This window comes from Zootermopsis nevadensis, unplaced genomic scaffold (assembly GCF_977971745.1).
Source record: "Zootermopsis nevadensis isolate Lab colony 2312 unplaced genomic scaffold, Znev_1.0 Znev_ptg000020l, whole genome shotgun sequence".
NCBI classification, from domain to species: domain Eukaryota; kingdom Metazoa; phylum Arthropoda; class Insecta; order Blattodea; family Termopsidae; genus Zootermopsis; species Zootermopsis nevadensis.
The window spans coordinates 4,284,408-4,428,586 of NW_028259152.1; the positions used below are offsets into that span (position 1 = coordinate 4,284,408).

At 38.7% G+C, this 144,179-nt stretch overlaps 1 protein-coding gene across 1 annotated transcript; it reads right to left on the reverse strand.

The window, feature by feature from the left end:
* Positions 1-17,864: 17,864 nt before the first annotated feature.
* On the reverse strand, positions 17,865-114,744 carry LOC110839954 (uncharacterized). Its single transcript, XM_087351807.1, has 2 exons — positions 112,531-114,744; positions 17,865-22,441 (listed from the first exon to the last, which is right to left on the reverse strand). The coding sequence occupies exons 1-2, from the start codon at positions 113,480-113,482 to the stop codon at positions 22,041-22,043; spliced, it is 1,353 nt and encodes a 450-aa protein (XP_087207933.1). The 5' UTR covers positions 113,483-114,744; the 3' UTR covers positions 17,865-22,040.
* Between the last annotated feature and the right edge of the window lie 29,435 nt (positions 114,745-144,179).

Consider the following 144,179-nt stretch of genomic DNA (forward strand, 5'->3'; position numbering starts at 1 on the left):
TGGCGACAGTTGACAAAGAGCCGAAGTTAATAACGTTGTAGAATCTTATTTTAGATTAAATCATTATATTATCTTCTTGAGTGCAAAAAGGTTGCATGTGTGTGGTTAATATTATATAAATAGGTGTCGATGACTGCTTGACGAAACAACCTGATGTGTGTGATCTCAAATTGACATGAGTATGGCCATTCATATATCATCAGTTCGGCAGAAAGGAGCATGAGAGAAAATGACCTTAGAAAGTCCTTAAAATATCTAAAGACCTCTATTACGCGGACCATTAGACTGATATTGTCGTGACCTTGACATGACTTTGACCTAACCGCGATCTGAACTTGACATAAATATGGTCAGTCAGGTACCCAAAATTCGGCAGAAAAAAGCGTGAGAATAATGAACTTGAAATACCATGAAAATGTTAAAGGTCTCTGTTCGGCAAACCATAGGGCTGACATTACCTTGGCCTATCCGTGAACTCAACTATACATGAGTTTGCCAGTCAGAGACATAGGGTTCTAATGAAGAACAACATGGAACTTGGATTAGTAAATCTGTTGGAATTAAATTACTAAAAATTATTTGACACTTCTTCAAGTTTTTGCAACTGAAAGGGAGAACAGATGGGATGTATAAATCCATGGGACCGAAACCTGAGCCAGCAGGATACTGTTTTTACCCACACACCCAATTTGAGAGAAAATTATGTACTGTTGAAGATCGCTGTCTTCTGGGTTGTTAGACATTCATCGCCCTGATGACGGAGGCAGTATGACCTCTGAAACGTTGGTGGACATCTACCATACTACGCGGCGTAACAACCCAGAAGACAGCAATCTTCATACTCACCGCTGTGAAGGCAGCCGATATGACGACGCCATGGCCCTGTGGGTCTCGGGTGATGAAGAATACTGCATGTACAGCTGCTCCATACAGACAGGAGACGGAGGTACTTGCCTTCAGTCTTGTGTTTTAGTGTTCAGCCACACATACGACTGTCTTGTCCTGAATCCGTTATTTTGATGAGCCGTGTTTTTAATATTGATAACTTAATAATACGGGTGAGGCAGAGATCTTGATCATGTGTTACGTGACCGGGCCAGTGTTCTGACGTGCAATTGATAGTCGTCATTTGTTTCGTCGTGAGCTGAGCCCAGTAGCTGCTGTAATGCTGCACGAATTAAAAAAAGTACCTACCGACCTCCACAACTGGAAGTAAAGGATGCTAATGTTCCTCTTACTTAATTGACTGACTGTCTAACTAATTGTATGATAGAGTCTTCTTTGATAAGCAGATATTTATTTACCTGTTGAAGGCTCATCACAGTCCTCGGAAAAGCCTGCCGGAAAACCTTACCCTCAGCAACTTCACACCAGTTCAAATATTCACAATCAATTTTTCCAATATTCGTTTTACCGCATGCGAGATTTCAGGTTCATACAGCGGCTAAAATGAAGGTGACTGTCTTGTAGAAGTTGACCGGCGTTTTGAGAGGTTTTCTGTCTCAATAATTGATTTTGAACTTAATTGTACCAAGCACTCCCCAAATTTAATCTTTGCTGAGCTTTATTTTTTTGTGAATGAAATTTGGATTTGTTATTGTCGTTCAAAACTACTCCGTCTGAAATTTTTCAACCATCCACACCACAATTTTAGACTCTAATTCTCCGCCAGAGAAAACTTTCATTCATTTCTAGGCCTCTCAAGTGGCATATTCCTTTGAGATTTTCCGATTAAATTTTTCTGAATTCTCAGTTCACACACGTGCATTATATTTTGTAATTCCTATAGAAAGCGTTCGTATATTCGATTAATTTATACACGAATGCAGCGAACTCGTCAGTCGCCAGGCTTGTCTCGAAGGGAATGTAAGTTTCAGGCTGTTTTAATTGTAATAAGAAAGCACCCAGTTCTCATGTCGATCACTTTACTGAATATCCTGACAGGTATTTATGAGTTTCCTCAGTTTCTGCACGAGAGAAAAATTTCTTACCTCCTTATTAATCACAATATTTTCATCTCATACTATGGCATAAAACTTGTCTATTTCCGAAAAATTATAAAGTAACCTGAGAATCGATCAATTAATCAATCATGCTTCCAGACACTTCAATTACTGAGACTCTAGAGTCTAATTTTAACACAGTCGTGATTTGTGTCCTTTTAACTCTTCGCGGTGCTTGTCTTGGGTTGAAGGCAATTCTGTAAGCCTTATAACAAACATAATGTCGAGTCATGATATGGTGGATCCGCGATTAGCTGAGGAATGTTCAGGTTAGCCTGCAAGCCACACTGTAGTCTCGTGATGGAGAGCGGCATTGGGTTGATAACAAGGCACGTCTCTATATTTCATTACACCAGAGTGGACGCCCTGATGGCGGGAGCCCCTTTAATCGGGTCTCGGCCGCCGCGTGCCCTAAGGGGGCCCACCTTCCCGGGCCCCCCAGTCATTTGTATAAGTTGCGTTACTCCCTGCACTCACCTCAAGGCCCGCCAGGCGGACCACGTGAATGACGAAAACGATACAAGAAAAGAGCACGATATTTCTTAGCATTAATTTGTGCAAAAACAAAGTGACATGACGGTATTTGAAAAAGGAAGGCTCGTCATTAGCAGTGTTGTGTGACTGCGTGAGAAAATTATGACTCGTATCCTCAAACTGCATTATAAATACTTCTCGGCTCAAGTGTTCAGTACTTTCAGTTCGTTGATGAAGTGATTATGATTGTTCTTTGAGAAACAGTTCGTCAGGCGAGCAATCAAAAAATGTTGAATCCAAAACAAATTGGAGAATTGGTTATGTTTCTTTAGTATCTTGATTTGTGGGTAGGTACGAAGATTTTGGGTGGAACATACTGCCTCTATCTACAGTTCTGATTTCTTTAAATTTGAGTATAATAATAAAGCAAGGTCTCTATGTTCCATCAGAAATGTAACAAAGTCGTTGGAGCAGGGGTCTTCATAGGAAGCTAATAGTACGCTCAGATAGTCAATACATTCTCCAGTTTTCATGCAACCAGCATTTTGAATACGTGTTTACAAGAGCTCGTTAACGTTCCTTATCATCAGTCAGACAAATCCAGTGCACGGCCTCCTGTCGTATCTCCTTACGAATCACGTTAATATTATTTTCTCACCTGCGCCTACGTCTTCCAAATAGTCTGTTCCCTTCCAAGCAGAATTTTATACTCACTTCTAATTTCCCCATGCGCTAGACGCCCTCGATTTGCTCATCACAACAATATTTGGCGACGAAAAATTATGTACTTCCTCATTATGTAATTTTATCCACTCTCCTGTCACTTCATACTCTTTGGCCCTTCTCCTAACACCCTGTTCTCGAACACCTTCAGTCTCTGTTCTTTCCGCAACGTGAGAGACCAGGTTTAAATTGCTATAAATATTCCGCGCATTTGAGAGCATTAAAATCGATACGGAAACAGATGGCTCTGATTTCAATGTAGTTCCGAAGTAGTGTCCAGAAGGCAATACGGTCACTAACACGCCGGAAAAGTATGACGTAGTGATTTGTCTGGAGAGTATATAAGAATTAGCAATGTAATGGATAAAGAATGATCATTTAAATGAGAAGAGAAGATTAAAAATAACGAAGAAATTTAGCAGTTATAAAATCTCGAACTTTTCCGGGTATGTGATTGGCAGGCAGTGGTTGTCGTTGTTGCCAGCGGTTTTCGGATTAAGTGCATTGTTGACATTATTTTCGCTGACGTAACAAATGAAATTCTTTTTAAGGATAACACACAAATATCTGGCATTTTAAAACAAGTTCGGAATTTCTTAATTTCTTTCTTCCATTCTCCTTTTAGATTTACTGCTCTGAAATTAACGAGTTCGCTGACGTGTTTTAACGGGCTGCTTTATATATGAACGTGACGCCACGCCCTGCGGTTGCGTTCCTAAGTCATATGGTGCAGTTCCTTGGAGGTTATGAGCAGATTATGGAATACAAAATAAAAATATTTGTGCGTGTGGGGGGGGGGGGGGGGGAAGACACAGAACAAGAACATTTCAGCCTGCCACGTGGTATGGGGAAGTGGTTGTCATTTGTAACTAGTTTCGTTGTTGTGTTTGCATTTTGTACCTACATCGTGATTTTGTTCCGTGTTCATACGTGACAGTATACATGAGATTATTGGAATAAACTCTGACCACTGGGAACGTTGGAAAAAGGCGAAGAAACTTAATACAAAGCCACTGCTACTTCTGACGCAGCTTCATGAGAAGACACATTCAGTGAATTCCCAAAATAGCGCGAGGCATTTCAGCATTGACTGCTGTACTGTAATCTTTCCATTGCATCGGCCTCTTTCATCTTCTATGCCCCATTTCGCCCGTGTTAAACTGTTCTGTTTCTTCACAAAGGCAAGAGACTTGTTTTCATAGGCCCGTACCTTGTAATTACAGAAAATGTGCCGTTCTGAAATGAGGTATGTACGTTTTGTAACGATAGTCAAGCTCACATGGAACTTTGTTCAAATTCACGTTTTATATCGTAGACGGGATTCTTCTCAAGTCTGTGTTTGTAGTGAGATTTCAAAACAAAAGTATCTGATTAAAATAAATGTAAAATTCTCTTTGCGGTGTAAAATAAGGATATGATATAACATGCGAGGTCCCGTCTAGACTCTGGGCGATTTAAGGAAGTAATCGAACTGCAAAACAAAGGTGTAGATACTGCCTTTTTAAGAATAATATGTAGGCCTATAGAAACTGCATTACTTATTTGTCTGACACCACCCGTTACTATTACGTCATGTGAAAAGATTTTTTATTGAAATGGCGATAGTAATAAAAGAGGTGTTTAAGTTTATCTGCTGCACAGAATTGGTCTAAGAAAATCCAGCACCTGAAGTCAGGAGGTAACTCATGAAACATTATGTATATATAATCTACATCAATAATTTTTTCAGATAATGGGTAGTGTCTAATGTAATATTTGTAGTTGCAGGCTTGTCATTTGTATTAACAAGTTTTAGAAAGTTGTAAATGACGAATAGTAAACAAAATTAAAAACTGTATAGTCAACTGTAACTTATGTCCTGTTATTCACTCATCGAGGTAAAATTTTACTGTTGGCAGCGAGATGTTTTCAGTTCCAGAAGCGATTTCGTCTCCGTGTGTGTTTTTTTAGTACATCTGATCACTCATGAGGGCACAGCTGTATACAAGCATCACTGCAAAAGGTAAAGCTTTAACATGTTCAGTGACGGGAATTAACAGATGAGCAACTGTGTAATTACAAACGTACTTAACGTCCCTCTCATATTACGATCTGTTTTGCCGGAAAGACATTTTCATTAAACCAGGTTAATGGTTTAAATCAAGTTTAATTCATAAGATAAACTCTGAATTAAATCTATTAAATCAGACAGCTAGGCTGTATTTGTCTCTAGTTGTGTATACAGTTTCATGTTGATAACATGTATGGGAGGAAAAGACATTAATCGAGAAAGCTAAAGGAAAGAGACCACTTGCGAGACCTAGCTGTAGATGGGAGTGGGAGGATATTAAAATAAAACCTACAGAATACAAGGATGTGAACTGGATTCATGTGGCTCAGTAAGTAGGAAGGTGGTGGCTGTTGTAAACATGGTAATAAACCTTCAGATTCCATAAAAGACAGAAAATTTCTTGATTAGCTGAGCGACCGTTAGCTACTCAAGAGGAACTTGATTCGTACATGTTGGTAATAATTGTGACTGATAGTCTGTATGCGCATCAACTTACAAATAACATTTTAATCTATAAGTCTGTGTGGTTTTAAATAATTTTTACGAATGAAGTAGTACCCAGATTTCTACTTAGTGGAAAATAATTTTGAACGGAAAGCTGATAGGCTGTTATCAGGTTAATATATACTCCAGTTTCTGTAAAATTTAATGTTCATTGCCGTGTTCAAAAGAACCCGCTACTGAAACATATCCTAAGCCAGTTAACTCATATCTACAGCCTCACATAGTGTATTACTGTTTTGGTATACATTTTAATATTATCCTGCTGCTGTGCATAGGCAACCGGAATGGTTTCTTTTTTACCTTTACATTTCGGAACCGAAAACATGTATATGTGAGCATTTTTTATTTCCCGCTGTGCTCCACATCTTCCTTGAAGTATTCAGATTTTTGACATTATTGTGCAGTTTCATTGGGATCAGTTCCTGTGGAAGGTGTTTAGAACGTGCCAATGCACCGTCAAATGTCGCACTGAAATGTGCTTTTCATTTGCTCATGACGTCTGTCGCCTGTGTGGGTAATTCGTGAGGATATAAATTATATGACAGGGCAATTACAGCATGCTAAAAACGCTTCGTATAGAGGGAACTTAACAGATGGCACATATATTTCATGAATGTCTCAAACTTTATTCAATACTGTGTCTTCTCTCAGACTTGTTATTTAGCCACAGACAACGAAGAATTAGAAGTCAGAGATCAATTTGTGGCTAACTTGTTAAGATAATCTGATCAAGGAGGAAGCTATTGACGGTTATTGTAGCACGCACTGAAGAAATACGGAATCAGTATAAATGTTTAATCCTTAAACAGCAGAAAAGTGGTCACTTGCACGATATGAGTCTAGGAAGTGAATTTCTTTGCTCGGGACAGAGTCTTTGGGCGAGCTTTTGTGAACACGATAATGAACGTTTGGAATGCACAGAAAGCAGGGAATTTCTTGACTAGCTAAGTGATAATTAGTATCTCAAGAAGGACTATTCTCCGCGGGGATTGGTTAGATACAAGTTGTTGTGTTTGCATGTTAACAGGATTCCTTAAGATTTCAATTTTCCAGTGATGTGACGTATGTCCACATCGCCTCACTTTCAGCCTAGTTTCCCGAAGCTGAAACATTCTGCAGGGGGGTGGGGGGTAATTACGTAATGTTTAAGTAAACGTACCGCGTTTCTTATATACGCACAATCCAATATACGGGTTGATAAGAGTGCCATCAGTAGATCGTATTTACGAGAAATTTCTCGAGAATGCAGTTGCATAAATAGAGGAGCCCGTTGAGTTACAAGGAGATATTCGAACTATCAGAGTTTATGTAGAAATATCGCATTCTATGAACCTGACACCGTGTATCTCTTTTCTGTGCGTAATTCCTGCTGATAGCATCGTCAGACTATGTGGGTGCCGTGTCATCCGGTCACGGCGGGTCCTCGGGTTGCTTGCGAAAGGGACACGACTCCCAGACAGTCCACTGATCTTAGCTGCAGGATGTTGAACGGGCAGCCGACAAGGAAATATTGTCCAATTTGGGATTGAACGTGTGCGTTACAAACCACCATCCCATTTTAGGGTACTCCTCGCCATGGTGTTGGCGGCAGTATGTACATCTGACACGTCGGTGAACTGCCACCAGACTTCACGACACATCTTCGCCGCCGTAAGGACCTGAAATCTCATCTCTCATTATTCTATTTATTAATCTGTAGATCTTTTTAAATTGTCGGTTTACCTTGTCAATGATCACTTCAAACTTGTCTGCGCGTTTGCGAACAATTATTTTTGGTGCCCATTTTCAAAATGAAGGTATCTTAACCAACATTTTGTATACATTTTCAACTTCTCCCATGCTTCGCCGAGGAGAATGAGGAACGGCACTTCCTGCGTTCGGCGTCAGTGAACCCGAGAGGCGGCGCAGTGACGTGCTGACCGCAAAAACGCGGGGATGAGTTCTGTTTTGAATATTGTGTGAGGGAATGTTCTGCGGTGTGCGGTGTGTACAGCAACTTTGGGTCACGTTTTCATCTCGAATTACGCGGGCGGCCATGCGGGAAACGAGACAATTTGCCGTAATGAGAAACTGTACCACTGCATGTTATTTCCATCACATACACAAGCTGAGGGTGTGAAACGGCCGAATATATAACGTGCTGAGTTCCGAGACACCGCAGTCAAAAACTGCGTGTTACGTCAGACAGCAGAGTCTCCACTTTACGCATCTCCATGGCGAATGAACAGTAAATGTGACGGTCTCGACTCTCAGCGACACAATCGATATTTGCGTATCCGATATTTGAAGACATTTAGGAGGAGCGTTGTTAATTGATGTGTGTAAAATGTTCATACCAGAAAAAGTAGATAAGTGAGACAATTTTAGTTTACCGCAAAGATGATTTTGCCATTAGTGAGAAACTTGTTTGGGTGTAACATTTTCCAATATTTCATTTCCACGCTGCTGTTTTTGATTTTCCTTCGTCCATTTTCCTTGTCCTACTAACAACGCTATGTTATGTTTAACATAGTTGCACCATTGATAGTATAATACGTGAAGAACAAACATTTCTCTCTGGTTTTTTGTACTCAGATAATGCGAAAACTAGTGAAATTTGCGGAACGACAGTTAATTATTTTCACAAGTTCATTAGCAATAGTAAGATTTAAGAATGGGTAAAAGTATTCGGAGTGAGTGGACTATTTTTCTTGTTAATGCGCGTTCTAGTCGTCCGTCGATTCTGGTATTTGTTGAGATTAAGAATCACATTGATCAGTGTATCCGGGACAGTAAAAGAATCATTAAACACAAAATTATCGAATCTGAATTTGTCATGAGGAGTACAAATCAGGCATTAGCTAAAGACAGAGCCGGAAACATTCTCAGAACCCCGTATATGGCAGTTACGTCTACTGACTTCCCTACTGACACAAACGGAATAAACGTGTGGTTCATAAGCAATATCTAAAGGATCGGATATCTTCAGTGAATGTGACCCATGTGGAATTAGATTAACTATCACTTCTAAGAAGTCTTTAGGTTATTTTACATCGGTTTATCATTCATTTAGACTGTATAGCCCAAACATTTTTAAAAGTGTTTCTTGGTGTATAGCCTGCAGCGTACGCGTCTATTTCACATGACCTATGTATGTATTTCAACATTAAGTTTTTAAATACGAAAAGACAACAAGATTTCCAGCTGTATTTTATAATCTCGTTGTCTTTATTCTTACCCGCATTCTGAAGTCTTACAGGTCGCCAAGGGTCATATTGTGTCCTAGAAATTAAATTTCCCGTCTTTTCTAGAACTGAAACACTGACTACCTTATTCATTTCAATAGAGCTCGCCTCTTGGCTCTGTCCTAGCAGTTTTGTACGTTGAAACCTGAGGCCAATTTCAGTGGTTGTACAAATGTTTTAGTACTCTGCGAGACACTTCCTTATGTGGATATGGCCATGCGATGGTCTCCGAGAGAAATGTACGGAGTCTTGTTGACAGTGTATGCTCAGAGTCTGAGAGGCGAAAGATAAATGGACTCGAGAGAGATTAAGTTGGAGTGTAATAGTGCACGGGAGAGGACGGGTGATAATGATAGTAATGGATTCGAAATGGACGGAGACGCAATAAAATAGTTTATAGCGGAAAGGAAAACGGGGGATGAAGGAAAATGCTACAAATATAACGGGACGGACGAACAGACAGACGGATGTAAATTGGCGTCCCTCACACATCGCTACAATACAAATGGTACCAAAGTTAGTAGTAGAATTATCCTTGAGAATCTAATAGTCGCTTAGCTAGGCAAGACATTTACCACGTTTTATGAGACCAAAAGTTTTATTAAACTGTGAGATTTGGAGATCTCACGGCGACGAGTATGAAGATGGCTGTCTTCTGCGGTGTTGCATTATGTTGTTTGGTAGTGATTGGCCGACGTTTCAGAGCAGTTTACAGGCTGAATCATGAGGGTAACATTTCGTAACGTGATAGATTTTTAGGCCGAGTTATTATCCTCCTATTCAATGCATGCATAGCTACCCTCACTATCTGGAGATGGTGTTCTCCATCCTCCTGCCAGAGAATGTGTGGTGCACGGTACCCACTTAACACGGACACATGCCATCATATATACGTCCTTTCTTACTTTCCGTCTTTATTCCTTTCTTTCTGTTATGGCAATTGTAACAACGTGGCAGGATCTGTTGTTTCCCGTAGTCCAATCACACACCTGGTCAGAGCGATGCCAGTTTGATCCCCGTTGAAGATTTCTGTCTTCTGGGTTGTTGCGCTGTGTAGTCTGGTCGATGGTAACCAACGTTTCAGAGGTCATACTGCCTCCGTCATCAGGGCGATGAGTATGAAGATTTCTGTCTTCTGGGTTGTTGCGCTGTGTAGTCTTGTCGATGTTAACCAACGTTTCAGAGGTCATACTGCCTCCGTCATCAGGGCGATGAGTATGAAGATTTCTGTCTTCTGGGTTGTTGCGCTGTGTAGTCTGGTCGATGTTAACCAACGTTTCAGAGGTCATACTGCCTCCGTCATCAGGGCGATGAGTATGAAGATTTCTGTCTTCTGGGTTGTTGCGCTGTGTAGTCTGGTCGATGCTAACCAACGTTTCAGAGGTCATACTGCCTCCGTCATCACGGCAGTATGACCTCTGAAACGTTGGTAAACGTCGACCAGACTACACAGCGCAACAACCCAGAAGACAGAAAGCTTCATACTCACCGCTGTGAAAACCTCAAATCTTACATTAATCCCCGTTCTTCGTTGCCAGTAGAGCGATGTTAGTAACAGCATGTTCAGTATTTGTACGTGACATCATCCACTACTCACGGGGCAGTCAAAACCCGCATTCTCCAGCTCGTATGAGATGTAACAGAAGAACACGTCTGTGGTTGTTCATTGAATAACCATAGCAACAGTTGACGACAGAATGATTGATGATAGTGCGTCACATCACCAAGTAGTTCCAAGTGAATAGATCATGAAGGGACCAACTGCGCAGTGTTACAGATATCGACGTCTCAATTATTCTTACTGAAGAAGTATTCCGTTGTTCTCTCTGTTTCGTGACTCCTGAGCTCATTCAGAGTAATTTTGGAGTTACATTTAAAGGCATACCGCGACTTCTTCCCCTCGCTGTTCTGTCTATGCGTTTGATTGTTGTTTGTAAGATTTCAGGTTCACACAGCTGGGAGTATGAAGATGGCTGCCTTATGAGCTGTTAAGCCGTGTAGTCTGGTAGAATTTACCGAATTTTCAGAAATTCTTGCTGCCTCCATTATAAGGGCGTCCTGATGATGGATGCAGCAACCGCCTCTGAAACGACTACACCACGAAACAACACAAAATACAGCGTTGTTCTTAAGTTTTCGATTATCAGAATAAATAAGCTACAGCGAATGGTCATGCTGAAAGGATATTTATTTATACTCCGTCATAACAGGCTCAATATCTGATATAAATCGATTTTATTAACTTTAGCTGAAACCAAAACACACACTATAATATGTGATTAATATGTGATTACTTATAAAACGAAAGAAATCATATATATATATATATATATATATATAAAGAAAGTGTTCTGATCTGACATCTTTCGAATCTCCTTAACACATGTTGTTGCAAGGTTGGCTATATTTAAAGGAAACGCAGAATAATGTGGCTTACATATTACTTTGACGAAAGTTCTCATTGTGCACGTGAACGCTCAAGGGGTTGCGTGTGTTAAGACGTCTGTTTAGAATAATTCCTAGAATGTCTTCATATTTTTGTGGCCAGAAGACTCCTCAAGTCAACGGAAATTTAATTCTTCTTTCGTGCAAAATTAAACTTTAAGAAATACAATTTAATTTTAAATTTTAAATACGAACAAAGATACATTAATAATATTAGTATATGATGGGTCTTTTGAAGCTGGCAGAGAAAGGGTTAAAAGGTAATGACTTGTGGTTTCATGATGCTCTTACCAGTTTCATTAACCAACAAGCTCAGATGTCAAGATGATGTTGAAGGATAACATTTGAACCTCAGGTTTAATAACGCCATTCGCAATTAGTACCATGATTCTGCAAAGGTAGAAGGCTGTGTTGATCCAACGCAGAATATTTTCTTGATTTTCTTATCTGGACTCACGTATTTTCTGTAGAGTAAACGAGTGACCAACTGTGCTTCAGTCTGGAGTACACGGTTCCAATTGTACTCTTTCAGAATTTTCTTTTAAATAAATTGGGAGCAGAATTTTTTTTTCAGTTAAAATGTAATTTGCAGAACGGTTATGGATATATAGTCATACATTCTTTATTCTTTCATGACTTTTATAAACTCATATAATACACTAATTGTAATCCAGATTGTGAAGGAGAGATACGATCAGACATAATGCTTTTCCAGGACGTTTTTGAGTAAAATATGCCTAAAACTGAAATCCCTCAAGGGATGAAACAAATCGGCATTCCTTCCTGCTTATGTGTACACTTTATACTCGAGAGAAAGCAATGAATGAAACATGCTTAGAGTTACATATCATTCCAGGTTTTCTCGCCAATGAAAATCCTGCTCTCAGACACCATATCATAGAAATACGAATTGGATTAGACAGCTTCAAGAGCAAGTCAAGACGAGGTAGCACGAAGATGAGATGAAGGCAAAGAGAGAAAGACAGCCCCAGAGTTACAAAGTTATGAAGCGACCCCCCTGCCCCTCTTGTACTGCTAAAAGATCAAAGGAAACAAGCCGCTGCCAACGTGACTTGGAGGCGGAGCAGGTAGTTCCATAGTGCCGACAGAAGATGGCAGCACAGACATGGGAACGCAGGAAGATCTTGCAGTTTCACTGATTCTATTTGCTGTTTGATCAATATACAGACAGGCAACAGAATTAGTCAGACTCTGCTTTCTATCGTTTTCATAATAATATATCACATTGTAGGAGACCGCTTGTCACTAGCTGCTCCAGAACACACAAGAAAACAGGATAATATAGTCAGATACATTAAAAAGAAGATACTACTAAAATACAGGCTTAAAGAAATAATGCATACAGTCCTTAGAGTTGTTGTGCCGTGTAGTTGGCCATATAACGACGTTTCGGAGGAACATACTACCTTTATATTCAGCTGTGAAGAGAGAATACGTTCAAATTGGCGAATATTTACCACAAACCGCCTCGGAGAACGATAAGGTAATAAACCATAGGCCTATCTAAGTCAGATATAGCCTTAACAAGAAAGAAAGCAGAAACCAATTCTTTGACAGAAAATTAAGGAAATACATATATATATATACCTAATAAAAATGTAACACCGAAATCAATTTAGGCCTATTCAAATTTCCAACAATTCTGTGTTCCACTGAAACCGTACCGAAGGAACATCCTAACAGCATCAAATGTCTCGAGTTGCAAAAGACCGTAAAACACCAGTGATAACAGACACTTGCTTGACAGCCCGATAATTTGTAAATTATCTCACAAAAACGTTCTGTTGCTTGTAATGCCTGTTTCTCTGCATGCTGAATACCTCGAGTCAAATAAACATAAATAACGCAAGTAGGTCCAAGTATGTACCATACATAGTCATTATGATGTTCACCCTGTCGTGACTTACCCTGGTTTTGATCTGTGTTAAGTTAAAGGTCCGCGTTGTAGGTTACCATCTTCACAATGTAAATCCTTTCCTCTGGGCGGGTTCTTAATTATAACAAAACTGAATAATTTACAGATTTGAACGAAAATTGAACCCGGGTCATCTAGCTAATAGCCAGTACCTGCATGTAGTCCTAATGCCCTAAATTACTCACTCACTCTATTCGTCTTTGGTCTATATATATTTTTGCCCATTTAAAATTCGTCTTCTTCCCACAACATAAACACAACTTTTCACTTTCTTACTGATACGCTATTCATCGTTACTGAAAATTGTGATAACGTTATAAACTTCTCGTAAGTGGAAACAGATGCTACTTGCATTTTATGTTTGTTACCAAGCAAAGAGCAGTAATCTCATTTTCTAGATTTATAACTTCTATTAAGCTAAATCTGCTACATCGACTACGAAGCCTCTTATTTAGGACAAATGGCGGATGTTTATACGAGTTTTCGGGGAATTTTGTAACAGACAACTCATAATAAAACATCCTATACTTAGCATATTTTTGGAGCCAGATAAACATAAACACAAACGTCATTTTCGATTTGTAAATTATATTTGAACTTCTTCTATATGCGGAAATTTATTTCTTATTTCAATGGAAACAATTTATTGGAATGAAGTAATTTATTTCCAAAATACAGAAATTATTTCTCAGATCATTAGTTTATTTCGGTTTGTGTTAAAATAGTAAAATGATTATATAGGCCTTTTTTTTTTTGTAAATCTAGGCCATTGTAGGGCTTACGACTCATGAAAATAATACTAAAATTCAAACTGATACATTGATAAACATTTCACATTCGTGCTATGTCAGCTTTGTTAGTTTCGGTTCGTTTACTTGCCATGAGGAGTGGATAAGAGAAGAGAAATCAGTTACGAACTGTGCATAATTGTACACAAAACGCCATTTTAGAGCTCTTTGTACACAACAGTTTGGTGTATGGCAACAACTGAGTTGTAGGTTGGATGTGCGCCAAACTATGCAAAGCTCATTTCGAAAAATAAAAAAATAAAAATGTCATCTGTAAGTCTGTTTTGTGGATTCTTCTTTTCACATTCAATAGGCACAAAAACTTAAACTAAATACCAGCTTTCTCTCAGGGAACACTTCTGGCGTATATCGGCCTGCGCATTGCCGAATACGTAAGTGACCGATCGTACAGGACTTCGTCTTCCAAGGGCCTACGCTCATGTACAACAAATAAAAGCCTGTTTTCTAGGTATGTTCAGATAATTTACAACCTTACAGTGAGCATACTGTTCAGAACGGGCACAGCTGAGTCTTAAGTTTGATGTCTTCTGGGTTATAGTCTGGTAGAAGTTTACCGGCGTTTCAGAAGTACTTGCTGCCTCCATCATCAGGGCACCCAAAACCTCTACAGGACCATAATATTAAACAATCCCAAAGGACAGGTGTCTTTGGGCTTGCCTCGTGATAACTCTAAAGGTCACATAGCTCAGTCTGCTTAGTGACTGAGCTCCAAGTTTGATGACCGGAGTTCGATTTCCGGCAAGGGTGGATATTTCATTTTGCTACCGCTCGCAGATCGGCTCTGAACTTCAGCCAGCCTCTATCAATTGGATACTATGGTCACTTTCTCCAGGAATAAGGCGGCCGAAGCGTGAAGCTGATCACTCACTTTCATGTAGTGCCGAGATTAGGGAATTCGTGAGAATATTGAGTTCTCCATGCTTACTAATGACTTGTGTTCGGTCTTGAACACAGGAAAAATCTTACCTTTAACATTTGCATACATACATATAGAGGCAAAGAGAAGGCAAAACATTTGGAGTGGAAATTCGAGTATGAAATGGAATGAGTTATCCTACGTCATTGACTTGTATGGATAATTCGGTGCAGAATCCTCGAAATATGGCAGTGCCTCTGAAGATGTGCTACTGTTTATAAAGTGCATACCAAATAAACAGACTGAAGGGCGAGCACCCTGTCGGTGTACCATTCCGCGTGTGAACGTGCTCGTGGTTCGGGTCAAGGAACATTCATTCACTGAACTGGGTCTGTCTGCTTTAATGCTTTTTGTAGATAGCAAATTTCTCTGGAACTGGAAACTTTTTCCTCATTCTTTATTTGCACTTGTTACATCACACTTCACATATGTACCAAGCGGAAACGGAAGTGTACGGTTAACATGCGTCTTGTCACGTCTGTCGTCGGCCTCACAACGTTGTCATCTGGAGTTATATAGGACTAGGTTAACTCAAAGACTGCCTTCAGTAAGTACCCAAGAATATAAAACGACCGAATTTTTCGTTTGTATAACCATGTTAGGAAGCGATAGGAAAGCGATGTTTTCGTTCAACCGGGGTTCACACAGAGAGCTCTGTACCCAGAAACAGCAAGATTCCGAGAAAGCGGGGCAGTTAAAAACTCGAGCCGGAGACCGAATAACAAACTTGGTGCGTGTGATGTGGCCTCAGTAGCATCCATACTTGTCACTCTAGCTACATTCAAAAGAGGTGCCATCCGTAGAAATAAACTGAGCTCGTACTGCCGCGAATCCTGGGGCGCAGTCTGTCAGCACCCAGTCATGCTCTTGCGCCGCGTCGTGTAATCACTCACAAACGAGATAAAAGACACCTCTGTGCAGATCTACATAGTCTCATTCAATTTATTGAAGAAATCGACTGATCGAGAGTGTATTTGGAACGTACACATTTTATTGCTTAGAGAACAAACTTCAATTTATTTTCCCTGTTCTTTGCCTCGGGAATTCATCGTAGACCAGCAACACTTCCAGTTCTATTCTGAAGAGTTATGACGATGGTGTAGTGGAGTCCGGATTATTGGGTCTTTGGAACGCGTCCATCGTCTGATGTTATAAAATTACAAGACATTTCGAGGATTGGATCTGACCTCGTTTTCGGGTGTGGCGAAGAAGGGCACCTACTCTGTGGGGCCCGTTAGAATCTCAATCACTGGGCAACACCTGAAGACGAGGGCAGATCCAGTCCTCGAAAAGTTGTGTAATTTTATAACATCAGACGATGGGCAAGGTCCAGAACGCAACCATCCAGATTACACCTTCAGAGCTTCACTAGTTTGTTAACCTAGAAAGAAGGTTACATAAATATGGTTCACGGGCAGAATCAGCAGCAGATAGAACAACTTCCCACTCTAAACTGTAGGCCTATCTGTCGAGTTAGAATATAGGAAAATAACAGGCCTATGTATATCACACTTTTGAACATAAGCCGTAAGAGTAATTTCTAAATTGTTGCACACTACATAGCCCAGCATTAAAATGTCGCCACTAACTAGCGTAAACTATGTCCTGACCCTACTAAAGAACGAATGACGTGTACCTGTTCTTGTTAAGGCTTTTATGATGTCGACTACACTTTCTTTGATGACCAGGGGAACTGACAGTAAACTTCAGATAAGGTAGCTATACCAGGAACTCAATCCATGGACCTCCCAAATGGAAGCCTTTTCGCTTGTTCTGGAGTCGAGGTTATGTGTTTTTGGCCAAGGTGCTGCGATGTGTTACTCAAGAATGTGTAATAATAACAAGCAAAAATTACACTCGCAAGGATATTAAGAGCAAATTAATTTCAGGTAATTGTTTCCAACTTTTACTTCGGAATGTTTTATCTTGTTCTTTTCCTATCTCTAACCTAACAAGTAAAATAATTTTGTCCGAAGTTTTGTATTGTTGTGAAAACTGGTCTGTCACTGTAACAGGAGAACGTCAATTGATAACTTTTGAATTTGTGAGTGCTTCCAATGTTTGGTATTAAATTGTTAAATTCTTGACCTTTGAAAATTGTCTTGGTTCCCACAAATTTGTAAAATATTTATGATATTTTCTTTAAATTAACATTGCAAGTTCCGCAGTAATGGCAAAACGTGTGGTATTGTTTTTAAGATTGTTCTTTTTAGTTAAATAATTGGGTGACTTAAGTATGAGACAGGCTGATATTTAGGCTAACCCTTAGTGAGAGAGTAAGAATAAAAATAATGTCTATTTCTGTCAAAAGCTGAAGAGAAAAGATGGCTAAAGTACATAGTTATGTTCGTTTCATTTGAAGGATAATATTAAACATAGATCTTAAATAAAGAGAGTGTTAAATTTTGGTCTGGATTCAACTAGCATAGGACAAGGTTCAGCTCCTCTTCGATGTAACAAAAGCGATGCAGTTGCGTGAGCTGGGATGCTAAGATGCAGCGTTGTTATGCAATTATGCTATCGAAATAGGCTGCAAGAATAATGAATTCTTCTCGGGCTATCAACCTCGTCAGGTGGTTGAAAGGCGAAGACACCAACGTTCCGAGAACCATCCTCGTCCTCGTCCTCAGAGAACTGAAGTGGTCCGGGATCTGCAACCACATCAGCCCGATAAGAATTCATTATGCTTCTTCGCAGTGAAAGCTTCGTGTCGAACAGGCTACAGTCTCAGAGCCTTGCAGAAATCGTTGGGTTGCGGGTTAAATAAAGTAATTACACACTTGGTATTTTACAGCAACATTTAATGCATTATTTTCACTTGTTTCACTTTCTCATGTAATATATTTTATGATAATATACAATAAATACAGACCATTATATATTTTTCAACAGCACGCCATTGTGCATGGTGACAATTCAGTGAACATACAAGCTACTCCTTTTTTCATATTTTAGTATAAATTATAGGATGGAACAAACGTAAAAGCCTAGATAGATGTTTCCATTTCGTGAATAGCTTTCTATTTCCTCACTAGGGTCTGACCTTCATGTTTTTTTAAATGTAACTCAAGTCTGCACTCAGCGTGAAATGTTTACTTTATGTGGATATCCTGAATTTCTTATTTAATAAACTAAAGTATACAGTAAATTTACCTGTTTCATATAGACGCGAAACTTGGTTTCTCACTGAGGAAAGAACATAGATTGAAGATGTTTGAAAATACTTATTATTTTCATGTTGTGTGCAGGGTTGGGGATTTTGTTTCTATTCAACAAAGCCAAAATTTTGCCCTGCTGTATCAGTTTCAAGAAGTTATTGTATAATATTTTAAGTCGACGGATTGAATATTAATAATGCATATCCTGCAATAATATATTCTCTGTGTTTCAGTACAGTCCACAGTTTCGTGTATTCACATCACATAATTAGGAAAGCATGAATTTTTAATTATTATAATGGAAAGTCGTGGTCTAGTAGTTAGTTCTCCTGCTTCGTATTTGGAATATCCCGGGTTAAAATCTCGGTCCGAAAATTGGCTATCCTTACTGAGATTTTCGGATTCGCCTTAGATTCTCCAGGCATATGATGTGAAAGTGCCCTCAAATGGTCTTTGACAGCTTTCTTTCATATTCTTTCCAATTATTTATCGTCTTATCATTAGACGCTACGCAGTCTATAAATTGTTGACAGCGTTGTTAAATGAATCACAAATTACTTATTATAATCCGAATAATTTGAAGTTTACACCAGACAAGAGACTAACCAATGGTGCTGACGAGTATCCTGATTGCACTTTTCTCGTGTTTTTTGTAAGAGGCTACTGATAACAGCAACAAACACTGGTTAAATTTTATTTTATTTCGTACGTGTTTGTTCTTGCCTCTACATTAAATGAAACGCAGATAAAATGTTATTATTTTAAAAATTCTTTATACAAAATATTTATTGGCATAAAATACCAAATTTTTTTCGTACGTGTCCAGTCTGGCTCCCTTCAAATGAAACCTAAAAAACATATAAGCCATTATTTAGTGCAGTTTATGTAGTGTGATTTGTTTTGAAGCAATATATTTGAGTATAAGACAATAGATTTGTATCTGTAGACGTAGTCCATATGGAGTACACTGCTGTTGTGTCTATGAGTGCAGACTTGGTTTATATAACAAGCTGATAGTAGGAAGTGTTAAGAATGTGCACACATACGTGAAACAAGACGAAAATAATTCTGAAACAACGATACCAAGGACAGAAAATAATTTTGATGTCGGAAATGATATGTTTTATGCCCTCATATTGTATGTAGGTACATTTCAAATTATCATCTTACTAATCTAATGTTGTCAGACCACCTGTGAAATGTACGTATGGGCCTATCGACTACTCGAAGAATAAATGTTAGGCCTCTACTTAATATAACTTCTCACACATTAACTGCGTTTAAATCCAAATGCCGGGTACATCATTGTACACATATATTTACAAAATCAGACGTTTTATATGATTACAACATTCACAACGACATGCAAATTAAAAGGTAAAAGCTACTCTGGATTAACAGTTCCACTTATAAATGAACTCCATCTATACTCTTCGCAGTGATTTATACATAGTCACAAACTATTAAATTAGAATATCTTTCTTATTTAAGGAATAAATTACCCGATTTCTTAAATATTTTACAACTAATTTGAATACGTTTTACTAATTATTAAAATTTATTTTAATAATTAGATTAAAATAGTCTGTTCGATGTATTTTTGCCTTTGATTAGTTGAAGAGAAACTTCATCATCCAGCAATAATAAAGGTCTCTGCTATGTTTTGAAGTAATTATCTGTGATCTCCCTGGGACTTTATCGTGCCAGATATGGCAGTAAAGCTATGTACAATTACAACATTGCGTTCTGTAAACGTTGACAAATTAGCCATGGTCGATATCTCTCATAACATTGCAATGTCTAAAAATTTGACAAACGAGAAGTAACCCACATGAGTGGTACAACAATGATACAAAAATGCAGTAGATTTTTCTCATTTTCTGCAACATTTTGTACTTGAGGCTGCGATGATGCCCTATCAAGATATCAAGACTTCAGCTATCTCAGTTACACCATTTGAGTGTGAAATAACAACAAAAATATATTTAGAGCTTCGTAGTCACACGGGCCAAACGCTTCTTAGTAGTGAACTGGATGCAGTGGGTATAAGAAAGCGCTTCACGGGTTAGCCCACTTCACTCGTAAGTCAATAACCAGTACAACTGAGTCGTCTTAAGCCATTAATGACATTGACAGTTTATTCAACTAATGCTCATATATAATTTGTCACGTGCTTTAGAACTGAGGATGTAAACGTCGGCCAAATTGGTGACGAAACGATTAAGTGTAATAAGGAATAAATTAGATCAAGCGACGATATTATGATGCTGATACCGATATTATTGGTCCTATGTTATAGAGGATTTTAGGAATTTGAGGTGTAAATAAATCCTGCAGGCTTGTATCGTCTGTTACAGAAATTAAATATATGCAGTCATTCCTCATTATACGCACTCTTTATTTACATGTCTTAGGTTTGAAGCGATTGGGGAATACGAACCACTTTTTAATTTAAGCCTACATTATCTTAATACTTATTTGAACGTAGTTATGTAGTCAGTTGCATGTATCATGGCGAGTGATGTAGGTAAGATCTTTGAAAATGTTGACATCAGATATAAATATATGACGAGCGCAATACATGTCTGCAAATGTTTTTCATTACGCGGTGGTTGTCAGAAATGCATGTAGGCCTACTACTGATAAATGACGGCATTGCTGTTCCAATGTACTTTCGCCGTATGTTGCAGCAATTAAGTAAAATTTGTTTAATTCATGCTAACAGTATATTTCTAGTAATCTTCAACAAACGATTTAATTGAAGTTGAGGTTGGATTTCAGGAACACAGGTTTCCTATCACATTTTATCCAAAGGGTATTGTGTTTATACATAAGAAACATAAATTCATTGATCACTTATATGCATTAAGTTGTGATCTTTAAACAAGAAAATTCAAATGAATTTCATCTCAAACTAAAATAGTAAATCCACTTTAATGTGACATGTTTTTCGGAATATTTCATATTCCATAGAACTGAGAACCCGTTGTTTTAATTCATGCATGGACCCATATTACTTCGCGTTTTGTTCGCTGTTAGAAAGATATAAATTAATTCCAAAATACCGATTTATCAGGATGATTTAATTTGGTCTATTAGTGCATAATGTTCTTGATATTTCAATCCGCTCACAGAATTGGGAATATCAGATCTCCGCATAAATTCTTTTGTTGTGAATTATAAAGAGCAATCCTGTTTCTGATCAGACGTAGTTACTCTCGAGAGAGACAGCTTGTTGTCGCTTATATTCTGAATAGAAGTTTATTCCACTCCAGGGGCATATCACCATGAGAACAACAGTCACGCAATTTATTTTTAAATGTTTAAATCCTACCAAAACATCAACTAGGTGTTTAATTTCTGTTTACATCTCGTTATTATTTCCAAATTTGTAAGGGAGCTAATCAGAATACATTCCTACGAAAGTTATTTGTTGCGAAAAATGCAGTGATTAGTTTACACACGTTAGTTGGTTTCACTTATCCATTTTAATTTAAATACTGCTTAAAAGATCACTTTTTGTCCTTGCGCTCAGACATGGCGCTGTTGCCAAACCAAAATAAGCGTCGTTAGGTATATTCGGCTTCCACTTCATTCCTCTAGAGTTCTTGGTAAAATTTGCCACAAGCGGTGTGAAGCATTACATTAGACATTGACTTCCGATTTTTCTAAGTTTAAAACAACTGTTCATCCATCACAAACGTCAGTTAATTCAGGTTCATAAATCGAAGCCAAGTCTAGGAAAGATAATTTTATTTCATATGCTTCGGCCTTCGAAATAAAATTTTAATAGTTATATCATTTTTCTGACACTACCGCCAATGTTGGTACACATTTATCGTCAGATACCATTACAGAAGGTCCAGAGGATTTTTTCTTTAGGATACCGAGGTCCTGTACGTTTTCTAGGAAGGACTTGTGAGCTGTGAGTATCTTGGTTGACTCTACATCCTTTTTCAGCTCCTCCATGTCGCGTTTCAGCTTAGCGCGTCTGTTCTGGAACCACGTGATGACCTGTGCGTTGCTGAGGCCTAGTTGAGCAGCGATTTCATCCCGGTCTGCAGGCGACAAATACTTCTGGTAGAGGAATCGCTTCTCTAGCTCGAAGATCTGGTGGTTGGTGAACGCTGTGCGAGACTTTCGCTTCTTCTTGGCTTGCTGACGGTTGTTGAAGAGGTTCAGGTGATTCGCTTGTCCATCTGCAACACACGTGAACGCCAGTCCTCAGCGAAATGATAAAATACAATAAAGTTGGCTTAACAACTGTATCTAACATTTTGTAAAGACACGATTTATTATCAAACTTTCGGTTCAGACGTCAAATTAAAAGGAAGTAGCGGAATATATTATGTTCCCTGAACTTAAAAATCGTTAATCTACTTCTGTCTCTTAAAAAGTGGTTATTCGCTTCCTAAATATCTTATAAATATTTAATTAATTTTAGCCATTTACTGGGCTAGTTGCTATCAATATCGCTCAGTATTTCTGTTAGGGATTATTCTATGCATGATGTTTCATTTAGTTACCTCGAACTTTTGCGAGTATTAACGTATTAAATTTCTTAGTCTGTGGTTGGAAATGTATTTAGGCAACTCCTACCCAACCATAGAATTAATTTAAATGTTAAATTTGACCAGGTTAAAAATTAAGAAAAAGTGAAAGTTTCTTAAGGATTGTGTCTGAATCATTTCAGTGATCTGAGAAAACACAATGTGTCTGTTCGAAATAAGAAGTCGAGCAAGTGAGACTTGCAACCCAAGCTTTCCCTTGAAACTTCCAGTCTAGAATTAAATCCCAATAGTTCTGGAGGGAAGAAAGTAGCCGGGCTGCTGGTCGGCCAGCTTCACAGATCTCATGAAAGGGAAGCCGACAGCCACTATTAGTCACACCTGACAGATGAACGAGGAGAGAGAGACTACAGTCAGTGGCAAAACAGCTCCGACAGCCTGAGTGTGTGAAACAGACATCAGGACTAGACTCCAAGATTTCCACTGTCCTGTTTTGTTAGTTAGCAGCACACAAATCATAGAGCAAAAATTATTATTACGGCAATAAAAATAAGAAAGATAAATTAAAATAAAGTTTATCTTGTGCTTCATCAACTGATATGAATGGGCGACTTCGTGTTCATGCAGCTTGACCCTCAAGGGAGTGAGCCCCATACCGACTAAACAGGGACCTGGATTGGCCCCATAGCCATTGTGGACGCACCGACGAAGAAAACGCAATCCTTGTTTTGTCTGATCCACATTTAGCCCCAATATTGACTGAAATATGACGAAACTAATGTTGGCTTTTGGGAGACGTGGGACTATAAGCCTACATTGCATTGTTTACTCTAGACTATGATGACTTGAAGCAGAAAATGTCACCGTTACTTAGCAGTCAAGATAATATGCCACTTGCTTCGCATTCTAGCCTAAATATATCAATAGTCTGTTCAAAAGTCGTCTTCGCTTTCTTCATCCCGTCTTTTGCCATGTTTTGTAGTCTGGCAAATCTGTATCTTTGCATCTTGTTAACATGATCAGTCGAAATGCTTTTATATTTTGAAATGTTGTCCAATATAGGATCTGTTTTTAGTTCTTTCTGTACGTCTTTGCCTTTTTCATAGCTCATTCCAATGCACTTTGCTGATTCTAAGCCCCTTAACAGTGAGCGACATGTGAGTTTGTGGATATTGTTAATAAAGGTAGCCAAGAACAGACTGGTAGTATCACTCTTACCTTGTTTTAATTAAACATTTTAAAACTGGGCTAGATAATTTTTATTCAGAAATGTTATAAGTGCTAACTTTCAAATTGATTTAGTTCTCTTTCTCTGTCATGCACTATTTTGGCAGAAATTAATACTTGCTAAATTAATTGACTCAAAGCGGCAAGTGTTTTGTTAATTAATACATTACTTTCCGTTATGTTCAGGGCTTGTTTGAAACAATGAATGTAACATAAGTTGTGCATTATTCAGATGATAGAAGCCGCGCGATGACTGGGTCATAGTGGCAATATATTCCTCAATTTATTCAAATAAGGACAGACGTGAAAACAGTTTAGGTTGTCAGTTTGGATGAGTTGTTAGGCATTCATGAGACTTTGTACGAACATCATGCCACTGTAGGTCACCCTACATCTAATTTTCTGCTTTCAGTTAATACGTCTTGAATTTCTGAGCAATAATAGATCTTCGATAAATAAGTCAAAGCAGATTTATTTTTTAACTGCCTAACGCCGGTTAATGTTTGCGTAAGCTGACAGGTGGGAATTAATTAGGACACAGAAATTAATTGCGGAGTTGTGTTCTAATTTCTGACGCTGCGTCCGTGTAGGCTGAAGCATTCAACGAACGTCATAAATTCTTATCAGAAATTTTGTTTAGCTACACTTGTTTTGTTCAAGACCATACTTTCAAGGCTGTGCGTGTTTAAAAACCTCTTTAAAATGTCTGGATAGATAAGAGAATAAAACAACGAAGTTTTCTCTAAGACATTGAGTAAGTTTTTATCAGTAGTACAACTGAACTGTGATTTCCCGTAAATTTATTAGGTTTTACTTAACTACTTTAAAATACGTTGGCATTAAACGCTGCAGAATCTACAGAAGAAGAAGAAACAAATCTAAATTTAGTCAAGCGGGATCAAATATTCAATTGTTATTAACCATCCTCTTCATTATCTTGGAATTTGTTGTTGTTGGTACGTAAATTTGTGTACCGTCATTTGTACGGCTAGGGCTGTCAACATTTTTTGTTCAGCGTTACCAAATTGTAGCATATTACAAAAGTGACGCGTTCTTACAATGTTTTGAGGACTTCCATCAGAAGAAAGAAACAAGTTTGTAGGGCTCATCATTCATGTCAAAGAGGAGCGGAGCAGAGAGCATTTACAAGCACTCTGTGTTTCTTTTGTTTAAAATTTGTTATAATAAAAGAGAAGTAAATAGTATAAAATACCGCGAGTGCACAAGGCTTTTTAAGGAGAAATGAAACAAGGAACAACAGAAATAAACAACACAAACAAAGTACCGGATGCTTTAAAAGAAAAGAACGCGAGAGTTTGTTGGAGGAAAGTGGGGGCAGGTAGGCAATTAAAGTTTTTATACTGCAGAATTCCACTGATCGTATATCTACTGCAGTATGTTGCATTTATGATGTAAATATAATCGATTATCCAGTTGTTCCAGGGTAAAAAGAAAACATTATGCAGACGCGTATTTTTAGTTTCGAAAGATATTTTAACAAGTAAAAGGCATCGACTAAAAATACTATAAATATCGTGAAGCACATATCTGTTTTAAAAGCTGATTGTCGTTCAGCTAGTTAATACATTCTCCACCTTTAATGGATCTCTGTGGTCTATTATCATCTCCACAAGACCCTTCTTACTTAAGTCAAATAGAATTTCTGTTATTTTTACTTTATTTGTTTACGTCGTCACTCAGGAAATGAACATGATTGTTATGGAGCAGAAGAAGATCATTTTAAAATTCTTAATGGAGACTGGAACACGAAAGTTTCTTCTCGCCTGTGTACTTTGTCAATTGTATCAGGGTACTGCAGTAAGATGAAATATTTGGTTTGTTTCAAATTATGAAGACATTTATTAGTGGAAAGTGTTGTTTCATACAAATAATTGTTCTTTCGGAATCTGTCCATCGTCCGACGTTTCCGAAACTGGATTCTGCTTCCGTCTTCAGGCACACTGGTTGAGCTAACTTTCTATTGTTCTTATTTGCCGTAAATATTCAACATTTCAACATATAAATTTCGAAGGACACATTATTACTGTTCTCTGGTTAAAATAATTCTCACATGCAAAGTGTTGTTACCGGACACTTCGTTAAATGATGCTAGGACCGCATTCTTTCATAAGTTCGCTTGTAATCACAGGAAGTTAAAACGTATCAAGACGGATAGTTACTTACTGACGTGATATTCATACAGAGCATTGCGAAGAACAGACCATTAATTTCTGTAATATTGATCTATATAGACTTATATTGAGTCAAATGACGGACAGATGGACAGAAACTCAGCTATAACAGGACTCCGAAGAGGAAAGTAGAGATTACAATAATAATGAGCTGTTCACCTTACATTTCTCATGTGTACGGACTGAAACCGAAAATATCCGGCAACAGTCAACCTGTAGGTACAGTTTAAATGTAGGCTATTAAAACTGAAAAGTACTAATTTCCTTGAAACAAATAAAGCCACTACACGCCTAAATCATGTGTCAGGACGAGTTGCGGTCCAAAAGACAGGGGAAACAGAAAACGCCTGCTAGAGCAGCCTATTATCCGATCAGGATCCGCTGGGCGAGAGGTCTCTATTTAATAACCCACACAACTGAAACAATTGACGTATCATGGAACCAATGAGCACGTTGCGCGCCATTACGACCTCGCAATACAGTTGCCTTAGCAACGCTGGAACGACGCTTATTGGTTGAGCTTCGACACGCCTCGAAAGTCATTGCGTTTTGTGTCCATAATAATTAGTTTTGATACAAGTGTCAAGTCTGCAGTTTACATTATGAAGTTCACATGCAGCGCGCGCCAACCGGTAGGTTTTCTAAGCTGTGACGTCGAGACGTTAGACTGAGTGATTGTGTAAGTAGGTTGCAGGTCCAACGAATTGCTAATATATCCAAATGGATTTCAATAACCTCCTCTTTCAAGTTTATCTGTTCGTATTCTTACGAGGGGAAAAATGTGACTTCGTCGTTTCGATCTGTCTGTTCGTTCCTGTATTTCTGCTGACTTTAAGCATTAATATGGCTGTCTTCTGGGTGTAGTCTGGTATACCGACGTTTCAGAGGTACTTGCTGCTTCCATTATCAGCGCGATAGGAGCAAGACAGACTTCTTCATACTCGCCACCACGAGGTCCTCAGATCTGAACGCTATACAGCTTACTTAGCTCCATACGGTTGTCAGCTTGAACTTAGTTGTAGTAATGTAAGTGCCTTAAAATTTTGTGTGGTGAGAAATTCATGCTTACATCTTGGTATAGAACAAAGCATTTAAAGAAAACTCTTGATTGTTCATGATATTGCGATAATCCCTGTTCTAATCCTGATATTTTTACAATTTTCCTCATTCATCACTGTTATGTAGTAAAAATTATAGTTGGAGAGAATAGAACGTTTTCCTAAGCCTCTGTTATTGCACCCTGACAACAAGTACGATGGTTAATACTAAGACAAACAAATAAACCACTAAACATGAAGCTCGTGTAAGGTTGGTGACTGACCAAAATTATGGCTTTAGTGCAGGAACTTATACAAAAATTTTACGAAAATCTGGTAAATAGTTTCTCAGAAGGAACACGCGAATATGCAAATATGATCGGAATGTTTTTAATTTACTTTGAACTTTCAATTCAGACAACACGTAAAATACGTGTTAAATGGCTTTGTAACATACATATAAAGAAATATTTGAACTAATAATGCTCTGCTTTGAGCAGTGTTTGAATCTGACATGAAAAAGAGTTGTTCCTTATGTACAGCTGTTGAGTCGCGGATACTTCAGCGAGGGATTCTGCACTGTATGTGCCTTCTCTCCCTCCAGTGCTTCGTCATATATCGGTGAGAAAATGAAAAAGGAAGTGGGAGAGAGAATTGTTGTAACTACGGTTAATAGAGATGTGGCTTTTATCTACACAAAATAGTCGACGAAGAACTGGAGAGGGAAAGCTTTACCCCCTCAAAGGCTTGTACACGAAGTTCAATGTTTCCTTGATTGGATGATGAAGAAGGAACAGCAGGAGCTGCAGTACGAAGGCTGCGTTCCAATTTGCCTTCTTGGACTCTCTACGAGTTGCCGTATTTGACAGTATTTTAGAAACGTTCTCATTGTCAGAAGCCGGTTCACCTTTATCTTACGACAGTTTTTATGCTTTGTATATACAGAGTGCTTGAAATAAAGGCAAAATAAGGCATGCATATATAGGCCTGTATTTTATCACCGAAAGCAATGAACGTAATTATATGTAATTTTGTACTGAGACTCCGTATCAGAAGATTGGGAGTTTTAATTTTGGTTCTTGTCGTTCAAAATACCACGTATGAGAAAATAAAAAATAGCATTTTGGTTTACACGCATGAAGGAAATTGACCACTTGTAGTACGCATATTTGTCGGCGGAAGGATGACGTTAAATTGTGCATTAAATAAATGAGATGCGATTGTTTATGCTGGATTCATCTGCTTAGGGTCCAGTTTCAGGCTGTCATGAACGCTGCAATGAACCTATGAGGTAAGGTTTTCTCGGCCAGTTAGCGACTATCTAAGGAGTTTGTTGTTTAATCACAATTTTTGTATGAAATCTAAAGTAATATCATAACTATAATCAAGCGAAGTCTGTTCTATTCTTGCTAATGATTCTGCGGTCCAGTGGAGGGATTTTATGAGCACAGTAATGAACTTCTGCTACATAAAAATAGAATTCCTAGACTAACTAAAGGTCTATCAGCTTCTCAAGAACGACTCTGCTTCGTTTAGAAAGACTTTCTGTTAATATGTAAAGGAATGACGCTAGCACGTCTCAAACGTCTTGATATCTCTCAGATACATTGCTTATGTTTCTTAAAATTTGACTCTGATAAACTGTAACAGTTTTGATGGATAGTTCTTGTGCATAGCATCAGGGGCTAAGGTGATCATGTTTGAGAAAGGACTCAAATCGTTACGATTCGGGATAGTTTCATTTAAGTGTGGGACTATAAATGTCAGTTCAGAGCTAAAAACAACTGTCTCCTATTATCGTAGAAGGGGGGAACGCCAATATCCTCCACACATTTTAACTTCAATTAAGACAAGGATAATTGCTGAATGAATAAAATAATAAGAAAATATGCATGTTTTAAACTTCGTAGACCTTTTTTTTAAATTTATAAAATATGAGCACCTGGACGACATAAGGAAACCGTGCCCCAATGTCGTCCACCACCAATAACATCAGATGAGTTGCAGTTACAGTTTCGGAGGTTTCAGAACGTGAGAGATCTTTGTGACGCAGAAGATTCAAAATAAGTTTCTTCATTCAACAATTTATACTCTCCGGATATTTGGGCGGAAAATATGTATACAAGTTCTATTGATCTCTGCATTTACCTGACGGACTGAGGAAAACTACGATAGTCTGTTTCCCAACCCAGATAATGAACCTTTCGTCTCCCGAATACGAAACAAGTGATAAGCACACGGTCGCAACGTTTGGTTTGGTCATATTATAGCTGGTAGTATACACAGTATAACGTATAATAGACCTAGTTGAAGGTATGTTTATAAAAGCCTATTATAGTTGATGGCATAAAATGGGGTCGTATTATCTATCATTAATGGTGCGCATTTCAGATCGTATTATCTTTAATGGCATACATATGAGGCCGTATTATCGTTTATGGCATATAGATGAAGTATTATCGATCGTTCTGCGAATAATGCTTTTAGTGATTCACTCTGTCAACAATGGATTTGTTACATCGGCTTCAAAAGTACATCAATATTAATGGCGGATGAGAAATTCCGAAAGAAATTGGGAATTCTGTAATCAGTATTGGAATTCGCTTTTCGACTCTTGTTTAGTCCTTGGCTATGTAACGGAAAATGTTACTTTCATATTGAATGGTGTAAAAATTAAACTGCGGGCAAGTTTTGCTTATTGCTTAGTTTATATTTATACGTCATATTTATTAAATTATGTTTGGGCATTTCAGTACGATAAAAGTAGGTAAATATTACTTCATAACAACGCCTCTTTGGAAACCACAGTTTCTAACTGCTGACTCCGCAAATAAGAAAACATCTCAAACGTAGCATATACAGAGCATAGCATGTATTTCTGAGTCTTTCGGGAAAATTCCTAACTAAAACTTTAACTTTCTTTTATTAAAGTGTAAACGTTTGACTACATGGGTCTCTAACTTAAATTTACATATATATATATATATATATATATATATATATATGTGTGTGTGTGTGTGTGTGTGTGTGTGGTATAGGTTTGAGTGGTTAGTGTGTCGCCCTGACCGCTCTTTACCCCCGGGAAAGGACCCCGGTACCCATTGGATAGGAGTCTAGGTGGGCCCCAGAGCTGGTCTGAACGCAGAGGCTAGAGGAAAAGTCCTCAACCCCTGTCGAGGATCAAACCCCGGTTACGTATAGGCATGTAAGTAATCTTTCCTGCTTCGAACTGACAAGGCAAGAGAGCTAAATGAGCCAGCCTTTTCGAACAAAAGTTATTACAGTATGAAGGTATCAAAATTTGCATTCAGCTCGTAGATATTGCATTGTTTTGCCATGTAGTCTGGTAGATATTGACCGCTATCGTCCTGATGATGGAGGCACTACGCTGCTCCGAAACGCCTGTCAATATCTACCATAATACACTGCGAAACATCCCAGAGGACAGCCATCGTCATGCTCATCTCCGTGAGAACCTGGAGTTACACCATAATTGTTTATAGTTAATGGCGTCTAGGTTTTCCATTGGGACACAACCAATAAGTAGATAGTACGTCACGGGTAGGTCACTATTTCTCCGAGAAGACCCCCCAAGTGGGAACACATCCCGCCCAGCGGCTACGCAAAATAACACCTTCCCTCCACACCTGTGCCAGGCCGCGTTGCTTATAAAGCGAGGCCGCCATAACCGACACCCTGAGTGAGAAAACTAGCTTAATGGCCACCCATGGTGACGAGAGTCGATCTGCAGTCATTGGCCAAGAAAAAAGCCGAGAACCTTGGGAAAGAAATTGATTAGACCATATCCTCAATTTGTGAACGCCCAGTGGGTTCTTTGTGGTTCTCATTGTGAATCTGTTAATGGGAGAAAATACGTAACGACATTAAGACGCTCTATCAGCTAATTAGACCTTATATTAAAATTACAATCAAAATAATGTCTCATGGAAACAGCATTTATTCTGAAAATTCATACGAACTCAATTGTATATAATCATACGTCGAACCGTCATGTAGAATTATCGTCCACTCTTTAGACCCGAAATATGGAGATTTTTTCTGTACCCAGGTTGCAATAATTAATATCTAAGAGTATTAACAATGCAGGGTTTAAACAGACTATATGAAATTCTATTTTATAAAATTGTATACTGAAGTCAGGGTTACATAAATATTATAGAATTTTGTGGCGCTTATTAGAATGCGTTAAAAGCAACCTGCTTTTACGTATAATTTCAGTACGCTGCCCATTATATCACGGAGGCCAGACTCCATCCTGTCCGTTTGCACTAATCTTAAATAAAAAACTTTTACACATATGTCAGTATAACAGCAGATAATCACCTGATGACGGAAATAGACAAAATCGCGAAACTTCGAAAACATCCCATGTAATTTAAAAAGTGGGCAGACATTTTTGTCACAATCCTTCAAAGAATCATAATGGTGAAATACGTTGTTAGACTTGCCAGCTACTGGATCACTCACTCTTCTTAAAATGTCTTGTCGGAAGGTCACTGCACATCATTCTGAAGATTCCAGAGGTAAATATGAATCACGTACGTCTAGGCTATCACCTTAGCGCCTGAAATGTGTTATGTCCGCCTATAGACTGGTCACGAAAACGACGTACACGTTGCCCGAGCCATTTCAGTCGTGTACTTTTCTCCGTTTCTCGCTTATTCAACTGCGATCTTGGGGTCACGTATGGAGGACCAGGTGCTACTGTGACCTTCGCACAGCGAGTTACACAAGGAACGAATTGGTCGTTGTTATTAACTACGAATGTCATGGCTTCCTCGACATCATCCCTAATTATGGAGATTCATTGCGAATGCAAGTTCCATTTCTTTTTTATCCTCCAATGTTTTGTTCCTGTCAAACGTTTTTTCTTTCATATCTAATTATTCTTTCCATTTTAATCATACTCGTTTCAGAGTACACGTCTATCCTTTCAGTTTTTTGTTATTGTTGATATTATTATTATCTTTTTACTCCAAGATCATATAACCGTAACTAAAAACATAGCAACACATTAAAAGTTGCAGTGCTTTTTAAACGGCCCCTTATATCGTCTTTTTAGGCAGCTTTTACATCTGCTTGATTGCAATTCCATGGCCGTCTATATGTCAGTCTTTATTCACGCGGTCTGTCTGCTGTCAGGCGTTTGTGTGCATTTACCAGTGTCGGACTAACACCCAAAATACTCTCCGTTTGTTTGGAAACTTCCATTTTCTTCCACTAATCTGATGATAGCATCAGTGATTTGCTTTGGAGACAGGAACTCTTTTTCCATATTCACCAAAACTTTTATCACGTACGGGAAATTGAAGGTTTAAATCTCGGTACCGGATCCAGGTGTTCTGACTATTTTGTGGTTTTCTTTAATACATCCACATCGTCTTAAATTAATCATTCTGATTTACTTTAGAAAAGTGATTTGAAATTCACGTGGCGGCGAGTATGAAGATGGCAGTTTTTTGGGTCGTTACGCTGTGTGGTCTGGTAGATCATGTAACATTTCGTGGTTTTCACTTTGTGTCTTAAAAAATAATATTCTGAAGAAATGATACCAGACGTGAAGTAAGTCCACTGACCTGAAGACCCTCGCACGAAGCACACAGCTAGGTTGCTACAGTCTTACCTGACTGTTCCTGACCACTTTATAGTTCGTTAGAGACGTCGTATCTGTGTCTTTACTAAAGACTAACATTTTTGCATTAAGTTCTGATAGCGTTCATTTTCCTAAGTATTATCTGACTTCATGATTCTACATACATAAAATGGATCTACTAGGCCACATTTTATGAGCAGAAGCCAATGGACATGTCGATTTGTAATTGTCTTGTTTTTATTCTCGCCAGTGCGACACTGGACGGCTTGTGTAGTTAATGCGAAACATGCAGAGGGTCCTGAAATGTTATTATATGTGTATTGTAATCTTTTATATTGTGTAGGTATATATACATTTTCTAGAAAGAAGTATCTGTTTTTATTTTATATTTTAAAATGTAATGAACGGGTAATTAGAGTTAATGACAAGGCGGCTTGCTTGTAACCAGCACCATCTACCGGGCGCGCACCTCAATCAACACAAACTATCTCCACACCTCCTTCTCTGGCCTAACTCTCTATCTACTTGAATATCTGGATCCTGTTTTCTCTACTCTTCACAATGCCCATCAAAAATGACAGAAAAAATTAGTACACCGGAGATCCGTATCGACTTGACTGCACTTTGTACGTATGCTTCTGTGTGTCTTTGAATTGTACGGGTAGTCCAAACAGTGTTTTTTTCTCCTCGAAATGTAAATTTATCTCTGTGGTAGTTTTTCTTTACGTTTATCACGCTATTTTCTAATTAGCCGTCAATTACAGCGGATACTGCGCTGGTAAAGAATGCACGAAAATCACTGGGACGAATCATCTGTTTAAATATGACATTACACATGCAACAGACAATTCAGAATCGGCAGACTATTAGAGTCGTTTGAGGATGTCTGTCGCTGGGCCGAAGTGTCCTATGACGGGCATTTTATAAGTTCTGTTAGTTTGTTTATGGGTTGTAGAGAGAGTAGATTGTTAGATACAACTAGTCACAAAATAAGTATTAAAATAAATCCACGCTTCGCCGTGAATTCACAGCACATTCAATGGACACGTTTATATTGTTTATAATATAAAATTAATCCCAATTTACTTGGGCACTACTTTTGGAGATCTCAAGATTTTATGACATATCTAATGTGTGTACAAACTATTTTCATTAAATAAATGTGTCAAAAGTAGGGCACTTGGCTGCTAGCGTCGTATAACAAGTAAGCTCATAGCTCTGTACATTACCTGAAATAATGTAAAATGTGGGGTAGTTGTGCCTGTTATTGGCTAAAAATAAAATTTACATTTATTTTCCTTGTCTTGAATATGATGTTTTATACACATTCAGCGCAACCATTCTTACATTTCATGTAAATTTATTATGCTTTAGCCACGCTTTTCTACGACATGGTGTCATTTCTCTCTCTACTACTGAATTTCACACAAATTAATAACAACATTGCTTTTTAAAACGTTTTAATTGCAATTCCAGCTGGATCTTTCCATATCACTGGAACCTTTACACTTTAAGCAGCTGAACAGTGCAGCTAATAACTTAAGTACAGGCCCACATAACCGAATTGATCTGTAGTATGGAACCAAAATTTCAGCACAACAAATAATAAATTATGTTTTGGAGAAACAATGAACTACTTTGGACCACTTCACATCCTCATGAAATGTTTTCCTTAATATATATTTTAATATTATTCTCCCACTTCCTTTTGGTTCATAGAAGTGTACACTTTAAATAATTTATTTTTTTCTAATCCGAGCTACATGTTTAATATATCCTAACTCCCATTCTTCATCTTCAGTTATTAATAATTAGAGAATTCGTTGTTTTAAGATAAATCGATTCTGATATTTATATTCTTGTGTATAAAAGTAAGACACGACATTCCTTATGCTTCTGAAACAGTTGATAAAATTACAGTTTTATGTGTTTTCAACTTGTAGTTATTGAATGAAGAGAGACAACGGCTTTTGATCGGTATTTCCGTTCCACGCGAGAGCATTTCTTTTCCGTAAACTTGCCATTGTCAGGTCAAGATGTTGGAGGTGTACGGAAAGCAACAGGATCATGCATTGCAATGTCTCAGACGACGTCCCGTAATGATAGCCTTGGGTGATGTCTAAATCTAACAACCCTATATTTATATGGTATTCGTTGCCATGGAAGAGTTTTTCGACAGACATGTGATGTTTACTTATGAAATGCCTTGACATTAATGATGAAATCCTCTCACGCCATACGGACAATGTACCAAATAAAACCCGGCAATAAAGCCATACCTCAATTGCACTAAGGGGACGCTTTCAAATGGGACGGCAATTTGAATGACCCCACAACAATAATATTGGGTTCAGAACTTGTAATTTGTAACACTTATCTCAGACACCGGTACAAGTCATTACAAAGACCTAGGAAATTGGCTTGGCAGTATCTTTACTTCCATCGTATTCCTGGATCCAACGTATTTGTTGCTTAACGCTTTGTTTTCAAATGAATGCAATGTGTTCTTCCCGCAAAGGCAGGTTTTCAAAACCATACTAAACAGTTGGCAGTCATGGGCAGATTTAAGATTCTCGCGACGTCGAGTATAATAGTGTCTGTCTTCTGGGATAATGCGCAGGGCGATGCCACGCTGATGGAGGCAGTAGGCATATTGAAATTAACATAACCCTTTAATCGAATAATTTAAATAAGCAAAATTAAGAGTTTGAATATTTTAAGAGTACCGAAAGTTTGGTATCTCAGGCCATGAAATGAATTGGAGTTTCTAATTGCGTATTTTACAATGATTTAGATTTTCTTGTTATTGTTTGAGTGTATAATAAAGTCAATATCTGTGCTACAGTCAACTATATCCTAGTACTTCTTTTCTAGGGTTCATTTTAGGAAATGTTTAGTATGCAAATCAGAGATAAGGTTTTAATCAGGCACTCCCATTGAAATTCTATGGCAATGTAATTTTTTAAGCAAAATAGAGTTTGTCCAGGAGCCAAAGTCTTTGTCATAAAGACGTTCAGGAGAGAGACCCGATCTTCGAGGTGGTTAGTGGTCGTCAGTCTTTGAACAGACAAGATGTGTGAAAAATAGATTTATGTTGCTGTAAGAAAGGCATTTCTCTTTTCGTCCGGCAAGAACATGTTTTTCGGTTGTCAGAGCTAATCACTTTACAGGTGGGCAAGCCGTACTTCGTTACTATGGTCCCGTTAGTTCCGGAAAGGACCAAGGATACAAAACGGGGTTATTTCTGGGTTCTCACCTTTGTCTCGGAGACCGAGACATTGTCCCCAAAATTTCTAATAGTGGTTGGATGGACTAAGGGACAGCCGAAACCATCAGAGGTCGTAGGGGGTTGAGTGTGTGGGTTTAACTTGCGCAAGAATACAGTTGGCTCTCTGTAATTTGCAGCCTCGCAATGATGTTACTAGCAGTGCCACGTAATGGGAGGATTTCCTTTTAAACCTTACAGCGCTAGTGTATTTGCTGACGAGCTAGGGTGCACTTCTTAGTCACATAGACATAAATCAGCAGGCCAATGTCACACTTTGGACTGCTGTCTGGTTTCCTCGGGGGACTCATAAATACAACCCTCCTGCCCAATAACTTCATCCCATGGCGACTTTCGAGCTCCCTATGTTGTGTTACGGCGCCTGACCGATTGCACTCGACACAGGTCAACAGCTGAATGCTGTTTCTGTGGCCGAATTTGTTCTTCTAACACAGCCGTCTCCATACGTACACGATACGGTAGCTGGGACGAAAAATTTTGACGTGCCGATTTTAGCAGTGTGAAAGCAAGCGAGATTTTAGGTTCGTACAGCGGCGAGTATGCTGATGACTGTCTTCAGGAATGTTGCGCCGAGTCGTCTCGTAGAAGCTGACCGACATTTCAGAGGTGCTTACTGCATCTACCATCAGGCGATGTATTATCGCTCTGAATCATTTGGCTGTTTTAATGATATTTTATGCAAGAAACTGTTGTAAGCAGTGACAACAAAGTTAACTGATGGCATCCTCAGTCGTAGTGTTTACAGGTGCCCGTAGTCCGAAGCACAGTTTTTGATATTTTGAGAACCGATTTTTGCCACATATCTCGACTCTCTTTGTTTGTGTTCAGAAGGCTTTCGTATTAATTATTAATCGGTTATTACTTTATTTAACGACGCTGTTTGCCTACAAACTTTATACATACTGAAAGATATGGAAGAAAGGTCTTCTGAAAGCATTGTCCTAGTATTTGACAGAATGCTGGTAAACTAGCAGAGATCAGAATCCAGTATATTTCGAACAGAGATTTATTGTTTGATATTAACTTGTAGTTAAAAGTAAGAGTGTTGTTTACGGAATTATATGAGTAGTTCGTACAGTAGAATTCCTCTAGATGAGTTATTAATTGTATTAACCACAACAACAATGCTATTCTGGATCCTACATATGCAATTTAATGAAATCATTGGATTGTGCGGAGCCACAATATGGGTTCACATTCAGTATTGTAAATTAGACGCGTAGAAAGCAGGCAAGTAGGAAAAGTGTTTAAAAAGGGAATGATCTGTCGGAAGTACCAAGTAAAATTTACTGCTTCCCGATAGAAACCCACTAGGCGAGACGTTCTAGTGTCTTTATCCAGCGTTCAGGTTGCTTTACCCAAGCAACTCCACGTAAAATTTGAAATTCAAATTATGCCAGGTGGTGCATTCTGGCGGCCACATGAGGAGAGATTTGTTCCACTCAAGAACGACAAATGGCACGACGCAACGTTCAGAATACGCCTTTCCCGTTTTCGTTAGGTAGAGCATGCTCCTTTCATGTTTAATTGTGTTTAGCTGGACGGGGATGAATATTACATTAGAAGGACAGGTGCTGGGTGATTATGTGTAGCCAGAAACAATTGACTTGCGTTAAGATAAGAATAAACGTATATTATTATATAGTAACTTCTAATTGTGGGTCATAATTTAATTTTATGTAAGTACTTAAATGTAGTTGTAGGTGGGTGTATAAAAATTATGCAGTTTGTTAGAGGACTTGGATGTAGAATATGTGTATAAATTTAATAAACTTTGTGTTGTCCTTTGAAGTGCTACTTGATTCTACGTACTTAAAATACTTAGATCACGAACAATTCTGTAATAAATTGTGTGCATTTCTAGGAATCCGAAACAAATTTGATTTAATTGTAACTCTGTCCAGCTTTCTCTGTTAAAGAGTTTCAAATAAATCATTCTCATCCTAACATTTATGGTATTTCATTATGTACAATTTACTAGTGTAAAGAGCCCGTTGAAATTAAAAAGAATGACAAATTTTTTCTCTTATATACCTTTCTTAGCTTTATATCCTTCCCTCGGTTATTTCATATTTTCCATTTCATTCAAATTGTAACAACGATTAAAATAGCAGCCTTCCTACGCACTACATTTTAATCAATATTAGAATTGCTAAATTCTTCCTAATTGTAGCAGCACATGTAAAGTAAAACGATATTTATTCCATCTGGCGTCGTTACTGAGAACTTCGATACTTATGCGAGCTTGACCAAACATGCAAAGCAAGCGAACAACAGTTTTATATTTGCCAAATAGAGATATGCCACCACTCATGTTTTTTCATAAGCATTGCTTTTAATCGGCATCCATAATCAAACATTAGCACGTGTGAGGGAGATGAAGAGAGATATATATTCACAATATTAGCCGAAGTCGAAAGGGAATAGGCTACTTGGTAGACCTAGACGTAGATAGGTGACTAACATACAAATGCATGTTAAAAATTTGTTACTAGGGCGTACATTATACTGGACTGGCTCAAGATGGTCTTGTGGCGAGCGCTTGTGAACGTAACAGTGAGCCTTCGGGTTAGATAAAAGGCGGGGAATTTTTGCCCAGATGAACGACATTCAGTGTCTCAGAAAGACTCAAACCACGCAGTGAGCCGACTGATTGTTTTGAATTTTGGGATATTTTCAAGATTGCGGACAACTTCAAATCTTACTCTGTGTCTTTCATAATCATCCCAAACGTCATTTCTCCATCATCCGTGTCCACAAATTTTCTTTTCCCACGAGGGATCTAAAAAGAAAATGTGACAGTCTCTTCTGTCACAGTGTGACGAAATTTTTGAAAGTCTTGAGGGTCGTTAATTTCCCTGCAGTGGCGCTGCTGCAGTTGGTGGGGTGACGTTTTCAACACGTCATCCCGGTGCGCTTAAGAGGCAGCTTCCAGACAACCGCAGACGACCTGGTCCCCGTGCAACAACGTACTAAGAACACAGGGCCACGAAACACATTGAAAGTTGCTTAAAAGATCTTTTACTAAACAATAATTGTTTTCCCATAAATTTAAGTGACTATTAGGGTGGTAAAATCAACGAGTGTGAGACGGACGCTGAGAGATTGTTTCACAATTTTAGTTGGAAAGCCTGAAGGGGAGAGAGCAGTTGGGTTAATTAAGCATAAATGGTAAGATAATATTAAAATAGATCTTAAAGACTTAGTGTGTGAGGGATGTGCATTCATTTCAGATGAGGAGTATAGTCGCGGAATTAAAATTTTGTGTTCAGTAAAATGAAAGGATTTATTATATGCAGACCTGCTGTTTATTTTGTTGCAAATGTGTGATCCGTGATATTTCTTACATAAGTAATGCGTTTAATTAGGTATTGGACGACAGGGGTCACGATAAAGCTTGCCAGAATATGACAGCGCCTGAGATGCGACAAGTTTCCTTGTGCTCCTTTTGCACCCACAGGATTGTGTCCCAGAGGCGCCCATGCCGTAGAGCTCCATCTGGGCTGTTTTAACCCAGTTCATCTTCTGAGTGATTTTATTGATGTGAGAACAAGTGCCATATATGTTTGTTATAACTCTTCTTCTTTTCACCACAGTCTAAACTAAACCGCTGTATTAAATAAATCTGCTGCTTTCCGACGTTTCGTTACTTCAAGCATCACATTAATTCACTGCGGCATGTTTGTTCTACTGTTCGTTCGTTTTATCGTTCAGTTATTGACTGTCGTATTCTGCGGACTAGAATCCTTGAGAAACCGGATTTCTGAGTAGTTGCTTAGGTGGTCAAGATTTTAGCTTTTAATGGAAGCTGAATGTTGATTACAGTGTTAACAGAAGTCTGCCATTGGACAAGATTTAAAACAGATGAATGCAGTCCGTATACTCATATCCTGTTCTTTGAAAATCCATTTTAATATTATCCTCATGTCTATGATAAAAATTGTATCTTGAAAGATACTTCCGTTCTGAATTTTTGACTAAAATATACGAATTTCTAATCGTCCTCAAGCGTCCTACACGTCCATCTTATATCACCATTGATTTAATTACTCAAATATAATAATGGGCAGAGATTTAAAGTTTTTCGTTATGTAAACTAATTCCCTGCTCCGATGTCTTGCAAATGGAAACAAAAGAGCTGCGACCCGCACGCCAACTTCTGTTCTTTCCATTAGATTTCGGATTTTCACGGCGACGTTTTGAAAGATAAGTATATTCTGGGGTGTTGCCCGTGTAGCATGACAGAAATTGACTGAAATTTTAGAGGAGCTTACTGCCTTCATCATACGGTTGATGAATCATCTGGAGTACTCATCGCTCTGACGATGGAGGCAGTAATTTCTTATGAAATGCCAGACTACAATGGCAACATCCCAGAAAACAGCAGTTTTCTGTTGACTCGGGACACTGTGCAGAAGACAGACGGAATGGCTAGGTATCTGGGAAACGACGACAAACCAAGTGTCAAAATACTTTGTCTCCCATACCTTTTATGTCTGTCTGACTACTTCTCGTCTGCGAAATGTCAAACTGCCTTGCCTGCTGACCTCTTCTGCTCCCACGAGAATTGGCGCTGATGGTTTCCGACTTAATATATAGTCTTCTTTACAAGAATCAGTGTTTTGCTCCACCCATGTGGTTAGCTGGTTCTTTGGTATTTCTGAAAACTTCACAACCTCAATGCAGTTATGTCGGTCACTTGATGAAGCTTTTCCAACTTGAGGATTTTAGGAGAAGACTATAAAACGTGGTCTATGTAAGGAGGTGAAGATGCCGATGTTGGACTTCTGGGTTGCAACTCCGTGTGGACTAGCAGGTAGATACAAATGTTTCGTAGGAAATTCCTACCTCAGTCTTCAGGAATGATGCTTGTAAATATGAATACGTGAAACGTGTTTATCTGTGAAAGAAATGTAATTGTCATATCGAAGATGGGAATCCACAGCGTTGCCAGCGCGTAAAGAATTTAGATAAGAATTCATGTTCGAAACATTGAGAGGAAAATGTGTTTTGAAGCATGTGTTATTAAAACAGCCACTCAATGTTGCCACGAAGCCTCAGCATCTAATTACGTCGTAAACTGGCGTGTGTAATATAGCGCTTGTTTTATTTTGTATCATTTGAGGTTTTCACCGCGATGAATCGTCCTGATGACGGAGGCAGTATGACCCCTGAAACGTTGGTAAACATCTACCATACTACACAGCGCAACCCAGAAGACAGAAATCTTTGTTTTATTTTCTTTGTTTAAAAACGTATTACACACATCCTTATTTAACGTGAGCAAATTAAACTATTCTAATTATATTACCACATAGACATCGTTGCCAAGGAGAGAAAACAGCTGTCTTCATTGCCTGCGGTTCTAAGACGCTATCATCTGGTGACAGAAGAGCGACTACGATGCTCGTTCTCGTCACGGCCCATATACCACTCGACGAACCTATTTCTTTTTACATTTAAAATAACATAACCTCCCCGCAGATTCCTTGAATAGCATAAACTTGCCTTTCTTTTTATGTTAAAAGTCTTCTTGTTGAATTTTGTCATGTATAAATGTCTTTCAATGCTTCACTTTGTAGGTACTTAAAGAAAACTTCTCGCTGTGATAACCGACCACTTCTGTCGAAGTAATTTTTTATCCTTTCTCTTTACTTTTTATTCTTTTAGTTTTGCTACGGACAAACAACTGCCTACACCTTGAGCTTCAACTGTTTGCCATGTTGATGTATTCTGTGTTCACTTCTTAATTATCCATTAAGTAGGAATAGAGAAGTTTAATTCTGTTTTACACGACCAAAGATCCCCAGAGAAAATAATATTTTGTAGAACAGGTGTACCGAGTTTTTTCTTTTAGAGATAAGTTATTGTCTTGTCAGGCGATGGACTACCAATTAGTAAAGTTCTTTGCTAACGACTTCATTTTCTCATATACAAAATGTTCTCACATATTGTGAAGTATACTAACTAAAAATGAAATGTTTCTCTTAACTAACCGAAGGTAAATACTCGTATGTTATGATTATGATTGTCATAGAATAATATTCATGTTATTAATTAAAGCTGCGTTATCTGCATTAGCCAAATATGTCAGAGGGAGTGATTACGAAGTTGGTGAAACTGTCACTACACACATTCTGCACTCTTCTGCTAAAGTGATTATGACATTTCTTTCGCATTTCACACTTCACGCCGTGTTTCCGTATAAGGTGAGCATCAGACTTGATTCGTTTCTAGACGCTATGTTATAGGTACCCTCTGAAGTCGATTTTCGTCTAAATAATATATACAATTTTATTCTGTACCGCAAAGAGAACACAACACTTCTTCATTACAAAGATTATCTGTTAGGGAAATAATTCCTGTTTACAGCGAGAATAATACAAAACCCACAAATACAAAATGCACAGTTGTTTATATTCTAAGCAGGGGGACGCACAGTTACCATCAGGCTTTAAAGCGTTAAAATTTAATTTCATTCTTCAGACGGAGAGGAATGAAGTGACGAAACACTGCAGACAATTGCGCAGTGAACAGCGTCGTAATTTGTACTCTTCGCTAAATACTATTTTAATTAAAATATAAGGGAGAGTGAGGTGGGTGGGGCTTCTAACACGCGCGGAAGAGACGAGAAATACGAACAGAATTTTGGTTTTTAAGATTTGAGGTTTTGTAGACTGGATTCATCTGGCCCAGTATAGGACAGGTAGCGGATTATTTCTTATGAACACGGAATTGAAACTTTACTTACACAGTGGCGAGTAATTTTTAACTAGAAAACTATCAGCTTTTCAAGGACTCTGCCTTGTACACTTAGTTAAACAGAAAGGAAGTTCTTGACATTTCAACTTATTTATCAAAAAATTTATATACTCCTTAAGATTTTCTTGAGTTTCAAAAGTTTATAGGGTGATTGCTCCATTGAACTTAACTTTGTTATCATGGTCGAACATCGTACGTCTTAGTTGTGTCAGCTTACTCCGTTACAGAAGTTTTAGCTTAATTCTTCTTCGCGTTAAAGCGATTCGGGCAGTCGTTTATTCTAAAGGTGCGCCCAGACTAATTGGACTCATGCACCGTCTCTTGGGGCTCTGTGCCTCTGGACGGTTTGACGGGCTTGTGCCGAAGCAGCGCAGTAACCGGGGCTGTGGAGTCGATTGGTTCACTACGGTCCTTAATGGAACATACGACGACAGTCATTCCTAGTCTCTGCAGCACGAGTAATCTCGACACACCTTATAAAGTCTCAACTACTGACACAAATCGAATCAAATATCAGTTTATTTCTAGATCAGTAACATCGAGAGGGGTTCCAAATAATGATACATTTTAGCTGCAGGAAGTAGGTTGGCTTTAATTTCGTCGTAAAATAATAACTAATAGAAGCTGTAACCACGTGATCATGTAAAGTAGTCCAATCAAAAGAAATGTTCTTAAGACAAAAAGCCTGAAGAGGAAAATTGAATGAGTAGTTAGCAAGAGGTTAATAGCAACAAACCAACCTCCCGCTATGAGCTATAAATTGTAGTGAAATAGTTTAAACTCATTGGAATTACTATTTCATTCTTAAAATTTACTGCAGTGTTGTGTCCTTGTTTGAATTTGTCTCGCAGTTCCAAAGAAACAGTCTTGGTGACTGATGAAGCAATCGTACTAGGAATGTGTGCAGTCATTTTTCTCTCCAGTTTTCTGTATTCTGTCCTCTTGTTTCCTTTATACACTTCTGTCTCTCTTTCTGTACCCTCCATGTTGGGGAACGAGTGAAGTCTAAACCACCAAAGTAGATGAACGTTACACGGTAAATTTGTTGAAGAGTCAGTAATATTTTACCCCAGCAGTCTCTAGAGGTGTCTTCCTGAGAGGAAGTCTGAGCCATCGAGATGGTCAGCTAGTCAACAGTGTGTCACTGCAATCCAGTTTCATGTTGCGTTGATGAGAACATATTTCACATTACATAATTCAAATCGATTCATTGGTTCAATGTATAATAAGATATTTATATATTTTCAGTCACCCTGAAGATGCCGCATCGACGAAACGTCGTTATTAGGAAAGAAGCTAATTGTTTAAATTATTCCTAACTTTTCTTTCAACTCATATTTTATAAAACAGAAGTATATCTATACTGTGTAGCAGTCTCGTTCTCACTAACAGCGAGTAAGTGTTGCAAATCTCTTGTTGCCATGACATCGCATTAAGACATTCTTGCCACGCGCCAACAATTAACCTAATTCGAATAAGATGGGGTAACATGACACTACCCGCCTTTGTACCCTTGATTCATATTCAAGACTTATTATTTACAAATTTGTCTGTCTGTACTGAAATGAGACATATTTTGACTTCATTAGTGCAACGAGGCATGTTCGTTTTAGGTAGACCAAGGCTATGTCAATTAAATAGATGTAGAAATGAGTTTTTTATTATTAGTGATAAATTTCCGATTAAACTCGATGGGAATGTTTTTTTTATCTTCATTCATTCCTCTTTTCTTATTTTTCTTTCCTACCTCTCTGTTCTTTATAAGTACTTCTAAAAGCTGGCTTATGATAGCAGCACTTTTAAAGAGAACAGAATAAAATATTATTCGGTATAAACTACGTACAGAACGGAAGGGAACGAGACAGAGAAATAAGAAGAAAAGAGTAAAATGAATTTTTGTTTGGAACTTCTTTTGATGTGATTGTTTTTTAAAGAAATATAGCGAATAACAATTTAAACCTTCACGCAGTTTCTGTGGTGTTCATTAAATTTTTCATCTGAATGGACCAGTTAGTAAACGAGTGAAATCTTTAATTATACTTGACTTATTTAACGGCGTATTTAGCTTCTAAGATTATATGACATAGAATGATTAATAATCAGCCTATTGGCTAGGATGTAGAAGGAAGCCGTCATTGAAAAATTGAAGATATTTGCATGAAATGACTAGAAAAATCAGGAAACATCTCGGTCAGGATAGCCGATCTGTGGGCCGTGACTTGAACCCAGAATATACCGAATACATAGCAGGATGCTAACGACTTGACGATGTTCAATGTTTTTATTCAGGCAAATACAACGCGGGATTTTCAGTCATTTATATTACTAATAGATGTTTGTGCAGAAGAAAAACTGGAATCACGAGATTTGTTTGAAGTTTTATTTCTGTCTCTACGTCTGGTTTTTCTGACAACTATAACAGCGTTCCTCGCCTTAAAGAGACAAATTTGTGTTATCTAAAAGTAATTATCTCGATCTGAATGACATTCATCATATAAGATTTCAGGATAACAGACACGCTTACAGCACAGAGCTTCATCAGATAAGATTAGGAACTTCTTTGATGACATTACACTTTATATTTTTGAAACAACGTTTAGTTATTTCCGCATCTCTCTCTTTGTCTTTCATGCTAAGTAACTTTCATTTAGTTGTGTTTATATTCTTGAATAAAAGTCGAGGGTCAAGAATGTTAATTTAAAATAGAGTGAAATATATGTATTAATTTAAGAATATAGGACTTACAGATTTTACATGTCTTATGTAGGTGTTTGACTTGATCTGTCACATTGAAGAAAGAACAGATTTCTGAATAGTACGTCTGGCTGCAAGACAAAGGAAATTTATTCAGGACTTGGACATCTTACGCTTCACCAAATAATATTAGTGTAATGACTGACGCATGGGGGCGGTGAAACGAACCTTCTACTTAAATTCGTCAACTGTACTTTAGAATTGAAGGTTAAGAGTTCAAAGAATAGACCTACAAATTATTTTCTGCTAATGAACTTGTTTCATAGTGACCACATAACACTATTAACAAACATTTCAGACTGATTCATTGTTAAACACCTTTGTCTCTGTTCTCCTCTTAGGGTAGTGAAACAATTTCATTGTCCATAGGCTATGAAGGCTAAGAATTACAAAGTACATTTAAAGTTCTCTGTATGGTATTTTAATGATTATGGTGCAAAGACATAAGAAAATAAGACGAAACATTCTGAACTGAATAACAGCAAGCTTTTGAACTCTATTTAATTTTTTCGTTAATGGAATTTTGAATTGTTGAGTGTACCGTACGTTAAAGCTCGGGTTTATTGCAATTCCCGAATAATCATCTGAAATACTTATTCTTAAATCATATATATACATATAATTACGTTCGACGAGCGAATGTCATATGGGGTCCGATTAACTATACTGACAAGGTAGCCACCGGAATTGGTTGTGAAATAATTAATAATCCCCAAGTTTCGCTGTCACCTGTTAGTACAAATTTAACAAAGCGGTTCTTCTAATTAAGTGCTGTGTTTGTTTTAGTAGCTCATCATTTTATGCAGCAGAAACGTAATTTTGGTGAGATGGCATTCACAAAGCACTTAACGAGGCTAATGAGACCCTGTCCCAGGTACCGAGCGACAGGTGGAAACATAAATTGGGTTACGGCCAAATAGGGGCGCCACTAGCTAATAAAAATGCTATAAATTGAAATATTGCTCATGATTCTCTATTCCTGCACCAATAGCTTAAGAATCGGCAAATCCTACATACAGTTCGCCACAGGACCCTACCTTAGCCTGTAGAATTCAGTTCACATTCTAAAACTCTCCTTATTAAAAATCAGCTTTAATATTATCCTTTAATCACGTATAATTCTCGCTTTAACAATATTTAAAAATCCAGTCAATTTCTTAAAGAAAACAATTCATAATCATTATAAATATTAAATGATTAATTATGTTTAAGGAAATACGTTATAGTTGTTTCGTCTGAGAATGAGATCAAATCTCTCAGTACACTGTGGCCAAAAGGTAGAATTACTAATTGGTACGTGTAGTTACCACTAGGCTGTAAAAGGGTAAATATTTGGAATCTCGACTAGTGGAAGTTGCATTATCAGTGTTACTGTTGTTGTTTTCTTATGATTATGATTATAAATATCACTATAACTGACATTCAAAGAGTAGTTACATGTACTGACAAAGTTTTCAGTGGAGAGCTTCCAAGAAAAGAGCCCGTCGGACGCTGGTACTTGGGTAGGATAGCCTACGAGTGAGTTGTAATGTTATTTGGACTGGAAAGAGTGCACAAAACATAATATTCTCTGTATTGCTGAATACTTGGTGACAGGCTCTGTACACTGCATCTCTTTCTTTGCGAATTTGATACGTTGATAACAAAAGCGTCAGTCAGTATTAAACGTTGTTTTGATGGAGCTGAACGAAGAAGTTCCTGCCGCGCGAAGCTCAGTGGCTTTGCCAGTGATGCGAGCAGTGCCCGCCTGCCGCCTGCGTGCGTGTGTGGTGTGGTAAGCTTCACGCAACGTTGGGTCGTGTTGCTGATGCATCTTCAAAGTCAAGTCACAGTTTATTTTACTTGGTGACACGTGTGTGTCGGTGCTTCCAGTTTATATGAGCGGTAAGAGGCCTATCTTCTGAAGAAAGCTCGCCGCTAGCAATGGCAGCTTCGCAGAGCATTCCTTTTGTTTTTTCCAAGAACTTAATATGTTAAACACCAACGCTTGCTTACACAGTTAACATTTTAACTTTCGTTAAGTGATTAGTACTGAACGGCTTGGTGAAATCTTAGTACGTTTGGCTCTCGTTATGGAGGTACCTGGTTCGTACACTGGCCTGTATCAGGCTGTACTATTAGAAGGTTTTAATGGCTTCCCATATCTATTTAAAAAATATGCAGATATTTGGACCTCAACGACGGAGCATAATAGGTCAATGAAGAACGTTGAAAAATGACGATGTCCATAATTTGGAGGCTTCTGTTCATCGAATAAATTTTACTTAGGGGAATAAGCAAGACGTTAAATTTGTAAGCCTATAGTAAACTCTGAAAGAAATAGGAACAGAAATAGAGACATTATGTCCCTACACACAATATAAGCCACCTGCTATTAACTTCTTTAATAAAAGAACTGACAATTATCTGCAAAGCATGTTCAGTGTTTTGTCTGATAGTTACTGCTTTGTTATATAATATGAAATAAATTAATATTAAAACCACAGACGTTTGTAAAGCATGTAAAGACCATTTATGCAACATACTTATTCTTGTACGCTGTATCCACAATTAATCAGATAGTCTGAGATTGTTATTTCTCTCTGATATTTGTATCAGTGTAAGGAGTAATACCGCTTCATATTGTCAGATACTAATGGCTTTATGTTCTGAATTACGGAAGATTTGGAACAAATACACGTTTATTTTCTCTTGGTGGTTGACGAATGAGTTGTGTTAACTCAACGTATTCTGAAAATCATTTGTTACAAAACGTGATAGGGAATAAGAGTTATGTGCATATCCTCTCCTCGTTCAGGAGGATGCCACGCTTTCGAATCACCACATATCACAGCAACTTTTGTCTGTGTTAGTGTTACATGATAATCTTATGAACCTGGGCAATATGATTCAAGCCAAAGTCAACTACAGATGACAGTCAGTACCTGCTAATTCAAGGCAGCGCCGATAGTTTCTTGGCCTCAAGCTTGTTCTATAAATATTGTGTTTAACGTGAGTTAAAGACCTACGTACTCTGCAGTATAGTAGCTCCTCCTGGCAAAGCAGTGGAAAGAGGCAAAATTCTAAGATGTACCCTTATTCTGCTTCTTTTTTCATTCTGCGACCATTTTATCGAAACTTTACAAATCTACAAGACGTTGTGATTGAACAGTCGTATTATGGAGGCCATCGCTCTGTGTCCACTTGCACATTTATCGGCCCTTCAAGACAGTGTGATATCTTAAAGCGTATGAATTTAAGTTAAAATATTTGGCTTACAATAATACTGTTAAAATAATTACGCAATATTAAGCCAGTATTTTGTTTTACGAAGAGTAATTAACTTGCTTCCCAATGCGTATTCTATCTTTCCACACTTTTCCGGATTCCATCAGAATAACATTCTTACCACGGGCCTCCAGTAATTCTTTCACCTGTTCATGGTGCAAACATTTCTGTTCACATAATTCTACAAGCCTGTTTTTGGGCCATCATTTATAAAGCAGAAAGGTTCTTTTGATGTGTTTGAAATTGTTAGTAAAATATTATACGATAAATAATTATATTTCGGAGTTGTTTATTTCAAAACACGAATATGATGCATTATATTTTAAAAATATACAAAAACAAGCTTTTTGTACTAGATATTAAGTATATCATTTCCTAAGTACTTTAAAGAACACTTTCCACATACATGTTTTTCAGTATATAATGGCTTCATTCCTCTTTGGTGATCTGTCACAATGAATGAGTTAGAAACGTCGTTATTGTGTGAATGTTGCAGTATCTTTATTTCCTAAACACACACCGACCGGTGATTAGTCTCCTTAAATCCCAGATCACCAGAAGGAGCCAGGGCAGTGTCAGTAATGGCTTTGTGACGTATGAAGTTAACCGGAAATGTATGACTACAGCACCTCTAATAACGTTCCCCTTCTATAGCGTTTCGCACTGAAGCATTGCTACCCCAATTCAAACACATTAGCATGGCTGACGGGTTCAAATAATTGAAAACCGTTCATGTGTTCGATATATATCGATTAGGATCACGCCTGAAGGAACTTATCAATAGGATTAGTGTCGCCATTTAGTCGTAACATATGTCATGGTGTTACAGCAGCGCCCCTGGCGGTCGTAATGGTGCACTGAGTTGATGAGATTGTTTCTAAGGGGAAGGGAGGGTGATAATAGGCTTATATAATATAGGGGCCGTGATATTGGAGTGGTTTATTTGTCACAAAGGAATGGCGTGTAATATAAGCTCGACGGCAAAATTGGTGTTGGGTTGAGGAATGTTTGAATTTCGCCCAAAACCGTAGGTACCGGAAGCAGAAATAATTATTAGTATTTTAAACAGACCAGAAATGCATGATAAATAATGAGTTTGTGTGTTGGTTGTAGCAAACTGTAACATATGGTATCACGAGGTAGGATGATGTGATAATTTCCAACTATTCAGCTCCATGTGTTTCAAGTGGCAAAACAAGTTTACATCCAGAAGAAACGTTATGCATTTCATGCCCTATAAATCCAACTTAACGTTCGCTTATTTTAATTAACATGAGCATAGTTATAATCCCTGTCATTACTGATATTATAATGAAGGCATTAGTAATAAATTCTAAATACATTTGCTCAAAGTAATCTAAGTTATTAGATGCGGATGTGGGACGTGAAGAATCTCTTTAATGACAAAATAAATGTTAATGAAACTTGTACAAGTATACTTAAGTCTACAATAAAGAGAATAAAGAAGGCTGAAACCATACTATAGTGCCTTCCTTCAAAATTTGGCACTCAGCTGGACAGGAATTTCTCTGTTCATTCAAATTTTCAAAGAATACATCCATTGAGCCCATTCTGTCCTATTCCGAGGATTTTTGTAACAATATTAATATAGTAAAAATAATATCTCATCTGGTTTAGTACTGAAGTGTAGACTTAGAGCTTAATCTCTGTTTAACTCTACGAGTGGTGCTTGGAAACAGGGACAACTTTACATTTATCAGTAATTATTATACATATTAATTGTGATATAATAAAGATATAATCTCCATTGTCGATATCATGACACTGTCATCCCATTGCTGAGCTTCCGTCTCGCCTCTATTTCGTGTCTCATCAGCAGGCCTCTGCCGTTATCCGGCAGAGGCGGCTGCTTCCCCGTCGCCTTGTCCCTGAAGAACTTGCGTCCTGTTCCACTTTCAGACCTCATTGCTCTCCAGGAATTCCCCCCCCCCCCTTCCTGCATCAGTTCCTCCATCTCTGCCATCGCAAGAACCTTTTTATATCATCACCTAGAAAATCAAATCCCTGGTTATTTCTTCTTCGGTCCGTTTATTCCAAACTTAATTTTATTTGTCAGTCGATGGTGTCGGAAGGGCTTTCCCCTCCACACTCCATGGAGGTAGCCTGTTTACTACGTCACGTGACCCATGTGACATATCGGGGGATGGCGTTGCTCTTTTGTGCTCGGGCGTCAAGTACTTTGCGGGGAAAACTGCCGCAAAAATTTCCTCATTCCAGGAACGTGGAGTCGGGAAGATTAATAGCGCATGTTAGGAATCTATATAGCAGACTGCATAGCGCAAGTGATGAGAGTACAGTCGGTTCAGCTGCGCCGTGAACACAGGTTCACAGTTTATTTTCTGTGCTGAAATGCTTTAGTAACAGACGGTGTCTGCACGTCATTCGTTCTGTGTCTTGTTGAAAGGAATATGGGTTGCCAGTCTGACTGCTTCGGTTCCGTTCGTGTGTGCATTCGCGTTGTTATCTGTAGGGTCTAACATTCCATTTCAGAAACGTAAAAAGGTGGCTGCATTCGGGAAATATTATGAATGCGGTGGCACTCGCCTGGAAGACGCAGGTGTTTAGCCAAACTGCTTGTGATATTCAGGTTCTCACGGCGGCGAGTATGAAGATGGCTGTCTTCTGGGTTGTAGCGCCGTGTAATCTGATAGAAGTTTATCGTTGTTTCAGAGGTGCTTTTTGCCTCAGTCATCAGGGCGATCGCCTAATTGGTTATTATTTTGGGGGGGGCTATGCCACATTGGATTGGTCCACTTTTTTGATTCTATCTATAATTCGTTATTTCACCCACTTCTTACAATACTCTCATCTCGTTCGTCTTCATGACTTAGGTATGTCTGGCGACTTAAAAATGCATTAAAAATTGACTTAATGGCATTTCAAGTATAACCTACTTGTATGATGTGAGGTTTTCACGGCGGTGAGTATGAAGATTTCTGTCTCCTGGGTTGTTGCGCTGTGTAGTATGGTCGATGTTAACCAACTGGGCCCTGATGACGGAGGCAGTATGACCTCTGAAACGTTGGTAAACATCGACCAGACTACACAGCGCAACAACGCAGAAGACAGAAATCTTCATACTCTGATGACGGAGGCAGTATGACCTCTGAAATGTTAGTAAACATCGACCAGACTACACAGCGCAACAACGCAGAAGACAGAAATCTTCAATAACCTACTTGTTACGCAGTAGAAACTGTCGACTTTCCAGCAGAACAAGTGAAATTGTGGAGTTGGCGTGGTGCAGAGTGTACCGACGTACTTAGGACTCGGATCGGGACACAGAGCGCCAGCGATTCCAATGTTTATTCTGGCTCAATCGCGTGGAAAATAAGGGAAGAGCGAGGAACACTGTCGCACTCGCGTTGACGTATGAAATTGGGTAGCGTGGTTCAGAGAGAGGGTTGTGAGAACAAGGGGGTGCTTTCAAAGGGTGGGAGTGAGCCCCGATTTATTATGATTGTCATTCGTCCTCTAGCTACTGGAGATGGTCTTGTCGACAGCCACTGCTACGCAGAATGGTCATCACTCGTCTGAACTCTTATTGAAATGCATAAATGTGATTTGTTCACACCAGAGGTCACCAACCTATGGTGCACCTAACTCTGCGTAAGCTCAGTAGCTCTCACGGAAAGAGTCTACTTCTGTCCATTTACCTTTATATCTGCATGAATATAAGATATTTATACTGTTATTTTAATGTTAAATTCCTTATACCTGAATAGCAAACACTCTTCCAAATATTGACTTTTTATATTTATTAAATAATTGTGTGCAATTCTTTTACTTTGTCTTCTATTTGTAAAGGATTTGGTGAAGGGCATAAAAGCCGTTTGATTATGTTTAATTCACATCAACAGGCAGCTTATAAAGTTAATTTCGGCTGTCTGTATTTTCCTGACGACTATTTTTTCTTCTGAATCTCAAGTTTTAACTTCGTGTAAAATGATGTAAATGTTCCGAACCTTACAACCAAGTGGCCGCATTAAGCACAGACCTTCCTGGGCAACCAGGCAAATCATCTGTTCAAGGAAGTACCTGTATTTTATAAAGTACACCCTCACACCCAATTTATTTAAAAAACTACTTTAATATTAATACATTTTCGAATATTTCTTCTCAGTATCTTCGTGTGTTCTTACCAAGGTTTGTGTGATTCTTATATTCGGTGCGTGCTACTTGTCTCACTGATGTTATTGTCATTGATTTGATAGCCTAATATTTGGCCTGTCTGGTAAACATCTAAATTATAAAATTCCTCATTGTGTAATGTTACTCGTCATCCTAAAACTTCTCCCCTATTATTGTCAAACAGTCTCCTACCCTGGGTACCTTATTTTCAATCATCCTCATCTATAAAATACCAGACATCAGTTTACATCCTCCAGAAAACAAAGTTCTATTACCAATCCAAGTTTTGGCTCCTGATAGATAATTGTAAACCATGTTATGTTATTTATATGTAGTTTATTTAACGACAAATAAAATAGATAAACAAAGAAAAATTTATCTGTCAGCACACGAAACTGGAAATAGTAACAGAACCTTATGTTGTGGCAAATGTGGAATGTAACTTGAAGCTTAAATAGATTAAAAGTTGCCTTAACGAGAACAGAATCTTCTTTTGCAGTACGCAGCTTACAGAATTATAGTGAGAAAGTGCTCCAGCAATTTGAGAACAGGCTTAGGATTATAGACGACAATGGAAGATTGTCGCAGCAGCCTGTTGTACACATATGTTGTCTCTCAACCCTTTAAGAGCAGTTGTAACTTAATTATATGTACCACCTGCCTTAATATGTCAGTAACTCTGAATTTTCTCCAAAGAACGAAGCCTGTATGAGTTTCATGTTATTTTCACAATAAATCAAGATGATTTCAGTAAACACCATTAATAACCTTTTTTCCATAAAGAAAACGCGTTGTGATTTCATTTAGAAAGGAACAAAATTAAGTGTTTTAATGCTTCACAGTGTTGGCGTATGTGAATTGAATTTCATATGTAATTTGGCGCCTTGCTCCATTCTTAGTTGTCACCCTAATAATACACGGTAGATCTAGTGTTCGATTCTAGGTCCGGTGACTCAGGTCTTTATTGGGTTGACCACAGGTGCTGGGATAATAATTAAAAAAATACACCACGAATTCCTCCTTCAGTTTGTAGAGATACAGCAGATTCCGGTTAATCAGGGCAGCAGTTTATTTGGGACAAATCCTAAAGAAGAAACATTTTTAACTCTTTACGTTGAACTTCGCATATTTGGGGCAGCCGCTTAATTGGACCAAAGTGTTCTAGTCCCGATGTGTCCCAATTAACCGGAATCCACTGTGTATAGTTACGTATATGAATATCATGGTTTTCCTTGATGAACTGAGTTCTAGTAGGTGGGTATAGGCTATTTTACAAAGCAAAGCAAAGTTGTAATCCGGAAGCAGGCTTCACATACAACACTAAATACATTTACACATCCGCCCAATTACAATCAAATTTCTATAGCAACTCGATGAGGCATAATTTAGCATCACAGTCTGATTGTCTGACATTGAGTCGGATGGGCAACTGTCAAATTACTGATTTGTTTTCAGGGTAATTAACTTTCATCAAATTTGTTGAGTGTAAAACATGTCAAGTTCCGGAGAAACATATTGTAAACTATTATGTTTTGTTATTTATAATAAAATAATGGTTATATTCTAATAACTACGATGGTACTGTTGATAATTTTAATAATAATAATGATAAGCCCGAAGTTTTTGGCTGTTTGTGGACCAACCAAACACTTTATTAATAATAATAATAATAATACAGTGACAGAAGAAATTTTCAGAAATTTACTAACGATGCAAAATTAACAGAGGACGTGCATTACAGAATATCAGACACAACTCGTATTAGAAAATATAATAAAACAGTAATTCTACTGGAACGCCAGTATTATCCTCACAAAACAATTGCTGATAATGCATGTGATATGCAGGGCTACAAATCAGCAGTTTTCCAGGAAGCATTGTGTCGGATTCTTTGTTTCGTGGTTTCAGAAAATGGCAGTCGCTATGCTATTTTCCCCACACGAAGAGGGGAATACAGAATTTGTCTAGACGTTTTACGTTTTGGGGAAAAATAAAGATCGGTGATTAGGTGAGAGGCTTGTAGAATCACCCACAAGAATCGCGAAAGTCTTGAATTTCGAAGTTCCTGAACTTCCAGAATAAAACAGCGCGAATATAGAAATAAGAGAGAGAAAACCATGATGATTTGCTTTGCCGATATGAAAAGAATTATGCATAATAAATTGTTCCTTCCTCACCAGTCAACCGAGAATTTTGCTAAATTGAATAAATATTTTTTTTGAACATCCACTGAACTCAACTCACTTTGCCCCGTATCACTGCGTTGTGATCTAAGTACTTCAGCTTTGTGTTGTACTCGATAGAATACGTCTGATTATTTAGCCCCTTTATGAGACCTTGTTGTCTTAGGCCGCATGGCCATACAGATGTGTGTTCTGTACTTATCTCACTCTTCCTGCGTTGGTTCCAAATTTACTTTGGTTTATAAAACGATGGAGGGGATTACCTTGCATTGTTAGAAATAAAATCCGCTTCCCCTTATAACGGAGATGGTCGTATGTAAGTAGGGTTAGATGGAGAAAAGCTGTGATAATAGATTTAGATTAAGAATAACATCTGTTGTACTTGCAGTTAATACATAACCTATGGCTCTGTTTTGTTCCTCATCTCTTAGTAGCTACCGCGCAGAGCAGTGATAAAGAATTTCATTTTGTTAGCTTTTACTTAATAAAACTGCTGCAAGTAGTGTGATCTAAAGCAACGGGCCTTATTGCTAGGTTCCAACTTACAGCATGACTTCGTTAAGTGGCTGTGTCAAACATACACAAGGCCTGAAATAGCAGAATTCGAAAATTCTCCATCTTTAAAAACAAAGCGTGCCCGCCAGCAGTTACCATTCGGCTTGAAAGGGTTAATGCTAGTAAGTCAGTTTGAAAGTTGCTGGAAGGGCAGCATGTTTGTAAATGTGCAGTGCAATGGGTAATGCTCTTCCATAGATACTTAGCACTGAAATGTGATACTTTAAGTCACCACCTGAAGATATTGAAAGGGCTGTTACTGATAATGCAGATGTAGACTATATAAGTGCTGAAGTTGCGGTGTGCATAAATTTATGTAATTTCTTTTTCTTTTTTTACAAATCGTAATGCATTGACATAAATTTTCCAAGAATTCTGCCGAAGACGCTTGGTAAGTGGAGTTTCTTAATCAGGCCTATTTGTAGTCTTTCAATCTTCAAGTCTTCTCGTTTCCTTCTTGTTTCCCAGGAAACCGTACAAAGTGAAATACGTGAATCGATTTTTGTGTCCACCCTTGTTTGGTTTAATGCATAAAGCGATCTGCGTTGATTAGTAGGTCTACAGTGAAGCTGTGATGCAACGCTTTAGTTTGGAATCAGAACTTCGTAATTAGAATAATTTATTATTTGGTTATTATGGTGCATTACCTTTAATTTTTCCTAACGAAAATGGTTAGACTGCAATGTTATTGTTTGCATTTTTGTGAAGATTATAAAATATGTGTGTCGGGGATGAATCTAAACTACACATAGTAGAAGGTATTAAATGTACCTAATAATGTGATAAGAAAGTTTTATTATTTCAGTACAGTTTACCTGTTTGAAGAAAAACGCAGTCGAGACAATATCTTTAGATAGTTTTAATATAAATTAACCATGAGCTGGAATAGTTTCGGCCTCCAAGTCTCATTTACAGAAGGCACATTAAGTACGATGCTTTAAAATCATCCACACACACACACACACAAAATGAAACAGCGACTGCGCCCTTAAACAGCATTTACCAACGGATCTTCGTAAAATTCTGTTTTCTTTGAACGAAGGAAGGGTTTCAATTTTATATTAATATTTTAAGGAGTTAAGACGCCCAACATATATCAATTACAATGGAAGTGAGATGACCTTTATAATACTTTTCGTCTTAAGCTTTTTCCCCTCATTAAATTCGTGTCTGGTGAGATACAACACTTTTGCAGTGTAAAGTGACTATACGCTTTTGGCTGGAAGTCAGACAACCCTACTACTTCTATATAAAATATAATGAGCTGCAGCACGCTCTGGTTATTGTTAGCCCAAATGTATAGAATTCGGGTAATTGATTCTATTAAGATCGTAAAATTGGAGCAATCTTACCTTCACTGCCGTCTTTGTAAGCAGCTGGATAAACTAATTACACGTCAGACAACTAAATGAGTAAGTGCTAACTGTAGTGAAGGTAGCCAATTTGGAAAAATGTTATCACAGAAGACAGTTTATAATTGTGATAAATACTGTACTTGATAGAAGCAGTCTATTCTTACCATAAATGAAGTATTTTAACTTTTTATCTCTTTGAGAAGCTGATGTTTTACAAAAATAAATGTATGGTTTTTCATACATTTACATGGTATCTTATGGATTCGAATTTCTGAAATCAAAATCTCTTAGCATAAACAAAATTTATGCCAGGACAGGTTTCATGACAAAGTATTTACGGTGTAAGAGGCCAGATTCAGTAGGGCCACTGTATTTTGTTCGTAGCACGGGAAGTGTTAAAATAACGAAACCAAACGTTTATCAAACAAAGTAATCAAATTAATTTAATTATTGTTTTCGCCACCAGGAAATGCAGCTCAAAGTTTTCATGAAGAAATATTGAAATTAGTAACAGAATTGCCTGTTTGTGTTATAAAATTACGAACAGACACGCCTGGCGTTAGCTCACACTAGCAGGCTAACAACGCCTGTCAGACTTAAGGTGGCTAACGATGCATTTTATCTGATCGGTTCTGCTGTGTTACACTGTAAGGAATACCACTGAACTACTGAAGACCGAAGGTATTTTAGTTTTAATTTTTCAAGTGTTAGCCTTGCTGACATGGTTAACACAAGAAAATTGTTCCTGGTACAGATAGATATTAGCTCTCCGTTATGTTTTTATTCTACAAAAACTACCTGGTGCAGAGGCTGTTACCCTTACGACAATTCCTGAGAGGCATCCTGATACAAGTATCAATCTTGCGTGTAGCAGTCCGCCATAGAATTAACAGGCGTAGCCAATGTGAACATAACCACATCACGAGAGATGTTTCCACTCGCTTTGACACATCTATTTGATGCAGTAAAGAAAGCCAATGACATACAACTCAACTTCCATACAAAATTATAAATTACGGTGGTTTCAGTGACCTATTCGTTCGGCTCGTACTAGCATTTGAGTTCAAGGTCAGGTATTCTTACTCTGGGTAATCTTAATGTTCTCAATGATTCAAGAGGAATGTCGCGTTAGTGATTATTCCGAACAGTCAGTGACCTCTTGGAACATGTGATGTTTGAACTGAGCAAGCTATGGTCGCGCCCTATACGGACAAATGTTAATCGGATCTAGGTGTTGAATTAATATCTCAGTAACGTCTGTGGCATTTCTGTGGCCGTGTGATCTAAGTTCTATGACAAGACGACAGGGGTTTGATTTCGGGCACGGAAGTTAAGGATTGACGGTCAATTTCTACCATACTACACGACGCAGTATCCCAATAGACACCAGTCTTTAATTTAATTTAGTTTATATGAAAAGTTCGGTTTATTACTATATACAATCTGTTTGTCCTTTGTCTGTCCGCACGTAACATTACAAGCAGACGGAGTTTGTGAAACATTGTATGAAGGTAAAGGCAATAGGGACTACCCCATAATCAGTTAATCAGATAGGTTATTAATAAATTAGTTGGTCAGTCTATCAGACAGTCGGTCAGCACATTTGTTAATCAGTCAGCATTGCAGTTAATTGGTTTGTTAGTTAGCTAACCAGTCGTTTATCGAGTCTGGTTATGTTGTTCGCAGGAAAAGATATACTAATTAACCTAAACTGCAATAGAAGATCCCAAAAGTTCCTGTCTAAGATCCATCTTAATGTTACCTTACTACCTTCTTCTTGGTCTTCCAAGTGAATATGCGGGTATTTTAATTCTGTAATGTAACTTCGTCTTGCGTTCAATAGTAGCTTCTGTGTTTGCTCAACCAAAGTTTTGTATAAGTTCTGGAAACATCTTGTAACTGTGATTAAGCTGGATAGCCAATGAATTGCAAACATAAAAATCACAATAATTTATTCTTGTGCGGAACCAACGTGAGTATATTATGACAGGCGGGTGCAATGGCTGACAGACGGTAATGCACAGATCCGGGTTTTTCTGTCCGTTACGAACCTCGCCTAACGACAGCAGTTCGAGTCCTGCCACCTGAATTAATTCTTTATTGCACGCTGTCAGCACAGTATAATGCTTGAAGAAGTTGTGTCTGAGACCCATAGACTTTAGTTTCAATAAACACGCCTGTCTCTTGATATCTCCTCGTGCGTGCGAATTGAAAGGAAGTAAAGAAAAACACAAACTGTGAAAGAAATCACTTTGCCCCATCTACCTGTCAGCCCATGTATAGGTCTTCTATGTGTGTTCTTCTTGTTACGTCATGTTCTATTTTTCTTCGCTGTTTGGTAGAATTGAAATGCTTCTTCTCCTGCTTGCGTGGACAAGGCTATGAGCTGTGAAATTAAACTTTCGGCTTGTCGGCCACAGTGCATTATGGATATAAAACACTCTATTTCCCTCATGGCTGGAGCGCTTTATTCAATTTGTACTGAGTAAGATTCCTATGGTAACTCAGGGCTAACTAACAATAAGGGATTGGCAACAATAGACTGCAGAGTTGGGAGCGAAACGGATCTATAGATCATAACACTGCATGATTAGAGCATACATTAGAAGTAACACATCGGCCTGTCTTCACACTCTGTCTGTCTACCAAAAAAATTTCTGATGAAGCCTCAGATGTACAAATTTTTAAAGCAGATTAGGTCTTTCATTCACTGGAAGTAAACGCTGAAAACATTATTTGGTTATAGAGTTTAATATATAACACTTTTTTGTACGCCTTTTAATCTTTCACATTATGTGGGTATGTTATTTTTCAAAAGACAAATGCATAACCTACAAAACTTTAGCCGAAAATCTTCCGGATAGATGAATTAAACTGACTCAGGATATGCTCCTGTTGTGAAAAGATGCTTAAACTCCGGGTTAGATAAAATTCAGGTCAATGAAATTTGTTTAAGTGCTTGACAACTGTGCAAAAGCCACTTTTGGGTAGCACCTAAACGAACGTAAGGTATGGAAAAATGTAAGGAGCTCAGTAAAACACTTAGAATTAAAATAACGCAGAAACAGAGACGAAATATAAAACCAAGATAAATGTTAGACGTGAATTCACATTGTTGAAGATATTTTAGGTACTCACGACGGCGAATAGGAAGATGACTGTTTTCTGGGTTATTATACCGTGTAGTCTAGTATAGGTTTACCGACGTTTCAGAGGTACTTACTGCCTCCATCATCGGAGTGAATCACGCGGTTTTCCAAGTACTGTTTTTTCGCCGAATCAATATCAGACCTTAGAAGTTTACATTCAGCAATTCTAATTTGTATTCTTTTGGATAGTAACGCCGTGTGGAAGTGTGGAGAATTTTTACGTTTCGGAGAAACATACTGCCTCTGTCTTCAGGGCTAAATTTGGAACTTGTTTCTCTAAAATAAATATTTATTCTTGTGATACTGATACGTCTTGCAGCATAGCGCTATTGTTCTTAGGTCTACGTGGTCCATTTGATAGCATCATAATAACTAGGACTAGAAGAACGTTAAGGCTGGGACGCGCTGGTCCAATGGCCAGCATTGGACTAAAAGTGAAATATAAAAACAAAAACTCCGCAATGCAACTTCATCCCCGTTATATGTCTGGACGTTCCTTGTATCGCAGAGTGCATCTGATAGACAGTTTTCTCGTCTATTGGATATGTGGAATGGATCTATATAATAGACATTATCCAGTTAGTTATGCTGTTCTTAGAGAGCGACAAAATGGCGATGACGAAGCCATTTAATCCGGAAGCATTGAGGTGCATGAAGGGAGGGGGAGCGTGTTTAATCAATCCCGTGACGTCAGAACAAAGCGTTGTCTTGGTAAAGTAATTAACTGAAGTTAACAGCTATCCATTTCTAAACAAGAGCACCACATCCCATTATCCAACATGGTGGCAAAGCAAAACAACAATCAAGCGAGATAATTAATCCTGCATATGAATGGGGCGGGTCTGAAGTGCATAAAATCATTTACATTGTTTAAACAAGAGCGTGAAAAACATTTCACGAAGAAAAGGAAGTGGAATAACAGAAGAATGTCTCTTGTGATATTCCGCCCGGATTACGTTTAATATTTATCTTCCAGTGAATTAAGGTGTTTCCTTCTGTTTTATAGCGAACTCTCGTAAGAATACTTGTGCATCTTCGGAACAGGGATGAGAATTATTTTAAAAACAATAATAATAGGCCTGAACAAAACAGAGGAAAGAACATTAGTCAGTATCAGCGGCGAAACAGCTTGACAGTGGATATCGAACAGCAGTAATACTGACGTCGAGCGTGCTGACTGAACAGTTCAATGAACAAGAGTCCGTCTTAAAAAGCTAACAGCTGATCGTCTGGTAAAGAAATTCTCGGCCTTGCTTGGAACCCGATGTTCATTACCATGTTCACAAGAGCCAGATCAATCCAGCCCATACCCAATTTTTACTTAAGATGATCAGTCAGTCACCTTGAAGGCAAGCCACAGACGACCTGTTCCGTCTGAGAAGTAGTACTCCCAATTTTTTTTTTCTTTGAACATTTCGAATTCGTCTGGGTTTCTAGTCCCTTTTGGGGGGATAATTCTTCCTGGTTGGTTTCATGTGCTGAATGTCTTCATACAACTTTCCTTTCTGTTCTTGAATCCTTCTATTCACATACCTAAGGGTTGTCGAATAGGTAAAATGTAAAGATGTTCCGCTACACGCCATGTAGGCGCTTGGGGGGTGAGCGGAGAGAAAGGAGGTGTAGCTCCTACTCATTCTTAACCTTGACACTAGATAGGGCAATCGATCAGTCAGCGTCACATCCCAGCCTCTATTTACACCTGGGAAAGGACGCCGGTACCCACTGGAGAGGAGGCTGGCTGGACCCCAGAGCCGGTCTGGAAGCAGGAGAGAGAGGAAAAAATCCACTGCCCCCTGTCCGGGATCGAGCCCCAGTCTGTAGTCAATCACTATACTTACCGAGATAAAAAACAAATATTTATCCTAACTTGTCAAAACACATGAGTATAAGTGATTATATGACCTTTGGCAGTGATTCTCGGTGCAACAATTGTAAGTCATTACTGCAACAGAAATTTGCCTCAGATTAATGTACTTGTGATGCCGCAAACAGTGCTCATTATGCGAATGACTTCCCACAATAAAGCTAAGAAAGTAGACTAGGCACTCATTAAGATTATGTCAGGAAAACCTTGGTCTGCATCATGAGGAATGGACTTCATATTTACATTGTAGGTTTTCTTGAAGTCCGTACATAGCCCATTTGCTGCTCTGACATTTTTTCTCTATTGTCTGACGAGTACATAATATCTGATCCAGTAGTTGATATGTGACGTTGAAATCCGTACTTACTATCACCAATAATGTAGTCTACGTTTGAAATTAACTTGAGAGAAGAATGTTGAATAAACTTTTGTACGACGCTGATAAAATTACTATTACATTTGTTTTATCGCCTTTTTAGTGTTAGATTTGATAACACTTATACGCCTTCTGCAGATGTGACAGTTCCCCTAATGGCCCTAAATAATTTCAAGAAAACGAAGCAGAAAAACTGTCAGTATTTTGCGTCTGCGATAGCATATACCCAGTTCTGTAGGCATCTGCAGTTGGAAGTCGACAACTGATGCTAGTGAAGTAGCCAAAGAGCTCTCAGCTTGTTTGTCACGGGGCTGTATGTGGCACTTCACCTCTGGAAAACAGACAGTGTTTTCTGGACTTGGTTTCTGTCAAAACAATACTTAAGTAGCTACAATCAACTTTCTTTTGAGGCGGGGGCGGCTTTCCTTTAGCCAATGAGCATTTTAGAAACACTCCCCCTTTTATCTAAGATAAGGCCCTGCCGTAGGGACTCTTCCCTTCCGGGAATCTATGTAGAATTCGACAGGGTAGCTCCGCCATGTTGCTGTTTCTGTTTCTGTTTCGTGTCAAACTAGATATGACAAAATATGACCCATGTATGGCCGTGTAGTTACATTAGCAGCACTGTGAAACCAAACAGTAAAATTCTCTTAACTAGGGAATAAATCTTTCCCGCAGAAGAAGCAGGATTTTAGAATCTTTTGCTGAACTGATATTCTGATGATGTAGTACCGTGCTTTGGAACGGCAAACAGGAGAGTTCAGCTGCCGTGGCCTGTCTAAAGGCACTGTCCCACCATTTACCTACAACAAGTGAGAAACATCACAAAATAATTCAGGAAAGGCGAGATATGAACCAGGGTTCTCTCCGATAAGAATGTGGAGGGTTACTGCTGAATTGTTCTTGTCGGTGTTACAGAGGCGGTACAGCTGGTGATGGTAAAGAGTGGCATATAGCTTATTGACAGTCACTTTTAGCTGTTTGGTTTATGTACACAAATAAAAGTGGGTTGTGTGTAGTTGTCTGCGCCTCCTCTCAGCAAATATTTGTGTCTATTTATCCTTTACATTAGACACGGACCGTGAACATTTGACTTTAGGGACGACGTAACGAGGCCAAGTTTTTCGACTATTTCGAACGTCACTCCTCGCATAGGAACAATATACTTCGACCATTGATACTTAAGAAACAATTCGCACCTAACGCATGTCTGACATAACTGGCAGTGTTTATCACTGCAGTAACAAAATTATCTCGACAGATGCTGTGACTCGTGACGGGATGTCGTATGCCTGCCTTATGTGTTGTAGCGCTGTGTAGTAGTCGGGTAGAAGTTTACCACCGTTTCAGAGGTCCTCGTTTATGAGAACTAGTAGCCCTAATGATGGAAGCAGAAAGGACCACTGAAACGTTGATAAACTTATACCAGACTACAGGGTGTTACAACCACACGGCAGCCATTTTCATATCTTATGTTGTTACTTTTGAAAGGAGTTTTCTAAGATTGTGTGAAATGTGATCAATACTGGTATGTGTGTATGCTATTTATAGAAGTAATGTGAAAATATTACATTAACAGTTAGGTTTCTGATTAAAGTGAGTTTAATTTGTGAATTCATTGGCGAGAAAGACTCATGCTTTTCAGTGTTTATTTTCATGCAGCACAAATTACAGTTGATTATAGTATTTCACACAATTTTGCAAGGCATTCTTTTCACGTGGGGGCTGAGGTCAATTTACTTTGGTGGTAATATGTTAATAGTTACCTTTCTCCTTTCCGGAATATTTTATAATTTTGTATTTGTTGCTTATAGTAGTAGCGAACTTTCTTTTTCCAAAAATAAATTGTTATCCGTGAAGCAGTGAAGCAAGTGATACTTACTTTTGTGTATCCAATATGGGAACATCTACAGTTGGGTTTCCATTTCCGTATTGTTCTCAGCAGTGCTTGAAATGTCTAGGAAAATAATTTGCTTTTGTTACGTAAGTAAAGGCACTGGTTTCACATTCTATGCCATCATTAACCCAATCCTGAGATGGAGCTTTCATTTCGCTGAGTCAGATGATGTTGCTAACGACATTAATAATCTCTGTCTAAACCGTCTAACCGCCATCTTGATTGAAAATAATTTCCTCAGTTTTAAACCACAGATTTGAAATTCGATGACGTAAGATCATGATTCCAAGAAGTGAGCTTTAAACAATATAGTTCAAAAACCAACAATTCAGCACCTGTAAAAATTTTAGCCAATTTCGTTATGTATTATACTGTTTTATTTTGGTATGACAGTTAACCCCGTTTATTCCGGAATAAGGTTTGTATGGAGTCTACTGCTCAACTCTGATTAAGGGGGAAGAAAAGAGGATATTGTTTCCAATTTAATATAAAGGGAGGCAACAACCCTTAGGTAGCTGAAGCAGATGCCCATTATTCAGGTAAGTGGGCAGTACCTCCCTCCTATTAAGGCCAGGAAATACAATAACTTAGCTGCCTGATAATGATACTGCAGATTGGCTAATTCCAAGTACAAACAATATATCTATTCTTTAATCCAGTCATGGCTAGATAAACTTACTAGCAAATAACAAAACACTTCTTTGTCTTGTAATATCATAGGATTGTAGAATGTCTGTTCCTTATCAAAATGTTATATATTCTGTAGGCCTAGTGTTTAAACAAATACAAACAATTTTATTATTACTAGGTTTCAATTGAGGCATACAAATTCTCACGAAGAGTCTTCAAAATGGTTCATTCTCTACCATTCACAAAGATTTGTCAACATATATGGCTTTTGTTTAGCCTTAGTCATGGTTTTACCTCGTACGTCTCACCGAAACCGTTTTTATGTTGTGATAAGAGATTTCTATGTTCTGAGATCGGATGACCTCTATGTCATGCCACACTGTGTTTCACGAAACATGGTAACCCTTTAGATCCCAGTGGTTAAATCTGCATTTTGTGGTCATGGGTTTCGTATGGTTTTCAGTGTAAACAGAGTGTATTTCCTTAACTGGCATTAACCGGCCAATCTTTCATGCCTGTCCTTACAGATTTATTTACGATATCATACATGAATACTTTTTGTTTATTCAAAATGGCCGTCTTCTATGTTCATAAAATCTTCAGCCTATGGTGACCAGCGTGTCCCAAATTTTCAAACTATTATGCATTATAGGACTTTTATTACACTGTAAGATGTTTATTAGGACCTACACATACCTAATACACAAACAAATTTGGCTGTTATACATACATAAACAGAGGAAAAAAGTGTACCTACATGGAATATTAGGACAATCAAATGATTTAGAAAATTAATTTTAGAATAAATATTTAAGTACAGAATGCGACGGTTTGTACTGCACTCATCTGGCTCTTTATGTACACGGCGCTGAATAATCGGGTTGCTAAAGTATGAAAGAATTCTTGATCAGCTGAGCAACTATTGAGTTCTTAAAGAAGATGATCCATGGGGTTAATAGTTTAGTTAAATTATTTTCGCAGTATGTTATGTGGCCATTACAACATTTTGTAATGCCTCTGCAGATTCTCAGACTGTAATTCAATAGGCCTAAGCATTTATTATCTCATTTTTCGTGCTACATATTTTGCCTCTCTTATCCTCCATGATTTTATTAATATTAGGTGCAAATTATAGGTTATGCAGTTTTCTCTCATATTATTTAAGCTTCATATATCTAAAGAGAAGAGGCTACGATGTATGAACAAAGGACAACGTAGAGACGCCACATTCTGTACAGTCTACAGGAGCCACTGCTGGCCACTTGGCGGCCGCAAAGCTATGCCTTTGTCGTCATCTGCCGAGTGTTGAAAGACGAAGCTATTTCCCTCCCGCAGAACACTGGCGCAGTGTCCCTTCGGACGTAAACCGATCGATGTGGGGAAATTGTGCAAATGTCTCTAAAGGAGCTAAAGAGAAATCTGTATGCGTTAACTACGTCTTCATTACCTCCATTTTTCATAGTAACCATCAAGAAATCTGTCTGATTTTTAACGACAAAGAAATAAATAAGCCATTAGTTTCAGTAAGGCATTCCTTCATCAGGGCGATCTCCCTGATGATGGAGGCAGCAAGCATCTCTGAAAAGTCGGTAAATTTACAACAGACTACACTATTCAACAACCCAGAAGACAATTGTCTTCCTATCGCCACCGTGAGAACTTAAAATCTCACCAACAAATGTTCTGTTCGGAATCTACGTACGATTTCCCCTACAAAACTTTGAGTTGTAAGAAATGTTCCCCTTTGATTTCCTTTTAGAGTCACGCCTTTCTGGATTCAAAAGAGAGGAGTTTGTATCACGTGATCTAATAACGTAATTCCCATTTCGCACGCAGTAAGAACTTCAAAGCAGGGGTGGAACGAAAATGGAATCCTGTTTTACACTATCGAACTCTTCAAAGATCATAAGGTGACATTTTATCAGACACATGGGGTGGCACTAAAAACTGACGTTTTGTTAAAAAAAACGTTGCTAAAAATGAATAGCTAGACGGATTTGAATAAATCTTGCTTTAATTTTGTAGAACATAACTAAGTTTGTGTACGAAATAATTTGTTCTGTTCGGAATATCATCTCATTTATGTATTTCTTTTAAAAATTTGGCTTTTTGCATGACGCGACATGTAGACCTATAACTTATTTTATGGGTTTTGTTAAATTAGAATTGTGATTAATTACAACGTTAACCTTCTGAGATGACTGCAGCAGCCTGACTAAGCATTTTGTTTTTGTGTGCGGCGCAGAATGTTTCGAGACGCGTCACTTGCACTGCAGGTCTGCCAATTTTCCCCAGATATTCATTCATTTGGTTTCCAAAAATAAACAAATAAAACTGAGACTTATATAATTAATTTAGTAGTCTTAGGTCTCTTTTTTTAGACGTAACGTTACTTAACTGAGTAAGAAATTTCGTGTCGTGAAACACAATTATCCAAAGCTACTCTGACACTGACACACGACTGGATCCTCTCTCGAGCAGTACCAATTTTCTCGCATCTACACAACATATTTCTTTCCGAATCCTCGTATATTATCTTCCCATTTTTTCTGCAAGAAAATTTGTTCACATATGTTTTTCCAAAAATTTTTACGAATTTATTTTTTCTCCTGTGTTTAACACACGCCTGTCCGTGTATTTAATCACGACAGCATAATCTACGTAGCTTTTGGACATTCATCCATCGCCCTCCAGTGCCCATACCATTTTTTTGGTATCATCGGGTCGGAGCCGACCCCTGGTGACATTATGAACAAGTTCCCTCTGATAGGGACCTGTTCATATACTTCCTCGGTAAATGATCCAGAAGTGGTTTGCCATTGCCTTCTTCTGTGTGTAACTGATGATGAGAAGTGAGTAATTGTTGGGATGCCACGGAGAAACCGGGGAAGCCTCGGAGGAAAACTCCGTGATACCTGGACCACGGCCTTGCCCAATACAAGTTATAAATCTGGACACCACCGGGAATCGAACCCGGGACCCTACGATTACAAGCCCAGCGTATTACCACTTTACAAAATTTGCACTTACAAGATGGCAATGGGAGCTGGACAAGAAAACTTCTGGGATCATATTTACTATTATCTTCGGAGGTTCCTTGTCTAGGAATAAATATGACATAGATCTGTAGCCGTCACCAAATTGCATGCTTCAAGGTCACGAAAGGATTTTACCACCATTCATCCCCCTTACCGCGCAGACATACACTGATATTAGTTATGAAACGTTCGTTTGCCTGTGCTCTGCTGTTTGTGTTGCAACCTTATATGATTTTGCTTGGAAGACCAAAAAGGACACGCAAATATTATAAAGGATGGATTTCGAAGAGAAATTGTGAGAAATGGGAGGTGGGTGGAGCTGGCATCGAATTCTGCTTCCACAGTGCTGGACAGACTCGCTGCCTACAACTCAAAGGAAAACGAAGATTCCTTTCGAAGTTTCTCCAAGTGGCTTGGTGCACTGCATTCTTGATACGGAACTGAGATCAAATGGGCGTGGCGTGTGGAACAGAATTTCAGTAGGAAAACCTTACGAGAAGAAGCCGTTTGTAAGATTACGATTGTATATGGAGGGTAATTTGGAAACGGATGTTAAAGAAACATGGTTTGTGGTAGTGCTGTGGAGTGAGGAGATTAAGATAGAGCCCAGTTGTAGACTGGTGTAAACACGGTAATAAATGTTCTGTTCCATAAAAGGCAGAGAATTTTTGACTTGCTACGCAATTATCAGCTTCTCAATTTGGACTGTGCCTGGAGTTTAGTTTTTAAGTTCTGAATTTGATTTGTTGTTGGATGCCAACGAGTATTTTTGTCTATTGTAAACACATCATCCAAACAATAGCCTACATCGCAACATATTTAAAAAATCTTTTTCCACTTTTTCCAAGTTTTAATAAATCTAGGCACACAATAATTATATTATCCGACGACAAAGGTAAGTACGAATAAAATTTAATTATATCATTTGTTTTGCAAATGGAACAACATGCCAGGATGTTCTTTATAATATTCGTCTCAATACGTCGTTTTCTTACACTCGAGAGAGGCAGTTGTTGTTGTTGTTTTTTTAGATTGCCTTTTTATGTGCTAACTGAATTTTGAAGCAGGTTAAAAGTCTGTTTTTCCTCAGTAGCTACATTTATCTCCTGACCATTTTCTGGACGTTAGTATTACGTCTTCTCTGACTTACCGACATCGCCAGTAATAATTTAAATCCAGATTGTCGTTTCATTTTATAACACATTCGACAAACATGTGATTTGTATACATAATGAGCAGAATTATATTCCTTTTCAAGACGCCAGGTACAAGCTCGTCTCTTGCAAAAATGTACGCAAATCAATTGAAGTTGCCCATTAATTTGTGAGCCTGTAAATGAAGTTCTGCCTCTGATGGGATACAGCTGCCTGCTGCTTGCGTGTTTGGACTCACTTTGTCATTGCAGAATGCAGCGCACTGCGGCCGGACAGTACAATTATACACGGCTTTCTGTTATTACAAGACGGCTCCACTATCCGCCCTTTTGGCCATATTTTCGTACTGCAATGTATGCCGACCTCATAGATAGGGAATTTAAACCGCCGACCTCATATTGTTATGATGACGAACCGTAGGAGAAAGTAATGGTTTGTGAATCGCGATTTGTTCGCGTGTTACGTTGTAACGGGGCCGGGGGGGGGGGGGGGAAGAAGAGGAGGGTTTGAAAGAAATGAAAGGTCAAACTGTGTGTAGATTCAAACGGCAGTCAATTTGAAGACACGTCTAGGAAATTTACTTTAAGTGACGTACATAAGCCTAGTCATAAATATATTTGCTACTTTCAGTGTTAAATCAGTCCAGATAGGTTGTTATTTAATTATACATACACAGGCCTACATTAATTTATTTACTAAAAGTATAAATAATCTCGTTGTATTCATTAATTTGTTCATTCAAGGTACACTGCAAATCTTCTTCGACCTCAGCATCTCAATCATTCATTTCTTCGAGTTGAACCAGACGTTTGCTCCCATTTACACCATTCTAAAATTTGCATAAGAAAATAAATTCATTCCTGAGTGTTAAATACGGATTTAAATATGGTTACATAAATTAGTAAGTAAAAGTGTTGCAGAATTGTTCTTCATAAAATTTAAATAGACATTTTAAAGAAGATTTTCAGAATTTGAAGCTTGTGAGAACCTTAAAACAACGGTATAACTTCTCAAATATAGGCCTAGGCCTGTATTAATTCCTCTGCATGAGAGTGGTCTTAACTGATATCGCCCTGCCTGTCTGCAATTTATGTTCTGCAAAAAATATTGCACAAAGGTCGCTACCTGAAAAACAAACATTTTTCGAACATCTTGGTTCAACTGTTCCTACCTAAGCATCTCCATAAACTTCTACCTCTGGCTTCACTATAAATTCAAGTTACGTTTTATAACTTACTTACAAGTTCTCTTAAAAGTTGTCTTGGTTTCTGCATTTATTTATTAATATCTCTATTATGCATACTCTTAAAATTCCTCACTGGAATGCCTATTCCTAAGGTAAGGCATAAGAAACGACAAATAATACCTATGTTATATTTCTCCTCATCACATTACAATTTATATGTGCATGAATTTCATTTTTCTCGGCTTAATATTTCAATGCAAACGCGGCATAAAGGCCACAGATGCGTTTTTGATTCACGAAAAGATTTGTACTGCTTTTCATTGATGATACCACAATAATTCAGCAACATGCAATTTGTTGAGAAACGTTAATTCATATCACACATTTAATTATGATATTACGCTATTGTTACTTGTAACACTTTAACAATTTTTATGAGACACCATAAGTCCACTGATGATTAAATAAACTACTGGTCACTGATCGTTTACATAAAACATTTCGCTATCTCTTCATTAAACAGTCGGCGAATTAAATAACCAACTTTATGTAAAATGCTGGAGCAGTAGGCATGTGTTAAAATAGATCACGATCGCTTCCTTTCAGATCTCTTAAAATTCGTCACAAACATCTCATTTCATTCGACACTACATCTAACATACAACTGAAAAGATTATCGCTGATGAACCAAATTAGTCAGTCATTAAAGATCAGTGTTAGTACAACTCTCCGTCTATAGAAATAAAATCTTCACGTGAGAAATGTCTGTGTGCTTTAACGGCTGCCTGATTTCGGTGTTAAAATAAGAGCTTATTATTGCATGTCAACAACAGCATGACCCTGCCTACAGATTAGCTCCCACACACCCTTCAAACATGACACTACATGCTTCACTACCCTACAGGAAGTTTAGTTAGATGCCTCTATTTCGGGTTATGAGTCCCCTAATTTAACTCAAACACTCGACAGCTTCGGTAGAAATGCGTTCCTGTAGACTAGAATGATTTGATTCTGCTTCAGTGGACCTTACAAACGTTTTCTGAGGAAGGACTTTCAATTGACTGATCACTGGATTCAAAGATCTGTCAGAGGAGATATAATTTATTAGTTATGTACTCAACTGAACAGAATCCTTGTTGAGAAGCTAATAGTTGCTCAGGTAGTCACAAATGTCCGCTATCTGATTTCATATCCACCAGGTCTTACTTACCTACTTACTGCATGTGTACTGCAGCCTAAATAATTTAATTTTAATTTTATGATATTGAAGACTAAGTAGAGTCCACCCAGCCTAGTCCAGTCCGCAGACCGGCAAGGTCACGTAGATGTGATTTAAAGCAAGTGTTATATACAAGGATAAGGACCAAATAGACCATGGCAATTACCGGACTAACACGAATGCCCATTTTAGGTTATTTTAGGCATATGTAAAATTTATTGTCTACATATATGCATACGTTTTTGTTTGCTTCCAATAATCAGTGAAGGGAAAGCCAACAAAATGCCTTGTTGTACTCAGCTGAGTGTGTAAAGCCGCCGTGTGACGGAAGACGAATTGCTTCCTCTTTCAGTAAATCCTGGTCGAACAATAAAATGTAATTTGACCGGGAGATTTATTCACCTGTTTATAAAGCTTCACAGCTCGTCTAATCCCCCTCCTCGCCCCTCCCGAGATCAGCGATTAGAAACGCACACGATAGATCTTCCGCCCCTTCTCAGTTTGACCTATTAGCTATCGTAATTTGAAAATGGAATATTCTGTCAAAAGTATAGTCCGTTCCAATTCATAAAGAAATTAGGTGTAAATAAAATATTAAACTGACAATGTGACGATTGAACGTTTTTGTATGTTTGTCACCAAATGTGAGAAGTCTATGTATGATATAATTTCAAATGTATGAACAAAAATTACATTTACGGAAATCTCTGATGAAATTGACGAAATAATTATTGTTTTCAGAATTGATAGAAGTTGGAGAATCTAAGCCACTCGCAATCAGGGTAATTTGATAAAACACCCTTTTCGCCTTTTTTTAAAGAGTAATTAAATCCATGATGCACGGACATACTTTAGTTTTCTCTGAGTAGATTTTTACTCCAGTCTCCTCACTAGCATTTAATACAACTTCAGTGTTTTCTTTGTGGTATTTGTGTTATGGTCCAATGAATTGTCATCATCAGCATAGATTAGAAGCTAATGCATCCCACTAACTTCCAGCCTCTCCTTGTTTTCTTGAATCCTTCTTACGGTTCCAAGGTAAAGTTGGAAACCAATGTTACTAAAACATGCAGTTGTAAGGTTTGAGGTTTTCACAGCGGTGAGTATGAAGATTTCTGTCTTCTGGGTTTTTGCGCTGTATAGTCTGGTCGATGTCTGTTCATCGTCCTGATGACGGAGGCAGTATGACCTCTGAAACGTTTTTTAGCGTCGACCAGACTACATGGCGCAATAACCCAGAAGACAGAAATCTTCAAACATATAGTTGTTTTAGACCTTAATGAATTTGGAATGAGTCTGGCAGGTGTTAACTTACACGGACTTTACCAATAGGTTTTATTTAAACATGATTTAATATTCCTAATTATTTTAAAAGGTGTGCTGAATTTAGCGGGAATGCTGTACAATACTTCTCCACTTGATGCCTATAAGCAGTTGGTCTGCTGTCCCATTGTAATTATTAATTATTAATTCCTATTAATAGCATCGTTAATTTTGGAGTTTCGAGAGGCGCGTGGCCGTGCTGTACCGAGGAATGAGAAAGATCACTGAAACATCGTTCACAAACGACGGGCCTCGAGAGCAGTCTGCGTACCAACAAAGTGGCTGCGGAGTGCATTTGCTGGGATCACTTGAAAAGAAGGAAGGGAAACAAAAGAAATGGACAGTAGCAGGAAGAACAGAAACAGAGAAGGCAGATAAATAAAGTGAGCTTTGCAAAATTGGACTTTTGTGGAATCCATTTACAAAACCTCTAACTCAGAGAGGCCGTGCAAAGCCAAGTCGTCGATTAGTGTAATCATGAAGAATTGAGCATGTTGTTGCTCTCGCCGTAGCTCTGAGGGAGACATTCGTATCAATTAGTTTGTCGGAGTAAATGCGTGAGTTGAGGTGCGGGGGGGGGGGGGAGGATCTCAACCTTCTTCATGACCCCCTGTACCAAGTAAAATTTCTTCCATTGCTGGAACTTGTAGCCGATATTAAATTTTACTGGTGCCGAAGTTAAGACTGCTTGGAATTTTAACCCGACTCTTTCACAGATCTTCATGCTGTGTTGCCGAAGCTCAGAGACTTTATTTTCCAAATAGAGCTAAAAAAGGCGCAAATGTTGATGAAGGATCAGGAACGTTAATTACCAGCGGCAACGTGAAATAACAGACATATTACAGAATCGCGTGCTAAAATATGCTATTCATCATGGCACTAATGAGTTACTAAATTGGTTGCGTTTGAAGTTTCCTGAAGAAACGTCAAATCATGCCTCAGTTACAATCTGACCCTCAGGTCACACGCGGTAGACGGACCGCGTGACCTACTATGGATTCCAAAGGCTCTATAATTCAGTTGTGAATGAACTAACAAAATCCAGGTTTGTTTGGTTTTTGAAGCTTGACTGTCTAGTGATTAAAATTAGCTACTTCTAACTGACCCCACAGAGTAGGTACCCCTTCCGTTTACTATATTTGAAGACGAGGACAGATCCAGTCCTGGAAGCGTTGTGTGTTTTATAACATTAGACGATCAACAAGGTCCAATATCCCAACAATTTAGACTGCATTACACCATCGTCAGAACCCTTCAGAATCGAAACAAAATCCAATTTTCGAAGTCCCTAATGTGAGTTTTGCAATCCAGAAGTGAATTTGTGTCAAATTAATCCTTCACCAAATGTTCAAAGGCAGTCGCAAAGTTATATAGGACTATCCAAATGTAAAGTTTCGTACATGTAAAAATACATTTTTGCAGGAGTGGGCAAATACGCATTTCCTGTCAAATTGACATTTAGGCCATTTCTGTGGCATCACCTGCTCAATCATTGATAGTACGTATTTACCGTGAGAACCTTAAATTTTACCTGTTAACTTATTTGACAACAAAATGTCATTGCCTCTCCTGAACAATTGACTCCTTGGAGCAAAGTCCTTCGCTAGAAGCTAGTAGTCGCCCAGATGGTAAAATTTCCTTTTTTTAAAAGGAATTCGTAAGTTCATAGCCGTGTTCACAAGGACCCGCCACTCTGCCGTATCCTAAAAATATATATTTAAGATCCATTTTAATATTACCGCAACATCCACGCTTATAGTTAGACCACCCAAGTAATCTTTTGCCTTCAAGTGTTCTTTCATCCGCGTTATATACCCCGCCCATTTCACTCCTTGATTTAATCATCTTAATAATGTTTCGTGGGGAGTACAAAGTAAAACATTCCTGATTGTGTAATTTCCTTTACCCTTCTGTTAGTTAAAAATATTTCCCTCAGAGTTTTGTTTTGGAACACCCCACATAAATCAACAGTGTAGTTTCATGAGATCTGATGTTCACACGGAGGTGAAGATGTAGGTGTTGGTCTTCTGGGTTGTAATGTGTACTCATTGGTAGATACCAACATTTGAGATAAACATACTGTCTCCATCTTCAGGTCTGAAGATATGGTGCCGGGAAGTGGAGAGTTTATATGGCCAGAGGAAGGGCAGTCTACTGTAGAACATTCCACTTTAACTAATTTCCTCTTTCATGTACATACACCAGTTAGTATTATATTTTACGCTATTTCTGCGAAAGTTCTACCTTTTAAGATTAGAGAAATTGATACTTTCCAGTCCTTATTGTATTCACTTAAAAATTAGAAATAATTACACTTTGAGCAGCTCTTTAAATAATATTGACGTTTCGGTAATTTTTATTTCTTTGGAGTTTTGATATAGTGTTTAAAGAACTATGAACATTCGGTAGACATGTTTCCCAAACATTTTCGACCATTATAGAACACTTTTGTTCCTGTGAACGCCACGCCGCGCTCCTGAGGGCTATAATTAAAAGTACTGAGACCCTCCTTGTGAATTAATTAGCATAACACTTCCATTTGTGAGCAAGCGAAGACGTAGCATGTGGGCGGTGTATCGTGACTGACATATTATGACGTATTCAATTCACGTGTTTGTGTTGGGGGACAGGGAAAGTCAGTGTGATTAGCGGTGAATTCGCAGTCACGTGATAGCTACCCTCTCGTATTGATTGTTTTATTGATACGGGTAAAACATCCCCTTCATATGGCGGGCGTGTTCACAGGTTCTGCTAGAAACTGACGGGCATGTGTACTGAGGAACGGATAAAGGGCCAGCCTGTCCTGGGAAGACGCTCGGTGGATGCTGTCTCCTGTCTGAAATACCGTCTGATTATTTCATTTCGGTTAACACCAACTTAGACGCACGAGGTGAAGTAGAATGTACATGTACCTCGGAACGATTATTAGGACATCCACAAAGAAGTCAAGAGCCGACTGCTTGCAACAGTCTAGTCCGAAAAATGTTACTTTTCGTGTTTAAATTAAAAAGAAACCTAAGGGTAAGAAATTCCTGTTTTATATGGGTGCGATACTTTATCACTCAAAGAGAAGAAACTTGTAATCACAAATAACATAATACGAACACAACATAGCACATAAAACATGCACAAATAGAAGTTCGTTTATGTTGATTCGTCAGAATGAAGAATGTTTTGATTTTAAATGTTTTTAGGTATTTTATTTAAAAAATTCAATGTCGTTTTTATCCAAACCTTTACTAGTAACAACGTGTCTTACAGTGTCACCTTCCGTCTCTTCAGTTGAGCATCTGACATTCAAAGAGCAGGAAATATTAATAAAAAATAACCTATTTTAACTTGTAAGACTTGAGGTTAACTTAATTTTTTGAAAACAATATTTTTGAGTCGCCCGATGTTTGGAGCTCTGTAGTTGAATCAGGAAATAAATAGACAAACAGAAGAATTATATAATAGCATTCCAAAGGAGCTTAGGTGCCTGAGAAAAACAAAGAAAATCGGAGAAAATCCCATCTCAGTGACACTTCGTCCAACACAAATCCCATGTGGACCGACGTGGGCGAGAACCTCGAACGTAGTTTGATGAACGGAGTTGGTGCTTGTTGGAATAACACAACTTCACATTGGCATGTCTGTAGTATAGGCATAATAAATAGGTTTCATTTCCAGTGGATATCCATTAACTCTGAAACAAGAAAATGGCATTTCCTTCCTAAATAATTTTACGAGTGGAGTTGAAAAGACAGCTCTGTTATAAATCCTCTACCGTGACGTAACAACTTGACTGTGCACGCAGAAACACAGAAGGGCTTAAAGGTGGGCGTGTGTTTTAAAATAGTGAATTAAGAGCTGAAGCACACCTCTGTGTCAGGGAATTTTCCGAAAGTATGCTTGAAAAGCAACAAACAAAATTTAAATAGAAACGATATAATTGGTATCTAGGAGAAAGTTATTACCAGGAGGATGGAGAAAATTGTATAATGAGAAGCTTCGTAATTGCACCCTTCATCAGATGTTTATTATTACAATGAGGACATCAAGGAGAACTAACTGGGCGGGGCATGCTGTGCGGATCTGAGGGATGTGAAATGCATACAAAATTTTCCTCGAAAACTCTGAATGGAAGAAACCAATTGGGGTGAGGCATAGACGTAGATAAGAAAAGTTTGTGAGGGCGTGGACTTGATTCACTTGGATCAGTAGCTGAGGACACGGTCCAGCATTGGGATTTTTAGAACACTCGGTTCCATCAAAGGCAAGGAATTCCTTGACCAATTGAGCGACTATTAATAATAAATTTCTCTCGGTCTATCATCCATTTCAAATAGAAAAACTCGTCAAGGTTTCAGGGACAATCTGTGTCCCCATCATGAGACGCCCTAATGATGGGAACACAGATGGTCCCTGAAACGTCGGCAAGATTTTACCAGTTGACACAACTGATAGCCCGAGAGAATTTTATTAATTCTGTTCGCCGTGAAAGTTTTAGATAACGCATGAGCGACTATTAGCTTATCAAGGAGTCACTTACAACTGAGTACTCTTTAGTCTACTGTGGTTATTTAGACTTAAATCAACTTATATGTACAATGTGAAGGAGAAAGTACACATACTTTGGAACGATTGTTAGGACCAAGAATACATCCACAAAGAAGTTAAGAGCCGATCCTTGCTACGATCTAGTCCGAGAAACTTTGTCTTTTCGTCTCTTATTAAAAAAACCTAAATATTAAATTTTCAGAACGTGCCTCGCGTTGCCACCTTCCGTCTCTTCAGCCAAAGCCATACTACAAAGAGCCGGAAATACCAAGGAATTAGTTATAAGAGATTTATGCAATTCAGTAACATTATTTTTTAAGAATGAAATCTGCATGCTGATTGACGCCCTCGGCAAGGCGAAAATCCTTTTATAGCAACTTGTAAGTTTTACTTAGGAAGACAGACTTTTCTAGCAATGTTTTGTTTACATGAGAAAGTTCAATTTGTCATGTAGTTAGCATATTTATGTCGATAGTATCTCCCTTCCTTAATGTAATAAAAGAGGCAGTGGATTGTCGTAAATAGCACTTTGTTTATGTGTTACTTGTTATTTATTTTGATGTACTTGAACTAATGAATTCTAATGTTGGTTAAGATACATGGTTCTGCGTGCGTGTATGGATTTATGTATGCATTTAATATGTTATGTCTATAAATGCGTTTGGGATGAAATATTTTGATTGTAGGCGTATTTAATCTACACGATCTTCTATAAATTTCAAGGAAAAATATGTAAATAATAATTCCGGGCAAAGAGAAATTGTGGTTTAGCTGTTTGTATCAAAGTACCAATTGATGACGTAACACTTCACAAACTTGTGATCGGTAAACCACACGGAAGGAAATAACCGGAAAGATAAACTTAAAATAAAACTTTCAGGAACAGATCGTAAAGATGAGTCACTTGCGCTGGCTTAAGGAACTCAGTGGTTGATTTTGCGATAACGATTGTGTGGGCAGTGACCGCTCGAAGAAGATTTGTATCTGTTAATTGTTTAGTTAGATCATTACTCCTAAGTTTTTTGTTTAGGCTAATGGTACTACAAAGCCCTAACATATTTGTACATTCTTTGAATAATGAGAGTAAAGTGAACCCGGAATGGAAATGTAATTTCTACACGATGCGGATTTCATCTTAGAAATTGCTGAGAGGATTCTGGGGAAATTTGAACAAAATTTATGTAATTAATTTTTCATTTCTGCCCAATGTTTAACGTAATATGTGTGGTAATTAAATACAGTTACATCGCAGGGGATGGCTGTCTTGTGGGTTGTTGCGCCGTGTGGTCAGATAGAAGTTTACTGACGTTTCAGAGATCCTTGCTGCCTCCTTCATCAGGGCGGTGAGTAGTCATCGCCCTGATGATCGAGCTTCTTCTCATTTTGAATTTCCTTGTACCTTCGCCCGGTTTTAAATAGATAGGCATACTTTTCATATTTTAAAATAAAATTCTCTTTGCACATTTGCTTTTTTGTATGTGCTAAATATTAATATGGCACGTTATAGGTAGTCCTGGTCCAGCTACAGAACGGAAATATTTTGTTTTGCTTTGCCTGAATTTTTATTAAAATACGCAAATAACTAATTTTCCTTAATGATGTTAAAAAGTTTGAAGTGTTGAAATACAATAATATTTTAGCCCACAGCAGCGTTTATATAGAAAGTGCTAGACCTATATATCAGTGATTTTCCTCAAATCTGGTTTTATGAACACACGCATTTAGTTACAACTGACGTACGTGTTTAGCAAATGAATTGCTTAGAATGATAAGCATCAGGCTTCTGTATCGGATGTAATGTGTAAATATTTGGCATAATCGCTCCTAATTATTTCAGGGGGACATGAAATTTGTAATTAGCGCGTTCGATAACAAAGTACTTCAAAAAAATTTTCCCCAAATGAGGAGAGAATGATTCTTAATGTATGCAGCTTGTGTCTTACCAATAATAAGGCCAGCTGATGGACAAACGGGGCTTACGTAAAAAAAGTAACTTTATATTCCTCCCCCGTGTTTCTGTAGTGTTGTTTCACCCGTTACACGTCCAAGACAGTATACCACGCATGGTAATAAGGCGTCACGCGAAGTAGTAGCAACATGACACTATATCTATACACTTCTACTATCAATGTTGTCGACATAAATCAGAAAGAGTCTTTAAGGACACTTTTCTCGTTATTATCAATTATTAAACTATACTCCATGCTATATCTTATTAGCAATACTTCCTGTAATACTTCAGTCGTTGTCTGAGCTATAAAATAACAAAGGATAGCTTATTTTGGCTTGGGCTCCGGATGGGTTAATTTTCAAATAAGCGCTGGCAAGAGAAAATCTCTCAAGTTCAAAACATTATTAGAAATTAATAATTTATTCGCAGTGGCTGAACATATTTAATAGATATAAAGATATACGAGGGTCGCTCATTAAATAATGCCCCACATTTTTTTTCTCAGCCAATAATGAAGATAGAAAAGTGTACTTTTACATGCTTGAGATTTGATGTTTCTCGCGTTCGTGTACGGAGTTTCAAATGAATCCAACCGATGGCGGAGCTGTAGTGAACTGTTAAAATGGCGTCTGTAAACGACTCTCGTTACAAGCAACGAGCTGTAATTGAATTCTTTTTTGCTGAAAAAGAAACTGTGGTGAACATTCATAAACGTTTGTGTGCTGTGTATGGAAGCTGTGCAGTCGATAGGAGCACCGTTGGTCGCTGGGCTAAGAGAGTTAAAGCTTCAGGAAGTGAAGAAACCGAGCTCCGTGATCTGCCGCGCTCTGGGCGTCCTGCCACAGCCACCACTCCAGACATGTTGAACCGCGCGGATGCCATTATTCGTGAGGATCGGCGCATCACAACTCGACAATTGGCCCAACAGCTTTCAGTCAGCAATGGAAGTGTAATTGCAATTATCCGGGCTCTTGCATATTCGAAGGTGTGCGCAAGATGGGTTCCACGAAGTCTCACAGCAGACCACAGGATTCAAAGGAAAACAATTTCTTCTGAATTGTTGGAGTGTTTTGATGCTGAGGGATCATTACAGGTGACGAAACCTGGATACACCACTTTGAGCGGGAGACAAAAAGGCAGTCAATGGATTGGCATCATCCTCAATCACCGAGAAAGAAGAAATTCAAGACAACTCCCTCCGCCGGAAAAGTCATGATGACTGTCTTTTGGGACAGTGATGGGGTCATTCTTGTGGATGTGATGCCAAGAGGTGCGACCATCAATTCAAACGCGTACATCAGGACCCTGAAACCCTCAAGAAGCGTTTCCGACGAGTTCGGCCTCACAAGCATCCAGCAGAAATTTTGCTCCTGCACGACAATGCACGCCCTCACACAAGTCCGAGAACCCGGGAAGAAATCACCAAATTGGGTTGGACGGTGCTGCCCCATCCACCCTCCGACTTCCATCTCTTTGGGCCACTCAAAGATGTTATCCGCGGAACAAGGTTTGAAGATGACGAGAGCGTAATTCAAGCAGTGAGGACATGGCTACGTGCACAGGACAAGAGCTGGTACCGGCAAGGCATGCATGCACTTGTTCCACGCTGGCGTAAAACCGTACAAGTTGATGGGGACTATGTGGAAAAATAGTATGTGTAAAGGAAACATTGATTTATATTGTCACTAAATTTCAGCCATCTTGAATAAATATATTCTGAGGAAAAAAATGTGGGGCATTACTTAATGAGCGACCCTCGTATATTATGTGTTATAAGCACGAATTATTAAAAACTACAGAATGTCTTAAGCACTGATCGGTATTTTTAAGTTGTTAAAGATGTACATTACACCAAGTCTGGACTGAACTCCATTCTGTTTCACCACATTTAGTTTTGGGTACAGCAAATTCAAACAAGCTTATTAAATGTGTGCAACTAAGCCTACGAGGGAGCCCCGGTATATTAATTTTTGTTGAAGTGTATTTATTATTATTGTACCTACCATATTTATAAACCTTTTGAGATTAAAATCATTTCTTTGTAATCAATATGTTAAATTTAACATATATACATATGTAGATATTAGTCATAGCGTCATGTTGTCTGTCGTAAGCAAACTCAATTTTCTCAGGCAATTTGCTGCTCACTCCTATTCTGAAAACATGTTTTTTGGTTATGTTCTTTTTCCGCTTCATAGTCTGTACACAGTGTGAAAAACGTAGCTCTTATGAAACATATAAGAATAGCTTAACATCTGATACATTTTCTAACAGTATTTCGTTACAAATTGACAGCAGACACAAAACACCAAGATCTCCTCATGTGGTTGTGGTACTGACTGCTTTTGAAGCAAAATTTCTATGTATTTTTAAAATGTTGTAGCGCTTAGGTTAACAATACCTCTTCTGTTGTCGTATGTTTTTGTGCACAGTAGTTAAAATATCAGATTAGCGCGTTGAATATTGATTCATAGCGTCAGATTAGTCAGGAGAGTAACAAGCCAGCAGTAGCTCCATGCCTTGCCAACCGGCCGGAGTGTCTTGACACGTCAGGCCCAGTAGGTAGTGTGCATAAGTTTAAGTAGTTAAAAAGATTAATAATACCACGTCAAAATATCAGTAGCGTGGTCGCCAAAGAAAAGACACTTTTCTTTCGAAATTAATAAAAACATTCCTTATTTAAAAATTGAAACTGATTACTCGATGTTTGTGTTTCTTAAAAATAAGTATTAAAGTAATTAAGAAATTAATATTACAGGTGTACAACTGTATAGAAATTTGGAAGTCCTAGATGATATTATTAATCAATGTTCTAATATTCTTAAAAGTCAGTCGAATACGAGAGACAAGTTACTTTTTATCTTTTCGGAAAGGAGTTTTAAAATGGGTAGGCTTCAGTAGGTCATGCCAAGATTATCTACCACTCAGTCAAACACGCAAAGACAAGAGTTCCATCCTTTTATCCAGAATATTGGCTGCTGTTTGTGCTGATTTTCTACATACAGCATACAATTTCACTGCCACCTATCATTCCCGTTCGCTCTGCTTGCCTGATCAATACCCAGGTGCTCACAATCAGTACAAGACCACTCGTCTGTTTTCAAAGTGTTCGTGACCTGCTGAAGTGCTTTGAAGCGTTCGAAATAAGGTTTTCCCATGGTATCGGTCTATGCAAGAGAGCCATGCTTAGCTAAATCTTGTACTAATAGAAGTGCTAACACAAAAATAAATTCATTAAAATATTTTGAAAAGTACGATTCTAAAACTCCATCTGTACGAACAAGAAAGGAAACACATCGCAGCTATTGAATCGGTTTTGTTCATCTCGGTGGATCGATCTATGCAGACGTTTGTCGATCCGTTTGTATTTTGTTTTGGGTTAATTCATTTGAAGGAACAATGAGCTCACAGAACTTAATTAATTAAGAGCGTCAACTGATGTTTTTAAATTTGCAATGTTCAGATAATCTTCACACACAACGTTTGCGTTATGCATATACAGTAAAACCCCTCTAGTTGGACACCCCTATGTCCTGGACACCCTTCCATATTGGACACTTTTAATTGGAACCAGCGAATATCCTATAATTTTACATATCCACAATACCCTATATCTTGGACACCCCTTTATCCTGGAACTTAGTCACCCCTTTTGTTGTAAGTTGGACAGGTGCAGGCATGCACTTAGCTTCAATGCTTTTATGGGAAACATTTACAGTTAGTATTTAGTTATTTTGAATTTCTGATGGATGAATGTCTTCTACCTGAGGATTAGCTTATGGTTGAGGGTGTGAGACATTGAACACATCATTGGAATGCAGTGAAAGTGAATAGTTATTCCTTTGTTAAACCCCTCACTGGAGTTTTAACTTTGTCAGTTCTGTGCTTGCAACCGAGTTAACAGAAATTGGAATGGTATGGTTTCGCTCATAATCAACCAGGAATGGTTGAAACGTTATTCGGATTGCGGCGAAAATTATTAAGAGAATGGAAAACTCCAAGATAAAAGCAAAAACAAAGTGTCTTGTGACGGACTTTTTTACAAGAAATAAGTGACATCATATGTTGAGCTAATGCCGTAAGTACAATTAAAAAAATACATTCTGAACATTTAAAATTTCATTGAGGCTGGGAGTGTAATGTGCAACCATGAGAGTGGGTTTCAAAAAATTATTATTATTGTCATTAATTCTTAATTCGATCAAGCCTACAGTAGTTAGACTATGTAAGTAAATAGATTGCACTGTCGGTAAACGTAAAGTATTGGTGCCAGTCCCTTCGAGCTCATCCATGCAAGTTTAATTTAGTGAAAACAAAATTTGTAAAAATTTAATTTACCATTTTCATTTTTCTTATCAAAAATTTCCTTTTTGGGAAGGGCTCCATAATACTTTACAATTACCACATTGTCATTACCCCACAATTTGAAAGGATGATTTTCCCCTTTCCCTCTATCCTGGACACCTCCGTAAGTTGGACACATTATAGTGGAACCGCAAGTGTCCAAGTTAGAGAGGTTTTACTGTATAAGTATTACCACGTGTAAGTTGAATTAAGTTGACATATTACTAATGGTCTAATTTTTCCCTTACGTATGTTTTGGATGATAAACTATAGGCCTATATAGCAAATATATGCCAGGCGTATATTCGGATGTACCTTATCACATTCTTACCATAGGCTTTGTGCACATTTTCAAAATATTGTTTACAAACAATGTTTCCTACTGTCATGTGTGACAACAGTTGTAGTTGTAGATAGCACATTAGTTCCACACATCAGTTTATTGTTCCTTCAGACATTTTGATGGACTGACAGATAGCAGCCCACAGGTTTCAACAATCAATCAACTACTTTGGAACGTCGTTGTCATGGAGGCGCATGAAGGCTGTCATGTTCATACATGACCTATATGCAGAGCCAGCACAGACTCACCACACAGGGATGCCGAGATGTGCAAACAATAATTTTAAAGGCTTCCATGTGTGCGCATTGTCCATACCTATGCACACACGCACGGTTAGAATAATGTATCTTACATCATCTTTATCAAATCTAAAAGTTCGTGACGATGGTGAGTCATTCGAATAAAAATTTTCTTGAATATTTTCCATCGTCTAAGAAATAATAAAATAGAAAACGACGTTTCGGAGATGGGGCTCTATCTCCGTCTTCATGTACCTACTCTGTTGGGAGATAGGGATTGGCTGTATCTATTGGGCCCAACAGAGTAGTACCTGAAGACAGAGATAGAGCCCCATCTCCGAAATGTCGTTTTCTATTTTATTATTTCTTAGACGATGGAAAATATTCAAGAAAATTTTTATTCAAATTACATCATCTTAGTCAGTGTGATCAGTTTCAGAGTTCTCGGCTTCTGAGTTCACATGCACATTTTTGTATCTGATCTTTCTGAAAACGTCGCTGGAAAATAATTTTCCGAACGTCATGTCTTCACTGTCGTAATATTACTGTGAATAACTTCAAATAATTGAAATTGCGTCCCATTTAGGGAGTTTCAGTTTCAGGAATATGAAAACTCATATTTTATTTTACATTTCCTGGAAGGTCACAGTTGGCTGGAAAAGTAAAAATTGCAAAATATTCGGGACTGTCATTTATAAAACCACGTGGTTTCCTCAGCCCAACTTCTCTATTGCCTGTAGATATTTTGTTAGAAAATAGGTTACTTGTCTTGTTTGTGATTCTGTCCCTATTACTATATTTCGAATATTACCACCACAGCACTGAATGTTTTAATTTCCTCCGACAAATTATGTCAACATGGCGGCTATGCGAAACCCATATTCAGGTTTCTTCTGATAGCGATAATTACTAAGTCATTGGAGCTAGACACGTGAAGTTTTGTAAAGAGTTAAATCGTAAATATAACTATGCTGTATGGAACATGCTTTTTCATAAACCTAAGTTTCGACGGGGCCAAATTTCTGGCTTAAGGTAAATATGAACATTGAACGTAATTGTAGTCAGAAGATCTGCCTATAGTCACAAAGAAACTAAATTATTTGAAATAAAATTCGCGGTATAATGTCTTGTCGTTGGCCTACTTCTTGTTTTCTAAGCTTGTGCTATTCTGCACTTCCTTAATGACCCAACTGTTGCTATAAGAGATTAAGTATTGTGATATTCTGTGAAGAAGGTTTACTTCAGAGCATGCATTCGCATTTGCATGACATATGATTACTCGGTTATTATTACAGTCTGTAAATAGGTATATTTATGTGGAAACGTATTTTAAGCTATATACACACACGCACGCAATTGCAACAATTTGTTTAATGCTGTTTTCTTGAGGTGATTTGTAAAGTGTCTGGCGCATCAAACTGTATTCCACTCTGCGTTTCGTTAGGCCACTGTAGCAGTCGGATGGCTTCTTTGATAGCGGGGCGGTCTGATGGCCAAATTACAAGCCGAAGGAGGCATGAGTCCGGCCAATCTATCGCTTCATTTCTGCAGCTGTGTGAGACTGAATGTTCTGCAAAAGTGGATTTCCTCCTTCAAATTACCGAAGCAAATCGTGTAAACGTTACCTGGAACGATCATGCAATTAGTTCAGAAAAGTTGCTGATTCACGCTCATGTTTCCTCCACGAGTAATCCTCGGTTCGAAGGTCGGCCGATGGGAGGGTAGTCTAGACTAAATGATGTTTTAGGCTTTTTTCATTTACTTAATTGATTCTGTTGCTATTTAATTACCCTGCATCAACTATGGAGGCATAGATGGTGATCGTGTTGTTGAGCCACGTAGTACTTCGGCTGTTTTCCAACGTTTTTGAGGGTTGCTGCTTCCATCTTCAGTCTTGAAGATGGAGGCATTATGTTTCTCGGAAACGTTATCTGTCTACAAGTCCACACTAAATTACAGCCCAGAAGACCTTCATGAACAATAAATATTTAATTTTTATGTAGTACGCTATTACCCGCGAATTAGAATTCAATAAGCATCCATGAAAAAAACAAAAACAAATATAGCTACCCATTTCTTCTTAGAGATTTATGCCTAAAAATATGCGCTCCATACTCTGGTATCGTGTGTAAAATTTTGTCTCTAAATATAGTAGCATAAGTGTCCGTGTATTTTGTATAGAAGTAGACCTATTTTTTGATCTCATCCTATTTAATTTATAGATACGTTAAGAGTTAAAGACAGAAGTGATAATGTCAAGCTACTAAGTAACCAATTCCATTCAGTAAAGTCCTTTTTGAGAAGCTTAGTCACTCTGTTGACCAAAAACTTCTTTGTTTTCGCGAAGCCACAGGACCCTGCCACTGGACCCTATCTTTACCTAATTCTGTTCAGCCCACACCATGACAGGCTGCCCCAAACATCTGAGACGATTTAAGATTTCAACAATTAATTGTGAATGTAAGAGACAAATATGACGTATAAATTGTAAACAGTATTACTGATTTCTGGGCTCTGTTTATCGTCTAGTATCATTAAAGCACATAACCTACACTGGATGTATTTCCTACACTTTTACTTGAAGGCGGAAACATCCACTCTGTTAAATGTTACCTTTTTAATGAACACTAGACAATGTACAAATTTAAGAAATCCTTCAATAGTTAAGACATGGTATATTTTTATGTTTTAAAGCAGGGATTTGTCAAAGGGATGTTTATGAACTTATTATCACGACGAAGATTAAAGAAACGCGGTATAGTTGCCTGTCTGCTCCCTGCTGAAGAGATCCGTGTCCTCCACTTAGTCCTGAGACAGGATTCAGACTTGTCTAGTGGCCATCCATAGTGTTCGTTCCTTACTCCCTGCTTTAAAATAGGCCACTCTTGGTGCCTTGTAACCTGCATCCGTTGCAACTCGTAGACCACAGTTGCCTTGCATTTCGATTCCACATAGACATAACCAATATCAAGTAGAAAAAAGTAGTTAAATAAATTATAAGATTATAGACTATAGAATATTCTGTTAGAAAATTACAGACACGAAGGCTTTATAGTGAGGTATTCTGCTATATAATGCAATAATTCTAGTAAGAAGAATATTTATCATTTAAAGCCTTGATAACTTTTAATTTGGTACATTAATGCAGTATTTGAGCGGTGTTTGTGACAGCCTGCCAAAAAAATTCTCTAGTCCGATCAGTCGGTTATTGGTGATTAAAGGGGGGAGACCTAAACAGCACGTTCGTGCAGCAACTACGCAAACACCCTGTAGACACTGCCATAATAAGGGTTTATTACGGTGGAAGGCGTTTTAAAAAGCATACTTCAGAAACTGAGCGAACGAGCTTTTTATATCCTTCATGCCAACTCACTGGTGTATTAGCAAGCAGTTTGAGTGCTCGATGGAAGAAGGCAAATTCGTGGACATGAATAACGAAGGAACGTCGCACAAGTGGGATGTGGTCAAACCAGACTTTATGACGTTGTTTCCTGTCTACAGTCATTTTATTTTAACGCCAACACTAGACAAATCGAAGAAGATTTCAAAACCTGGAGCTGTCAAAATAAACTGCTGTGATACTGCGGGCTGTTGTGGCTGCTGGCTTGCAGATGGAAATTTACACTTCTTTTCTGAAGCAAAACAAACCAAATAAGTTTACTGGAAAGATGAATGGCATGGTGTCATGATACTTGGAGGCCGGGAATGGTGTAGGTCGAAAAGTAAGCAGGATTGTTCATAAGGTCTAGGTACAGCCAAAGTGACTGAATAAAATGTTGATAACGTTAGTCTCTGTTGTAGGTGGGGGGGGGGGGAGAAAATAAATTATTTGGATTTGCCAAAGCGTCCAGATATTTTTTGTAGTGGGTGGAGACGAATTATATATTTGAGTTTATATCAATTTACAAAATTTAATAACATTCGATTTACATTATGTTCCTGAATTCGTCGCATGTTGAAAAGAGTACGAATTTTATCAATTTTTCAATCATTTGAAAGTAGTGCGGGACTTCATAAGCCTTTGAACGTAATGCAAAATATCAGAATGTATTTTCCCACCAGGCCAATAATTCTATTTACGAAAATAGTACGTCTGTGGCGGCGAACCCCGTGTTGTATCAGAGCTCATGCCGTTTGAATTCAGTCTAATCTTCTCGTAATTTTGCCCCACATAAGATTCCTGTGGTTTTCATTTCAAAGCGTGCATATTATGCCACATCTTTCTCACACCTCACTTCTGGTTTATGTTATTAGCGTCAGCATCCTGGCTTGAACACCCATAATTTATACCCTATCCAATATATCGTACATTTTGTGAAACTCAGTACCAGAATGTAATATGTCTCTGCGTTATGAGAGGGTCGTCTGCGATTTGAATCAGTGGAAGTTATGTTATTTTCTTAAAATCAAATCTAAAGTTCCACACGGCGGAGAAAATGACATCTTTATGTCCAGAACAAATAATCTGATACAATATCCTGGATTTTAACCAGACATGGTCTACCTTTTAGAGGGACGGGCTTTGTATATTTAAAATATTCAATTAGAAGATTTCTTAATAAATTAAATGATTGACACTAAAAACCTGAATTCGAAATCCAGTGACGGTGTTTCCATATCTTGGAAACTAAGCACGATGCAAGAACGTCATGGGTATCGAAGTTATTTATTTCGACAAGGAGACAAAATGGACAACGGTCATAAACCGAAAAGTGTCCAGGGTTCGAGTTCTCGTGAAGATTGTTTCTGTAGCTCCGAAACTAACCACGGTAGAAGAACAGGGCAAAGAACGAAGTTGTATATTTCGGAGAGGTGATTGCAGGAGCTCAGGTCGCAGACCTGAAATTATCCTGGGTTTGAGTCTTTGTGAAGATATTGAGTTTAGAGATGATGATGATAATTTTTCTGTAATATTCAACGTATCGAATGATCAGGCCAACGGTAAGCTTCCGTGCAATAAGGACTAATAAGAAATTTAAGTATCTATCAAATTCACCAGCGTGACACTGCACTGCCTGTGTTTATATAAACATTTTGTAAATCCTCGTCTACAAAAACGTTACTGTATACTTGTGTCGCTTGTGCATGAAACGTCCTGCAGCCATGGAAACGGTAGCGCAGACCGCAAGGGCACGGTCTGAGCCATGGGAGCTCTCAGCTTCATTATGAACAAGTAGCTGATTCACGTTTTGCTATCGGCCTGCTTTAAAACAATAAGCGAGTACTGGTTTCAATCATTTTCTGCACACTCCCAAACAAAACATATTCTCCTTATAAGAAGACGGATACAGTTTCACGGAAAATTATTAAGTTGCAGATGAAGTTCCTAGTAGTCGGGCAGAACTCAATTCGGATCGCAATAAATAAAGAGAGGAGCATGCCGGAATGTGAATTCAGGCACTGATGTGCCACTCAAGATAACTATTTTCGCTTGGTACTGATACATTCTCTTCATATAAAAGCATTGTAGTAGAGTATACTTCAGAAGTAGGAATGCCGAAATAGTCAGGTCTGAATTGATGTCTGCGGTGTGGAAATGAGTTATAAATTTCGAATAGATTCTTGATTCCAGTCTTATTTAACAAGCGGGTATAACTTTCTTGTTCATGTAGATGAAAACTACTAAGATGCACGATTATGCTAGATGATGTTTAAATGTTCAGGAAATTTAATAGGCCAAAACGGTCCTGACTTATCCTAAGCTATTCTGAGCAATTTTAATTCATCTTACACCCATAAATCCTAATATTGTGGGGTTTCGTTTCGAACTTTTATGTTCCCTTCAAATTATTCGACTAGAAATGTGTGTACAGTTCCGGTTGCACATTTCATTCTGCTTCATGTGGCCACCTTAATCATATTTGGTGCAACGAGAAAATTATGAATCTCGTTACCGTGCGAAGTCCCTTTCCACCTCAATAAAATCTTGTCGGGCAATCAGCCGCGTTAGTTGGTTACCGTGGTAAACCGACGTTTCGGGAAGCAGCTATCGCGGCTGATTGCCCGAGAAGATTTTATTGATTGTACTCGCCGCGAAAGTCTCAAATTCTATATCTCTGTCCACCTCTTACTTCTGCCATAGGTACAAACTCTCACCCCAGTGCATCGTTCTCCGAAGCCCTCAACCTTTGAAGTTCTTCCCTTAGCGTGAGAAAATAGATTTCTGTAAGGTTTCCTTACTTATTTAATGCATTTTGTCGAGTCACCACCAGCTGTCTGACCTCTGAACATGTTACGGGATGTGACCGCAAACAAGACACACTTTATCAGAAGCATCATTGGTGTGGTTATTTAATTACAGTGTCGTGTCGCCTGGCTGGTAACACTACCTTTCACAACAAATGAGTGCGCAGAAATCTCACTGACATTGTGTATCACCTTCGCCCCCTCCTCCCTGTCCCCTTCCCGCGCTGATTTGGGAAGTTCACGACATTAATTATATAAACTGAAGTGTGACGTCAGATGTTTGCACTTGACAACCGTTCTGCACGGGCGTGCTACTTACTGGGTTTTACGAAAGTGGCAACATCTTGACTTAATTTCAGTGTCAGAAGTATACTTAATTGCGATTGTTTAATCTTTGTTTATTTACACGTAAATTACGGGCAATTAATTAGGCCTATATAACTAACTTCGTGGAGTAGCGACTTTGTTGAGAAGTATCTCAGCTAGACACGAAATTCTCTGCCTTTAATGAAGTTAATAAAGTTCATAACCATGGTCACTAGATTCCGCCACTGCACCCCGTCTTGAGACAGATGAATCCAGTCCACATCCTAAAACCGTAACTTCTTTGACTATATTACATAGCCGATGTCATATGATTTGGGCTTATGTCAACAGGAGAAATGTAAGAGACCTACAACATAATTCCTTGTCTCGTTATTTAACAATAGAAATATATGCTCACAGAGTTTCGTCTTCGAATTCCTCAAATAATGCCTTAAAATAAGTCACAACCACTTCCATGTTCTCCCCAAAGCATTGTTTAAGGTATTATGATGTTTTTCGTCGGATGCTATACGTCGTTAAGCAATACAAACAGAAAGTAACTTCTTTACCAGAACTGCGGTATAACCTAACATTTAAAGATAATGTTGTTTGTGTTAGTGCGCATTATATTTCCCCTCGGACGTTTTTCATAGCCTTTTATAACTCGAAATTCCATGTCTGGCGCCTAGAAGAAGCCTCCAATGCACTTGGCAGATTCGCCATAAAAACAAGTGTGTTCCGGACTTTCTCAGAAATGAAAAAGCCGGTAAGCAAATCTACCTCGAGTTATGTTAGCGCCGCGTCGCGCGTGTGCTCGTGTCTCGAACTCGCACCCCCCCCCCCCCCCCAGGGCGATCATACGTGGCATTTTTTGTCAGTTAATATTGCAAGCGGAAAAATAAGCAATCTAATGAAATGATTCATGACAGGATGTTCCTGCTCTTGTTTAAATAGGGTCAGAATAACTCGATACACTTTTATCAGCTGTTACTTAACTGATTTAACCGGTTTTTCAGGTGGATGAGTTAGACGACATGTAGTAGACATGAGACATACGAGAAATGTTTACAAAATGTTCGGAAAGTCTAAAGAGAACAGATCTTCTGGGAGACGATAGATGTTTTGGAGGATAATACTAAAATGAAGATTAAATAAATTGGAAGTCAAGATGTGGATTGGGTTCACTGCCATGTCCCATGTAATATAGAGAATTTACTGTATCTCAAGTCTAAGACGAAGGAACATTCATCGTTGGTAAAGTTGTGATTTGTTTAGACTTTGTAAAAAACATTCATCACACAATGGATAAAGTCCAAAATCATTCAGAGTAGAACAGTGAATTAGGAATTTTAGTAGAGAATCCTATTCGAATTCCTGACGGGACGTGAATTTCTCTGTTCGTCATAACGCGCAGACCGGCTCTGGAATACCAGGGGCTCTTTCCCCAGGGGCAGATATAGAAGACGTCGGCACTTGAATTAGGCCTCTTATCTGTATCCATTATTGATGTTAAAAATTTGTGAAGTCATGAGCCCGCCTCAGTTCCCACCTAAACCTTCTTGTCGTGGTGCTTGGTGCTTAATTAAATACAAGGATAACTATACTTAATCTGCTGGAGTGCGGTCACTTGGAAATGCATGAAGGATATCGGGCATTACATTAAGATGGATGTCACGAAAATGGTTTTGAGGGTGCAGTATGGCGGCTAGTGCGATCAGAATGTATTAGCGGTGTCGTAACGTACGGTTCTGATAACAGAAAGGTAATTATGTGGCGTATGAAAAAGTATGTGTAATATAGGGCCCCTGTACGTGCGTAAAATTAATGGAGTTACAGCGAGACATGCTACAGCGCTAACCAATACGCTGTGCCCTAATAAACTACCCACCAAACCCTAAGGGACAGCGGTCTGTTAACTTACGTCGAAAGTAGCTGGTCCACTCAATGATTGATGCACAACTTTGCTACGTACTGTCTTTATAAACACAGTAAACATTTATGTAGATCGATGGTTCAGTGCCTCTAAACTTTAGATACCAGCATTCAAGTGGAAGGTCATGTACTCGATTCTGTGTTCTGTTCTGAAAGCTAACAGATGTTTTATCAGAATGTTGCAGATACAAATGTCAAGAATACGGCGGAATCAATTAATTATAATCCTTCTGTTAGCAATACAATGAAACATATATGTGATGTATAACACGAAGGGAAAATATTTGCATTTAGTGAGAGGACGCAAGTGTTTTGATGCAAAGTTATTCGTCAAGTAGGTGAAGAGGAAATGAATGATTCCAAGTACAGAGTCTTCTGTGAGTATATAATACTTAACTCAGCTGGTCAAGAAATTACCATTGTTTAATGGACACAAAAGTTCATCATCGTTTCACAAAAACATGTTATCAGACTCTGTCCTGAATCAGTTTAATTTAATCATCGTAAGTTAGCATAATTCCTTTACATACGTCTAGGTCGCAGATTTACTATTTTAAGGTTTAACAACCAGAATGTTGCATGCCAGAACTTCTTGTTCTCTTATTGTTTTTAGTCACAGCGGTTTCCGTGCAGAGGACACCCACATTTACAGTGAATGGTAAAAATCTCTGGCACATCTTCCAAATGACCCCTTAATTCTGATGTTCATTCAATGCAGATGCGCACGGCGTCGAATAAGAACATGACCGACCGTCTTCTGGGATATTGAGCCGTGTACAGACGTTTCAGAGGTGCTTGCCGCCTCCATCATCAGGGCGTTTATCGTTCTATACTAGCTGTTTGTTCTGTCAACCGTTTAAAGAAATGTAATTACATTTCGAGTTGAGTTTCGCGTAAAGTATTGATTATATTTGGCCGATTCTATCCTAAATTAAATTTTGTTAAGCCGATATTAAAGTCGTTTCACTTGTGAAAGCTGAGGGAATGTTAAGCGAACAGAGCTGCTGCTTTGCATTGCAGGGTCTACGTTCAAATCTTGACACGGAGACTAGATCTCCTGGCTGAGCTACCCCGTGATTTGTGTCAGTCCCTCCAAGCAGGCGCTGGCATAGATACTTAAAGATCATTTTCTCAGGCATCTCCTCCAAATCACCATGCACAGTTAATCGTCGTATTATTTAGTTGTACAGGAAATAGACAAGAAGAATAAAACTGATAAACTATGAATTAGAACCATTGTTGATAAGCTGACAGTCGTCCAGCTATTGTAGAAATTCCTGTATTTTATGGAATAAAATGTTACTTGTGCACACATGTCCCAGTTACTGAACCTTAACTTGAGCCAGCCGCATCGAGTCAATAATTTTAGATATTGTTTATCTTAGTTCCATCTTTATATTGTGCTGTAATCTACGCCTGTGTCATTTAAGTAGTCTCCTTCCTTCAGATTTTTCGATGAAAATGCGTGAATTTCTCTACTCCCGTGAGCTCCTACGAGAAATCGAACTCCGGCCATACAATGCATTGCCAATCACTTCTATGGCAAATCTATCCCACCTTCCATGCAGAAGGAAAGAAATACAGATGATGATGTTTATTTCTATATGCTCAAATTGATGTTTGGTGTCTTTTTTATTTTTATGGCTGTACTTTACTTGGTAGATAATTTAGACTATGCTCTTTGGTAGTCTCCTGCTATTTGCTCGACACTTTCCATGTCATTTGTCTCTATTTGGAGGGAAATTTATCGACAAACAAGTGATACCCTTCGTTATGTCGTGGCTCCAAAAGCTCTTTCATAACAAATGTATACCCTGATACCTCTGTGTTTCTAAACTAAATTATACCCGAATTATGTCTTTGTCTGAAACAAATTTTACATAGGTCAAATAAAATGGCATCTCCCCCCCACCTGTACATTTGACTTTATATATATATATATGCTGAAGTTTTTTAAGTTCCGTACTTATGAACTTCATCCGCCGACATGCTGCTGCTTTAAAGGAATTATAGCTGAGCGTGACATGCTAATTTTAGGGTTGTGTCGTATCAGGGGACGCCTGTTACTTGCATTTCCATGATTTCTATACGGTGACGATAAATTTCAAAAAACCAAAAATGCATATTTGAATGGTTCATACTTTTAAATATTTTGCTAAGAACGGATTGTTTGCTGTGGGTGGAGTTGATCTTTGAACGTGAGGGTGTTTCAGAACGGGATACAGAGGAGTAAGGACCTACTTTACTTAATGAATTTAAATTAAAAACAGTAGAGAGAACTTTTTTCACAGATGGTAGATTTATTAACAGTTTAAATATATGATACACTTACATATCATATGTACACAGAGAAAGTTATATAATGGGTATATTTTATGCTCTTCACCAAATATTTTTCGAATTATTAAATGAAGGATGATAAAATGGACGATGGGAGAGAAAAAAAATAATATAAACTTTTAGCCGGAAGATCTAAAGCGAAGAGGAAGAGGCTATTTGGAAGAAGAGGCATACGTAGATGGATAGATTATATTTAAAATCGTTAAGTTTATAAATTGGTCTCGGCTAGATCAAGATAGGGTACAGCGCCGGCCATTATGAAGATGGCAATGAATTTACGGATTTTACAAAAGGCCGGGAATCAGCTGATTGACTATCATCGCACGAATTAAGACTGAGTTTCATGGGATTTTTTAATGTGCGCTACGTGAAGAGAAACTTGAACGTACAATTTAATACAACGTCGGACAGCTAGCCTCCCGCTGGTCAAATCCGGCCCGAAACCACGTGTCACCACGCTGACGAAAATATATTTTAATTTGTTACTAGTTACTGCAAGAGCACTTATTTATTCTTCTTTATTCGAACTTTTTTAAAAAATTAACCGTTGAAGTTCTTTTGCCTGCTGATTTACGTACAAGTACCATATACGCTGTTGACTTTAAAGCCTTAAAAGATTACGTACGTTTTCCAGGTAAAAATTACGTCGGATGCAAACTGATGCAGGAGCAAATTAAAAAAACCCTGTAAGTTGTCATTATTACGTGACAGTGTCACAGGAGGTTGTCATCTTTAGTGAATAGTTTTATTTTAATTTCTGTAAATATTAAACAATAAGTAAAAATGTCACAACAAATGAAGATATTTGTCGTTTATTAGTTAAAATATATTGTACTTAGCCAGAAACGTTACCGGTGCATTCTCTTACTCGCTTTTCCCACATTCCTTTCAGATTTATGCAAATTTATAGTGCAATTAACCTTAAGAGGAATAGCGGGTCCAGCTGCTGTCAATATTCATGTAGAAGGAATGGGAAAACTCCAGAGGATTATCTTTGAATCTGATTACTGTAGATGATACTGTAAAGACAATTTTTCTTGGATTTAGGGATAATACTTTTTCTTTTAGTGTTCAATTAAACGCACCGAATGGCTATGCCTACGATAATCTTTCGGACAATGATGGTTGTTAAGAAACGTAAACATTTGTCGAAATTCCCCGCAGGAATACTCAGGGCATTCTGAGTCTGAAGTAAGTTGAATTTTATTGGCAGTTATTGTACTTTCATCGCTTTTACACAAGCGTCTGTAACACCTTTCTATGCGTGCCTGCTCCAATTGCTGACTTATGTGCTTTTGATACTGTATAACGTTTAGATCACATTGCAAATAAAATAAAATACGGGCTTGCATTATAATTCTGAAGCGCATAACGGTAAGAACTACATTTGTTCGTTCTCATTTTTATTTGAGCTGTGTGTCGGTTTACTTACTCGCCTGACTTCAAAGTATCAAATAAATGAAGTGAATGTTTCGACAAGTAGAGCAGAAGTCTCTGGCTTACGGCGCTTGTCCGGGAGCGGACCGCGTGGCTTCCCTGCTAGTGGAGCTGCATCGTCGGCCGCATTAATTCAACACCGGTCGGTCCCAACTGAAAGAGTTGCGAGCACAATGCACGCAGAGACGAAAGAAAACAAAAAGCCAGGTCTCGTCATTCGGATGTTTCGGGTCTTATATAAGGATGAAGTTATTAAAGTTATATGGGCATGTGAGGGGTAGGCCTTCTAGCTTACCAAGGCGGCATGACACACAGAGAACCTCCCTTTCCCCTTTACTTTTCTTTCCATCTTAAACTTCTCCCCTCCCACCCCCATGCCTTATTGAAGGAGAGGTGAGACTTCCAATTAGCACGGCTCCGGGCCTTCGGGGCAAATATGGCGGCGTCTTTTGATCTTGGGAGTTCCCCTCTCTTCCCTCAAGAAGCCATGCGCACTCCAGATTCCCCCTCCCCCCACCCAATAGCTTCCACCCTTACACACTTACGTTTTAGGCTTTATTGTTTCTTTCGTGAATAATCCTGTCGCGAACCTCCCATGCAGTAGGAGTATTAACATATTCGAAGCACTTTTGTGGCTCGCAAATGAATTATCTCAGGTGACAAAATTTTCAAGCGGGGGCTGTTTCGTTGTTGTTTTCTTAAACGTGTAATTAAGTGGAATTTTTCGTCTTATAAATAACCGGAGTTGGACTTTTGATGTGCATATGTGTATCACTATACTTTAGTGAGTATGATCTCTTTCAAATTACTGCCTTCAGAGACGCATTTTTAATTCTTCAGTGGCAGAAGATATTTCTGGAAGACGTTTTCTGTAAGTCATTCCAGGACCATAGTCCCATTGCCCTGAATGCCGAGTGTCTAAAAACGAGAAACTTTGAACGAAACCCTGAGTTTTTGCGTCATGAAAAGTTGTTAACTAACCAAGCAACCAGCCAAGCACATGATAAGCAAAATAGTCCCTGCCTGAAATAGACGCGTTGGTAATATAGCCCACAAAACTTGTGTATATCTTTTTTAAATGTACTTAATGTCCGAAAGTTGGGATTTTTATTGCTTGCAGAGTTCGAATATGTTACAGATTATTAGTATTACGCATTTTGTCCTGAGGAAAAACTTCTGACAAGTACAGATTTTATCTGATTTAAATTTGCTGTCCGTAGCCTCAAAAACTTCCTCCGTCATTGTGCAGGGCCTAGTTAATTTCAAATAGATAATTAGTTATCGCAATAAAATTAAAACTTATTAATAAAAATTCATGCAAGAATCCAGGAAGTTTGTTTTCATTCTAAAAAGCAGTTGCATATTTCTTGAAGAGTTACTACCACACATCATAATAAGGAATATATTAAGGAGAGGCGTAGTGTCCCTCCCACCCCATTTATTTGGACGTCCGTCATACTACTATTGCCCCTAGTAGGACATTAATAGTTACGAGTTTGGGGTGGCTTACATGACGTACGTACGAAAGATCATCAAAATCCATCCATCAGTTCTAAATATAAAACATGCAGACAAAAAGACACGATCAGCTCAGTATGCGTTCATTTTGCGCACATAATACAAAGAACGCACAAAAATGTATTAATCGACAACTTTAGACATGAGCTAGGTCGCTCCTTAAAAGTGAATATAGAATATTTCAGATCTTGAACCCGAGAATACATATATAGCTGATTAGGACCTCAATATTTTGCTTTCACTTTATGTATTAGTTTTGAGTAATTAATTTTTTGTGAACATATTCTTAACCAGTTGTACATGTTTCGATGGGTCGATCTGTTTGATTAGATCAGTTCGAGATATATGTTGCCTTCTGTTGCAAGGTTAATGTTCTATTGATTACGGAATAACAGCTTTATAGATCTGCGGTCTCAGCCTTATTTACACTTTCTATGAGTGAGCTGCACTGTAAATTGTGCGGTTGCTGTAACACGTTCGTCAAGAGTCCGGATGCCAGGAACAGAAATTCGGAACAGGGTAGATTCTGTGCTTTTATACTAGAACTAATACTTCTACTAGATGCTGCTACTACCACTACTACTTCTGCTACTTCTACTACTACTACTACTAAGAATAATAATCTGTAGCAGCTGCAGCAAAAACCAAGCTATTCCATGAGCTTTAACGACAAACAATTCTGCATTTTGTATTTGTATACGATTCTTGGTATAAACAGGGATCATTATTTCCTTAAACATAATTTGTAATGGTGATACGGACTGGATTCATCAATATCTAGACAAGCTTCTGCTTCGAAGAGATAATAAAGAATATTAGCTAAATTGTATGCCTGATTTGAAGAAGTTGTTAAATTCTACGACTTACTATTTTGCGCGCTGGTTTCCTTTAGCCTCAGACCAATTAATGTTTGTGTGTGCGTTTTAAACCAACTGCTGTGTACAAGGATATTCACGAAATGTTGAATACGCGCGTATTTCCACAAGAGAGCAGCCTGTTCGTATAAAACAGCTTGCAATGTGCAAGTCATGACTCCGTTCGCTTAGCTCCGTCAGTGTCGTGCTTTCAGCTGAAAGATGAACAGTTGTGTAACACTGAAACTACGGATTCCACTTGTTGTCGACTAACGTGGAAGGCAGTGTGTAATTACATGAGGAGAACGCGTAACTCTGAGGCTCAAACCATTACGTTTCATATTCAGCCATGGAAATGGTTAGCAGTTGCATTGTCGGCCGGCGGAACCGACTGAGATATTTCGTTCTTAAATCGCTGTCATCATGCTTACATCTAAATAGGATTCTGAAGCACTTCACGACCGCTTCCTTTCTAGTCCTTCTCAACCATAGTTTTATCTCATAAGAAGCCCTTCGAGCCAAGAAAAGATGCTGTTCGGCTCGAACGTCTTAGTCGTTACGTGGTTAGCACTCCTGTTTCATATTTTGGAGGTCCCGGGTCCAGTTCTCTGTCCGGAGACTGGCTGTCCTGGCTGACGTGTTTTATGGTTTGCCTCCGTCTCCCCAGGAAATGCCGGGATAGTATCTTAAATAAGGCCGCGACCGCTTCCTTCCACATCCTTTCCAGTTCATTGTTTATCCTCTCATTTGACTGTATAGGCCTGTGGTATGGGGTATTAAATAAATCATAAATAAATGGATCTTGACCAGCTGAGAGAGGGTTACCTTTTGGAAGACTTTTGCTTCGTAGAAATATGTAATAAAATAAGACGTTACGGTTTAAAAATTCTAACTTTTGAATTTATCACTGAAAAAATTCATTTATCCAAGAAACCTCGCGTTCATCTCCTCATAATCTTCGGTTTTGCCTCGAAAAGCAGGGTTCCTGAAAACGTTTACGCAGGACTAAATTGTGTAAGTCAGTGATTGGCTATTAAAGAGCAGCACAATATTTTGTTTGCGTCATGATTCTGTCCACGAAATAGGCCCAGTTGTTACGTACGTATCGGCTTCTCTGAGAAAAAAATAAAAATAATTGTTTTTAACACTTTCAAGGGCTTTCTAATTCAACTGAGTCTGTCCGTGTACGGTTTGAGGTTTTCAAAATACGAAAGCGTGGAAGGTCTTCTGGGTTGTTGCGCCTTGTAATATTTTGGCTGTGAGCCAGTGTTTCAGGAAAACGTACTGCCACCTTCAGCCCTGAAGATGAGCAAACACGTCCCTCTAAAATGTTAGCGCATAGCCACAATTCTGCACGGCGCAACAGCCTAGAGGACCATCGATAATCAACCCATCATTCGCGTTATAACCAAAAAATTAACAATTAATTGTGCGTTTCCACCACTTTACAGCGGTCTTCCTTCATAATAAGAACCCACCACTTACAAAGAAACAAATAAGAATTGTTGGTCATATTTTAACGTCTGTGTTATATTCTGGCACAAGTTCTTCTGTGTCGTATTCTGGCAAGTCACTGTAGAAAATAGAATGTTCCATAACTGTGGTTACTATTTTCCATTAGACTTTGGAACCCATGTCTATAGCCTATACCTAAATCGAAATTTAAAGGATACATGTAGTCAGGTTTCACAGGTCTAAACAAAGTGACTAACAGTTAACCATCTAGTTAACTGCATGCAGCAGAGATTTCTTTTATTTTTACCCGATCAAGTTATTTGAGCCTTCATTGAACCAGAAAGCCAATTAGTTTGAAGATAAGGTCTCCACTGAATCCAACCCTAAGCTATATGATTTCAGTTCACACCCCCACAACTTATTTATTTAAGATACATTTATTATTACTACTACTAATACTACTATAGTTCTTCCACGTGATCTCCTTCTTTCAGGTACTACGACTAAAATGTCTTTCATCTAAGGATCACGTGTCAAAGTACCGACCATCTCAGACTCCTTGATTTGGCGGCTCTGTTAAAATTTAAATTTGTGTTGCAGTGTCTCTTCTCTCCTAGATTCAACTACTCTTAAACTAAATCAGTGTTAGTCACTAAATTTCGAGCAACGCTTTACCGGAAGACAGAGCAACGTGTGACGTGTGCTAATGTGTGAAACGCGCCTCCTTACGTGCCGTATGTTACGTCAGCTAACTCTTTGACACCTGAAGAAGCTGAAATTGTCATTTACAGTAAGATTGTTCCATGTGACTTAAGCTTGTGAGTGAACACTTGAGTAGTCATGTCTAGACGAGAGAGCGAGTCTGTGCTGTAGGACACAAAAGAGCTTGGTTTAGGCTGCAGTAGGTCCAGCGTCGTAGAAAACATTAAAAGGACAACTCCTAAAAGAAACATTCTTGAAATGTAGCGAACGTCGCGGGCGAGTGGACAGGACTCCTTCGAATCCGGGTTCCGAGACACGCTGTCGTGGCTGATTTTATTTGTAGTTTTTCTCGTTCTCTCGAAGTAAATGCTGAGTTGTAACTTAAAATGGCATAAGGCCGCTTCCTTCAAAATCATTTCCTACTCTTCATTATTCGATGTGACATTACTTACGCAACTGAAGAGTCGTCAATCATTAATAGACCTCAAGTGACAGCAGCGACAATTTGACAAAATAAAACGTGAACGTTAAAATGCGTACCGCTCGACGTAAAACCCGAACCTGCAGCAACTGTTAATAGGCCCACAAAAGCCGCCACTGCACAAGAATGGCAAATGATCATTTGAAAAACTGTGGAAGGAAGCGATAGTGGCCTATTTAAGGTACTTTTACATGGAGGAACTGAGGAAAACAACAAATACGAGACAGCAGGCGTCTTCTAACTAGATGACTGCTACGTCCTGTGCCGTGGATGTTGCCTGTGGTGACGTAATTCACGCTATTACAGCTGTTAGTTGGAGGAAAACAAGACATTTTGTAATTTCTTTGAGGTTACTTCGTTTGTTCTTCCATTTTTTACGTATATAACCTGCTCTGTTGGAGAGGATTTGTAAACATGTATCGGGCAAGTAGACAGGCGTCTACCATCACGTAACAGCACAGACGAATCGAGACTCTTATTGTTGCTGATCCGTAATGCATTCCAGTGTTCGGGCAGACCAAGGACGTACGTGCAATGAGTAGACTGTTAGAATAAATTAAATTTGAAATGTTCTCCTGCTGTCCTGCCATGCGTATAGCCTACATACGCAGTGCTCGGACTGAAATCAGTGTTTTCCTCACGGTTATGTTTGCTGTTCTAAACACGCCACGACTACCAACTGTTGTACACTAGAAACAAGAATAATGAGATGCGAAATATCTGTCCTACTACACCGAATGTGAAAACTGAAAGTTGTTACTTGCATGTTACACGTCTCTTTGTTCTTCACGTTTGTCTTTTATTTATTTCCATTTTCGCTCTCAACAGCTGATGTATACATGTTTTTCCAGTGTAAAAACTTTTCTGCAGCGTTCTACAGGGGCCGGCTGCTGGAGACATTTTAATACAGTTCACACCTCTTTGTCGTTATGGGGAGGGGGAATCGTGTGAAATTTGGTAAAATTATACAAAATTTGAATAAATTATAATTTAGAATCACCACTCTCGTTTGATTCATGGAGAAAAGATTTGCAGCTTAGCACAACTTGATTAGACCGTCAGTTGGATGATACTGAATTTTTAAATATCTGTTTTAGACAGAGCTGTAAGACTGCAGACCGTTCAGAGAGACATTTCTCACTGTAGAAATACTCAGACCTAACATTTTTGGTGGTAAGGTATTATTGTCAGGCTATTTATCCTTAATGTATAATGTTAGAGACTTAAATTCTCTTCTGTGTATTGCTACATAGCGACTTAAACGTTCCTTTTATGGGTTTTTATATTCACCCCATCGTTTAGCCAGAAGAAAGTAAAGAATTATATAAATTGTATTTTTGAAATTTTCATAAGTTTTAAAATATTTAGAAATGTTTAGCACGATACATGGCAGCTTGTATTAAAACTGTATGCTTACAGTGGTTCACTGTGTAGTTCAATTTACCGATAAAAAATGTGCAGTATTTTTATATTCATCAAGAAATCGTTTTTTGCGAACAATAACATTTTAAAAATACATTATTTCAGAAAAATTGTACTCAAACAGTATTTTTTGTTGATGACTAGAGCGAACGTCGCAATTTCAGCGGTATTGCTAGGTTTTGAGGTGTAACAACTTCTGAATGCTTTAAAAATTAACGATATCACACGCCTAGGCCTTTGAAGCGTTGAAATAATGACAATTACAATTTACATATGTACTATCGACACGTGTATTTGGACTTCACAGAGATGAGGGAACAAAGAACAACATTTTTCATAACAGGACCGAGTGAGTACCTTCTCGGGATGTACTCGGCTCATCATGAGCGTGAATTAATCAAGAAGGGTCAGGCGCGTGCAGCACATGCACGAAATATTAGAAATTCGTAACTTCATTTTACAAAACATAACAAATGAGGTCATAACTCAGAAGACATAGGTCTATGGGAAAATTTTATTAAAACGTCTCGACGTGGGAGTAGGGTTTGCACTGGATTCAGCTGGCTCAGAATAAGGTTCAGTGGCGGAATCTTGTGAGCATGATAATATACCATAAGAGACCAGCTGAGCGCCGAGCATCTTTTTAAGAAGGGCCGTATTCCATGTTGATGGTCGATCTTAAACTAATGGTAGCATGAACTTTCTGAATGTAATTGAGGAATATGAAAGTGTTGTTAGGCTTGTTTCGGGTCAGAGATCATGAAGATCCGAAGCGTACTTTAGTGTAAAATACAAATATTGTTTATTTTTATCCGTAATTGTGTATGACAGGTGCCCTGATAACACCAATTGTGCCCTTTTTATGATTAACACTTGCTGTTAGTTGTATTACACAGGCTTCGTAATTAGTAAACCTACAGCGTATTAATTTCCAACACAGTTATCACTGTTTGTCACTGTGCAGCAAATCAAATAACGACTGAGCTCAGTTAACACAAACAGGGGGAGAGGGTTTTCCTGTCCTAGTGTGAAAACAATATTCACGGTCTTTGAACCTCTGTGTACTTTCTCAACTTGTGGTGCGCAAGACGATAAATGATAGAAATAATGTGCCCAATTATAAGACGAGGTGGCTGAATCAGTTCAAGACCAGCTAGATCCAGTTACGGCGACGGCGAGGAATGTTTGCTCTGGGGCAAAGCTACCGGTGTGTGACTGACTGCACACGTCCATCTAGTGCCAAAATGAAGAATACGTGGGGCTCTGCCTTATTCCCCACTGAGATACTGGGAACGACCCGTTCTTCAAGTGCCTCAGCACTGCGGGTCCCAACGTTTTCGTTCATTCGGTAGGACTCCTTGGACGAGGGATCGGGCCGTCGCAAGGCCTCTAACTGTACACAGGACAGCACAACACAGAACAACGCGGACAAACATCCATGGCTTGAGTGGGATTCGAACCCACGGTCCCACCGACCAAGCGGCAGAAGGCCCACACCAAAGTGTGACATTTAGACTGATGGTAACATTGCCTGTCTGGTTGCAGTTTATCAGCATTCATGATAAGCGACTAATTGTCCAGTGTCACTGGACGCTATAAATATCTGTTGTAGAAAGCGTCTTTAAGTAAACCAGGAACAAATTATTTGAGCCTAAATAAATAAAATATTCTAATATCTGTCGGGATATTATGCACAAGAAACTGTAAACTTAAGCTGATTGCAGCTAGTGCTGTTCTAAATTCATAGGTTGTCATATTTTCCACATTTCCATTGGCAAAATTGAGGAAATTAGGAGTATTAGCTGGTAGACTTATTGATGTTCATAATCAAGTACTCACTAAAATTGGCAAAATGCCAAGAATCAGGGTGCAGTGACACGAATACACAGCTGAGCCCTAGCTAAATAACTTTTTCTAGAAAGAAAGTGGTTTCTTTGAATCATCTGTTTTCTTGTTTCTTCCTCTCTCTGGCTTTCCGCTTTTTTCTGTAGTTCTTTCGATCCTTATGTTTCTGTTATTTCTTTTATTCTTCCTCTCTTTCTTCATTGTTCTCATTTCTCTAGCTTTGTTTCTGTTGTTCATCTTTCTTCTCTTTATTTCTTTGGTTTTTCCCTATTTTTCTACCCCTTTTCCTCTGTCTTTCTCCTTCAGTCTCTTTGCTTCTTGTTTCTCTCTTCCTAATCCAGTTATATCCTTCACATAACGCCGCCAGATCTTCATAGGTACGATAAAAATCGAACGAGTTTTCGTGTATACCGCGAACTCATTAAGTAACCATGAGTAGTCGAAATCACTTGCATCATTGATGGCGCTCAAGATACAATTAGGCCTGAGCGTTTTACCTCTGGCGTATGGAGAAGGTTCAGCCTTCGGATGGGAGCAGTACACTGATAATGAGTTATAAAACAGAACTCCGTGTTGCCGACGGAACGTGCAATGAGCTCCTGTCATGCAGACTACGCCACCGTCTAGGGCACAGTCGCAAAACTTCGCCCTGAGCATCGCGTGGCAGCAGTCGACTGCCGGCAAAACAGAGAATTCGCTTCAGTCGAAATTGCTTTCACGAATACATTAAGAGCAAATTAGATCGGTTAAATGCTTGTTACATTTGAGTTCAGAATCATTTCAGTGAGAGGTTTCATAATTTGCATCGCGATCATCTGGTACTCTTGTAGTCTTCGGTGGAAACCTCAAATCTTGTTTTAGTTTCATAATCTGTACCAATCACACGAAGTTTTATTAAAGTGATAACATGAAAGAGGCTTAAATAGGTAGTTCATGTAGCATGTACGAAGATGAGAAATTCTGAAGGGAATACACCGATTGACATATAAAAATGATATTAAAGGTTTGGGTGTGAGTGTGTGGACTGAACTCATTCGGCTCAATACAGGAACCTGTGACGGGCTGTTTGTGAATATGGTCATAAATCTTTGAGTTATTTAAAACGCGAAGGGTTTCTTTGACAATTGAGCGACTGTCAGCTTCTCATGATACACTCTGCCTAGTACAGTTGGACAGTTTTGTTTGTTAGCTTAGCGCTTTGAATGTATACCCAAAGTGCGACTTCCATCCTCGAGTTAGCGACACGGTGTCAACTACTTAGGTTATGCAGCGTAGAACATGGGAGATTATCCAATTACGGTTAAGTATGAAATGTTGAGATACTAGCATGCTACAAGACACGGTCCTGACATAGCGTGGAGGGACTAAATAAAATCATGAAAATATTTATAGTTTGCCATTTCCACGAGCTAAATTATGCCCGGGCACGCTCCTTCTCCTCAAACAATTTGTTGTGTCTCTTAACGTGGTTTTCTTTAGTCCTTAAAATATGTGACGGCATTTACTGCAGCTTGCACTGTCATTATGTCACTACTAATAACCTGTGTTTTTGGTACGTGGTATTCAACCAACGGACCACCTGATATATAACCGCTGCGATGCAGTCAACATAAAGCAGTCTGTTTCGAAAATAACTTCGACACTCAATCCAGTTCTGTTATACAGTTACAAGCTATAAATTACGATTCATATTTAAATTGGTTTTCCAACAGATGTAGTCAGTATGTTTGTATATTTCGGCATCCGATATCAAAATGTGGTTCTGACAGTAAAATTATAATTGATACCCTCTTCCGTAATGAATTTCGTATTTGAAGATACCTATTTTCTGAGTTGTTGCGCCGTGTAGCCTCCATCATCAGGGCGACCATCGCCCTGATGATGGAGGCAGCAAAGACCTCTGAAACGTCGGTAAACGTCTACCAGATTACACGGCACAACAACCCAGAAGACATCCATCTTCAAACTCACCGCCCTGAAAACCTCAAATCCAATAATTTTTGTTATTATTTTTTGTTTGTTTATTTTATGTCTTTATTAGGGTTCGCAGGTCCGTAAATTTAATCCAATTTATATGTAACATTTTAGACATTTGGGAACTTTCTTGTCAGTCATCTGATTAAAATGTAAAATACTGTAATGCCATATTATCGGCAATTCTTTCCTCCTTATTTAGTGTACGACACAGAATTCATGAAGTATTCAACCGCATTCTGGTTTACAAGCCTGTCTGGCCCATTGTCCCGATTTTAATGGACCAATAATACGAAGGCCATGGGGCTATAGGCCTACAGGCTTATATGTCTATCAGTTATGACTGTATTTTATTTACAGATTAACTAAAGTACATCTGCATCACAAAAGTGAATACTGCTGCTGCTGACCGATCCCTGACCAGAGCCATACGAATCCACTCATCATGTCAGTCTGTTTCCTTAATATTCATTGTAATATAATCCTTTACATACTCCATTCGCATATGTTTACGCATATTTCATTAAACTCGTGTTACTTTTCGTCACTAGGCTACAGGATGGTTTTCCAGATTAATTACTGATGATTGATTCTTGGGTTTAAAACAGCAGTTAAAATGCCCTTGTTTAGAAACATCATGTAGGATCACGTATCAGGCCTTCTGTCGTTTTAGCTGTTGAATCAGGCCCCGAGGTGTCACGTCAGAACACGCGTGCGGTGACAGAATGTCTGCCTCGTCCTTAAGCTTCGTAGCGTGATGCTTCCGGGCATAGCTGAGCATTTTGACTTCCTGCCAGCAAGTATCCACACTTCCCGCAACTGTGGCTTTCTTTGTGCGACACACGTCTAATGCCTAGAGCTTTCGGGTACCATATCAATGGCTTTGTTATGAAGACTTTCCGTACTTGAATCGTGTGGGACAGCTTATTTTGAGGCAGAATAGCTATTATTGAAGTTATTTGGGTTGTCCAATTGCTTGATTCAGAGCGTGCTACACAATGAGGCACAAGCAACTAGCCTCGGGGCGGTTTTTGATGGTCAAGTTTGACGCTTTCGTCCTCGGCAACTCGCTAAAGTACATGCTCGTGAGGAACATATTTTGCACAGACAGAACAAAATTACCATCATCTGATTCTTTGTAGCACTGAAGATGGAAGCAATATCTACCTACCTATAAGTTTGCATACTTTTATTGCTGAGACTACCAACGAACACTCCTCTTTATTATGAAATCGGAAAGTTGACTCCCACTTCAGTCAAGTTTAATTTTTAAAAGTACGATTTTAATCCCAACACTTATGGCTAAAAATATCAGTATTAATACTATTCACTCATCTACGCATAGATTGATTTCCAAATTTCCAGCCTTTAAAAAAACCCGAAGGTTCACCTAACCTGAACTAGATCAATTCATTCTCCAGATTCCTGTTGTATTTATTTACGCCTGTATCCATTTTAATATTATCCTCCAATTAATGCATAGGTCTTCAAAATGCAGACAGAGAACAGCACTCAATTATGCAGTCAGCATATTTTAAAATGTTTGTGTGTAATGAAGTAATTCATTTACAGAGGTGATTATTTTCCTTTTACAGTGTACAAAACAGTCAAAGAGTTCAGATCCATTAATTTGTTCTGTTACTAATCGAGCAGATTCTATAATATGAGGTCAGACGTTCTTTTATCTTGGCACGATGACGACTGCTGAGCATAATCTGATCAGACTTTGAATATCTGTTTGATATTTTCAGAGCGGCAAGTCTGTCGTTGAGAGTCAGTATTTTAATGTGATAGTCCTCCAGAATTAGGGCCTTAAAATTCGAGGAATTTGTTTAGTAAGAAATAAACAGTACTAACAAGAATAAGACTGAGATACGAAAATAAAATTTTTGGGGACTCGGTTTCTTACATTCGCAATCCGTGACTGTAGCAAATGATGCATATTGGTACCTGGTATAACGAAATTGTTGGTGTTTCTGAAGTAACTTCTGATTTTCCTAACACGAGACAAACACATGGTATCACATCCATTAGTCCTACTTCTGTTTATACTTAATGCAGTTGCTAGGCCTATGTTTCGTTACGCTTCAGAGAGAGCGAAGCACACATAAAGGGTCCTCCATGTCTGTCGTCACATTGTTATAACCTCGACCTTGAATCGCATTGTTACATTGACTATGGGTCACATTGTTGCAACAGTAGCCCTGGATAAATATTTGCCTTTGATACCGCTGTCGCATTTGTTAATACCTTGGTCGCCGTACTGGCGTTATCGTCTCTGGTGTGTGAAGGACACCTTTGGAAATTTAGTGTACTCCCAACTAGTATTACACATTTCCAGTCTTATTTTAAAATGCACATCGCAGCACCTCTGTTTTCTTTGCGTGAGCAAGACATATTGGCATAAGGATATTAAGAGAACTAGACAAATATTCGATCGATTTACCACTGTTATGGGATTTCTGTGAGAATAATGATTGCGGATATCCTGTTCTTATTGGACTCTGCGCTGAAAGAAATAGATCTAAATTACTTCCTGAGGAAGAACTCATTACTCACTCATGGTGATAAAATTAGAGTCCGGAAAGGGAAATTCTTTTTGCCGAAAGTACTCCTTTCAGTATTGATGTGTGTGTACAATTTCCACGGTGAATATGGCTTGTACTTTGTCACCTTGTGAGATTTAGTTTCTCATGGCTGTGAAGATGTCGATGTTTATCTTCTTTGTTGTACTGTACGCACATTAGAACTAAAGATGGAGACATTGTGTTATTCCGCAACGTTGATATCTATCTTCAACTGACACAAGGTGTTACAATGCAGAATACCAACGTCGACACTGTCAATATTTCGGTAATCTTGTCGAAGACCGTTCCAGTATAGCGACGTACATTAATCCAAAATTTAGTCTGGGCTGCTCTGAACACAGTCATGAGCCAACGCATTCTATAAAAGACCCCACATCTCTTCATCAGGTGTGATATCATCAGCCTACACATTAGATTACACTTTTCTCAGAATCGATATCTGTGGATGTCATTGTTGGTCTCCACATTAATTAATTAATTAGGCTCGAACATTTTGAAATATTTAGTGAATTTGGCCACTATATTGGCAACATCTGAAAAATGTATTCAAATACGTAAAGTGCTTGGAGGTGTAGGTCCAAATGTATGTAGCTAATAGAACAAATCCACACACCTCTCTTTCAAAACAATGCGACGTAAGTCTTGTAACTAAGCACTGTGTGGAGATTGCATGTGGGTGGCTTATTCATATATTAGTCATGAGAACTATAAGATCGACATTCTTGTTTCAATTATAATTTCCCTCAGTCCATGCAAGTCACACGTAGATATGAATTCAACCCTGTTAATTGTATCAGAACTTTCACCCTACCGTCTAGAAGGCATTTTCCAGTTTCAAAATCACGTGCAACTCATGGAGCCAATTTTGGAAAACAGCCCTATTTGTGGCAGAAATTATTTAGGTGCCAAATATATGGCGAAGAAGGCACATGTTTCTTGATGAATGTTTGTAAACAGGTATGGAACTTTATTCACTTTTTTAAATTTCTATTTCTGGAAACGAAATTCAGGCTACATTACTGATTCAAAACAGGAGTTACTGTGAACATCTATCTATCTATCTACATGAATCAATTTAACAACATCTTAAAAATTGAAACTTATTTACTAATTTGGGCTTTGGAAGAAAATGGATTACTTAGCTGATATTGATTTAAATTTAAAGTTGTTTTGTTTCTGAAACCCTTGAAGTAGAGAACGAAGTTACTTCATGATTAAGTAAGTTTATGTGGTTATTGGTAAGTCTACGAAGTAGCTTGTTGATCTGCATGGGTGGACTAATATACGTTCAACTGACTAGATGGGCTATGCAACAATATTAAAGAGGCTAATTAGGTGTTTTGCTGACATTTCTGTGAGAGTATTCTTGTAGGCTACTTTCTAAAGCAACATGTGTAGTACGTATCAGATCTTCGTGTTGCTTTTAGTAACTACACTATGATGTCATTGATTAGGTTCTGACATACACAGTGGCCATATTTTTATGTAGTTAGGCGTACATAGTTTACGGAAGTGTAGTCGGAATATAGCCCTCTGCTTAAAATTTTTATTTTTACAAATAGAAAACTAAACGGACGGGGGGGGGGGGGGGGGGGAGAGAAAAAAAAGATGCCTTAAGAATAAGAGAAAATGACTGCATGGGCCATTAGAGACTGCCTAATGTGGTCTTCTGTATTTATTTTTCGGTATTTCTAGGTGTGTTTCAATGAAATCTAAGGAAACATGAATAGTTTAACTATGTCCATTTTTAATAAAGCAGCATGCTGGAAACTATTCTTACTAAAACTTTTACACCATTCTGTTATTCTCAGTAGAATGTCATGGCCATACACTTTATGCTAAATCCTGACTTGTACTCCCACGCCTACGGTTAAGTGAACATCGCATTTTTCTAAATTTAATATGCCTTGCTGTCCCTGAATAGTTATAATTTTTTACGTGACTTATATCAGGACTTTTTATTTGGTGGGGGGAGGTAAATTTCATTGACGGTTTGATCATACACCGGGATGTATTTAGAAAGAAAATTTATTACGTTTCCCGGAAATCCAATATTTTATTATGTAAATTTTATAGATTATTTGCAACCAACAGACACTAGCCTACATATTCTCTAGCCATTTACTTATGTTGAATATGTTTGGATAAAATATTGTTTGTGATATAGCTATAGACTATAGGCCTATAAATTAAGCTAAAATGGGCTATCAATTTTATTAAGCGATTGAATAGGTCTATTTAACAATTCGTCACTCTTGTCGAAAGAAAAATAACTTGGTGCATATGCAGGCCTGTGGCCTATAAGCCTTTTGTATTTCTTTAAAAATCAGCAAATGTTCGAAAATGTTGAACAGTGTATTAGTTCAAATACTAAACCTGTTTATCATTATTTCAGTATAAAAATCTGCGATGTCATGTCAGTAACCAAATTAGTCTAAATCCAAATATGGTCTGTTTTCTATTCTTTTCTTCTTTGTTTCTTCTCGGCTGTAATTGGTGTGGTGCCAGTGTGCCAGTTTTATAGTGGAAAGAGCCGTAGAACGAATGTTAGAAAGGCCTATGAAGCCAGTGAGCTCTGAGGTTCTCACGGCGGTGAAAATGTCGAGGTTGGACTTCTGTGTTGTAACGCGGTGTGCAGTTGTAAGCAGACACCAAATATTAGGAAGAAAAAGACTAATTTTTAATCTGTAAATAACAACACGTTTCTGCATGGTTCATTCAGCCTATGACGATTCATAGGTCTACAAGCCTAGATAACGCGACACTGAAGACCGAAGACCAAAGTAGAGCCAACAAAACAGGCTACACGTCAAAGGAGAGCTAATTAAAAAGAGTTACTCAAATTAGGCCTTCGTAGTTACTGAAAAGTTTATGGACCACCAAATGATCCCAAACAGTAGGCCTAGCATAGGCCTATAGCTTGATATGACTGGCCTAAATTTACAATCGCAGTTCTCCATATTAGGCCTAGTCTGATTATTGTAAATATTTTGTGCATTAAAATTCTCGGCCTATTTTTCAAACGAGACACGATGTTAACCATTTTACATTACGTAGCCTATAAAGCTGAGGCTGAAAACATTCGAGCATTCTGGCAGACTTACCCGACACGGCTTCTCCGTTCAACTCCTCGAAAGTCTTGCTCGTCATCTGGAATAGCGCATCCAACGGGGACGTGTTTGGAGTCTTCCCGCCACCCGACGCCGAGGATCCCTTCCCCGATGACGCCGCTCTTTGCGCCGACGAAAAGTGCCTGTGGTGCTGACTGACAACAGCGGCGTGGTGCCTCACCTGCGCCGCTGACGTCGTAGGGCTGCTGGTGATGGTGCAATTGATGATATCCGGACTGGTGCAGCAATCGCTGGCGATACTTCCAGCTGTGCTGGAGCGTCCACTGCTGCATGTAGAACTTAGAGTTTCACTAGCGTAGCACAGGTCCGCGGATTTAGGGCGGGGATGCAGTGACGGCGAAGACACGCCGTTGCTCGTGTTCAGGTCCCACGGTCTCACTATTCTCGCGCTGTTCGACTCACAAACGGCTCGATCGTTCGTGTTAGTCCGCGGCCTGTGATTCAGAATGTCCAGTATCGAGAACGACTTGACGCCGGTGCTTTGGTTGCTGTTTATGTGCCTCGAGGCCGGTAACGGAGCTACCGTCACATTCGTCTTCGACTGTTTATGGTTTGTCGTCAAGGCGACAGCCACTTTGTTGATCTGCATCATCTTGAGCTTCTTCAGGGGTTTGAAGTATTCGTCTTCGTCGACGGTCTCCTCGCTGTGGGTGTCTTGTTCGGCCACCGTTGTGCGGGCGCTGCTGAAACACGAGGACGAGCTGCTGGAAGAAGTGTCCACCTGCTGAGGACACGACGGCGCGGGAGATGGACAGCCCACGCTGATGTCTCCGTCGTCTTCGCCATCCTCCAGCGAGGTCCCACTGTTGTGCGCGGTGCACGACGGGGAGGACAGAGGACTTGTCGTGTTGCAAGGACTCACAGCTGATTTGGTGCTGGTACTTTGCACCACTTCCGTACCATCCATTATTAAATTACTACACATGTGGATGTCCTGTACTCTGGAATTTTCTAAACTTAACCACAAATTTCCTTCGGGTAGAAACAGATTTTAATCAATTAATAATTTACATTTGTGCGTCCAGTTAAGCTTTCGCGCGCTTATCTGCGTCCATAATGTTGTGTAGGTCTATGCCTGCAGCCATTTGGTAAATGTCCTACAAAAGTTTTATTAAATCTTCTTGTTACTTAACGAAGTTTAGTTAAGAGACAACAAACTGGTATCTCTAAATACCATTCATCATCAGCAGCGTTTCTCTTCGCTAACATACCGTTAGCAATCACGAGAACGTTGTCACTGTTTCGCTCCTCGGTTCCAATGAAGACACACGATTCAAATCGACACGGAGATATCACACGCTTCAGCTTTCTCTCGAGACTGTCGCGCGGCCACAGGTGATGGAAAAAGGCGCCGGCCCGGTGCCTGTCATACGCTGGTTTATCAAAGCCGATAAATTTCTGAGCGTGCACACACACACACACACACACACACTTACTCTCTTCCTCTTGGAACCCTGACGACTCTGTTGATGATTATTATTCTTGTAGCTAATGGGAGGGGTGTAGAAGTGCAGAGGGGATGACGCAGAGGTGGGATTTCGTCTTTTAAAATCAGCTTCTTTTCACTTGAAGTTTATCCAATAGCGTTTGCCGGAAGTGATAATGGCTTGAGGGGTGGTGGCACTAGTGGAGGGGAGGTGACTGGTGGAATTGCTTTACCGGGAGAGGGGAAACTGAAAATATTTTGTAGTATCACTCAGTGTAGTAAGTTGAAATCGGTTTTTGGTTTAGGACATAGATATTTGAGATATGGTTTATGTATCAGTTCTTGTTGATTCAGGGTTGGAACACTGTTTTCAGGAAAACGGGAGATGACTCTCTGTCCACATGTTACCACTGACATTTAAGAAGGAAAGTTTACGGATACTGAGGGTAATTCTTCTCGTCACCGCTCCACACCGACTGCAGCCAACGAGCTTTGCTGTCACGACAAGCGTACTGGTCCTTACGAGTTATTCCAACAGTCTACCACCACCCCTCGTGTTCCCCTACAGCCCGCCCGACAAGCCCTCGTAAGTTTGAGCCTTGAAGATGCTTCATGTCCTACCCTAACCTGGATAAAGCGTAGCTCCACCTCCGTCTCGCGGATTGGTTAACGGGTTTGCTTAAACTCCTCCTATCTGTGTGCCGATCACACCAACCGCAACCACGGCTCAGCCCCCCACAGGTCGGAGCGCTTTGCCCCAACCAAGCATGTGAAACTAATGGACTAACGTGACACTTTGTCAGATCTTTACTTCAGAAAAACAAAGGAGAAGGGAACAAAAAGTTATGTAGCGCGCACACAAACACAGGACCTTTCACTAATTATCTTTTAGTTGAGTTTTCTGATGTGAAGTAGGCGGCGACAGCCAGCGTCAACAGCCATCCGTCCTCTTCAAGCGGTCTCCTCCGCATGCAACCTGAAGAATAACAGTGCCCGTTCCGTGCCAGAAATAGCGGTCGTTAGGATTGACATGAATCTTGAAACAGGAATCCTAAAGTGCTTGAATCTGTGGCTCATGTGTCTATCGATGTCTCGAATCCAAATTTGATGTAGTTCGAATGGGTCTTGTACAATTAAAATACCATCTTGATATCTTTGAATCCAAAGTAGACGTCAGCAGCACTTTGGGTTTTATCTACGTTCCAGCTGTTGTCTTGTTTTCATTAATTCTAACCAATATTGAAGTTATAAAGAATAGACAATTAGGCCAATGCTTGTATTTTACTTCAGAGATGACTTGTGAAAAACAAAGAAAAAATGTTAAATAGCTGCTTTAATTATACGATCTGTTTCTCTAACGTGTAGGCATTGTGTCCAGTCTATTATAGTTCTCTATGTTTGAATGCGAAGTTCTTTTCCTGCAACAATTATCTGCAGTTCGACGAAAATGTGAAATTCTATAAAATGTCGTACGTGACAGTTATTTAATTATTAGTAGGCTAAATATATTCTGCATTTGTTTTAGTAGTAGGCCTATATACAAACAAAGCCTAACAGAGTTGATACTTCGATTTCCGATGAAGTTTCACTAGGCTGTTATTGCAAAGCATACAAGTTATAGCTTTGTAGACATACTGTACACTCTTGTGTGTCTCTCCCTAACTTAAACTTAATTTTTCATTAATAATCCTATCATTCGGTGTTTATTGGAACCGGAAACAAAAATCGAAAATTTCGTGCGTAGCATTGGAGATGTTAATGTGTTATTATTCTTACAGTAAGGAAACCCTAGGTGTTCCGATTTTTTACGGGAACTCATCTCATTAATTACACGCCAATGTTTGAAGCCTTCGTCGAGGTGGCGGTGTAGAGTTAAAACTGCCACATTACTCTTGGAGCAAATAACTTTTCTTCAGCATAGCTGTGATTAGCCTAATTAACTGACTCCGTGGTGAAGCGTTCTTGTTGAGAAGCTAATAACAGGCCAGACTTAGCTAGCCAAGGGATCCCTTGCCTTACTAGGAGAATAAGGGTTTATTATCCTGTTTGTAAGAGCCGTACGGTGAGCCAATTCAGTCCAGTACAGTTCTTGTTTCTTTCAGACATTTTTCAGTGTGGTCCTTTCATAGACACCTGGATCTCCCAAGTTATCTTTAATTAAGGTTAGCTTTTCCAACTAAAGTTTTGGAGATCTCTTATTCAGGTCTTCGAATTAAAATTTCGTACGCATTTCTCATTTCATTCATCCGTGCTGTATATCCCACAAATATGATTCTCCTTGAGTTTTGTGACCCAAATAATAGGTTCATTCTCCTGTAATTTCTTCTTGCTTAGGTTCAAATAGCCTCTTCTTTTCAGCAATTTATTCATAAACGCACGCAATAGTCTTTTCTTCCCTAACAGCCGAAGACCAGAATCCATAGCCACATAAAAGAGTGGAGCATTTGTAGGTCTATAGATCCATTCGAATCTTCAGGGCGTTTGAAGACGGGAAATTAAAATATTCTGAAATGAATGGTATGGGGTTTATTTCTCTTTGCTACTTAATGAATGTAATTTGATTCCTAAAAGATAACTTAATAGGGCGCTGTTAAAATATTAGTTGGAAGAGCTTTTAGTCCTAATTGAAGTTTCTCCAAGGTAGGCTACGGGACCAGTAATAGGCCGTATTAAGGAAATTATAAGTAAAGAAATGTGAAATATGCAAAGGGAAAATGAAAAATTGTGTCTCTGTCAAGGAATCAGGTTGTGAACGAGTACAGAAATAATGCAATTGAAGCCGTAAGCGGAGAAGTTAGCATCACGCTCCGGCTGTTATATCACCTGGTAAAGTGTCCACGATATCAGGGACTTTCAACGCAGGCCTGATGACAAAGAAAATAATAATAATGATCCGGAATCCTTCCGTCCCTAACCTCTATGACGCCATTGTGTTTTAGCCACTTGTTGAGTTGAAAGTAGAAGCTGTAGTCCGTGTTCTGTTTGTCACGTTTGCGACACGTAAAGATGACCCTCCGCTTGAATACGTTTTATTAAAGTCTCACAGAATTAAGCTAACTGCCCTGTTACGGTTTATTTAAACAAGAACTGAAGGCTCTATAATTAGAAGTTCCAACAATTTTGTGAAATTGGTTTTCTGGACTCTGAATTTTATGCTGCGTTTTATGGAGATTCAAGATAAAGCATCATGAAATGATAGTCTTTTTTCAACTCCTGTGAGGGTGTTTCAGCTTATTATAGATCTTTGTTTGCTGTTTAGACAAGGTTAATGGAAACATTGTTCAGTGATATTAAAGTCTATAGAAGATAGAAGGTGTCGAAACAAATTCGGATTACACAACTTCCTTCTGTTATATTGTGCTCTCCATTGACAGCATAGCTTGTAATTATTGTGCACGTAGGCAATCAGTAAACAGCATCAGAAGGACTGAAATTTGAACAACAAGAATGGAGAAAAATATGGAATCACTTAAAGTAGGCCTGGTGTAGGCCTGCAATACAACGCAATTGCATTTTTATTTCATATTAACAACAAACTTATGGTGACAAATTTTCTTCAGGTTGTGGCAAGGTTATGAAGAAACATAAATTTTACAGGCAACAAATAATAATTTTAAGAATATTTGTAATTTGCATCTATATTACAGATTCCTACTAGGATACATTTTCCAGATGCAATCTTAAAATTGCGGACTGTCGCCATGTGTGTAATTGTTAATAATAGCCTTAATAGGCCAATGCTTCATAGCCTGTGCAGTTTGTTAGGACGTTTGTGATGTGTCTCCATGCAAAATGTTACTTGTCTGACTGCGGTGGTTTTAGTTGTAGAAATAAAATGGCAAATATCGTAGCCACATGGCAACATAAAATTTGTATATACTTCTCAAAAGATAACAATGGAAAGTCGTGGCCTGACTCGCTACAGCTTGCACTGATTTTAATGAGTTCTTTGCAGATTCACGTTGGGCAGTATTATTAATGTGCATTTACTGCAGACCTAATATCAAGTAGATAAACGTATATACTGTTGGATGATACATGTTCTATTTCCATTTCATGTCCTAAAATAAATAAAATAATTATTTTTAATAAATATTGTGGGCCTGTCTCTATCTTAATGTTGTTTACATTTTATGTTGTATACAAATTATCTTTACGACGAGCACTTTTTATGTTCTTTTTGATATGTAGGCTTATATTTGGTTAATGCAAACCTACATTTTTTACTTAATTTTTAATGTAGACAAGTCGTCATTCAGTAGTTACAGAGGTGAAATGTGTGGAGAGATAAACAGACAGAAATGACCTCCCCATTATTCTTCAAAATAAAATCTTGTACAACGCTCTATGGGTAATAGCTAAATGCACAATTCAAGGGGCCGTGTTACTGCCAACCCCCTGGTTCACTCACAAGACGGATTGGTACCTAACGACAACATCATTACATCTGGTTCTCTGTTAATATATACGGATCAAGTTGCAGTGTGTCGTGTCCTTTGAAAGGATGAGAGATCATTATGTCACCACTGGAAACCCCTCCTTAAATTAGGCTATTCACTCGGCATTAAAGGCAAGAGCAGAAAGGAAAGTGCTGATATTGCAGGATGGGGTGATGGTATTAGAGCCAATTTTTTAAGGTGACTTTTGATATTCGACAGCGACAGTATTTGCCTACTTGAATCTTATTAATACAAGTAAAATGTATTAGCCGTTCCCTCCTATCTGCTTTGTAGTGTTTGTTTATTGTACATCAGTCTGAACAGGCACCCTTGTGCTGCTAGTGACAGCAGTTGATTCGAAGAAATGATGAATTTTATAAACAGGCACCGACAGAAATCAGATTTGAATTTGTCCTTTTCATACTCTGTCTTGTTGAAAAATGTGTGAGTACTAATTCAGCTATTAAAGATCCAGTATCAGAACCCCGAATTCACAAAACCTTAGAATGATTATAATTAATGCATGGGTAATGTAATAGAGTACAATGGCCTCTTTAATTTTTGCTGATAATCAGGTAATAATAATTTAGGGAAACAACTTACAAAGTTGCGCATTTTAATCAAGACGCCGCCGTACAAGTACGACATCTCACACGTAGATTTAATAGTCTGCAGTCTAATTATTCCTGTTATTAGCACAAATAAAATGTTCGTAACAAAGCATTCAGGGACTTAAGTAACTTACATAGCATTAAACTAGTAGAAACGTCAGGACCACAAACAGAAAGCACTGGTCCTATACACAAAATTATGCTTTAGTTGTTTGAATGGCTTTGGATGAAACCAGTCTCTGAATATCTTAGAATTAAAAGGTTCTTGAAACAATATATTTTTGGGTGTAACATGGTTTCTTTACCACGGAATAAAGACAGATTTTGTTTGAGAACAAAACGCAGAGGAGAATATTTTGACACAAGCTGAGGTTGGATGGAGAACTTATAATTAAATTTGAACGAATGCTGTATTTTAGTTGTAAAATATAAATAGGATAAATCATTTTAGACACGTAGGGGAGGGCAGATAAATAGATAGTTATTAAAATACGTCATAAAGGAAGAAGATGTTATGATGTAAAATGGATTCAGGTGGCTGAGGACTGGGTCAAATAGGAAGATTCTTTGTGAACCTGTTACTAAATGCAGGATTTGAGGTTCTCACGGCTGTGAGTCTGATGATGGCTGTCATCTGGGTTGTTGCGCCTTGTAGTCTGGTAGAAGTTTACAGACATTTTAGAGGTTCTTGCTGCCTCCATCGTCAGGGCAATGAGTACTCATCTTGTTACTGAATCTTTAGGCTTCATAAAAGGCGGAGAATTTTTTTACCATGAAAGAGGGCTCCATAGTTATCTATGAAAATTATATCTTGATGCATAGGCGATCTGTTATGTCCAAATATTATGGTTAGCTGTTCATAAAATAAGTTCGAGCCGCAGGATTAAAAAAATATAGTTTTCTATTAGGAAAGTGGGATATTTGTTTTATAACTTTATCAGATATAAAATACTTCTATTGTAAGTAAATATGACAGCTACACACACGATGATATTACTTCACTAATTGATGTATGGCGAAACACTTGGTGTGGAGTCCTGGCTTCTTTGGACACGTGTCAGAATGAGACGACTAATCTCTCCTGCCTTCTTTCACTATTATAAGGTACACAAAGTCTACCAGGAAAACTAGGATAAAACTAGTGCAAAGAAAAAGGCTTGAATGATAGGCTGACACTGTTTGCCAGCCTCAGTTTGACTCCAGATCACGTAAAAAATTCGTAAAATACATGGCGGACTCAGTCCGACAACGGATCGGAACTCGGATATTTAAATGTCGGACTCAGTCCGACAGAGACCGCAAAGGGTTAAACAAGTCAGTGTCGTTACAACGCTTCGCCTGGTGACGAGAGTGGTCAGCTCCCAAAGCGTCGTGTATTTCAGATATATCAGATAGACAGTGTTCAACATAACGTCCCTGTAATGAAACAACCATTGTCACAAACCTGTAGAGAATCATTAAACACTGTTTTTCCTTCAGAGGCTTCTAGCAAATTAGCTGCCTGACACAAAACGTAGTGTTCTTCATTTTATGGCGTTCATCAGAAATGCGTCCTCCCCCTACTTATTCATATCGGAGAACGTTACTGTAATCAGCAACCGCTCATTATGTTTAATTAACAAAGCATGTTGTACATCGCCTAGTTACTAGGGAAATGTATATGAAGAGTTTTTAATTGACTTCTAAATGTCACTATAAGAAATGGGAACTTTTCATAAAAGTTTTTTGTGTTACACCCTGTAGAGAAGCTAATTATTATGAATTGTGCTTATACTTGTAAGCTCGTCACACAATAACACGATGTTGTTGAAGCTGAAGTCGGCAAGTCAAGATGTATGCGTGTGTAATGACCCAGGCACAGTCTAGCAGCGGCCGCCTCCCGTCTAACCCCTATTGTTCACTGAGCTTGTGTGGTCCGTTTCACTGCGTGTCGGATTTAGGGGACTCTTTGGAGGCAGGGGTTGGTACGCTTGTTTATTGGTGGTTTTTCAAGGTGTGTGTTGGAGGGATGGGTTGAAAAGTGAGAGAGCCCTCAGACAGCTGCATTCACACCCTATTTGGGTAACCAGGAGAGTTTATCTTGGCCCCAAGTACATCGGAATATTTGAATAAGTTTGAGAATGAATATTTCTGTCTTTATACTCACCGCTGTGAAAACCTCAAATCTTACAAGTCTGAGAATGCTTGGCGACAGCGTTTGGACGGCACAGACCAAGCAGATTCCATTTTGAGAAAATTTACCTCGCAAAAATAGAGACGAAGTTCTCGCTTCCTATGGAACCCAAAAATTAATTTCCTTGCAACTCATTTATGTAACATTTACCATAACAAAAGATTTTAAAAATCGAAATTGAATTATGCTAGTGCCGTTTCCACGTCAGAATAATCGTCTGTTGGTATCGCTAAGATCTAAGCTAAGATTAAGTATCAAGCCGGGATATATCTTAATGTTGTGATATTCATACCCACTTCATTGGAGTACCGACTTGTGCACTTATTTTGCCAAAACACATAAAGAGACCTCTCTTTCCCTCTAACCGGACGTCACAGCCGAGAGGTTAGTACTCCTGCTCCGTATTCGGGAGGCCTTAGAATCAAATATCGACCAGGAGATCGGCTGTCCTGTACTAATACCTGGTTTTCCTATGTCACTACAGGCAAATACTGTGAGAGTAGTGTCTACCTTTCGTTAAGCCACGGCTGCTTCCTTTCATATCGTTTCCAAGTTATTATTAATAAATCATCATCTTATCTGAAGCTGGAAAGTCTGGGCAACTGACAACGTCGTTAAATGAAAAGCGAAGAAACCCACTCTCGTCTGAATCCCGTCTCCTTCTTCAATGTCAGAACATTTTATGCTCAAAGATCAAAGAGAAACGAAATTGTTTATTTCTTTGGTCTTGGTGCACAAACAGCCTCATCCTTGCAGTAGCAAAGAACCGTGTTCCGACCTCTGTGGGGTCAGGTAAAACTTGTTGATCTATAGCTGTGGACTGTTGTGCTTCAAGTGATAGCTTATTCTTCCTAATAATTTTTGACTAGCAGCGGTACATGTAGCTGAGGGGCGGGGGATAAGGAAGAAAGAAAGAAAGAAAGAAAGAAATAAAGAAAGGCGAAAAGGAGTGATGACGGATAGCAGAACTGGTGTTAGTTTTTCAGGACATGACTGGCAGAAGTTACCTCACTTTTGCAAGAACTCGCCTACAATAGTTGCTCTGATTGAAATGAAGCTCGTAACAAGAGGGACTGTAAGCATGAATATAGCTTTATTAGTGTAATAATAATCCAAACGCATTATGCCACGTTAATTTGTCTTCTTCTGTAACGGATCTCTGCACATAGGCTACTTCCTGTCAATTTTGCTCTTAAAAGCATTAACTGTATAAAATGTGCATGCAGAATGACATGACACGAATTTTATATGATTCTTCAAAATGGTACATTTATGTATTGTTACAGGGGCTTTTAAAATATCCACAGGGTAAAAGTGCAACTTTAAATAACCCATGCTTCACCGAATAGCAGGTATTTCAAGTCTGCAATAAAGTGCCTTGACAAATTATTGCCTTTAAAACCATTCACAGCGAAATATTTGTAATTAATTAACAAACAACTCACGACTAATTTTATTGCACCTCATTCTTATGTTTAAAACTCTCCTTCCTTTTGGAGTAAACTTTCTTATGCGTCTTTGCTTAATTCATCTTAGTCTGCACTTAATTATTGCCATAACAATACTCTGAACTGATTTTTAATATATTCGCTCTTCTGTAGAATTTGCTGCTCTCGTATCAGAACCAACTTTGTCACGAGATAAATAAATGTGTCACTTTAAGCTCTTTGTTTATGAGCGGGACATGGATGTGAAATATAATGTGAGGTTTTGGGTGGATTCAAATAGCTCAGTCCAATAGCGGGCTCTTGTAAATACAGCACTAAAACTTCTAATTTTAAAATCAGTTGGGTGTTGTATTATAGAGTATTATAAATGCATAAAGAGTGTGACTTTCATGTAACTTAACCGAGTACAGTCCTTGATAAGATAATTGTTGCTTTGTTCGTCAAAACGTTCCTCGGCCGTTCTGGACATGAAGCATTTTTGCTCTCTCCACCAGAGCCCATCACTGGACCTGTTCCAAGCCAGCTGAATCCAGTTTACATCCTAATGATCTATTAAGACCCGCATTTACTCACTTCGGTAGGTCTTACAAGTGACCTCATCCCTTCAGGTTTTCAGCATAAAATTAAGTAGGCCTGTGCATTTTTTGATTCCCGTTGCGTGTACAACGTCTCCAGACTCCCAACTCCTCTTCTGTGTTGTAACGCCTCGTTGTAATCTAATTAAATCGTATTTATTTAATTCATATCACTTTTAATGCACATAGAGAACCTTAATTGGAAAAAAGCAATATACTCGAAATCAGCACAATTCAAAAAAGGTTTTAGCGATATGAAAATTAACATTAATTTAAAAATTATTTTAACATAAAATGTTTATGGGGTACCTTAGTTATTTAAATAGGATATACGTTTCAATACTTACAGTGCCAGAAGTGCTTGAAGCGTGTAATCCTATTAAATTACTTTTATAATTGTGTAGACAGCAGTTATCTATTTTTGGACAACTTACGATATTCCTAACTTTGTAGTTTTCTACGCCCCCTCCTTTAAGCACTTTATCTCTCTTAGATACAAATATCTTATCACTTAGTCCACAAACACTCTAGATCTTTGGTTTTTTCCTATGGCCAGGGTCCAAGTTCCACACACGTGACAGAAAATTGCAAGTTTAGAAATATGTATGCTGTTTGTTGCTGAGAAACGTCATATTATAAATACAACCAACAGTCTGAAAAAATTTTGTACAAGTTTTAACAAGACAGACTACATGAAGACACGCTTTGTACCACTTATGCTCCAATATAAATGCTCACTTTAGTCCGTTTATTGAAAAATCATTTCCCATCAGCAGCAGATGACAAGACCTATCTCCGCCGACGAGCTATTGTCAGAGAAGTCTATTAACGTCTTTTATACTATAAGGCGTCCTATAGATTGGTTACACTCTTGACGGAAGAAAGCGGAGCGGGGATTTTTGTTACATTTATTGTCATCAGGGCTTGTGACAGAAGGGAAGAATTCCCTTGTGTATTGTGTCGGAAAGTGTGCTGTTGCAGTGAATGGGAAGCATCAGCTCACGTTTACTGTGTCACGGTTGTAACGAAGACTTCTTTTATTATTGGGCCTACTTATTAACAGGACGACGAGGATGGAAATTATATCCTGAGGAGCTCCATTTATGCTCCTTACCAAATATTATTAGGGCGATAAAATTAATGAGGATGAGATGGAAGAGATATGTAGAACGAAAATGGCGTGGGTGGGAAATGCATGCACAATGTTAGTCGGAAAACACGAAAACAGAGACTGCTTGGCATAGCTAGGCGTAGATGGGAAGAGAATAATAAAATTAAGTTGGGTGAATTAAGCTGTGAGGCTGCAGGGTGAACGTAACTATTTCAGGATAGGGCCCAGTGACAGATTCTGAACACGTTAATAAGCCTTCACGTTCGAAGAATTTCTTACCCAGCTGGGCGACTATCATATTCTGAGGAAACACTCTGGTTCACGGAGTTACACGCCTGTTCTTAATTTCTCTGTGTCGTTTCTATATTCCGCATTTTTTGGGGGAGGAATTTTATTTTTTAGTTACCGCTGTGAGAAGAGAGTGGCAACTAGAGGATGTTTTCGAAGGGCATATGACCAGCCTGAGTGTTCTTATCAGGCTACGTGCATGTCTTGGGGGGAAGAGGACTCTACGTTCTCGAAAATCTCTCCGAAAAGCAAGAAATCGTATATGGAAGATACGCACGGGTAACTTAGTGATTTCAGGTTCTTACAGCGGTGAATATGTTATTGTTGGTCTTTTTATTCTTGGAGTTATAGGCACATATCAACGGTCCGTAGAAATATACCGTCTCCATCTTCATGACACCAAAACCTGGGGGTGTACCTGTAGGTCCACTCTAAGAACAATATAGACATTAAAAATATTACAAATGTTCACTTACGGCGGAATTACATTTATTATAAAAACATTTCGTTCAGAATATTTATTTATTCTTCTCTTCTGTCCAGAAATGTAAGGATTAAAATATATTAACTGTAATTTTGAACGTCTTCTAATTACTGCAGAATTTTATCTCCAATCCTAATGGAAGAGTGATGCAGTGTTAAGTAGAAAAGTACTGGCAGGATTAAAAAAAACAAGCCTAATTAGGAAATTTGCAATTAGTAGTATTCAAAACTAGTATTACTCGGGCGATGAAATAAGGAAAATGAGATAGACATCTCAACGCCTTTGTTGCCTCCTCAATTTACAGAGATAATGTTTAAAGTTTCATACACAGTCACTAGTTTGTTAAGTTGTATGAATCATATTTTAATCCAACACATAGAAGCTTACGCGACTTCCCCTAAACATCGATTTCTAAGCTACAGCCATATCTGCCCTGTTACCCCCTAAATGTCGGTTACAAATCACTATATTTGTTCCCGGTCTCCCCTAAACACGCCTGATTTTGCGAACCGCTGGTGACTGTCGGCTCCACGTACTGCAGATCGTGAACAACACAGTTCATGAGCACTCTATTAAGGCTGCCAGACAGTCTTTTAGCATGCACCAACAAAAGAAGCAATCCAGCCGCACTATTGTGTCCCACGGTGGCCGAAACTCAAAACCATGCATGAAACTCTTTTTGAAGCTTTTGCTGTTGGACGTGGGTTGTACCAAACCCAATTGACGCGTAACCAAGTTTCTGTCAATGAGTCAGTAGAGCGATACAAATTCTGTTGCTTTGAAAAACTGGTTCTTTTTTGCCATTTATATTGTTTTATTTTTACGTGTAACTGTTGTAAGGGACCTGGGTTTGACTGAAAGGGACTCAGATAAGCTGAAATACTTAGTTCGTCGTATACAGGCTGTGCCTTGACCAAGATTAGAACCCATTAACTCCGAATTTATGTCAGACTTGTTACCTCTTAAGATAACCTATTCAATGGCCCTAGATAAAATACGCACCATTCTATAAAGTTCTAGATCTAAATTCTTCAATTTGTAAATATTATTAAAACATTTCAAAGCCTGAAACTCATCTACATAATATCAAAAAATTCAGTTTTTAACTCAGACACAACCGTCTCCATTACAAAGATCAGTTGGTTAACGCTGTTTATGAAATAAACGCTGTTTCTTTCTGATAGTCACACTAAATCCATCGAATAGGTTGAGTATGTGAGAAAAATGTTAAAACAGATAGTACATATAGTTAACACTAAAGTTGTAAAGGGTTAATTTTCAGTCTGTTGCATTTGCTACGTATTGTTAAGTGCTTAAAGCGAGATTCTTTCTGAAAATGTATTTCGTCGTCACGGTCTTAACATTCGCTAGCCAGTGTCGTTTGATGGCAGGACTGTCAGTGTCTGACTCAACGTGACGATCAATCAACCTCGCCATGATGTAGATTGCCCCTTTGACCACTACAAGTCGTGACCAGGTACATAAACGTAACAACAACAGAAAAGAGGTATTTAAGCTTAACTTCAGGCTGACTTAGCAGTGTGTACAACGACGTAGAACGCAAAATATGGTTTAGGCGATAATAGCATAATCTTCTTCTGCAGCCAGTAACTATATTTACGCGATGCTAATTTTAAATGTCACATGTAACATTGAATGTTGCGTCGTGTAGTCTGACAGAAATTAATCGATGTTTTAGAGATGCTTACTGCCTACACGTCCGGGCGATAACTCTCTCCCTGATGACGGAGGAGGCAGTAAACATTTCTGAAACGTCGGCTAGTTCCTACTAGATTACACGACGCAGCATTTCAGAAGAAAGTTACTTGTATAGTGTGTAAGATTTGAGGTTTTCACAGCGGTGAGTATTAAGATTTCTGTCTTCTGGGTTGTTGCACTGTGTAGTTTGGTTGATGTTTACCAACGTTTCAGAGGTCATACTGCCTCCACCATCAGGGCGATGAGTATGAAGATTTCTGTCTTTTGGGTTGTTGCGCTGTGTAGTCTGGTAGATGTTTACCAACGTTTCAGAGGTCATACTGCCTCCGTCATCAGGGCGATTCAGACTACAGAGCGCAACAACCCAGAAGACAGAAATCTTCTTTACATATATAGTGTTCGCCGTGAGAACCTGAAACCTCGCCAATTTAATTAGAAATAAGTGTAAAATTAGCAGGTCCTCCGATCTGTTCCTTTGTGGTAGCCTTGTGTTCAGCTACGCAGTAAACTGAATTTGTATACACAGAGCCAGCCACGAGCTGGTGTATGGGTCAGTGAGCTGACGGTTGCTAGCGTGGTAGGTCAAGTTTCGAGATTTTATAGAGGCGATACTAAAAAGCACAGGAACACCAGTTCCCATTATACTGCCACGTAAGTATAGTTAATACGAATTGAAAATAAATAACTCATTTATATTGAAAGCCCAGTGGAATAGCGGCAGAAGTTTCGCGTTATATCACATCTGTGCCGCGTTTAGCGGTAACAAAGGATTCATGTTTTCCGTCACGTCTGTAGCGACTCTGTCACCAATTCCCCTTTTGCTACCGTTGTTTCACCCCCCCCCCCCACTATTTTCCTTCTCTTCACTTCGCCTTTTGTGCAGGTCAAGGGTCATCATAAGGTAATATGGGAACAATTGTATGGAATTCCTAACGCAACCACTTTTGTGCATCCCTGGTGGAGACAACACACGATCCAGTAAGTTATGACTGTCGCTGTTAAACTTGCACAGAATGAAATAAAAAATGAAGGACGAAGCATTCACTGCACTGAAAGAAAAAATGCAGGCCTACCTGCAGGTATATTTCATAAAAGTTGTTTAAAATGTCAGTCTTACTAAATTTGAAGCCAATAGATTGAAGGTGTTTAAGAACAAAATGGTGATGAAGGAAGCCAAATAGTGGGATTGAGAAAAACTCATAGACGTAAAAGGACGGGGAGATGGGTGGGAGATGTAGAACGCAAAATGAAAAATAGGAATAAGCACCCAATTTTAGATTGAAAACCTGAAAGTAGGAGTCATTTGGGAAATTACTCTTAGGTTGGACAGTAATATTAAAATCATGATAATAAGAAATGGGCTTTAATAAATTAGCTCAGAATGGGATCCAGTGTAGGATTCTTTGAGTTACATTCAGGGGTTTATCAGTGACACCAACTTCTAAACAAGAAATCTGCTGCCTGAACGTAATCACGCATTGTCAATGTTCGTTGCTAACTCAGTAAGTTTGGACTATGTTTGTCGATCCTTTTTGCTAGAGGAAACGTTTGACCCCCCCCCCCCCAAAAAAAAAATATCCAGATTAATTCAAATTAATTTCGTCGCCCAAATAAGGGAGACAACTTTCGGCCTGATGATGGAGGCAGTATTTACCTCTGAAACGTCTGTAAACTTCTACCAGACCACACAGCGCAACAACCTCAAATCATACATAAATTTACGTTCTTAATTAAACATATTAAGTACTAAGCGTAATCGTGTTTAACTAAATCTGCAATGTCTAGTTTTCCTACTGATTTTACTGGTTCTTCTGTCTAACGGGAAAAGCTATAAATTTCTTCAAATTCTTGCACAAATGGTTTCTTGCAAACAGTCTGTGTCGTTTCGGCAAGATGCGTGATAAATTCAAAGTAACCAATGGGACTTTTATATTTGAATATTGTTTAAACAGGTTTGTCTTATCAAAAGCATTTTAAGTAGATGCATAATTGTAAGACTTGAGGTTCTCACAGCGGTGAGTATGAAGATTTCCGTCTTCTGGGTTGTTTCAACTTGTCGGAATCAAAGTAGTGACACCGACTGAACATGCCAATAAGCGAAATTCAAATTCCACTCATGAACGCAGGGCATTTGTCATAATATTGGGTTTTTGATTCTGATTTTTACAAGTTTTAATTTATACCATGCATTTGTAATATTATATTAAACACAATAGTGATGATGGGTAATAAAGTCCTGCCATTGTTTTTTCCCCAACTGTTTTGTTGATATTTATTATGTTTCTAGTATTCTCGCGTCTCTCTTCGTGATCCTGGTGTATCATCTTGGAGTGGCCATGTTCTTGGCTGCCCCAGTGTAACACCTGCATATTATAAAGGTGTAGGTACGCGGCAAACATCAAAGGCTTGCCGAGGGGAGGCGAGTTCCAACATCCAACTGTAACAACGGCCCAAGTACTTGTCTGAACAAAAAGTGTTGCTAATATAGCATACAGTAATGATTTGTGCTGGAGAATTTATAGTGAATGGCAAAATGAACGCTGGGAGTTCTCCGTCTGTTTGTCATGGGTCAAATTGAATCGCGTCTTTCGGTTAGAATTACTGCCACTTATAAGAGTGAACTCCGTGTGGTTTTGTGGATCAAAGCTTTTTATGCAGTTTTTGCACGAATTGCATGAAGTGAACTCACGATTGGGAAGACATGTATGATTGGTCGTATATCAGTTTATTTGTCCTTGTGTTTCATATACTGAATAAAGTTGGAATTTAACTTAAGAGTCGTGTTCATTAAAAAAATAAACAAAAAATTACTTGCAGTTCAAATCGAATTTTAACATTTTTGAGACATTTTTTGTTGTACAAAATATTGGTGCATAGCACAAATCGTTGATTTTCGCAGAACTGAAATATAATCGTTGAATCAAATGATATCTCCCAACAAATTGGAAATCTCTGCATAATCTCTTTTTTTGTTTCTTTATTTCTTTGTATATTTTATACATGGTGGAATTAAGAGCAGATTAGTCTTTGTCCGAGAAATATTTGTTACCACTCGGTTCAGATATTTTGCCTTCGTTATATGAACTAGTCACAATACCTAAATCTGCATGAAGGTGATTTCACTACAGTCCTAATGCTCGCTATCTTCCAGTTTTATCCTTTTCTAGCAGAACCACTTTCGTGAAACTTGCACTTAAACATTGAAGGAAGAACTTTAACTCAAAGTAAACATAATACAAATAACGTGCTAAGTAGAATAGTTGGGCCTAAGAGAGCTCAAGTAAGTGAGAAATTCAGGATAATAATTTAACAGACTTTACAATTTTTACGTCATGTAGTATTGTTAGAAAACTAAATGCACGAGACCATAAAGCACTGAACACACGAATTGAATGGATAGAGGGAGACAGGATATTGACAGGGCAGAATTATGTTGGAGAAATATGTTGGAAGGTGTCAATTAGGAAGACCACGAAGACGTTTACGGTAAATAGTGTAAAATTAAGATGGACATTAATGCAACAGGTTTCGAGGTTGAGTTATGTGGTGCATAAAAGTATGCTATAACTTATGTCACTTATACGTAAAAAGTAGTATGTAGCCTTATAGATGATGATTATTAGGTTGATGGCACCAGCCGAAGGTCTTACTTAATTCCAGGCGGTTGGAAGTTGTCTGATATATACTACAGTCTTCTGCATTATATTGTTCTACATTGCGTGTTGTTTATGACTTACCCACGACAAAACGAATAGTAATTAATTGGAGTGATATACGTAAGATTTCTTTATCCCGTGTCGCAAGTTCTTCGAGGCAAGTTTAAAGTACGTTCAGTGCTTCCGGGGCTGAGCTAATCTAACGTAGAAATTTTACAGGCGTTGTCAACATGACCTCAGTCTGCTCACCAGATGTGCTAATTCGGATCGGATTAGATCTCTCACTGAGCAGATGACTGTCTTCATATTACAGTGCTAACAGTGCACTGACCTGCCAAGTGACAATGAAACAACTCTGGCATATCCCGATAATGTGCCTACAGAATCACGAAGTGAGGACCGCAGACGATAGGTTACGGGCTGGATGATCGGATTTTTCTCTCGACTACAACGTTCAGATCGCTTCTGGGGTCCATCCAGGTTCATATCAAACGGACACCGGAGGATAAACGGCTGGAGCGCGAAGCTAAATGCTTACCTGAATCTATTGCTTCCTGTTGCTTTCCCCCTCTTCCGCACAAATATTCTCTTGAGCACGTTGCTCTGAAACACCTTCAATCTATTAAGCTTCTCCTTTGTGTGCGGATCATGTTAAAGATGGCTGTCAATAGTCTGGCAGAAGTTCACCGAAATTTTAGAAGTACTTGCTGCCTCCATCATCAGGGCGATGACAGCAAGAACCTCTGAAACACTGGTGAAGTTCTACCAGATTACACCGCGCTACAAGCGTGAAAACTACCGTCTTATTCCTTGCCGCCGTCTGAACCTCAAATCTGAATACAGGATCTTGCTTTGATGTTTCTAGATGAGGACCAGGAAAATGAAGATTTTGAACTAAGTAGAATTTCAGCTAGCAATCTCTAAGTTTATTCTGATCTAAACTTCGTTAATGCAACTTTGATTTGCTACTGTAATTACCGCATGTTTCAACTTTGCCATATTTTCGTAGAAATTGTTAGCAATTCGTACGTTGTGGTTTTCTTATATTACATTCTGATGAGACATGGACATAGAGACTATTTCTTTTAGTTGCAGTTAGTCTAGATTACTTTCTTCTGGTGTCTTAACAGAGCTGTTTTACGGCATTTATGTTTTCTCTGTGTAAAGTAACGTATTTCAGGATGGATTATTAGCGTGCTAAATATTTATTATTAATTTACAAAGTAATGCAAGATGTTATAGAAACATTAATATCTTCTCACGACTAGAGAAAGCCGTCAAGTTTTCGCAGCTGCAGTAACAGTTGAATAATTGCACAGAAGTTATCAGATCCTCCCCCTGTGCTACTCTTCACTTCCTTGTGCGACGAAAAAATAATTTTACAAACACTGAAACACGCTTCCTTATAACGAAGAACGGCTTATATCCAGTGAAATGAGCTGTATCAGTTTCTGCTTTCAGATTTCAAAAGCGATGCTGTCAATTTACCAATCTCCAAATTACTAAACTTTGTTCTATTACTTTGAGACCTAAAAACACATATAAAGGAGCTTATAAGATTCTGATGACTTTTGATCCACCCTATTCTATATTCTGCAAAACCTACCAATATTTCCCACCGATGTGCAACGTGCCCAACAGTTCCGATCATGTTCGTCATTACCAAACATTCAGAACCATGAAAATTTTTGCCCAAAATGGCCAACCATATCCAGTCGTGTTATAAAACATAAGTTCGGTTATTGAAAACCCAGATCTTCGTAGTAAACCTCCCAATATTATTCAAGTAGGCATGTGTTTCGTCTGGAATTTACAGCCCAGTTCGCGAGTAAGTTTCCGGTCCTACATAATTCTGTCCTGATGATTGTAAGTGTCGCTCATCCCGCGCTCTGTCGGACCGGTGGAACAAAATCCCCGGGTCTCCACTTTATGCGTGTTAAAATATAATTTACGTTGAAAGCGTCTTTTTATTCACATCCTTCCAGGCCTATAAATTAACACGTTTCTTTGACACTGGGCAGCGCTGTACTGGTGGTCTTAGATCCCACACGTGCTCGTGACCTTTCTTACTTCTCCCGTAATGCCTTGAATGTATTATCCTTGAGCGTAACATAAAACCACTTAACACGAAAATAACTTTCAAGTTAATTTCTAAACCGCTGGTTCTTATTAGATAAAATCTACTTCCGTTTAATAGAGAATTCTCGTTTGACTTTACAATATTAAATTAAGGAAGGGAAAATATTGCTACAAAATAAATTTAAAATTAAATCCTCTTACCTATAAATGATTAACTTCTTCCTCAGCTCAATTAGAAAAAGTATGGCGCTAAGGGTATTGAAGGAGACGGTATTTTGTGACTTCCCTATCTCATCCACATGCAATGGTCAGTATCTCTCCATGAAATGGGCCGTTGCTTGCTACGATATTCCTGAACTCTCATAATAAGATAGTATAGGACTGTTATAGGTCGCTTTCGACGAATCTGCTGAAATAATTCTGAGCCGGTTGTAGTAACTAAATATTTCGTTTAATTTTATTACTATCATTCGATTTCCCCCCCCCCCGGGCCCCTAAGAAAGGAAGAGGGCAGTATATATTTTCAAATTATCAACTGTGGTCTTATGTACAAGCATTTCAACTTCTCACGGCGACGACTATGAAGATAAATGTCCTCTGGAATGTTGCACCGTGTAGTTTGACTTTACAGAGAAACTTACAGCCTCCTTCATCAGGGCGATGAGTTTGGTAGATAATGAGCGACGTTTCAGACAAAATTCAGATGATACTGCAACCATGCAAGTATGAAACTACAAATTTAGGGGCAACAAAACCTTATCGGTTTATTTCTTGAAAAGCTTTTTATGTTTTGCTTCACGAGTCGCTAACCAAGGCACTTAAGAAACAAAATCAAAAACTGCAGCAACGCCCAGCGTTGCGTGGTGTTAGTCTTTTATTGTGACTCTGAATAACACGCAACAATAAGTGAATATTTTTCTCTATTACCCTGTTCCTTATTCTTGTAGACATACGATATTTTCCCGTTCAACATAAAACAGTAGTGGCAAATAAAGGAAATCGACCAACTTTGAACTGTAAGAGGTTTTACCTAGACTTTACTTCGTGGCTGAGTTATAAAACTTTAAATTTCTTGGAACGATCCTCCTAATAAATTGTTTAATATCGTCTGAATTACAAGGTTCAATTGTAAATAAAACTATATGCACAATATATTTACCAGTCGTTTCTTTATGTAGTATCCGCCCCCCAAGAAAAGATATTTCGGACGCCGATTAGTATTTTCTGGGATAGGTCCATCTGCCTAGGCACAAGAATATGTTACACTCCGTTAGAAGTGCCTCGCCCTAAGTCTTCTGAAAGGAAACCAATTTTAAGTTACCAATTCCCGGCTAGCCACAACACGTAGATTGAAATATACGAAGGGAAATAGATGTCGTAGGATTTGAGGATTTTACGGCAGTTAGTCTGAAGATTTCTGCCTTCTGGGTTGTTGCGCCGTGTACTCTGGTAGAAGTTTACCGACGTTTCAGAGGTCACTGCTGCCTCCATAATCGGGGCGATGGGCCCTGTTAATGGCGGCAGTAGTGACCCCTGAATCGTCGGTAAACTTCTACCAGACTCCACAGTACAACAAACCAGAAGACAGCAATCTTCGAAATAGGTGTCAATAATTCTACAAAAATTTTATTATATTAATTATTACACTGTGGAGATTCAGATCATTAATTCGGCGCTACAAATATGGCTGAAGCAGAATTGCCTCACGTCATGAGAGCTTTAAGCGACAACTTCGTCTTGTTAGAGATTGTCAGAGAACAAGCGTTTGCAACTTTCTCGAAAGTTCTTTACTCGTTACTCTGAAGGCCGAATTGTGATGCATTCTGGATGACGACATATTGTCGACTCATCAGAAGATGCCGCCAGAGCGAGAAGAAGCAAAGCAGAATGAGGCAATCTGTTATTCTGCGTTAGCGCAACAGCGATTCAAGGCCCTACTACAGTTAATTTTCATGGAAGAAACCACAACACCCTCACCAATGATAGCAAGTCTTAGGCAGAAATTCGAATAGGATGCATCTCAAATATGACACAGGAGTCATATCCTTACATCACGACCTTCATTTACGTGTCTGTATGCATCATTACTCATGGTACGAAGAGATATGTTATCAACGTTTTATTGAACTGAAGTGCAAATCGCGTTTAGTCCACTGTTGCCCGCAGAAGGTTCGGTTATGACGTGTGTGGGCTAAGTGGATGGCTGAGCCGGATCCCTGTAATTCCTCAGACACCTCCGGGCCCATGGTAAGGCCTGCCCTTCCCGCAGCCATGTTCATTCATTAACCAGCGATGAAACAAAGTTCGTTTGTGTCATAAAGGCAACGCGATTGTGACTGATAAACCAGAAAGTGGGCCTGTCAAGGAATAATTTCCTTAAATAAGAATTGCTCCTTTCTTCCGAAAAAATAGATTCCTTGTTTAGGTTTTATCACATACGGTAATGTGTCTAAAAAGCAAATAGGGCAGTGTTAAATTCTTGCATGTTGTATGGGAACTTGAAAGCTGTATCGTGGATTTTAAAGCTTTTATATCAGCTCCTTTTGAAATTTAGACGGACATTTTTTATAATTACACTTTGGTGTGAAAGAGCTAGCAAACTTGCTTCTTGCTTTGGTGCACGAGAAATAAGCTATTTAGGCTTAAATAGACGACATCGGTGATAAGAATGGCAAGATATACATTAATAAATATTAGGAGTGCTATTAGTTTTATTTGTGCGGAAATAAATGTTTAATCCGTGGAATCCTAACTCTGCACCCCGCTGTTTCTTCAAGACGTCGTGCTAAAGAACAGATTTGGCTTGACTTTTGACTTCATTCACTTCCTGTTAGTAAGAAAATAATTGTGGTTTATATTCTTCTTTTGTTTCTGTTCCAGTGTTCAACCATAAAACTCATATGACCCAGGATTTCAAGGGAATTGTCTTCACTTCATTCAAAGGCGGAGATCACGTAATTTATGAACCTCAACTGTTCTTCCTTTGTGCCGGAATAACTGCTCACGAGTTACTGCTGCTATTCCAAATTCTTCAACTCATAACAAGTGAAGAATCTTGCTCACATCACTGAAGGTTCCAGAATCGTAAGTTACAATTAAAATATTAATTTATCGTAGAAATATTTTGTTTTGCAGTCATTCATGATATCCGTCTATGCACAAGGTGAAAATAATGGCGAATATTTGTTGTGTCTGCCATCCTCGATTCCGTATTTGCAAGTCATTGCTTTAGGTAGTCTGATTATAAATAATACCTTATAAATATATGATATCTGAAATTCGCAAAAGGCATCTCCAGTGCAGAGTGTAAATTCATCGTATCATATACTGAAATAAAACCTTCTTCTCCGAATGGGGAGCGGGCAAACATGATTTTATAAACCTCAGCATTCGTCTTTAGACAGATAAATCCAGCCACTTAAAAGTTTTGAATGATGGAAACTGCTTATCAGATTCAGTGAATGCATATAAAGAAAGTACGTTTTAAAAAGACATTCGGAGTAGAAGAGACACGAATTTGGTCTTCAAACCTTCACGACGCTAAAATATATTGGTGGTTGTTGCATAATTCCAGATTTACGCATAAATATTATTAGAAAGTTTACCTTCATTTGCGTCAGTTTTCTTGGTGCCTGCACCGCTTAAAAGAATCTTTATCTCGGCTGGTTACGTTTGGTTGTGCGTTAAGCGGAGACATAGCAGGTAATCTCCGATCAAATAACATTCTATCCTTCGGTGGTCGCTCCTTTCTTACACATGCTTTAAGCTCTGCTGTATAAGCAAAGGGCAAATGTTATTTTGCATGGCAGTACTTGAGCTGAGCAGTCGCACAACGAGTGTTCTTTAAAACGCCAAGATAAATGACGCTAAAAATATTACTTTCATGGTTGTGTGTTTTAAGACCTATCACCTCTCATTTTGTAACGCATTAATTATGAATGAGCACGAAAGCAAGATCCAAATGATTACAGTATTAAATGACAATGTTAGATATTTACAAAATGTGACTCTTACCCATTTCATTATGTACGCCGGTATCCAGAACGTCTATAGGAGATACGTAAATAACTTAAAATTACCACAAAACCTCAGTATAAGTATACTTCAGCTGTCGTTCGCAAGGTAATTGTCTATGTTTCAGTATCCGTCAAAGTATGCCATAAAATTAACATTACAACGACAACAACAGTAAAACACAGAAAATGGTTGACATAGCAAAAACCTTGGAACAGAAACACGTAGACACTGTGATGTGTACAAAGTCTGTTGTCTGGGATTCTTTTAGATCCTGAATCAGTTCTAATAAACCATGTGAAGCCGCTTATTGTGCAAATTGTGGCGTATAAATTAGCACCTCTTCACTTCTACATGGGACATCAACCTCCCACTCCCCCGCCGTTCCAACCTAACCTAAACCTCCTCCCACCCCAACCCGGCGACAGTTGTATCGCCCGGAAATCTGTAATTATCGTCCTCAAAGAGAAATTCCGTGACACAACACGTGTACTACAACCTCCACTTTAGAAGATTCCTACCACAACAGAGTTCTGTGGACAAGTGTCGTTCATAAATGAAAACTGTGCAGATGAAGGAAGAATACGCAAGTATAGATCTAGAAACATTGAGAGAAAAATGTGGAATGCAGGAGGAGAATGGAACACTTTATGAGAGGAAGAAATTACGTGAAGAGGAACAGAGGGAAAGTCTCTGTAGGAGGACAAAAGTCGAGAGAAAGAAAACTTTGCAAGAGGACAAAAACTTAAAGAAAGGTGTTAAAGGAGGAAAATCAGATAAATAAGTGTAGGAGACGACAAAAAAACAATGATCGTGTCATCTGCGAATCTTAATTTGTGTATAAATGCAGTGGAAGAACAGGACACAAGAACATTTAAGGACAAATACAAGACCAAATATCTGCTTTTAAGTTTGTGTTGTTGATTTGGTGATAACCGGATCCGCTGAGGGTGAATTACAATTACAAACATATAAAGTCAATCAAATGTCACATTTGAAAAATCTTGGTTAGGGGTTAGAAGAAGCTGAGAATGAAGATGAATCCAGATGTTTCTCTTCTGGACTCCTACGCCGTACAGTTTTTGCACAAGTTTTCCTCGCGCGGCTGGATCATAATCCTAATGATTGAGGCAGCAGGCACCTCTGTAACTTCGACAAACCACTACCAGACTACACGGCCCCAAAACAGAAGCAATGTATGCTACAGATCACCTTGAAGATTGAGGCAGAATGAATGCCCCAAATATCTGGAATACAGCCTACTTCTACGCTGTTTTATCTGCTACGTACAAGATCCACGTTAGCAATGAAGAAGCTTGGAATGTTCTATAACTACCACGTCTGACGTTGGCTTCACGATATTATCGTGCTAGAAGATCTGAAATAGACCTGTACGGAACATGTCGTTATTGGTACGAGAACCACAAAAACAGCGCGTTTTAATTGGCGAACATTACTCTAGTAAAAGCGAGAGACTCAATTGCGTAGTGGGAAGCCATAGCTAACATATGCGCATCATTACGGAGCCCTTGCTCATTAGCGGGACGAGAAAACGAGGTACGACCAAGTGGATCCTCAAGGGATAACTGCAGACTCTAGTAAAAAGTTCGTCTAATAGTAGGGGGATAACATTTCTTATTAATTACTGATACATTACGCTCCTTTCCACATAACAATTAGGCCTATAAGCACTCGCCGTTGGCACAGAGCATTTGGGTTCCGAAAGGATTGTTACAGCTTCAAGACTTCATGCTACTAATTTTATTTAAATCAATTCAATCTAGTACTGTAAGTTAAAATTTAATCAGAGCAGAATTTTGTTTGTAAGGACCTGGAGTCGTCTGATTTGAATCCCGGCTGTTATTAGTGTTTCTCGTGGCTTTCCTATCTTTTGCCATCAAATATTGCAGCAGTTCCTTAAAATAGGCTACGACCTCCCTCTTCCAAATTTGTACCTAATCGAAATCTGGTATTAAGAAATTCAAAATAGATCCGGACACTTATGGGCGCTATTTTATTGATGGGAAATGCGAGCAATAAGGAATTTCTAACTAACGCGAGGTTTGTTTTGGATTGATACCCTACTTGAAGTAGTAATTACATCTTGGGCTCGCACATTGCGTGGCATATGATGACATGACGATGAGACATAACATAAATATTAAACAGCTTTAACTCGAGAGTACTGCGTGGTATTTTCGACAACATATAACTCGTTGCCTCCAACTCCCCTGTCTGGTGGCTCTTTGTTACACGTACATAAAATTGTAATATACCAGATTTGTGTTAATGATGGCGTTTTACGAGTTTAGTGGTTACTTATTGACTTAGTTATATAAAATAAGAAAATCTCTAAAAAAAATGTTAATATCTCTTTTATTTTGAGAAATTGATCTGGATGGTGAATAAATACTTTACGCTACTGAAATGTTGCAAACATCAAGGAAGGGAGTTTGTTCTGGGTTTAGTTCACCGAAGCGTCCGCAGTGGCCGCGCGGTCTGAGGCGTGGGCCTTGTGCCGCTTGGTCGCTGGGACCGTGGGTTCGAATCTCACTCAAGGCATGGATGTTTGTCCGCGTTGTTCTGTGTTGTGCTGTCCTGTGTACAGGTAGAGGCCTTGCGACGGGCCGATCCCTCGTCCAAGGAGTCCTACCGAATGTCTATAGATCAGGCCAACGAAAACGTCGGGACCAGCAGTGCTCAGACACTTGAAGAACGGGTCGTTCCCGGTATCCCAGTTAGTTCACCGGACGGGTTACACTTTACGACTGTCGAAATATAGTGTGTTGCACATAAGCGATACCTCATACACACTCCCCCCCCCCCCCCAGTATCTTCTTTTACCTACCTCATGTCGCTGTCGGCCATATTAACTTTGAGGCAATTTCTACTTTCGTCATGGATGGATGATGGAGTTATAATTTCACACACTCTTTAATTAGCTTGTTCTCTGTTGTTGCATGTCGACTCTTAAACAGGTTTATTAACGTCCTGACATCTATACCTACTACATGAAATTAATGGGATGAAGCCACGTTTGCTGAGTGAAAGTATAGACTTTTGTAAAATGTGGCTAGCAAAAAGAGAATTTACTTTGGCGTTTAGTTAATTTTCGTGTTTGAACGTACGCATTTTAAAATTGTGTATTATTATTGAGTGCGTAGAACGGCAGGTTGCTTCATTGCAACTTCATAGAATCCGAAAATTCAGTGCAATAAACACAAGAGCCCACTAATGATCCCTATACTGAACCAGATGAATCCAGTCGATCCAGTTATGCCCTACTTCCTTAAGAACCTTTTTAATATTATTCTCACTTTTATACAAAAGGTGGGCGAAGAAACCAAGGAGTTGTTCCCTACCCCACATCTACATCTGGATCTACCGAGTGGCTCTTCCTTTCAGTATGATGTAGATCAATTCTGCCTGCATTTGTCAAATAAAAGAATAGCGTCCCATTGCTAGAAATTATGATATTTCAATTGCGTTCTTCGTTCATACATGACTTTCACAGCCTGCAGTTAAGTTTAATATTTTCTCTTTATTAAGTTTTTATTAATTTATTCATGAGCCGGGATAGCTCAGTCAGTATAGTGACTAGCTACGGGCTGGACGACCGGGGTTCGATCCCCGACGGGGGCAGAGGATTTTTCCTCTAGCCTCTGCGTCCAGACCGGCTCTGGGGCCCACCCAGCCTCCTCTACAATGGGTACCGGGGTCCTTTCCCGGGGGTAAAGCCGGCCGGGGCGTGATACTGACCACTCACCCCCATCTAGTGCCGAGGTCAAGGAAGAGAGGAGCTATACCTCCACTCACCCCAAACGCCTACATGGCGTATAGTGGGACAAACTTTACCCTTTAACTTATTAATTTATTCTTTCATTTCCTGTGTACATCCACGTGATCGGTTAAGTATTACATCTTGGACTTCCCTTAGCCCCGGACAATAGAATTTAGTGGCAGCGATGGACCACCCCAGCGGCGAATTACGTAATTATCGCAGTTTAGCCCGCGGTGATCCTTCGAACAGTGACAAGGTGAGTGCCCGCAAATGATTAATCAATCGTATAACAATACCACGCTGCCCGCCCGCCAGCCCGACAGATGGCAGGCCTATTCTATTATTGAGCTGTCTGGTGCCGGAACCACTGACTAGTAAAAAGATCTTTTAAGTTGAGCAAAATGCCTACAGCCGACTAATTCAATCGGAAAAGAGTTCATTGCCGTTGAGGTTGATGGGGCTTTACTGATTATATTGCTTGTAAGTTGTGTAAATACTTAATTTCTAGGGTTTGATCCATCCCGCACACATCATAAAACTAAATTTGTAACTAGGAATCAACAACAACAACAATAATAATAATAATAATAACAGAAATGTTATTACAGAGCTTTAAGATTGTAATTAAAATATGGCGATCATGGGGAGAAACTTCGAATCGATTAAATATTTTGAATTATTGTAACTTGGTATCTACGACTTGTAATGTGACCATCAAAAAGCCTAAGCATAAGCTGTCCTGGCCTGCAGTCAGTAGCAGCTTATTAACCAAAAGTTACACCTGTAACATCCGTCCTGTTTGTGCAGATGGATATGTGTTTAATAAGTCCTGAAAGGGTCTATTGATGATTGGTTTGTTTAACGATACCAAACCAATTCAATTTAATCTGAAACTGGGCGGAGAAAAGAAGTGCATTTGATATTTCGTTGTAAAATGTCGTGTAAAAGTCTACAACAAAGGCGTAGTGTGAGGGTAATATTAATATGGACCATATATAAACAGACCGTGTAACTTTCATTAGCATTACATTAGGCATAGCAGGGAGTGAAAAGTTTATGTCATTATTTAAATAGGTTATGCATACAGGCTAACGATTCCGAAATTTTTAAAAACCTTTAATGAAAGTGTGTGATGAAATTCAAGATCCTCATTTTGGTGTTTACGTAAAGACAATGTTGAATCATTCAGTACGTAATCTAACGCCGAAGTAAAGCCCTGTATCTGAATAAGTTGATTCTCATAGGCAAAACAATAATTAATTCCAATGTGCAATGCGAGAGTAAATAAATAAATATATATCACAAACAGTGGACTACTTTTTACATGACAACGAATTTTTGATATACACACTATAAAACCGGAAACTCCGTCATTTTCAATTGCAGGTGGCTTGTAGGAAATGTGGCCAAGGCAGTAAGGTAATTTCATCTCGGTTAACGGACCACACTGCAAAGGTAGGGCTGATTTTCATTTAGACGTGTCGCTTACTTGAGATTAAATTTCCGCCCACTTCCGGGGGTTCTATTCCACCCACATTATAATTATTCTTATTTACCAGTATACGGAAAAGATCATATTTCCTATAATTTCAACACGATCTCCATTATTTTTCAATTACAGCTTCCACTGCATTAAATGTACTGTGAAGTGGGACTGTTTACGAGCTGCGTTTCTATTAAACGAAATGGTTGACGCTGTTCATGTGATTCGTGTGGCTCATTTCCGGCAGTGGCTGGCGAGTCTCTGACCCATTCTGAGGAAGAACTATTCGACTGAGTAATATCTAATTGGTGTCAGGATATTGCGTAATCCGATCGAGATTCGAAACCAGTTTGTCAATCTAAAGTTACTCCACACTTCGCTGCGATTCACATAATCTTAGCTGGTGGTTAGTACTAGCATAAAGTGGGTATCAGACTGTCTTCAAAGATCTGTACATACCGAGATCCCAGATCCACAGATAACACTTCAACAAGAAAATAAACAAATCAAATTTGTTTCGCTAATGTAGTAGACTTTAAAGATAACCGTCTTGTGAGTCATTGCGCCGATGGTATTCCTGATGATGGAAGCTGCAAACACCATTGGAACGTCCATAAACTTCTACGAGATTATAAGACGCAACAAAACATAATACTGCTATTTTCGTGGTTTCCGCAATGAAACTTCAAATGTCACATGAAGGGCTTTTCTCACGGAGCGAGATGAGTAGAATAAGGTCTGGGTGTTTCCACCGATACTTTGCTGACGATGTCCGCTAGATCGCGCTCTAAATCTTCAGCGCGGTGAGAACCTCAGATGTCATATAATCAAGCTACTTTGTATAGGATCTGAGACTTTCGCGGCGAGTACAATCAATAAAATCTTCTCGGGCAATCAGCCGCGTTAACTGGTTACCGTAGTAAACCGACGTTTCGGGAACAAACTATGGATACTGGATACCTCGGAAGTCGCCACAGTTAACGCGGCAGATTGCCCGAGAAGATTTTATTGGTTTACTTATTTTGTAATTGTCGTCAACTAGTATGCTACTTGTTAGTTCAAAATATTCCCCTGGGCACTTTTCCAAACACTTAACAGAAGACCTAATTTTCTTTCCTTGAGGTGAGACACTAATTTTGACACCCATCGTATGTAAAACATAAAAAAATGACAAGAGTAACGGAGTTCGTCAGCGTCTTGTTCGGGATGGCAGAAACGATAAAAATCCGTGATTAGGAATAAGTTGACCGGCGCCGTTGAAACTCGGGGCAGGTTACACATTACCAAGTTGGTCGTGATCAGGAATCCACGTCAGTTTCCGCATTGCTCAGTGTAATTTGACGACATTGGATACTGCAAGTGAAATGAGCTTGCGTGTCAGAATAACATTCAGCTCCCCTTTCTCATATAATTCATGAACTTTTTTTCCACGTGCGTGTGCAATTAGAATAATAATTGGTGTATTTTAGCCACAACCAGCCACGCTTTATTACATGACCAACCACATAAAATGTCTCACAAAAAATAACTGCAAGAGTTGTCTTTTGGGAATTTTTTTAGTCATCTGCTAAAATTTTAATTCTCTTTGAGGTAATTAAGGGACGGTTGACCATCTGCTCCAATGCCAAGATTTGTTACCAAATAAGATTTTTGCTGGTGGTTACGTGATTTATCTGGCATTTGAAGTCATTTAAGAATCTAAATGTTTGCAGAGGTGTAATTTTTATGTCAGTTACCACTTCCTCACACTACAGCACAAGAAATGTACAAAGAAAAAATTATGGGAAATAAATTAACACAGGAGTTAATTTGGAAACCAGAATAGTTTGTCAAACTTGTCCCCAATTCGTCACTTCCTCTCATAGGCCATTCTTCTCGAGGAGCTCGAGGCAGAGGCGGCTTCTCTTTGATGCTGATCCGTCCTTAACCGCCCCCTCCCTCCACACTCCTCGCCGGGCCAGTTGGGGCTAGGGTAAAATCAAAACCACCCAGCGCGCGGTGGCGGCTTACTTGTCTTTTGGCTCATTGTTAAGGACTGTAATGACTGACCTCGGGATCGTCACGGTGTCAAAATATGTCTGGCGCCCTCTCTCCCACCCGTCTCTGCGTGGAAGGTACGTTACTTTTATATTCTGAAACGGGAAATCGGGTACCAAGACATTACTAAGGCGCACATACAAGCACTGTTATGGACAAGTTTAGGATATTCGTGGAAAGTGTCATCAAGAATCGGGAAGTTCTCGTGAGTCAACAGCGACACTCAGTGTTGCTAGGATATTGAAATATGAAAGACCGCAGCTGCAGCGAGGAAGGGAAAGAGGACAGTAACATATCG

Excerpts from the sequence above, each read along its gene's own strand:
- LOC110839954 (XM_087351807.1), bottom strand. The coding sequence starts at position 113,482 with ATGTGTAGTAATTTAATAATGGATGGTACGGAAGTGGTGCAAAGTACC. Across the intron at positions 22,442-112,530 it reads GAACGGAGAAGCCGTGTCGG|ATGGACAAGCGAATCACCTG; the intron begins GTAAGTCTGCCA and ends CGTGTGTTGCAG.